The 144,179-nt window shown below is 40.1% G+C and overlaps 2 protein-coding genes across 11 annotated transcripts in view; one reads left to right on the top strand and one right to left on the bottom strand.

The window, feature by feature from the left end:
• The first annotated feature begins 48,666 nt into the window (after positions 1-48,666).
• On the top strand, positions 48,667-108,155 carry PALS2 (protein associated with LIN7 2, MAGUK p55 family member). The gene is made up of 12 exons (XM_050891550.1): positions 48,667-48,731; positions 81,096-81,217; positions 86,622-86,774; positions 95,034-95,186; positions 95,707-95,934; positions 97,109-97,240; positions 99,234-99,333; positions 99,884-99,952; positions 101,007-101,168; positions 103,854-104,056; positions 105,048-105,176; positions 107,552-108,155. The coding sequence occupies exons 2-12, from the start codon at positions 81,101-81,103 to the stop codon at positions 107,726-107,728; spliced, it is 1,623 nt and encodes a 540-aa protein (XP_050747507.1). The 5' UTR covers positions 48,667-48,731; positions 81,096-81,100; the 3' UTR covers positions 107,729-108,155.
• Positions 108,156-117,621: 9,466 nt separating this feature from the next.
• The window catches only part of GSDME (gasdermin E), a 79,173-nt gene continuing 52,615 nt past the window's right edge, over positions 117,622-144,179 (bottom strand). For 5 of the 10 annotated variants that reach the window (XM_050892911.1, XM_050892909.1, XM_050892905.1 and 2 more), the window contains 7 exons: positions 129,431-129,602; positions 128,287-128,407; positions 123,650-123,838; positions 121,856-121,983; positions 121,553-121,739; positions 119,344-119,417; positions 117,622-118,543 (listed from right to left, as the gene is read on the bottom strand). In XM_050892911.1, the coding sequence (XP_050748868.1) occupies positions 118,313-118,543; positions 119,344-119,417; positions 121,553-121,739; positions 121,856-121,983; positions 123,650-123,838; positions 128,287-128,407; positions 129,431-129,602 (1,102 nt within the window). In that variant the 3' untranslated portion in view covers positions 117,622-118,312. Of the gene's footprint in view, positions 118,544-119,343; positions 119,418-121,552; positions 121,740-121,855; positions 121,984-123,649; positions 123,839-128,286; positions 128,408-129,430; positions 129,603-139,903; positions 140,125-141,239; positions 141,277-144,179 lie in introns of those variants that run through there. The other 5 variants (XM_050892914.1, XM_050892908.1, XM_050892913.1 and 2 more) reach the window with 5 other exon arrangements.

Raw genomic sequence — 144,179 nt, 5'->3', positions numbered from 1 at the left:
TATGCTTGAGTTTTAAGGAGCTGGGTCTCATTCCCACAAATGTTTTCTAGCACCTGGGCAATGATTTGTTACCGAGAAGATGAGGCTGCCCCTTGGGACCCTGAAGAATCGATATAATGCAGTGCAGCTGCATTTGGAGGTTTCTTTTCTTTGCATCCATAAAACTTACAGTGAGATTTGTACATGTAAGAAAAGCAAGATCTAAGCTATGCAGGGGGCACCTATAGTTAAGCATCAGGACCTTCCTGTCTCTTTTGCTCAGATATGAAATATTTATCTTCCTTTCAACTGCTACCCATTGAAAATATGTTTTTTCTTCCTCCTGTGTACAGATTCAGAAAGAACAACAACAACAAAAAATAAACAAGTGATCAAACACAGTCTTCAGTGTCTACCCAAACACCAGAGCGCATCAAGTCTATCTCCTCACTTATGTCAAAATTTCATGTGGAATAGAAACAGAACAGATTACTCTCGAGCGATCATACTCCAAGGCTTGACATCTCTTTGCTTCCCTTGTGCCTCCATCCCCTTCTGCAACACGACAGGAGGTTTGACATAAATGAGGAGGTAGGCTTGGCGTCTAATTCCTTGACGTTCTTATTTCACCTGGGTAGCGAGTGCCTTTCTGTAGCACCTTTAGAGACACGACTACCTTCTGTCCCATGAGGCTTGCTTCTTCTCTCTCCAGGAGAGAAGAGTGTGTGCAGGGTAATGGACTGTTTCATTAAAATTTTGTTTTGTGAATATTCAACCATTTTGAGGGACACAAGATATAGATACCTTTGGAGCAGCCAATCCTTCTCCAGCAACTTCACATTTGGTGCATTCCTTTTAAAGGGGAAAAGTTAAACAGCCTGCAAATACGTCTTCTTCTTATTGTAGGTGCATAAAGGAGAACTGAAATGAAAAGGAAGGGGAGGGGAACAGCATCCTTTTTCCTTCTTTGTTTTTCCTTTTCACAAGAGGAAGCACAAAAAACAGTAAGAGAGGCTGGGAGCTAAGGAAAAGTGAGAAAGGAGAGTGACACCATTAGCACAAGACTTCAGTGACCTGCCCTGTCCCAGGATGCTTTGTTATGGTCCCAAGGAAACCACTGCAACCCAGGACCATGAAAGAATTGAGACAGTTACCTCCTCACTGGATTCAGCTTTCTCTGCGTCTAAACACGCAAGCCTTGAAACGCCTGAGCCTCTTATCTGTCAAATAGGGGAAATATTTCCACATGTTGTGAGAATAGACTTATTAAAAGATTGTGAGACTCTTGGGTCAAACAGCATAGGATGGGTCACAGAAACAAAACCCAAATCTTATTAAAAAGAGGGGCAGTGGAGGGAGGAATGAAAAAATGAGCAGAGGAAGGGGAATGGAAGGCCACGGCTGGTTTTAGAAAGAGAAAAAAGATGGAGCAAATAAAAGCCTGGGAAGAGCAAAAGTCTCAGGGACAAAGTGATATGTTTTTAGGTAAAACTGCATGTGCAGAATATCATAATGAAAAATACAGCAGCACTGTCAGGGGACCTGGATGCTTGGGAAGCAGAGGCTGAGCAGCATGGCAGTGAGGAAATAGCCCCAGTGTCCTGCTTTCATTCGTCAAAGGCAGAGATGTTTAGTTTTTACATGGGTTTAGTACCACATAAGTAGACTTTTGCATGGCTTGATGCATTTAAATATGTGATTAGGAATATGTACAAGTTTGGTGCTCTGTGACTGTGGTCCACCTTTGCTGTGCCCATGATGGCCCATTCACAACCCCTGGCCAGGAATCCTATATAAGAGCACTGCATTTTCCAGCTTCCCCTTGTTGCAGCAGCTCTTCCCAGTGAAGGAATGACACAGCCCACCTCCCCCTTGCATAGCTTGCACTGACATTTTCCCCTTAATTGTGTTTAACTATATGCAAATTCATCTGTCTAGAGATATTGACATATCTATGTATCTGTATCTATCTCTCATGGTTCCTAGTTAGATTACTTTCTTCTAGACTCTTATTATGGTCTGTGTTTTATTCTGCTGTTGAAATTGGTCTTTTGATGGGCTGTATATTGCATTACACGGGTGCAGTGACTTTTGAAAAAATCATTTAACTCAAATGGGGCGATGTAAGCGTGCTCTAGTCTGTACCACCTGGCCCAAATAAAGCTGCCAGCCCTGCCAGCAGCCTGCAGTGTTAGAACTTGGGTAAATGAGATATTTAACTTTTACATTTTTCCCAAGATATTTGATAGGGAAAGGATATCAAATATCCAAAGATATTCAACAGGGACCGATTCCAGCCAGTTGTGGTTCCTCTTCTCATCATGGAAAATGCAAACATTGAGTGCTTTTTGGATTTATCGCTGAATTTAGTGACCATGGAAGGGTCGAACAGGCAGAGCAGTATTGAGCCAGATCCACTGCAGGGAACGTGTAACACGAACTTCTTTCCTGGGTCCCTGCTAAAGCACTGCTTCTTTGCTAAATTGCAAAGCGCTTGCTATCCTTGTTGGCACCTCTTCGGTAGAAGAGTACACGTAAATTTTTAGTGCTAGGGGCACTTAGCATTTAGGTTGAAATGGGAGAAAGCAAGCTACCTTTGCCTACTATTATCACATGGTAAAATTACATTGACCTTGACTGCATCTTTTGTTTGCCTGGAGCGCTCTGAAGTCAGGGGGATTTTGGCTGCGTGATGAACACAGGATAATCACCATCACGGTTCAAATGAAACATCTGAATGAAGGCAAAGGGAACATCTTTACCTATAACTGGATTCCACAAATCAGGCTGGCAAATCAAGCTCGGTATCTTTTCTGCCTAGCTTTCAGATAAGTTCATCTCAGATGAAAAAAATCCTCTTCCTGGTCATGGGCTGCTTTTCATACAGCACCCAGAAGGACTTTTTTCTCCAGATGCAAAATTTAGTGCAGATCTTCTCCTGATATAAATGCAAAATAAGCCAACATATCCAGTTGTGTATGGAAATCTGTTTCGTAGAAACCCAGTTTACAGATAAGAATTTCATTTCCTGTAGTCAGGAACTATTCAATAAGAAGTGGGGGTGAAAGAAATTGAAAGAATTAAAATAATTGCATTTAGCAATTTTTTTCCTCTCCAGATACCCCATTATCTAATCTCTTGCATTTCTAATAAGCAGTGATCAGGCACCTAGTTTGCCCATGGCTGATATTCTATGGAAGAATTTCAACTAATGGACAATATAGTAAACCTTCTATGATAAAGTCTTTAAAAATGTGATTTGATATGTGTGGCCGTAAAACACATTCTGTTTTTACAGAAAGAGGTGATGAAAACATGTGTTTCACATCAGAATTAGCCCCTGACTGGTGGACTTTTGCAGGCAAAAATCAACCCACCCAAGTTTTCAGCCAAAGACTTTTGCCTGAAAGCTAACATTTCTGAGTTGCCCTTCTGGTAGAAGGAACAAGAAAGCCTGAAGTACCCAGGAGCTTCGCCAAGAAAGAAAAGCAAGAACAAAACCTGGCAGACATTGCAGCAAATAAAACCGTGAATGGCAGGATCACTCCTGGTGCCTGTCTTGGTTTGGCAGAAGGGGTGTAAAAGCCTGAAGTATGCAGGAGCTTCATCAAGGGAAAAAGAAAGAGCAACACTTGGAAGATACTGCTGTGTATTTGATTTTCAGGGAAAGAGAAGAATGCGCACACTTTGCCCTCTGAAAGAGCAATTTTCTTCCCAACCTTTTAGAACTATGAATGCATTCTTAAGGAAGGGGAATGAGAGGAACATTAAACCTAAAGACTGATTTAAGAAAGACATAACTTTCAGAAGGATGATTTTGACATTACGATGTTTATAACATGCTTTTAAACGTAAGAATGGTTAATGAGAGGATCTTGCTTCTCACTTTATGAAGAGAAGTAAATGAGGCGTATTGTGAAAAAAACCTCAGGAAGTTATACTTGTAGCCAGAGCAACCTACAACCTGTTAAACTTGCATGAGCTAAAAATCATACTTTTTCCCATCATTTGAAGGAAAGGAGCAATTTGTTACTGAAAGACTGATCAGAGAATGTATCTGGTATATAACTTAATTTTATTTTCTATGAGAAATCTTAACTTTTCAACCAAGTAAAAAATAAAAAGAAATGAACATTTTGTGGTTTTGGGATGCTCAGAGTTTAATGAAATATTTAACATTTCCATTGCGAGCATATTTTCTTTCACAAAAAGAATATATTTGTTTCAGTTTAAAAAAAAATCTGTTGCTATTAAAATACAGTCCCTTTAACATCACCACCGCTGCCTGCAACATCCGTAGTCTTAGCAAAGGAGAGAGTGAAAGAAATCCCTGTCCAGAAGATTGTCTTCAACCCTAAGAGCAAAAAGAACTCTTCTTCTTCTTCTGCCATGTTTCTAGGAAGAAGGAAGGTAAAAAGCCACCTCTGAGATACATTGGGCATGGAGGGGTAGGAAGCTGCTATGGGCTCACAGAAGATAATTTTGTTGTCACAAAGCCTCTTACTCAGCCCACTTGATTACTAATGTGAGAAGAGAGGGCTGCAACAGAAGAGAGCTCAAGGATACTCAGCTCAGGAGTTGGCTGCCATAGTGGTTATTATTTAGCCTTTTGCAGGATGATTGCAGTTGATCACCTGCCCACAAATGTGAGGGAATGCAAATCTGGAATTTGTGAACTCATCTGTTGTGTTTTGACAGGAGAGAGGCTTTTGGCAGCCAGTTAGTGGAAATAAACTCTCTCCAGGGCTCAGAGCCATGTGGAGTGTATTTATGCCCTCTCATCCACTCTTTTCAGAGAGGCTGTAGTTCAACCAGCTGCAGGGCTCTAAATCGGAAGTATTGTTTTAGCAAGAGGGAAAAGTCCTTCAGCCTGAGAGACAGAGCTGCCAAATAATTGTTTCTGAAAAGTTTGCTGTCCAGTTTTAGGCATAGGCTCTTTTCAGGTACTTTAGGAGGATGTAGACACAAAACCTCAGTAACCAACGTTAGATCAGGTCTAATCCTTGATGTCATCAGTTTTGTTTCATGCGTGGGAAGACTTCATCCTTCTGGAGAAAAAAATACACAAAGTACTTTTCAGTTTACTTAAATCTATGATTACTGAGCTACATCCTTAGTACTGCAAAGCGGTATCACTGATGAGGGAACATCAAAAGCTTGCCAAGCTTAGGTCAATTAGATAAGTACCCCAAGCACAGCTGCTAATCTGAACCACTTCATAACTAGTTTTAACCACTTGAGACTGAAAATGAAGCTCAGGATTTCATACGAACAGGCACTCCTGTGTGAGTTCCCATACTTTTTGCTTCCAGGAAGAATGGAAATCCCAGAGGAACTAGTCTTGCACATTTCAGTATCTGTTTCCATTGAAAAATGAATAATATCTTTCTGTTTCCATTGAAAAATGAATAATATCTTTTTTTAAAAAAAATGAGACAGTTTGGCTCAATTTAAGTTTAAGTTTCAAATAAAGCTCTGTAGGGTGTGGAGCTCAGATGTCTTTGGGACTTGTTACAATAAGGTGTAAGACAGTGCCAACAAAGAACTTCAAGTATTCAAATTGCACTCTCTATAAGCCCAAAGAGAAACAAAGTAGAAAGGTGGAGTGAATTCAAAAGGCTAAGCCTGGGACTGGTCTAAACTGGCCTTAAAAAAGCAAAGATGCATTGATCTAAAGATAATTTCTAACTGTAGACTTTGAGTAGTTGGTCTAGGCCCCATAAAGGGGCTTAAGCCTCTATGCAAACATTTTCTGTTGCTGTTTTAAATCTTCTGATGAGACGAACACCCCATGGATTGGGCTGTGACTAGTGGGCTGGCTTTCAAGGCTTAATGCTTGCCAGCAGCCTCTGGGTGAGGCCAGTACAGCTTGCTGCACTGTAAGGAAAGGTTTTTACACTCGACAACAGTATGATGTTTCTAGGTTTTATTACATGTTTTTCCTCCAGGCTCAGCAACCTTTGGGTGGACTCATCATGTCCCTGGGTAAGAAGGACTGCCCTGCACTCCCAGGCAGGCTGTCAGCTGCTGGCAGAAGAAAGGGACCCCCAAGCCACCACCTACCTGGAGGAGGTTGCTGGCAGATTGCGGCATAGCACAGGGGACTGGGGAAGGGAAAGGCTGGGGGAGTGTTGTGGCAGCATTCTCCAGGCAGGCTTTAACATTTCAGCAGCTCTGTGGAGCCGCTGCCCGCTTCTTTTTGTGCTGCTTGCCCAGCAGATCCCCGTCTCTCCTTCCTTCTGGCTCTATACCAAGAGCCATTGTTTCTGCATGACAGTGGGAGAGATGGGCAGGGATGGAGGTGCAGTTGTGCGAGCATGTGTGCGTGGTGCAGGTTATGCTCCTCCTGGTGTGGGCTCTCACACAGGAAAGCCCAACCTAGGATGGGACTAAACACTCTGTGTGTGTCTGTAGCTGATAGCATAAAAGCACGCAAACAACAGCCGCACCCATTCAAATCAACAACTGAGCTAGCGCAGTATCCTCTCTCTATCAGTGGCCGTAAGTGGATGCCTGGTGAAAAATAAAAGCAGGATGAACATACATGACATTTCCCCCAGATACGCAAAATGGTACTCTCCCAATTTCAAGCTATTTTCTGTCAGGAACTTCCTGAGATAGACGTGGTTTCTCTGTATTCACTAGCTTCCAAAGGCTTTCCCATCCATGAGCTTCTCCAATGTTGCCTGAACTTATTGTGGCTCCTTGTAACTCTGTATTAACACCACCCCACCCCTTCAGCCCTTGTATTGGAGAAGACAGAGTGACTGATTTCTAAGCATCCTCAGCATGCCACTCTTCATGCTGTAGACTGCTTTCATTAAGTTGTCTCTCTTCCAGACTGGAGCATCCTGTCCTGGTAAAGTCATTGCTTGTACTGAAGCTTTCTGTAGCTGATCAGACATTGTAGCTGTTCATACTTGTTGCTTTCCTCTGAACTTTCTCTGGTTTTCTGTACCCTTTTTGAGATGAGAAGACCTGAACTGCACAGACTATTCACAATATGGGTCAGTCATGAGTTTACACACTAGTATGATGTTCTTCCCTCTTTTGTTCTTTACTCGTATCCTACTAAGCCCTAATATCTTATTTGGGTTTTTTTTGACCACTACTAAGTGCTGAACTGGCACATTCATGGAGCTGTCAAACAGGTCCCAAGATCTTGCTTCTAAGTGCTAATGGTCAGCTCACAGCATGTCATTTTAGCTGTGAAACGGATTGGTTTTTTCCCCTGTGTATCACTTTCTATTTATCTACACTGCATCTCATTTACCATTTTATTGTCTAGTCACCAAGTCTCATAAAGTACTACTAAAGTACTACTCATAAAGTCAGCCCTTGTCCTTAATAACATAAATATTTTGCTGTTGCCAACAAACTTCCTCTCCTCTCTGTTCACTCCCTTTTCCAGGTTCCTTATGAATACCCTGACAGCAAGGGTTGCACTATGCAGCCCTGCAGGATTTCTCTAGACCCCTCCTCTGTTTCCTATCTTTTAAATGCCTGTAGTGGGGAATCAAGGGACAAATTTGCTGAAAGCCTTCGGAAATCCAAGTAGACTATATCAGCTGAATTGCTCTTGTCTATAAGTTGGTTGATCTCATCAAACATCTCTAATACGTAAAAATGGCAAAGGTCATGCTGACTCTTCCCAAGTAAATCAAATTTATTGAAGTGTCAATGAAATTTGTTCTTCGTTACATTTTCTACTAATTTGCCTAGTGCAGATTGCAGACTTTCAGGTCTGCTGTTTCTCACATCTCCCCTGGAACCCTTCTAAAAAATTTGGCCTGACATTTGATACTTGATATTTGATAACTACTCTTTGGATATCAAGGGAGTTTTAAGCACAGAGTTATAATCTGCTATTAGTCATTTAGTGATTTCATCCTTGAGGTCCATTGAAACTCCTGGGTGATATCATCTGGTTTTTGGCAACCAGTTGCGGTTCATTTCGTTACAGTGTTCCCAGATCTGGTTCCTGGACACAGCTATTTCAGGCAGGCTTGCTGATAAGGGTCACTCCATCCCAAAAAGGTTTCTGATATGGGAATCTACTCTTCTACAGTGGACAAAGTGATACAAACAATTCATTTAGTTTCTCTAATAGCTTTATTTTCTCTGAGTGCTTCCTTCGAACCCTGGTAATCAACGGACTCCACAGATTTTCTGGCAGGCTTCCTGCTCCTGATGTGCAGGAAAAAAGATTTATTGCTAGTTTTGATTCCTTTTGCTAGAAACTCAAACTCCTTTTTGGCTGTCTAATTGTTTTTGTACATGTAATCTTCCAGAGTGTCTGTTACTTTCTAACTTATTCATTTGGATCCAACTTCAGCTGTTTGAAGGATTTGCAGTTATTCTTCTAATAACCTCCCTTATCTTGCTGTCTTGCAAAGCTACCATGTACTGCCCATTTTCAAGCCTACTTGATGAATAATGTGCACTGGCCTTGTGCTTTCAGCACAATGTCCTTTAGCAGACTCCTTGCCTGCAGGAAAGAATTAATTTTCTTTGTTGTCCCATTTTGCTTCTTTTAAACAAAATTCATCATTTATATATGTTTCTCCTCCAAGCCAATTCCAGAATTGCCTGTTTTCTGATCAATAGTCCTAACCAGTTCCTCCATGAAATAGTTATTGACTGTTTCATGTTACATCCTTGCACAATATCTGGCCTATTTGCACAGAAATAATTGAAGTCTGACATTTGATTATTGCCTTTCCTGCCTCTCTGGCATCTCAGAATTCCCCCATATACTGCAGTCGGTGTCGCCATCCTGGCCATAGAGGCAGTATCATACACAATGTTCTTCCCATGCTATAGCAATAGCACTATATTCTTCCTATCTAGGCCTGGAATTTCAATCCACACAGATTTTGTGTTTCACACTGATGTGGTACATTTGTTAATTTTATTGATTCTAGCATGGCCTACTCTAAGTTTGCTGAATATTTGGTATTACAGTGTCCTGTTTACTGTCCTCTTTCCAGTGTATTTCTGACGTCTGTTGTGTTGATGCCTTCACTTAGACTAGACATGCCTGTTCCTTTATTTTATTTCTTAGCCAGGCATTAAAAGTTCTGCCTCTCTTTCCCTGGTAGCACATGGGTACCAGGAGCATTTCAGAGACAGCTACTGTAGAAATCCTCGTTGTCAGCACCTCAGAGCTTCAGCTTCGCCTCTAGCACCTTACATCACCTCTCTCCCACTCTCCCCTCTCCTTGCCTTGCCTTTCCTACAGTATTGCTGTCTACATGGACCACAACCATCTGGTCCTCTCCAGCACTTCCTAGGAGCTGATCAAGGCTCCTCATGAAGTCCTCCCCCTTTCTGCTGCATGCTGTCTCCCCATGGAGACTGTGGCTCCCTAAATAGGCTTTCTTGTCCAAACGATCCCACTGACCTTAATTTCCTTCCCTGGCTTTGTCCAAGCACTGTGTGTACCTCCCGTGATTGCAGGCTGTAAGTGCTGCGGGAGGGCACCCGTTCGTGCCAGCATCGCAAAAGCTGCAGAAATACGAGCGGAGCCGAGTGCATCCCGAGTCGGGAACTTAGATGCACCTGGGGTGCTTTCAAGAGCCTGCAGGTACTTCAGTGTGAATCTCCATCAGTGGAGTACCCCTCTGTAATGACACAACTGGGTAGCTGTGGCCCCTGAGGGGCTATTCAGGTGTATAAAATTAAGCAGGTGCACAGGAATTTACAGGATTCGGGTCTGGGCATGTAAATTTAAGGCAGGGCCTTGTTTCCCTCTCTTCTGTTAATTAAGTGGAATGAATCCAGCAGCTCAAATAAATATATGTGGGATTTTAATAAAATACACAGCTACAGAGCTGATTATTGGGATGTTAAAAATGCCATGTAAAGCTTTTAAAACATTTCTCTGATTCAGTATTTTTCCCTCATTCAACTTTCCCTGGCAGAGGAACGGGATGTCTGGGCAGGCTGATCATTACAGAAACATTAGTAAGGACAATTGAATGCTTTATGTAAATTTTCATATGCAAAATCTGTGTAGACTGGTGGAAGAGAGATGTAAGGAACTAGTAGGCAGTTCTGTAAACATCTTGTACTTTATCATATATGGAGCTGCTCATTCTGGTAACATCTAAAATGAGTTTTAAACACGCACTACAGGGAGAATTGTTGATCCTGAAAGCTGTCGTAATTTCTGTTCATTTAATTAGCTCAGTGTTGATGTTGTTGTCCTGTGTACGCTGCTGACCAAGTCACGTAATCTCCTCCACAGTTGTGCCGTAGCACTCCTAAGTCCTGTGATGAGATTCTGCAGAAAGCATTAACCTTCTTTGTCTGACCCTGACCCTTTTATTTGTGCTCCCCTTGGGCTTTCGTTCATCTCCTCTGCCAGTTCAATTAAGAAAGAAGAAAAAAAGTGCATTTTCATTGGCTAGACCGCCAGCATATATGTGTCTGACTTGAGACATCTTATAAAGAAATGCTTATAAATGCAGTGAGAGCTTGAATACTATGGGGTACATTTTAAAGACAGTGTTCAGAGGTTTAGCAGCCTGATTCCCACTGACATTAATGGCAAGCATGAGGCTAAATCATAGTGCATTGCTTTCAAAACTGACCCCAGAAGACATTTCCTGATGGGAAGGGGCACAGCCTAAGAAATAAAAGTTTACAAAACCAGGGAGCTGAAATAATTGGATAAAAACTAGGAGGCATAGGTGCAAAACTGAACGAATTACAGTTCTGATAAGCTTGCGTGTAAGCAATAAATCCCTAAGACAAGCAGAGAAAAGAGAGAGTTTAATCACAGTGGCAACATTTATGTATTTTCACTCAGTGGAAAATGTTATAGGCTTGACCTCATTTTTATTTACCACATCTCAAGATGTTGATGTCCTATGACAGCGAACACTGATTGACAGGCTGCAAAGCCGACAAGCTGCAGGGCACACAACTTCCCAGCAGGTGGCTTGGGCAGAGCAAACCAGGCTTGGGCTTTTGGGAAAAAGGACTTAAAATAGCTACAAAAAAGCATCAGAGAGTTCATTCATGGCTTATTGAGGCAACAGATCTCAGTTACATTTCAGGGACTGAGGCATAAGGCGAAAGATCCTTCCCAACCCGGAGCACTGCATCAATATCACATGACCGTTCGGTCTAAAGTATTACGCTTTTTTCTGACTTTTATGATTTTGAGTCAGCAGTGTGATGTCAGTTTACATAGCCGACCATCTAGTCTGCAAAATTTGGAAGACGAGTTTGGCCTCTGCTTGGGGATTGGTGAGAGGGAATGGATCCTACAGAGACAGCAGGCAGAGGAGGACGGATTTTGTGGCATGCAGCTCAGCGAAACGAAAGGCATTAGCATGCACCCGCTGCAGGAGATCGCATGAGCTGACACTGGGACAGCAGCTAAAGTAGCAGGTTCTTTGAGGCTGACAGTAACATTTTCAAATGCTGTTGTAAATTAGCAGCTCAAGTTTCTCAAGTTCCTTAAGTTCTGCTCCCGAGTCACTTGGAAGGTTTTTAAAATAGTACGCCGCGGGTTTAGGGAGGCAGAGCCTGATGGAAAAGTGAGACAGTAAAAGCAGGCAGGAGACTGGGTTTTTAAAACAAAGAAACACAAAATCCTTCCTTCCCTCTGTTCATCCCACACATTTTTCTGAAATATTAACTTGTTTTGATAATTTGTAATTTACAGCAAGCCACAAGAAGGGATTGCCAGCATAAAGTAAGCAAAATCCTAGGATTCAAAATATGAGTAAAAGTCACCATAAAAGAAATAAAGAAGCAAGGAGAGAAAATTGTTTTTTGGAAAAGGGACAAAAGAATAATGAAGACCAGACCTAGCCTGCTAACATTTGTGACACTGGCTTAGAAAGAAAAAGCATAATCATGTATAAAGTAGGAAGCCAACAAGAAGTATGCAGAGAAGGATGTACAGAAGATTACCCAAAACTGCAGAGCGTCTCTCTTCCAGCCAGAATAACAAATGCAACAGTTCAGCAGTCCTGGGTAAGAGCAACGCCTCTTACCAGCTCTGCACTGAAAGGAAGGCTGCATGTCACAAAGTGGGGGAAATGCCTGCTAGACCATAAAACAAACAGTTGTTGCAGCCCTGAATGGTATGAGCAGGAAAATGAAGTTGTTTGATGTGCTTCCTCTTCAGCAAGAGCCCGTGCCGCTCTGTCCTTCTCTAGTTATGTGCTTAGGTGGGAATGAGCACAGGATTTATCCATGATTTCACCTGATACAATAACTGAGCTTCAAGGACTATGTTGCTCACACTTAAAGAAGAATGTCTCTCATCAACGGTGGGAATGTTTAGCAGAATACAAAAATATCCTTTTAAGCTGCAACCATACAGGCATGATCGTTATCCTTATGGGTAATGAAGCGACTGTGGATCCTGCTCTATGTTTAGCAGTCAGAATCGGGGCATTAATGTTTTAGACAAAGATAGGATCTGACTTCTCTTCCCACAGTGGCTCCTCATTCCTCTCAACTGAGCAACCACAAGATCCATATTCATATACTATTTTTTTCTCCAAAACGTTGCTCTTGGTCTTGTTTATTTCTGCGTGAAAACTGCTTGCAGTCTCCTAACAGCCCCACAAAATTTCCTACCCTAATTACAAGTGTGCTCTGGAGAGAAGCTCTGCCACAGCCAATACAAACAGGGTCAAGGCAGAGCTGAGAAGCAAAAGTGACATACCTAAGCAAAAGGGAGACCTTTCTGGTCATAAACTGTTTTTGGAGGCTCTGCCGAATCCAAGAGCAGTGTCTGATTTGACCTCTTATGTAATAGCCTTAGCATTGCCAGCCTTTTTCTGACACTGCTCTCTGGTACATCTGCTGTAAGTGGTTATCTATTTAAACGAGCATTTTTTACTTGGAGTGGATTGGGTTTAGTTCTTATTAAAAAAAGCAGCTCTTTCAAAACAACAAGAAAAAACTCTGGAAAAAACCTCTGTGTGGCAGAAGTCCCAAAATTCATCTCTGAAAACACACAGAGCTGCACTCTTTTTAAAGTACCAGTTCTGTGAAATCCTTGGCAGTCCCTGCAGGGCACCGAGTGCCATCAGTTTTCAGGATAGTGCTTGCAATTTAAAGCTGCTCAGGAGGCTGCAGGATCAAGCTACTAGCTGCTAAAAAATATCCCTCACTTCTTGCCCATGCACATACCCGACATGCCGATGCTGCAGTCATTAAAGAATTACAGGCTCTCAGAAGGCATGATCTTATATCCTTGGGATTAAATCTGGTGCTTAGCCTTATTTTCCAAACAGAAAGATAAAACACCTCCATAATAAAACAGATTAGCGGAGAAAATACGGAGTTGCTAAAATAAGCGACAACGTAAGGCAAAAATAAAGCAATGCAGAGCTCACTGGTGATTTTTCTGCTTCTAGCTTTCACAGTGACACCAACTGAGAAATTGCATCTGGTGATGACATCTGTGTATGTTCAGTAGTTATTTATTTCATTGAAGAAAAATTAGCCATATAGTCATTCTGAAAACACTTTCTCATAGAGCATGAAGATGTTGCTTTGCTTTCTAGTGATGAAGAACTCAATTTTGCAGGGGTTGACCAACCTCCTTCCTCGATGAGCTTACCTGATGCCAGCTGAGGATGCTTAGCACATCACAGAAATGCATTTCACGTCCAAGGAGTGAAATGCTGACTCTTTTGAAGTTAATAGGAGTTTTGCCATCAATCTGGCTAAGATTTCATCCTAGGTCTATAAAACAGATCCATCTGCTGCCTGCATACAGATTCTTTGACACTCTGCTGGCCTTGGCCACTCTTATGGTGTATATAAACCACAGGTCATCTGTTGGAGCTTACCATATTTTATAACGCTAACAAGGAACCCTTTTTTTTCTAGGATCTCCTAGAAAATATAAACCTCCAAAAAGCCTGAGCCTGTCTTCCATTCACAACACTCTTTGAAGTGTGGAAAAATGAGGAGAATGTTTGCCATGATTTAGACATCTGCCAGCCTGCTTTGATGTGCCTTGCAGAGGGATTGGCCCAGTAGTAGATGGGAGCGTATTCATCTGAATATGTATAAACATAAACAATGCTTAGAAGCTACTGCCCAGTTTCACATCCTGCCCTCCCTGCTCCACATATTGAATTAGTGCATTTATAATGGCATCTCTGTTTATTTAATAAATCTAAATTTCAATTAGAAACCACTAACAATTAGTCATACAGACTAGATATGACAGATGGGCCTCATCCATGGTTGATTACACTAAAAAATGTTATGTGAGTCTATTTTTAAAATACTATCATTCTAATACCCTTGCTGCATGCAAATAGCTGAGTCCATAAAAAAGTCCATAACGTATTAGTGAGAAATTTGGCTTCCTGATAATATTGCAATTTGCACAGAATGTGGGGTTTATATTTTAAAAGAGTTCATTATTGTTTCCTATTATCTTGGGTTCATTACTAAAAATTATGGCAGTGTTTCAGTAAAGAAATGTAGCACAGTGTGACAATTTGGTTAGTCTTATTTCTCTACATGGGCTTGATTTAAAACATCAAACCAGAAAAATTATCCAAGATAGACAAATACTTGCATGGATCACAGCAAGGGCATGCCTGAATCAAGGGGTTTTATATTTGCCTTTGTCTCCCTTGGATGCCCGATATTTTAAAATTCAGCCATGAATGGACAGCTATTTAAAAATATCTCTGGTGATGAAAACGAAGGATCCTTCCTCCCTCCCAGCATGAAATGAGTATGTTGTGTTACTCCCTTTGATATGCTCATGTAAACTGATGTAAACTAAATAAATGGAGGATTTTATGTTCCATCAAAAGGACTTTAGCTAAGATTTATATATTAAATATATCAATATTTGTATATTATATATATTTTTTATAGCCTCTGAACCTCCCATCTAGTCCAACAGAGTAGGGGAAAATGATCACAAATATGTTACATAAAGTAGTACGTTTGAATGGCATTAGACTTCTGGTTTCTATTCTCTTGTCCTTTCAACCCTATTCACAAATGCTTCTTTTTGTAGCTGGCTAGCAAAACTGAATTATAATGCCAGGCTACATGGAAGGATTCTGACAGAAAGCAACCTTTCTCTAAAAAAAGCACCACTTTTTAAAAGAGATCTATCTGCTTTTCTTGAAACAATTTCAGGAAAAAAAATCCTGTATTAAAGAAGAAGAAAAAGTTAGGAGAAAATCCTTCTGAGGAACACCACTGAGAAAATCAGGAAAGGGCATATCAGATAACACAAAACTATGCCACAGAACCATTAACCTTGAAAGATTTAAGCTAAAATCACAAAAATTAAGGGGAAGGGGTCATTTTAACCTAAAATGTAAAAATAAGCTAATTCAATTGCACTTTGTGTTTCATATTTATAGCACAAACCTTTGTCCTTTTCATTTATTTGTATCAGTGGCACTAAACCTTCAATATCTGGAGAGCCAGTTTGTCATCTGATAGAGTCTCCGATGGCTATGAAAGATGAAATATATACGGAATACAAATATCAGACCGGAACGTTAGTCTCACAATATATATAGCACTTCTGCAACTCCAGCGTAACAGAAAGTGCCATAAAGCAACATAACTGGTCTCCCGAGGAGCCTTTCCATCCTGGCAGGACCCCGGGTGACAGCTCTCGCCACAGAGCAGCCGCGCAAGGAGGAGGCAGCATGGTGTAAATGCTACTACAGGCCAGTGACCCCTTGCTGTTGCAACAGCCCCTTAGGTTTGACCATAACTGAGGTTGTTCCTGAGGCTGGTATCTTTACTGTATCCCTTGAGGACACCAAAAGGAAGGAATAAAGAGACGATGGAAAGTCCCTCTCTCTGTTCTCTCTCTTGCATCTGGTACTGTGCCGAGCGCAGCTTAGCTACAGCGGCCGTAACAGGCTAGTGTGTGTAACCCTATTCAGAAAAAATCATGGTTGGTAATTCTGTTAGATCACTTTATCCCTGAGTAAAGCAAACATCAGAGCAGATTTTTGTATTCTTATTTTTACAGTTTGCTTACTTGGCTGACAAAATAAATAAAGTTTATATGCCTGTCTGTCCATCTGAGTCAATGTGGGTTTTCATGTTTAAGCTGGCTGTGTTCCCTGGAGTAAATGCCATGTTGCCATTAATCACCATGTGATGATGTGCACTAAAAACAGTGTCTGTGTATGTGGCAAGAGAAGAGCTGCATACTGCTCTGGAATCACATGCTGAATTCACTCGTTTGCATGGCTTGCAAAAACCCCTTTTTCAGGAGGGAAAAAAATGCAGTGTATGAAGGGAGCTCCAGGGGTGTTTCCAGGGCAATGTCTAACCCATGATTTGCTCGACATCCCTCGGAAGTTCTTCATTCTGCGTCAGCGGAAGAATTTGTGCTGTTACGTTACTGATTGCAAATTTTAACAAGTTTGAACTGGGGCTCCATGGGCGAAGGTTAACCCCTTGTAACTGCTGAGGCAGCGCTGGGCTGATCTGGGCTTGACACGCTCCGGTTAACTGGAGGTCCAGCACTGTACTGAGTTTCTGGTAAATAGCTGTCGGCTTGTTCACAGGGCAGAAAACATCCGCCTCTCTGCAAAGGGGAGAAAACATCCAGCTAAGGGGTCTGCTGCCTGCGGTTCCTTGACACCTCTCGGCCCACCTGGCTTCTGGGAAGGGCTCCTGTTTCTGGTCTGAAATAATATATTCCCCATCCGACCTCGAGAAATGCCTGTCCGCCTGCACTCTCCCTGATGACAGACACCGTAGGACCAGCTGCTCTTGTCTGGGAGGAGGCCCTTGTGCCCGGGAAGCCAGTGAGGCTGGGTTGCCTCGTGTGATGTGGGCCCTGCCTCCCTGGGAGGGAGTGATGCTACAGAGGTGATCCAAGGAAATCCCAGGGTCTCCACGCCACGAGTGTCTCTCTCATGTCTTCGTGCGGAGTTTGGAGAAATTTCACATTATTACAGATGTAAAAGGTCCTGTTACCATTCTCCACTGGAGAGATATGTGCATGTTAAATTAGCAAATCTACGAAACAATGACCTGCACCTAAATAGTAAGATGATAAAATGATTGAGGAGGAAATCATTATTATGCTCTTGAGTGGTGCTAAATTGGTTATAACAGATAAAACACTTTCTTTGGCTTGCAATTATAAGAGAGAGAAAGCAGTGCTATATATATGTTTGAAGTCTGAAAAGGTGATGAAACCCAAAGTTTATTTTCAAGTTCCTATCCAAATACACCAGCATGAAAGATGATACAGAACTCCTGCTGCTTTTTGCTGCAGACCATTGTTATTCCTGTGGGCAAGATATGGGAGATATATGATATTTATATAACTTTAAACTATGGACTCTCCCTTAGACTGCATCCTGTGGGGCTGCAAGATGGATCTTTTAAGGGATTCCCCTTTCACGCTTCTCCTCTGTCTTTCTAGTCTTCCTCGCAGCATGACCCTGGGGGGAGTACACAATCCAACTCAGATTTTTTTTTTTCCATGGCAGCTCTGCAGAAGCAAAGAGGAGGCCCTGGGAGGGTTAATTCTGTGTCAAGCAGCATTAGCCGTAGCTCTGATTTCCAGTTGGAAATCCCTGGGGTCAGCTGAGGACAGTGCTATAGACAGGAGTTGGTCTCCTGATCTGTCTCTTCCGCCATACTGATTACCCCAGGCCCACTGAAATACCTTGGGGCATCTTATTTTGTATCCAGCTGATGCAGGGACAGTGCTATGGAGGAATTACGGTCCCTGCCGTTACCCAAGATTATGTCAGGTTTTCATGCCTCCCGCTCAAAGTCAGAGGGAACAGTTTGATACTGAGGCTTCTAGTACAGTACTTCAGCAAAAGAAATCCAAGTACTTTTTCCTCCATATATTTTTTTCTGATATTTCTTTGGGTTTTTTGCCATTATTAATATATTGATGTGTGAGCCAATCAGAACAGAAACTTTATCTATATGAAGCTTTATATCTGATACTATATGAGCAGTAATGTCCCTCCTTCCCCATGAAGCTGCATGGCTGCATTACGGTTCTTCCTATGAAGGAAGCAGCTTGGATTTCCTACCACGACTCTCTCTTCTGTTAACATAGGCACTTCTAAAGAATTATTCCAGCTGAAAAAAAACCCTGAACAACATGTGCCGCAGAAGCAGCCAGGAATATAGATGTTTCTTTTCAGGCCACGCTGGGGAAGCTGCAGGGCTTTCCAAGCCCTTCCTCTGACCCAGCCTCCAAGAGTTTTGCCACTTCAAGAGCCTGTAGCTCTTGAAGCTCTTGCTAGCTGATGACAAAAGACATTTCATGGTCACCTGATAATCTTGTTTATGTACGTACATTACTTTTAGAAGTGATTGACGGTTCAAGCTCAATCCAGCGTTTCTAACAGCAGCCTCTTATGGTTACTGTAACCACCCTGGTAAATCTCAGGCTTTTCTTAAATCCTGGGAACTGACAGCAATCTAAATACATGAATATTAACCTCAGGTCACTAGGGCTTAAGTTTTTGCAATGCACAGGTCTTGCCTTAATACATCGCTAATTTTACTGGTAAATAGCAGCAAAACATAATCTGATTCTGTTTAATTGTAGTTGTTATTCTTCTGGTTGGATATGGAACTTCCGCAGTACCAAAAATACCATTTCTAACAGTGATTTTACTAATTTAAAGTGGGGTGCCCCTATCTCCTAAAAATACGGCCTCTTGTGTGTGGTAGGAATTTTTCTGCAGGAATGTATAATTTTTCCAAGGAAAAATGGCCACATTCTCTGCTGGCTTAACACCGGTGGAGTCACATCATCAGGGAACTGCTAACATTTTTCCTCTGTAGGTCTTTATCGCCCCATCCCACAGAAATGCACTTTCAACCACTTGTTCCTTCTGTTGTGCCAAGAATGGGCAATGGTTTCAAACCCACGGTGACCATGAGGTAAAATTCATGAGATCTTCGAAACAGGATTTACATGCTATCTAGTTCTCATCCTACCTGTTTACCCAGAAACATTTTCTATCTCTCAGGACAGGAATACAAAAGGATTGAAGTATCATTGCAGTTTTCTGATTTAAAAATCAAATTAATTGGGAAATGGCTATTTTTCATTCCCTCTCAGGTATCTTGTTGTGTAGGCCTGGAAGTTTTTAACGTGATATTTCAAAGGGATCTTATTTCCTCCTATACTAAAGTCTGTTTCTGAGTAATCTCAGCAATGCCCAATTCTATCGAAAAGATTTGTGATCTGCATTGGTGACACAAACAGAGCTTTGTTGTGTTCATTTCTTGTTATCTGCTGGAAACGGACAATTGTCAGGTTGCCCTGACAATACCCAGGCACTTCTTTTCAGGAGCAGAAAATTGTGATCTTCCCAGGAATTACTCAGTTTACTTTTCATCAAATGAGAAGGATTTTCACTTTCATTCTCTATTTTAAAATTCACACAGGATTCATCCTGCAAATGTCAGGTGCCTAATAACAAAAGCATGTATTTACTCTGAAGCCAGAAACAGCTGATGTTTTACATGAGACTCGGAATTGTGAGAAAACTGTGATTCTTCTCTGACTGAGCTGTAAGTCAACTGGTTAGTAGCATTTATATTTGTAAATGGTTTGATAATTCCAGTAATTTATTTTGATCCTGGCTGTGTGTACATGAGAAGTACCACTGGCAATGTTCAGAGACAACATGCCGTGTTTTTCAGATTTCTTTCTACTGGGTGATGAGAAAAGCGTGGCTGAATGTGCCCTTCTGAATAGCACTTTTAGTTGTGTACCTTACTCCATTGACACCATATCCTACTAGCTGATGATTGCGGCACTAGCTAACATACTCATTTAATTTGGCAAATGTAAAAAATCCTGAACAAACAGTTAAAGCAAACATTGTCAAAAGCAGCCTCTGACCTTGGGGTACGGTGCAGATGAGTGCAAGTTTGGTGATGTGGGTGTCTGTCTGGAGAAACTGCTCTTTAGTCACTGGAGCACAGGCAGCTGCGATCTCCCCTCCGACTTCCTACCATCTCCATAGGTGCAGCTTGAATTAAATGATCCCTCTGTGTACCGTGACTCTTGAAAAATAAATATTAGTGACAGCTGAATCTGGACCACAACCACATCCAGACTTGTTCAGCTGCAGATGCAGGTTCCAGAGTCTCAGTCTCAAGCTGAAAATACACATACGCACATGCACACATGCACTCACACACACACACACTTTCTTATTAATGGAAGCTAGGACAAAATATTCTATATGATTCTATATGTATTCAATTGCATATAAGCTGCCATTCAGCCACTGGCTGGCTCATTGCTTTGTTTCAAAGTCCTTGCTTGCACTCTGCTGCTGCTATTAGAGTATCGTCAACAAACTCAATTAAAACTTCACATATGACATACTTGCACTTTCATTTTGTCATTAAAATACTTTCCTTGATAGGAATCTAAAGTTAAAGGAAATTTCAAAGAGATTTATAGAGCTCTTAAGGGTTTTTTTTAACAACTCAAACTAATAACTTGTGTGTGAATCTCCATTTCTCTTCAGGTAATTGCAATTGCTTGAACAAAAAATAATAAATAGAGCATAAATCCACTGCCACTAGAATGAATTTCATTAGCATGCTTAATGTTTACTGGAAATTTGTTTTTCATTAACATTAAACGATTAAAATTCTCTTGCTTGCTAGAGTTAGGTCCATGTTTTTTGAGGTGCTGATCACCTTTTTTGAAGTGCTGAGGGCTCTGACGTTCAGAAATTATTCAGCAGTTGAAGCACACCGCCCACAACACAGTTAGTCTCTTAGTTAAAAAAAAATGCTTTTAAATTAAATGAAGAGCCACCCTCAACTTTCTATTTAGAATTTGACTTGGAGCTTTTAATGGGTTTGCACATTGCTGTGAATGTAGCCAAATGACTCTATTAATGAATTTAATTCTATTTATGATTCTTGTACATATAAACTGTAAATTAAATTATTTATATCTTTGTACACTTTCCAGTACAGGATTATTTCTTTAAACTCCCTGAACTATCACACCAGGGAATTAGACCAGTTCTACCAGCTATACAGCATGCGATACCAGCCTGATTCAACTGGGAAGCAGCCAAGATCAGAGAAGGATGTTTAGCAGCAAGCTGTGTGGTTCCTTCCTCCAGCAAGCAGTGAATTGGCATGTTCCTAGGCATGGATTGGAAGAGGCATCTTTTGAACATTGTAATCTGGTGGCAAGAGTGCTAAGGCGTGTGATTTTATTTAAGTATTTCTGTGATTAGGAAAAAAGTGCATCTGAAATTTTGATAAAGAGCTCCTGGGTACCTTTTGCTCTGCAAACTTAAATCATTGCATAAAAGTCCAGATCTGTGAGCTGTTCTGTTTCGCTCAAATCCTGCATAGTGATTTTAACGACCTTCATACAGATCATCAAATCTCTTCACAAGGACTCATCTGCTCAAGAATCAGATGGTGTTATAGATACTTGCATGTTACGCCCTCACTAGTAGGTTCATTTTAAATTTAGTGTTTGTAGTGGTTAAATGGTTAAACCTAGTGTTTGCATTGGGGTTATCTGGTGAAAGCCAATGATGTCCACAGATGGCAAATACGTATAAATATCTGTGGTTGGTATGTATGAGAAATGGGGGAAGGCTGCAGCAGTCAAATCAAAAGTAGATAAACCCCAGCTATATCACTGGTGAATCATGACTCTACTGAAGCCAGCAGCAAAACTCCCATTGATCTCAGCAGAGATAGCACTTTACTGACCCTGCTGTAATAGCAAATTCATGTAGCATGGGGATGAAGCATTTGAAAATAACACAGAGCATTGGGGCCACCTCCTGAAACAGGCTGATTAAAATCAGGCAGATCAGAATATTCTCTGCCTCTTAAATCAGTCTGATTTTAATCAGCTGCTTTCGGGAGTTGCTCTGAGGATTTTTTTGTATGTGCGTAAGTGCTTTGCAGACTTAGGCCCCCTGTAGCAAAGACTGTAAAACACACTGAGTTTTACGAAGATGTGGAAGAAACAAACACATAATACTACTCCTCCATTGACTTTGTGAGAAGGAGAAATCACAATTTATCGAAAAAAGCCAAAGCACGCTTAATATCCCCTTAGCAGTTCAGCTGAAAAATGTGACCCTGGCAGCACTGGATGTTTTTCAGCTTTACTTTACTGCTTATTTCAGTGTAAGAATTAAAGCTAATGTAAGTCCACAAACTCAAGCAGCATAAACATGTAATTTAAATAGAACAGTCTATACTAATAAGACTCCTTTGTCTGAACTAACAAAAGAGGTATGCAAAGTAGCACATTTTTAGAAGTTAAGCCAGCCACATCCCCCTTACTATAGAGCGGGCATGAATCTCTCAAAGGGCAGTGGTACAGCAAAAATAAACAAACAAACAAACAAATACTTGGAAAGGAAACAGACTGAGCATCCAAAATAAAAAGAGCACTGGTATTCTCTACAGGAGTGTTTTCACTCTTATCTTTGCCATATAACCAGACTAAAACTCTTCAGCTAGCAAACAGTCAGAGCTTTAGAGGGACTTGGATGGCTTAGAGGATTGCTTTTGGGATACAGAAGCTTTCATCTCTACGTCATTGCTTCTGGCTCTCGTCCAAAGTGGGTAGTGACCAAAAGCTGCTGTATGATGAGCCCTTCAATACTCCGCATGAAACAGGCAGAGGGTCTTGTGCCTGCCTACCTGCACCCACAGCCCTCAGCTGAGACCTCCGTCAGCCTTCGCCTGTAACACAGGCTTGGGGTCCCCAGAGGGGGCCCGGGCTGCCTGTCCCCACCACCTCTCCCCTAAAGATTTGTGCATCCCCGCAGAAGAGAGCTGCACCCATGAGGTTCACAGCAACGGGGGTATCAGAAGAGGGTGTGTACCACCGCACTGCATTGCTCCCAACCCCAGAATCTGGTAAGGGCATGAGGAAAGAGATCCAGAAACCCACGTCTAGATGGATGGGGTTTCAGGCAGCAACATGTGGAAGGCTGTCCTTCCTCTCACAAGTGCAAGCAAGACCATCAGTTACGCTTCTCATTAGGCAGAAATTGCTAACAGGGGAGGGAAGGAGAGGAAACACAAACCTTCTGATTAATGCTATCACTAACTGCAATTATGGCTGAACTTCTGGCAGTCCTCAGTAGCAGGGTTCTTGGACAAGATGTTAGGTTTCAGAGGGTATGCAACGTTTTCTAAATCAGATACGATATTCTTAACTTTTTTTTTCTTGTGTCAGAAAAGCAATTTGAAAGAGCAGACCTACCTGCTAGGTTCTTCAAGCTATGTGGAAACAAAGCTTATCTTGGTAAGAGAATGCAAATGTTCGAAGGACCAGGCTGGGCTGGAGAAAGAAACTGAGTTCCTCTGATCAAAAGAGAGGTGAAACTCTTGGTGTGGTCACCCAGAAAACTTACTGCTGGCAACCATGAAATTGCTGCTATATCAACAGACATCAGAGACACAAATACACGGTTTTAAAAGGAGTTATTATTTTAAGTACAAGAAAGTCTTTGAGGAAAAATAAATGAATGTGGGTTGACTCTGCTTTATAGACCAGATTTTGAGAAAACTTCATTTTACATCGAACAGAGCCCTCTGCATAAAAAAGAGGAGCTGGTTTCAGTCACGTATCTGCAAAGCTGTAAATCGTCATTGTTTACATGGGTTAAAAGAATGGCTCTCAGAATTATGATCTTATGAAATGACAGAAATGTTTGGTATTAATTACCTCATGAAGGAGCTGGAATTTGTGCTAATAAATACTATCTGCCAGGTACGAATGCATTTGTTACGGGCTGTCACCCACTAATGTGGATGAACAAGAAGTGGAAGAGAAAAATCACCTGAATTACTGCCACTAAATAGGTACAAGAATCCCATGCAGGCCAATGATTTTTAAGTCTCATACGGAATTCATATGACTGATGAAACTGATGTATAGGGAGAAGACAGCTCCTTCTCCACTAGAAAAGTATGTGAGGACACACCGCCTCTGAGGATTAAGAGACACAGGAAAACAGAGCAGGAGTTAACTGTAAGCACTGGAAGGATGGGAAGCTTAGGTAGCAGGCAGTCATGTGCAAAATAGCAACTTTAAGGTGGCAGCTGCTTTTCTCTCCCAGTCAGAAAACGCAGCATTGTGGGTTGGGTTTGCATCAAACATGGAACTAAAATTGGAGCATCCCCGGGGGGCCGGGCAGCTGCACAAACCCAGCTCCTTCATTTATATCCTTGCTCCTGGTGGATGTGGCTCAGAGCCCCAGCGATGTGCTTGTGGTGTGCACCTGGCTTGCAAGACCGTATCATGCACTACATTTTACCTGTCAAATGGGGCATTTTGCTTCTCTTCCCATGACATTTTAGCTCTGCTGGAAAGGGCAGAGTGGTGGCAAGAACTTGGCTCTTCACCTTTACAAGCTGGTGTGTGCACATAATCACTTGACTCGAGGAGCTGAGACTTTGGGAAAAGCACCGAATGTTTATATGCCCTGAGATAAAATTGTGAGATTTGGCAGCACTGCTGCTTGGAGTGCCAGGAGTTGGTGGGGAGGGCACACCTAGGTTTCTGTTGACTCAGATTAGTGTACTTAAGATGACAAGTCTGATACAACCCCAAATTTGAGCTTCTTACCCGGAACACCCTCAAATCCCTTGTCATGCTATGCCGAGGAAAGGGTGGCATGCTCCCAGTGGAGTTCCCCTGGGAGACAGATTTGTGGCAGAGCCAACAAACACAGGGCAAGGTACAGGGGTGAAATTGGCCTCATGGATTTTTTTATTTGCTCTGATATCCTCCTTATGGGATGCAAAGCGCATTGCTTTTCAGACACCAGTGGCTTTTGGTGCTCAAGTTAAAAATTCTCATACAAAAAGAGCAGATGGAAGTGGCTGATTGTCAGCAAATGGCACAGTCACGGGTGGGAACTAGTCGCGGGCCTGCAGAGTGGCTTTGGGAAGTGGCTCTGCTCAGGGATAAGGCTTTCAGCTGCAGGCCCTGGCCAGGGGGGCTTGGGACATGGAACACCTTAGCATCAAAGAGCTCCGGTCTGAGTTGGATAGCTCTTGAATTATAAATGCATTAAAAATACCAAGCATTTTTCAGAGTCGTATTTCAGAATTTTTTAATCTATCAACAGAGTAAAAGAGGTGAAGAAAGATTTTGCAAGGTGCAGGGTAAAACAGAGCAGAGAGTAATAAAATACTACTTGTAAACGAGCCCAGTTGGAATGAGAGGCTCTTTATGACAGCTTGCCGAGGCCGTACTGTTTTGCAAAACTGTGTGATAAACTCCGAATAGCTTCTCTGCAAATCTCTGGAGGCAGAACTGAGCTAAGGCTGGCTGCTGTTGCTGCCACGGCTTTCAATGAATGAGCTCAAAATGGACCCTCTAGTGACAGCTCTGTCAAAGAATAACAATCAGATGCTCTCAAAGACAACAACTTCAACATATATATTTTTGTAAGTATAAATGAACCTTAATGTGCTGGCTTCAAATGAAATGAAAAGCTCAAAGTTTTTAAGATGCATGGTTGGACTATGAACAAAATAAAACTGAACGCAGATAGTACTGCATTTTTCCCCCTATTTAGTTTGCAAAGCACGATTCTCACTAGAATTGAGATGAGAACAGAATACAAAAACAGGTGGTGGTGGTGGGGGGAATGACTGGTTAAAGGTAGCTCTGCCATCACCTTCAGAAGGGAAATGTCAGGGGAGTCACCATCACCCAAGAGTTCAGGTGAACTGACTCCAAGAGGGAGGGCCCTGATTTCATACCACCAATGAATTTTGCATCTGGAGGTTGCGTTGTGTCTTCTCTCCTCAGCAGAATAAACCAGGAGTGTCTGCCTCTGAAAAGCACTAGAAGCTTTTCAGCAATGGCGTGTGGTGCAGGTTAGGTGAATATTCACACTTACAGTTATGTTGGCTAAAATAATGGTTGTATTGCGAGTTACAGTCGGTTTTAGCTGTGTGACTGTCAGGAGGACTCCCCTGGCACCGAAGTACCGGGAGCTCTTTCACAGCCACTGTGCAAGAGTTAACATTTCTGCGGTGGAAGCAAGGTGTCCTTTTTGGATTCTGCTCAGGTGTAGCTGCTTGTGCAGTCTGAAGGAGCTACTGTTATTGCCGAAGGAAAATTAAAACAAATCTGGCTTGGCTAATAAAAAGCTATGAGTATTAATGGCTTTTTCTCCAATTGCCAGGAAGTTTCAGTCTCTGATGTGATGAAGACAGAGTATGTACAGACTGGTGTTGTCATGCTATTTTTAAATGTTGGTATGCTAGAGATTGCAGTCATTTGCCCCGGTCTTTTGGCAAACAAATCTGCAGGGAGTGTAAAAGTCACAATAAGAACATGATCGTTAATTTCAAGAGAGGAAAGGATAATTCTTAGGCATTAAGGCTATTAGTTTGGACAGTTATAAAAACAACACCACTTTATGGACCCAGGTCTCAGAAGTGCTGAACATTCATAGCTCAGTAAAATCAATAGCCACGACTCAGGATTACTTAAATCTAGAACATACCAACATCCAGTGCAATTTAATACCAGTTACCTATTAGCTTTTAACGATCATATATATTTTAGCAAAACTCCTAAGATATGTTGTTACAAATGGGAAATTCTTAACTGTGCCACACAGTGGAAAATAATCCACCCGTACAAGGAAAATTATATTAACACATGGCGCTAAGAGCAAACTTATTTACAAACCAAAGCTGAGCAACAAACACATATACCAGATGTTACTGAGATATAGATAGTCTGAATTGCTCAGCTGAAGTAGCTGAAGTTCTGTAGAGGGATTTTTTTAGAGCATCTATTTCATCATGGATATCCTTGTTCTTGAGCAAGTTGTCATGGAAGTCAGAACACAGTGGTTTTGAAGTTGTCTTTAAGATTCAGCGGTAAGTGAAAGTTCAACAACTTCAGATAAATTTTCCCCTTTTTCTTCCATGTTTGTTGGTAAGAAAAGATCTTCAGCCATACTGATGATAATTTGTTATGAATGGAAATTTTGGAAGGGACTTCACACTGTCAAATAACCACTTTCATCAAGAGGCAGGATTACCTGTGAAGTGACAGAGGAAGGCCCTCCTTCCCCGGTGTTCAGTCCAGAGCTAACTAGCTGTTTCCCTTGCCTAAACCTCCTTATCTTTTCAGCAAGTCCCATGTTTCACAGTGGTTGAGGTGGTCAGAAGGTGCACCCACACCGTCATGTTCTTTTGGGGCTGTGGCTGCACTTCCCTCCCTCACATTCCCTGCTTGTCTACAGCTGTCACCAATTTTGTCTCATGCCCTGCCTCCCGCTTGGAGAAAGCATCCTGGTTTCCTGGCAGGAAAATCCAAATGTAGAGACAAGCGCGAGCTTTGCCCTCACAGTCCACACGGATCCATCAAGCTCAAGCCACTTGGCTCTGGAGACTCAGCTCTGAAGCAGCAGAGCCATTTGCAAGGGTATTTGGGTTGTCTGTATCAGATAACTTCTTCAGATAACTTTTACCACAAATCCTCTTTGCTCAGCTTTCCTTCTTGTGGGCTGTTTCTGAGACTACCTCAATATTTCTTGCTGATGTTTGTTTCAATTCCTTGATAACCAAAATGAAAAATACCAGTTTTTATAAAAAAATCCAGTCCAGCCTGAGAAAGTGAATCCCCAGACAATTCCTGCGGCATGTAAGATGGTTTTCCTGAGACATAAAGTGTTACTTCAGGCCAGCATAAATGCCTTGTATGTGCTCAGCAGCTGGGAGCTGCGCTGATCTGTCCCTCGACATTGTACACCACACCTCAGTGGACGTGTAAAACTTCTCCAGTTTTAGTACTTAACCAGGAAACAGCTAAAATTGTAAGTTTTTGTGATTGCGTTCCACATGAGCTGGCAATGAGTCAGCAGTGGTTTGTCTAGATCAGCAATACATCCCGAGCCATTTTTTTGTTCTCTGATAGTTTTTACCTTGCATCAAATGCTGTCTGGTTGTATTTAAAGGTCCCACCAAAACGAGTAGTGATAGTGCTCACGGAAAAGACCTGGTATTTTACTTATGAGGGAGAAGTTTCTTGTTAGGATGAGGGAAGCCACAACTTTTTCTGCTGTTTTCCTTCAACAGATCAATGAAATTCAGTAAATTTGCAGAATGCTGCTGGCATGAATCAAGCATCTCACCAGCAAGATAGGTGTCTTGGGTTTCCTGTGCTTAAAAAGGCAGCCCTGGGGATGCCCCTTCCTTGCTGAGCAGAGATTGCCAGCAAAAAGCCACTGCCCTCTGATCACTGGGGGGCAGAGCATGGAGACAGGGAAGGTGGAAGGTGCAGCAGGTGCTGTGGAGCTGATATCTGTTAACCGGTAGAGTTACAACAACTCCTGAGGGTGGCCACGAAAAACTGGATTAAAAAGAGGATCACTTGTAAAAACTGAGACAAGGCTGACGTTGGGGGACACTGGGACACGTTAACTAAGAACAGGGCTGTCAAGGAAGTCAGTTGGCAGCTTTCACTTCTGACCCTTCTGCACAAATCCAGAGGTGTTTTTGGATGGCTTGCCAGCCAGGTAAAAAAAGCTGTCACTACTAAAAATACACTATTATTTCTGCTGCAGCTTATCATACGATGTGTCTTCAGGGATTCAGCAGATGCCAGAACAGAAATGCACCAGAAGAACAGAGGTTTATCTCTGAGGTGGATCTCAGTGTTGCTTATCTGCCATCCTTGAGCTGCAGAGGTGTTAGGACTGAGAACTGAGGCAGTACTGATATGGTTAGGAAGCCCTGAAGAAGCTGGATTGTTTCTTACCCTAGCTCCAGTGCCAGTGTCCCCCAGCCTTAGTGGGGAGAGCAGCTCAGTGGGGAGTGACTCAGCCATGCTGCTTGGAGCAGTGAGCATTCAAATTCATCATGCCAATTGGCTTCACACAGTTGTGTCCACACCGCAGTGCCTCATGTGCAGAGCTTGCTTCAGGCCCACATCAAACGTGTCCACACAGCAGCTCAACTCTGCAGCTTCCCATGCCCCTTCACACTACCACAAAGGTATATAAGGGCATTTGTCACCTGAGTTATCTGCACCATACACTTCTTGTCAGCCTCCAGTACACTCAAGTGAGGAGTCCTCCACATTGCATTCATGCTGCAAATACGTTGCATGTTACTGGTTGCCACTGCTGCTGACATGATGTGTGATACCACAGCCAGGACTCAGGAGAGTTTTCTCCCTGCGTGATAGTGCCACCAGCAGCCGTTAGAGTCCTACAAGGAAAGGGGAGACTGGTATGGCATGTGTCTGTATAGGTCGGTGTTAAAGGGCACTGCATGCATATGTTGTAGTCTCCATGCTCTCAAGCATTGCTTTTTTCCAGATGCCTCAGCCATCTCTTGCCCCTGCTGCTCCTAATTCCTCTTTCAGAGTCAACCATTCCCCTGCCACTGTATCCCATGAAGTCTCCTTAAGTAGTTGTCCTCCCTTCCACACTCCCCTGCCCAGTACAATATATACCGGTCTTTAAAATCCTCCACATATCCTGCCCTAAACCTTAAAATAACATTTCCCTGTCATGAAGAGCTACTGCAGTGTGGCAGTTTCCTTATCCCTGTGCCCCACACCCAGCCAGGCTTTTCTTCCCACTCTGAGATACCCTCATAATGTGTGTGCAACCTCCCTGGTGTAGACCTTGCATCCAGATGTCCTCAGGATGCTTAGCAGAAGTCCAGTGGAAGCAGATCACACTATACCCCAGCTGGTGGCTGGGATAAATGATAAGAAAACCTTCAGGAAGCGAGAGAGCATTCAGCTTCAACAGGCTGAATATATTTATTCCCTCAGGAATAGTGTAAAATATGGCTAGTCTTGGCTTGCAGTAAGAACACAAGTAATTAAGAAATCTAGAGCCTGTAAGTACATTACATGCCAGCACAGAAAGTGGCAGCAGCAAGATGTGACCAATGCAGGCTAACAGGAGTCCAGAGAATACAATGAATCACTGGGTGTTTGGAACCGATATAGATCAGCCCCTTTTACCCAGGCATCCAGGAAACACATTGAACTTTTTGGCCTAATTTAGCACAATATATATTCTGTTTTATAGCAGAATAACTTAATTAATAGAATGTAAGATCTCTTCCTCCTCCCCCCAACACACTCATGCAGACGGCACTCCAAAATATATTCCTTGAGGTTTCTTATCTTCAAGCAGATGTCATTCTGGAGTGAACACGTCAGGCGTCCTTGTCCTTCTGAGCAAAGCAAGAGATGGCTGGCTGTCACATTTATATCTCCAGGAGTTCAGTTTTCAATTCAAACACCCAAACAAAAACCCTCACTGCATTACGGCAATATTGTCAGGAGGACCTATAGCCCTTTCAAGCTGTACGCACCCCAGAACTGCTTCCCATATCCCCAAGCGTGCTTCTCCACGCACTGCCTGACGGAAGGAAAGCTGGGCAAAGGCAGATGGGGGGATGCTTTTGTGCCTTTGCACTTGCTGCTTTTACTCTGGGAGGCAGCCGAGGCAGGAGAGCATCCAGCAGGTAAGTGCAGGAGAGAGACATGGAAATACGGTTGTCAGGCTGTGGCTACAGGTGCTCCTGGGAGGCTTCCCACCCAAGTGCTAATCTGCCACCTTCATTCCTCTGAGGTACGATGAGCTCAAAACTCAGAGCTGTATTCTTATCGCTGGTTTCTGCCTGAGGAAAGTAAATTGTCATTCTCTGGAAGTATCGCTGATAAATCTGCCCCATTACTTCCATTTACTCTTTTGCCCTGGTGCTTCTCAGCTGGTATGGCTCAGAAACGCCACGTCCCCAGAGCACTGCCAGCAGAAGTGGAGAGACAGACTGTGAGCGCGAGCACCGAGTCTGGCAAAGAGCACACTGTGTAACAGATGACTCTGGGTTCTTTTAGTCTGATGATCATAATAATACATTTTATTTATATAGCACCTATTTGCATGGCAATAAGAGCAATATGTGTGCTTCAGTGAAATGAGAGATGACAGCAAACAGACTAAAAACTACAATTCATCTTGAAATGAGGGAAAACAATCAAATGAATCGCAGAACCAAGCAATGGCAAATCATTATTCTTAAAACAACATAATAGCAAAACAAATGAAAAATACACTGTGTAACACTTTTTCCTTGCCTAACGGCAAATACTGAGTGACATTGCCAAGCTTATACAGAAACAGAGCCCAGTTCACCATTTAAGTTTCATAGAAACCCTCAAAAAAGAAATTATTTAAGTGGGACTTCAGTTGTGCATTAGCTATATGCTAACCCCCAGTATACACATGGGTTTGGACCCTTGCAAAAAGTACTGTCTCCTAATCCTTGCATTATTCATCATGTCACAAGAATGAGAAAATGTGTTTTCCCAAAATTTAAGCCCCTTCAAATTTAATGGATTTAAAATTGGACAATAATGGAGCAGAGCCTATTAATATTCAAACTCCATTTTCTCATATGGAATTCATCAGCTTCCTCAGCCCTAATTAGTTTTCCTGAGGCTGTCAGTTGCAGGCAGTATCAATACTCTAGTAATCTCTTCTGCGTTCTCCTCCCATCTCCTCACCCGTATTCATTATTTTTATTATTCCTATCCTCCCCATCCCAGAGTGTCAAGCCTTCTCCACATTCAAGTTTCTCCTAATGACTCTTCCTGTAAGGCACCAAAAAAGTGATACAACAGTCTATGTACAAATGAAAGAATCTTATCTTCAGGACATGAAAGAATCTGATTCTTTTCCAGTGGGAGGGTTATGCATCTGATGCCCCATCAGATGCTGGCTGGCTTGCAAGACCAGCGTAGGCTCTAGTTTAGTGAGAGAAACTCTTCATTCATTCACATTTCTAATAATTTGACTTCAGCTGCTCTGTGAAGCTCTCTTCATAGGAAAGCTAGGCTTTTCCCTAGAATGTGCATCTTCAGACTTGTATGTTTCTGTTTATTATGTTTTTCTACTGACAAAGCTTTTCCCTACTTATTATGCTACATAAATATTTCAAATAAGCAGTGGAATATAGGGAATAGACGTCCTCCTGGCAGGTGACAGGATCTGCCCCATATTAAAGAGTCGCAGCAAGAGTAACACTTCTGTCAACTTAGAAAAGACACACTGTAATTCAGATTAGCAAGGCTGCCCTTTCCTGGGCTTGTAAATGTACACATCTGGATGTCACGAAAATGTATTAACAGATGGACATGTTTTTACCTTGTTAGCAGCTGGCCAGCTACAGTTTAATCATGCTGCACCAAAGCTGATGGCAAAACTCTTCTTGACTTCATGTGTCAAAATGTTTAGTTCTGATTTTAATGTATATTCTCCCATTCCTTAGAGAGGAAAAAAATATCAGCATGATTCAGGATATTTTAGGAAAACAACGTAAATGCCTTAAGCCCCTGGGTGCCTTCTGTTCCCTGTCACTCCACTACTGTTAAATTAGGTTCTGACATACAATCAATGGAAAGATGTGGGAGCCAATAAATAACGTGGGTAATTAAATTGAGGCATTGAAATGCCTGTCTTTCCCGAACTTGGCCCAGAGAGTGGGAGGCCGTACTCTGTGGTAAGTACCTGAGCTCCTAAACTCGTTGCGGGGGCAGAGGGCTTGCTCGGCAAGGATTTGCAGCAGTGAACAGAGAGCACACAGGCACCTGGGACTGGCTGATAGGAAATGCTCTGGCCATGCACGAGTCTTTCACACCACATGCTTACATCCCTTGCCTAGGTGTCTCTAGCTGCTTTACAGGGACATGAGCAGCGCTCAGTATTTTCCATTAAGATAAGAGAGAGGCACCAGGAAGAAACCAGCTTGTTGAGAGGAAAGTCTCAGTTGAAAAAGCCCAGCTAGAAAAGCTCACTGAAAACCGCTGTTGATCTAAATTCTCAGACAGGTCATAGGAAGACATATATGGCCACTTTCAGCCAAGCCGAATTTAAGCCCAAGCTTGGCTGAGCTCAGAGGTGCAGTCCTAGAGCTGTCAGCTGGCACCTAGTCCCTCAGGGGCACAGAATGAGAGCTCCTATGCATGTCGTCTGCAGATGTTTGTATGGACCAGGGACCTGCAAACTGTCGAATGCAAATAAAAGATGTTTGCAGTGCTGCTGCACAAACACGATTGTAGTGCTTCTCCCTGTCCAGCCCTACAAGCACTGAGCTGCTGCCATCTCATCTGAGAAGAACACCCTGATTTGGTGCAATCACATTTTTTCCAGTATTTTGCAAACCCAGTAGAGCCATTTCCTGACAAGGTTCATCAGACCCCCAGTTTGGGAAACATCATCAAAGAAGCCTGTAAGAAATATGACATGACTAAGGTGGAATCTTAGTTTAAGCATTTTGTTGTGTGATTTTTCAAGCATTTTCCAGCACAAAAGCAGCCACCATCTCCCTGCAAGCCCCTGCTGAGCCACAAAGGATTGTGCTTTGAGATGCCCTTCAGTAACAAGCCGCCATGTTAAGCAAGGGTTAACTATTTAAATGATCAACTTAAGCAAGACACAATTCAAGCTAACTTAATGATCATGCCCAGGTCAAAACCATCGTATGCAGTAGGGCTGAAGAAGCATAAGGAAGAGTGTGGTGTATGAGGATATTTATAACTCTTCTCGTTGATTGACATTAATTAACTTGCCAACTGGAGAAACTCACAATGAACCAACATGCTACAGAATTGCAATGTTCCATCCAAGGTGGGAATATACTTTGCTCCTGAGCTGTCAAACACATATTTATAAGACACCACGATGTTGGAAAGTGGTTTTGCAGTGTGAAGCAGTGCAGATACGAGCTATACATCTTGGCGTGCAGTATTGTTTTTTCACTTGTTTGGTTATTTTTATGTAGGCCACTTTTTGCCTTTATATTTGTCTTTCAAAAAGTAGTAAGATACAGTAAAAAACACATATTAGAAAAAAATGTAAGGGACATCTCGGTATGTGTCTTCGTCATAGCAACACTATTTGGTGCTACTCAAATGTATAGAGGATAAATACTTTTACTACTCAAATGTGCTAGTTTAGGATACCACACTAGGGAATTAAAAGATAATGTTTAGACCACAAGAGGCATTCTGTATTTTCCTATTAAACCAACAAAAACATTTTGAAAAACTTTAACAGGCTAATTTGAAAATTCAGTATAGACATTGTTCATTCTGTACTTTGCCCATTCTCTATTACCTGCCTAAATCTACACGTATACTTGCTTTAATGGAACATCTGTCTTAATAGCCTGTATTTTGATTCCTGAAAGAGAAGAGTCAATTGTATGTTATTAAGATTCAGATTATTTTGGAATGAGCAAGATAATTGCAGGCCAATCCTGCCTTCAGTTTCCTATCATAACTTAAAAGTGCTGATTCTGATTTCCATTGATACAAAGCAGTTCAAACAAAAAAATCTGGAGTAAAATACTTTTTAAATAGGAAAGATTTTTTTTTTTAACAGGAACAGATGTATTTTGCATAAAACATTTCTGCTGGAAATGAATTTCCTGATCCTGAGAGAGGAATGGAGTTTGAATCTCCTACTGAAACTGATGAAAGCTGGTGTGGTTAGGCCACTAGCAGAACTAGAAGGGTGACACAAGATGTAGAAGCTTTTGGGTGCTGTCCATTCCATAATCTACCTTGGACATTGCCTGTTTTCAACACTTTGTAAGAGTTATTAAAAATTCAGAAGGATTAGATCCTTGGTTTGGCTGCCAAAGTTATTGGTGAAATTTAATAAAAGAAATTTGAAACACGGTAAAAACTATTTCAGGTTATTAATAAAAAAAGGTAAGAGAGAGATAATGTTCTTCATGTGCCATGTTCTTCATGTCTCAAAAGCTGCTAAGTGCTCTTCTCTCCTTCTAGGGTAGCTTTCAGCTCTCCAGAGTATAAATGAAGCATTCTCTTGTTGAGAACAGTGTACTATTTTCTCAATTAATAACATCTGTAAACACCCACATTTAATGACAACTGCAATTCATTTTCGGCTTCAAAACAGAATTTGTAATTTTCACTGTGAGAACAATGACAAGAATGTGAAGAGGATGAAAAACACAATCTATCTTGCCCATACATTTTTAATAAATGAAACACATATTACAATGCACTATTTTTAAAGCTTTTTTGTCTGTGATGTTAAAGTGTGTAGGTACAAAATCCATCAAGATAATACGTTAATGTTTAACAGTTAGCACATCAAACTCTGTTCTGAATAAACAGAGAAGCTCTTTTACTAACTTGATTCCATTCTCTCCAACATTTCTTTATACTGTCATAGCTTATTTACTTCACTCTATTTTTGAAGCACTAATGTAATCTTTTTTTAGTGCATTAGAAAACTCAAAAGCATTGCCATATTTGTAAGTTATCACAGCATACCAGTTTGTGATCATTTATTATTACGTCTTTATTAAGATCTGATAAAGTACTAGGCACAAATACAGACAACTCTCTGCTGTAAAAGTTTATACACTAAAAGAAGAAATAATGTACTGAGACCACTAGAGTAGCAGGTAAATTTAGAACATTTCTAAATTAATCTGTTCTGGTTTAAGAGCTTTTCCCCCCCCTCGTTTCCAGTATCTGCAGCAGTAGTGGGAACTCATTCTGAGCTCTGGTAACACTGCCTGAATTGGGACAGCAAGAGGAAATCTCAACACATTGGGTTGAAACTCCTGTCCTTGTTAGATATCCACAGAGAGGACACGGATACTTGAGAAGCTTCATGAGGTGTTAGTTGGCAGTTTTCCTTAGTTTGTCCCCATCTGAGGAAGAGCCAAAGAGCTCATGGAGAAGGTCTTGCAGGAACTAACCTTTGAGGCACTAAAAGCTCTTGGTGAGAAATGCATCAGCTGTTTCAGCTGAGACAACTGCAGCTCTGTTACCTATTTCCTATTGCCTTGGAAGAACCAGAATGTCTCAACAGCAAAGCTCCATGGAAAGTCTGGAAAATTGTGCTGCAGAGAGGTTACCTATCCATCTGTCTATCCGTATGTCTGTCTATCCATAGCTCATGGCTGAAGCATTTATGTACTGGTCTAGCAGGTTTATTATGGGAGGTAGAGGTTGCAACGGTAGTCATTCAGGTGCCAACAAGTAGGCATTTGAAGTCCTTCAGATGACATAAAGTATGTAAGACATCTGCATAGAAATGACAGTGAAGATGAAGAGAGATCTAGAAGAGGCTGGCACCTTCTGGAGAGACAGCTGGACACCATGCAGGCTGCCTGCAGTGTCAAAAATGTCTTAGTTTAGGCAACAGATTCTTACCCAGTATGACTCACATCTTTCCATAAAGTTCTGTGCCATTAGGGAGAAATGCCACAATTTTCTGGTTCTCCCAACATGTATGGAACACAGTGTTCTCATTCATTTTTCAGGCTAAAAGCAGTCAATATGTTCTCAGTAAAATGCAGCTTGTTTCACTCCATAATATATTGCAGTAAGACACAACATGCCGTGTTTTAATGGTCTATTAAAATGCACCTCCCGTGCTTCAAGAAGCTCAAGGTTGTGTAACTTCAGCTACCCAAGAACTGTACTAATGGTCAATTAATACATGCCTTATTGTGTGCTATTCCTATAATAATATGGTTCTCTAATATTTATCAATAAACATGCATTTTAATGAAATATATTTCAATGAATTCATATTCCTATTTAGGGAAAAATAGATTATAATAAAAAGAGAGGGCTTCTAGTGCACTCTATAATGATTTTTTAAAGGTGTTATTTTAATCTGGTACACTGGAAATGTAAGTGATAATTGCAAATCATATCTGTTCGGCTAAGATTTCTGTTAAATAAAAATCAAACTCAAGTGTTTAGTTTAGATGATTGCGAATTTGCACTCAGTGATTAATACACCACTAAAAAGGTAGGATTTTTTTAACACTCCTTTTCCCTTATGCAGAGAAAAAAAGGTCATGCCACAGAAGATAGATGTATGAAACCATATGTTCCCTTCTGTTTCTGTGAGTGGAAGAGAGCAGACAGCTGCACATCCCAGCAACAGGATGGATCCCCAGTAGCGACAGCCAACTGTATGTTGGCTTTCGGTTCAACACAGAAACGCTTCTCTAACCCTGGAAGGACTTATTTATGCCATATCCCCTATGATGATTTGACATCCCTTTCTTTCTAAGGTAGGTCTTACTCCTGAGACTGTTGCTGTGAAGGACACGGCTCCCCTGTGAAGGGCTGTGTTTGCTGTAAGTGGCAGAGGTCAGCCTTCACCGTTGGGGAAAGAATGGGAACCTCGGATCCAAACTTCTAAGCACTTATTGCAAGTTTTTTAACAGCTGACACCTGCATTCAGTGTTTGGCATTTTAAGCCTGATTTTGACATCGACCGCTTTGCATTTGGAGGATCCCAATTAATTTCCAGCTTGAGGAACGAGCCTATTAGCTGTCACACAACCTCAACTGCTGGCCTTACCAGCAGTGGCGTGGGGTACACCTGGAAACATGAGCTCTCGTGAGCAATGGTACTGGTGATTTGAGAATGGATACATCTCCCCCAGAAGCAGCGATGAACTGACAGTCTAGTCCTGGAGCCCACACCTGGTGCTTAGTGGACAGTATTCTGTCCTGTATTGGGACAAGAGCAGTCGTGCCCAGCTCAAACAGCCACAAAGTCAGTGTAGATAACCAGAAACAGCGCAACTGTAGCCTCTGCAATAGTACCAGTGGGAACAGCGTGCTTTTGAGCATGATAGGGAAGCAGCACATGGCTATGTAACGGCTTTGCATCTATAGAGTGGTTGCACCTGGCCTTGCTATAAGTCACTTTTGCCCCGCCTTTGAGCCATGTCTTGCAGTCTTCAGACACAGATAGGAATCTAGATAAGATATAAATTCAGAAACCTGATCCCTGGTTGCAATTAGAAGAAATCACGTGGCCTTGTGACCCGGCCAAATTTTGTGCAACACTTTCATAAATGTAACCTGCAGCTGAATATTTTCTTTACTTCTTGTCTTTTTTTTTTTTTTTTCCCTGAAACAGCTGTGCACGGTTAAATATCAATGGCATGTCCTCTTTCCTTCTCCCTTCCCCCCTTCAGATTCCAGTATTTGACTGGTAAACTAAATAGTATCTCCGCATAACATGTGTGTGAGTTTATCAAGTAATTTGGTCTCTCTTAGGCTGAAGTCCAATACACTACTAGGTTGTAGGTAGTTACCACTATTATCTAGCTTTGCTTTGAGTAGTCTTATGCCTGGGAAACTACTGCTGCCAACTTTCAATTTTGATTGAAGTCGTATTTAATTTTTTGTTGTTTTTTTTTTCTTTAATGAGAAATGAAAAGACAGGTACGAAGGAAGTGTTATTAAAAGTCACTGGCAGTCTGTTAAAAAAAAAAAAAGGATTTTTACCCTTGTCTGATAGAACTAACTCAGCTGTGGATTTCAGACATTGCTGCTTCTAAATTTTGCTTTAAAAAAAGTCCTAAACTTCACACCATTTGATTTTTAGTAAAATCTTTAAGAAGTTGAAAGGAAGCCCTGTGGTGGGTACACAGCTTTTGAAAGGCATAAAAATGCACCAGAACACCTAGGAGAGGGTCTGCTAAAATCTGAAGTCAAAACAAAAAAGACAACCCTGTATGTAATGTTGCTGAAAACTAAGAAACATAATTTACTATTTTTAGTAGTTTTATTCATAGGAGTGCCTGGGGACCAACAAGAAGCGGAGTTTTAACAGATTAGGCACTGTTCAGACACAGAATGAAGATAATCCTTGCCTTATGGAGCTTAAATGTAAATAAATAAGTCTGAAAAACAATAAGGAAAGGGGTATACAGTTGATAAATACTGTAAAAAATGATAGTTCCTTTATATATTACAGCTTCTTTAAAATATATAGTTACTTTCTGTAAAAGATCATAGATGATATTTTAATAATCCAGTGCAATGTAAAACACTGGATAAATATAATTTCAATTTGGTTTATGAATTATTCTCTATAAATGACAGAAAACTAGGAATGCAAAGGACCTCAAAAGTCAAACAGTCTCTGTCCCTATCTCAAGGCAGGATGAACCATACCTGTGATACTCTGAAGGTTCTCAAAGACTGATGATGATGGAAATTCTGCCACATTTCCTAGGTAATGTGCAAAAATAGTATCTTGCACGAGAGAGTTTAACCAATAACCAGAAATTCAGCCCTGCCAACAGCCTTTGTCCTGTGAGAAACATAAAGTAACTAGCCTGTACCTCCCCTTTGGCAGGTGCTGCCCCACGTTTAGTCAGCTTTGTTCTCAGTTGCCTCCTCTGCCAGAAATTTGTCTGAGGCAAAGGAAATGAGAGCTTTGTCTGTAGCTCCCACAGACAGATTTGTATTGTACAGCTCCATACATCTGTACTGTAACCATCCCCTTGCCCCAGAAGAAATTGCACAAAGAAGTTCAGGAGGCCAAATTTTTCCTGCCTTTCCAAAATGCACTCCACAGCAAAAGTGGTGTTTTGACTGGACATAAAACTCAGAACAAAAGGATGCCATTAGTCCTACAAGCCAACTTTTCTCAAATGATAGGCAATTTTGTGAAAGAAATCAACTGCAGGAACAAAAAGTATGGTTTTTGGGTCTGTTTAGACCATGCAATATAAGTAATTAGAAATTAAATGAAGACATTGTGTTACATGTGCCTACAGTGTATTTTTTTTTTTTAAAGTCTGGTTTGCTGTAGTGGCCATAATTGTATTTCTTTCAAATACTTTTAGGACAAATGGACTCAAATCTTAAAATTACATATTACAGTATTAAAAGCACTTGAAAATTAAAGAGGAAAAGGAACCAGAAGTTATGTAAGATCAATATTGTGGAATAATTCCTTAACTACTCTTCCCATGATATCATATTTGTCTAAAATAAGAATTTGATCCCTAAATGTGGTTGTAAGTAAAATGAGTCCTTTCTAAAAAATAAAATACCTAATCAGCATTTATTTTTCCCTTTGTTCCCCTTTCCAATCCATGTACCTTTTTAAACCACCTCATATTTTGCCTTCACTATTTCTCCTTTATTTCCTCATTCAGGCAGAAAAGTGTCCTCTGATGCTGCTATCATCTTTGCCAGACTGACTTGTGGGTTTCTTTAAATGAATTTGCTGGGGCAGATAGCAGGGAACAGACAGCAATGCTTGCTACTGACAATGATTATCTTCTACTAGATTTTCACTGGAGACACAATTTTTTGCTGGCATCCCATTGAGCTGGAGAGATGAACGGCAATGTATTTTGTCTTGAAAAGTTTTGCAGCCAAAGAGTCTGGGGAAGGAGCTGTCTTTTGTAGCCAGAGCTACAACAGCAGCTTAGGGAAGAGGGCCTTGCAGTCCGAAGCTGTTAATACTGCTCATTTCTCTGTTGTAAGAAATGGTTCTTCCTGACCTTAGGTGACTATTAAATTTGCCTTGAAGCCTGAAGATACAGAGTCTCTCTGGCAACACTTTTTGTAAGGTGGAGAACACTGTTAGGAAATGAGCTGAGTCTACTCATGTAGGCCGCTGAGCCATGGCTTTTCTGATATGCTTACATTCACAAATTATTTGATTCCCTTGAGTTTATTTGAAGTTTTTAATTAAAATTCTCTGCATTGGTGCTCTGATTTTATTGAATATGACAAAGATTTCTTGGGACTTGGTTTTTGTTTAAACTAGGGTCCCTTTACAGCCATCATGTAGTGTAAAAGAATTTTGAAGTGGGCATAAATGACATCATTTTAACAATGTAAAGGAAACCTTAGGGAAAATGAGAATGTCTGTATTCTGTTTTTCTGGAATTTCATCTTTGTGTGTCTGAACTGAAGACAAGATGGTGAAATAGGGGAATTTCTGCATTTTCTTTCAAGAAATTATTTTCAGACATGAGTACCTTTTCAAGAGATCTGGCAAGCATTCTTTTCAGAATTTTGCCATGGCTTTTCTTTCACTCTGGGGACCTCCTTCTCTGGGAAGGAGGTTATGGAAAGGGAAAAAACTAAGAAATTTTCTGGTGGACAAAAAAGACTTGAAAACACGCAAGCCTTCCTCCTAAAGCTGTGCAGCCAAGAGTGCACGGTTACTGAGGCCTAAAGGAGAGCAAACAAGGGGGAGTATGGAACTACAGCCAACTTATTACAGCACAGCTGGGCAGTTGTAGCTTGGATTCTGGTCCATGCTCCCCGTATAATTTAATATTTATCATTTCATTGGATAAACCATATATGCCAGAACTGTCTTCTCTCCCTGTAGATATAGTTCCTTTTCCCCATGTTTTGTATACAAATTGTGAACTCATTGAGTCATTGAATCATTGAGTAATTCAGATAGGAAGGGATCCCAGGAGGTCTCTAGTCCAACCTCATGGTCCAAGAAAGGACAGCTGTGAGAGCACACCATCTTGCTCAGGGCTTTACCCAGCTGAGTCTTGAAAACCTCCCAGGACGGAGACTGTACAACTTCTCTTGGCAAACGCTTCCACTGCTTTCTAATGATGAAAAAGGTTTTCTTTATCTACAGCCTGAATTTCTCTTGATTCCATCTATGTCTTTTGTTTCTCATCCTTCAGTCATGTGCCACTGAGAAGCCTGGCTCCATCTTCCCAATAACCTCCTCGTAGGCACTGCCAGGCTGCTGTTATGTCCCCCGCAAAGCCGTCTCTGCTCCAGAATGAACAAGCCCAGTTCCCTCAGCCTCTCCTCACTGGCCAAGTGCTCCAACCCCCAACCATCTTGGTGGCCGTCTGCTGAATTTGCTTTAGTTTATTCAATGTCTTTCTTGTACTGGGGGTCCCAAAACTGGAGGCAGTATTTCAACGTGGTCTAACAAGTGCCAAGTAATGGGGGGCAATAATATACTGACTTTCCTGGATTAGAGCCTGGCTTGCTGTTGATCTTCTTTGCTGGCAGAGGACACCCCTGGCTCATGTTCAGCTCACTGTCTACCAACACCCCCTGGGCCTTTTCAGAACAGCTGCTGCCCAACCAGGCAGACACACTTCCCCCAAGCCTGGATCAGTGCAAGGGGTTAGTCCATCTCTGGTGCAGGACTCGGTATTTGTCCTTGCTGAATTTCATGAGGTTTCTGTTGGCCCATTCCTCCAGCATGTCAAGGTCTTTCTGGATGGCAGTCCTCCCCACCAGCATGTCAACTGTACCCCCAACCTGGTCTCATCTGCAAATCTGTTGCGCAACCATCCCTCTGTCACCTCCTCCAGGTCATTGTTAAGGACGTTAAACAGGACAGGTTCCAGGACAGACCCCTGTGGTACTCCACTTGTTACTCTTGCTACTGGCCTCTGCGTAAAGCATCGTCGATTAACCACTGCCCTCTGGGCCTGACCATCCAATCTATCTGGTTGTCCGCTCATCCAGACTGAAACGTGTGAACCGGAGTAAAAGGACGTTGTGAGAATCAGTGTCAAAAACCTTGCTGTACTCTATTAAGCTTTTTAAGCCTTGCTGAAGTCTTGACATCCACGGCTCTCCCCTCATCCACAAATCCAGTCATCTTACCATAGAAACGCATTCAGGTTGGTAAGGCATGATTTACTCTTTGTAAATCCATGCTGACTTTTTCCAGTCACCTTCTTCACATGCCTAGAAATGTGTTCCAAGAGGACTTGCTCCAGGATTTTCCCAGGAATCTAAGTGAGGCTGTCCCTCCTGTAGTTTCCCAAATCATCCTGTTGTTTTTTTCCGAAGATGAGTGCAATATTTGCCTTTCTTCAGTTGTTAGGGACCTCCTTTGATCTCTATGACTTTTCAAAGCTGGTAGAGAGCAGCCTTGTAAGGACATCAGCCAGCCCTCTCAGCTCTCTCAGATGCAGCCCATCTGGTCGCATGGACTTGTACAAGCTGATTTCTCACAAGTAATCCCTGTCATGATTTTTGTCCGCTGCTGGTACTTCTCCTCCTCCTTGCACAGAGGCCTGGGAGACCTTGTTGGTGAAGAACGAGGGAAAGAAGGCATTGAGTACCTAAAACATAGCTCTGTCTGTTGTCACTAAATCACCTACCCTATTCAGTAACAGACCCACATTTTCCTTGTTCAGCTCTATGGATCTTTTGTGCCTAACTCTGTATTCAGGAGGCTACGGTAGACAGGAGATCCTTTACTGAACTTGTTACTGAGTCCTGAGGAGTAAAGAAAAATTTTATTTTTAATTCAGCTTTGTTTAGCTGAACCTTCTACAGCTCACGGCCATGCAGTCTAGTGAAAGAAAGGGGTTGAATATTCTTCATATAAGAATGATTAGCACTTTTGCACCTGTGAAGACATCTTGAAATTATCTTGATGTAAGCTCCTCTCATGTTTTTAGATTTTCTTGTCATTTAACCCAAATTTCAAGATTCAGGTGAGGTTGTTTTGTTTTTTTCCCCCACTCTGAACAGTATGTGGGCTTAGAGTTGAGAATACACATACGTTGTGCACAGGGGAAAAGAATAGATCACCTGAAAATAATTAGTACATTTAAAATAAATATCTTTGAGATAGGGGTCAAGGAAATGGCTATGCATTGTGTCTGAGGTATAGCTCAGAGAAAGAGTTCTTTTCACAATATAGGTTTTCAAAGGATGTTGTTCTGCTATTGTGCTTCCTCTGCCTCGTAAGAAAAAAAAACAAACTCATAAAGAGTATCACATTCATCATATACAGAATAGAAATTTTGCAGAAAAAATAGATAAATATTTTCAATTGCAGCTAATATCATTTCTCTGACGCACACACTGATGGAAAATAAAATTCAAGTATACACACAGAACACCTACAACAATATGTTCAGGCAATTAAAGGAAATGAACAGTACTTCCAAAACTAAATATCCCAAACACATGTCATTTCAGCTCCTAGCTAAGAGCTGATCATCATTTGGGACTATGTCTCTGTCTAAACCACTACTGAGAAGCAAATTCTGTAACATTACTGACCTAACCAGAGAGCAATGTGCAGTTGCAACCTGCAACAGCTTAATCAATACCATTCCTGTATTCAGTCAGTGACAGCTATTTTTGAACTGGGCTACCAGTCACAGGTGTAAGAGTTTTTGATGGATTTCAGACAGTAATGCACTTAGGTAATCATGTTCAGGGGAATTTTTTTTTTTTTTTTTTAACAAACCCAAGTATTGTCATTCTAAAACTCTGACAGGGAAGAGGAGCAGAAGTGACATAAGAAAATAACGCTCTTTTCTCTATCTGGCCAAGTACAGCCTCTGTTCTCTGATAATGGTAAAAGCTTGTTGCTTTAGAAGGCTGTACCTCTGCGCCCCAATAATAACCTTGCTAATTGTATAGTGTTGTATATAGTGGAAAGATTTTTCCTGACCCCGCGGGGAACTAGTGCTGTGAAGCATGAGATTTAATTAGCCTTATTATCTTAGCTTGCCCAGTTACCAATGTTGTAAGCTGCCATTAAATTATCCACCCCTTTTAAAAATAAAGCCGTACTATTTGTCTTGATTATCTCCTCCTGTGGAGTTGAATTCCACATGCAAACAGACCTCAGTGATGAAAATAGCATAGGAATTAGATGTATAGCCTTTTAACTCCGTAGGTACTGTCTCCTTTTATTCTTTCATATTGCCTTTCCATGTAAATCAACATTCTCCTAATTATTGTGGTTTTGATCACCCCCTCCCAAAAGAAAACTGTTTTTCTTTTACCTTCAATATTTCTAATCATCTATGTGATCTTTTAATGAGTTCCTCTGGGATAGTTTGGAAAATGATGCAATTTCTTATAGATTTTGCTGTCTTTGCTGGATCTTTTTGAAAATCTTGAATGATGTTTTGTGTACAGGCATGAAATCATAATGTATACCAAAAAAAACCTAGCTCATTTCTTTGTCACAAAGAACTTTGTAAAAAAATCTCACTGTTTGGATGACGATGATCTTGAATGGTATGCCAGTGGATACACAAACACGTTATCATCATAAGATTCCCAAATGGTGATAAACACAGCAAAGAAGCTGATACTTTATTGTCTGTAATTTATCAGGTGATGAAGACAGCATATTTTAGGGGTTATCAAATAAAGAAGTAGTCTAGAGTTCCAGCTGTCTGAAGACTGATCATAACAACTGATTATCCAAGTTAGACATTGGTAAACTAAAGCACACAGAACACTGGACTTGGAGAGTGTGCCAGCAATCAGCTTAAAACTTCATTTAAAAAAATGTACTGTCTCAAAGTCCTTCACTTTAAGTGCTCCACATCAGTTCCCCACACCAATTAAATATAAAAAGGGGAACTAACTCAAAGAAGCAGCTCTTCTGTGGGTACGTCTGTTCATTTTGTCATTAAAATAGTCATCAGAACAGTGACAGAGAACTCAGAATTCAGACCCAGAATTCTGCAGAGCATAAGACAAAGAAAAATTTGGCATAGCTGACACCAGCCAGTGCATCATTCCTCCAGTAATAAGCAAATGTGGCAGTGCTGGTGGTGATTACAGGTTTTGTTTTCCATTTGTACACCCAGGATTGTAAGGGGACTGAAAACCCCATCATCCTCCTTCCCCCATTTTGTACACTGGAGTGTCTGCTCCTCTAACCCCTCTACATCAGGGTAGGGGCCCTAGCAAAACCAGAAGACCCTGGAGAAAGACCTCTGCCATGTTACTTGTAGCACCAGCAGAGAAGTATCACAACATTAGCAACTTCAGTCTCTGCAGTTTTAGAGAGGAGCATCAGACTTCATAGTAAAAGAAACCCTTTGCTTGAGTGAGATCTGTATCATCAAAGGCAGAGTTCAAAGCTCTGCAGAGTCATAAACTCCAGTTCAAGTGAAGAGTAATCAATCAGCCCACAAGTATGAGGGCTGGGGCTGACCTACCATACAGTCTTTATGCTCCCTGAATCCTGTGGCTAGACAGAGACTGAGATAATCCCTGGCATAAAGCAATTCGGCTTTGGCACTGTTCTCACTTATGCCTGGCTCACCATGATCACCAGCCAGAAATTGCTGGGGCATAAGTCAGCCCTGGCCAGGTCCACATCTTCTCTGCCCTAAACTGGGAACAGGGTGAGGCTTGGCTGAAGTGTAGTTAAATGGATAAGAGAGATTTATAGTCGTTTTGCACTGCAGGAATGATGCAAAGCTATCAGATTGAATGGCATCATCAGGGTCCTAATGACCATCCTTGGACGGGGGACTCCTGTTGTGAGCGGCATGTGAATGTAAGTAATAAAAAGCCGAAAGGATATGATAATTCCTGCCAGAGGGTAAACACCGATTTCTAAATTCTTCTCTAAAACAATACATCTCTCTTTCTTCCTTGACCCTAATGGGTCAAATGGATTAAGTAGTGGGCAAGAAATGGTGTGTGAGCATTCGTGACACATTCCCTAAAGGGCTTTAATAGCCAAATAGCAGCTGCAGAGGCCAGAATGGAAGACATTCAAAAGGCTGCGGAGCAGTTGAAGTACTTTGTGTTTAGGTATTTCTGTTACAGCCAAAAATGGGCTCTCATGTTTCACAGGTTTGGATTCAAGCTCTGAGTTGAACTGTAATAAGGAACCTCTAAGTTTTGCAGTGAAGCAATTTTCTTCCATTGGCCATGAAGGTAAAGTCAGGATATCATGAAAGATGCCAGCATAAATTGCTACAACCCCTTCTCCTTAATACAATAATGTTCAGCCTCCTCAAGCACGGGGACTGTAAGAGAAGTCAACAAGAGGTTCAGTTGTGAAATACAGGACGACCTGACAGTTATGCGTTTTGTGGCTCTGGTTCAAAAGGTTTGCCATTGGAACGTCACAAAAAATAAACGAGGGGCAAAGGAGAGGGAAAGATCCGGAGTTATTTTTCAGGGAGTGAGGATTTTCTACGCCTGTCAGTTTTTCCATTGTAGCTGCAGGGGTTCGAACACCAAAAGGGTGGTAGGTCATTACTTAGCTTAGAATCCCTCATGACGTGTTACGTTTCCTTTCAGTTTAATAAGGAAAAGACAACTGCTTGTGAAGCAAATTACCAAAAATATGTTCAATTTGGACTTTTTTACTGAGAAATTGCAGGAGGGCTGTAAGCTTTGGACACGAGGATGCATAATTCCATGTGTTTGTGAAGCTCTCAGCACTGGGTAGCTACTGTAATCTGAAGAGTAAGTAAAAATAATTCCTAAAGGAATTTTACATGCTGGTTTCCTAAGATGAGAACAGCAAGATCTTATTTCCTTGATGCATCTTTATTGGTCAATCTGAGAAAGATTTTTCACCTGCTGGCTGCAGTTCCACAATTTCTTTAATTATGCCCATCATATATATATGCCGCTTCTTTTGATATCTTTGGGTGCATAAAAATAAATTTATTTGTTATCTGGTAGGAAAGTACAAACTGAACTTGTTAAAATGAAAATTGATACCTAGTGGATTTTCCGTTCAAACTCTACCCCCACACAGTTCTGGCTTTCCCTTCTCCCCAATGGCTCCCAAAGCAAAAGCCAGTGCGAATTGCAGACAGCTTATTATTGAGGGTTACCACATGTCACACCATGCTATCATGTATTCTTAAAACAGCATAATTAGGTAGATTACAGTTGAACTGTACACTTGGATTTTAAAATTTTTGGACAAGTCAGTAACAGAAGGAAAAAGTGAATGAAAACAAGCTGAGGAATGAAGTATTGTTTTGCATATGAACATTTTCTTTTCTGGTGCAAATTTTACCCTTAGATATACGATCCAGCTTTAGTGAGGATTGTGCATGCAAGACTGACTTAATGTTTGCCACTCAAATTTCAGTAACTCCAGGAGTATCCAAAGGTGAGAGCCTCCGCAAAATCAACCAGAAGCAAAAAGCAAAAGCTAGTCTATTATCACTGTTCAAAACAAACGAAATGTTTAAAGTAAACAGTGATCAGAAGTGCAGGAAAATCAGTTTTTCAGTGTTGTTTCCATCTCAGTGGTCTTCCATGTTATTAGGATCAGGGGAAACTTCCCCTCCTTCCCCTTCGAAATATTTGACTTATCCTTTGCCAGTGTTTCTCGCACTTGGTGACCGAACAGGCAGCGCCAAGCGAAACGCTGGTGTGTCCCCTCCCGACTCGGACCATGGAGAGTCCAAACCTGCCCTGGCAAACCCCGACACCAAATCCAGTCAGGGAGCGTGTGTGCTCCGTGGTCCGCAGCACTGGGGACACAGACACGCGCTCACACTCTCGCATGCACGCGCTTGCTCTCTCACACACCAGCGCTGCCCCATCACAAACACGGCCGCCCTCACACACGCTTGCTTTTACACACACAGGTGCCCTCTCACAGACACCGACTCCCTCCCTGACACACCCACACGCTCCCTCCTTCACACGCGCAGTCACACACACAGTTGCTCTGTCACACACACCCTCTAACACGCTCGCTCTCGCTCACACACTCCCACACGCGCTCCCACACTCTCAGCCCCCCCTCACACGCCCACTCGCGGGGGGCGTGGCCCGCCGCCGGGCGGGCAGGCCGGCCGGGGGGCGAGGCAGAGGCGCGCGCGCCCCCTCAGGCGCCCAGCCGTTTGCTGCGGGAGGCGGGGGAGGTGCTCGCGCGCCATCGCCGCGGAGGCCGCGCGCGCGCGCGCCGGGGAGGAGGGGCGGGAGCGCGTGCTACAGCCACGCCGGCGGCGCGCGCCGAGGCGGGCGCAGAGCGGCAGGAACGGCGGCGGCTGCGGAGCCGGCCGGGGAAGCGGCGGCACCTCTGGCTCGCGCTCTCCCTCCGCCAACCGCCAGCTCGCGTGCCCGGGTTCGTAGATGGGGCTGAGCGGCGCCCGCTGAGGAGGGGACGGGAGGCGGGAGCCAGTGCCAGCCGGTGAGTTGCGGTACCGGCGAGGAGGTCGTGTGTGCGGGGGGAAGGGTTCGTCCGCGTGCTTCTCCTTCCCTTCAAGCCGGCGGGGAAATGGTGGTGGGAGGCGGGGTCCCGCAGCGATCCCGGCCGAGCCCCTTGCCCCGGGGCTGGGCGGCCGGAGCGGGGCGCGCTGCCCCGGCGGCTGGAGCTGAGGCGCCCCGTGTGCGTGTGGCGTGAGGGGGGAAGAGCCGCCCGCCCGCAGGTACCGGTGTCGGGTGGGCCTGCAGGGGAGCGAACATGGCAGCGCCGGAGTCGGGGAAGAGGGATTTTTGCCCCCAGAGCGAGGATTAACCCTCCTCCTCCCGCCTCCGGATGCGTCCCCAGGAGACTCGCTCTTCATCTGGCGCTCCGGATTATCTACCCGCCCACCCTCCTTCCCCCACCCCCTTCCCGGTATTTTCTCTCCTCCTGGAGATTATCAGGTTTCCCGCCCCTCCCTCTCCGGGATCCTCCGCCTCCCCCCTCCTCCGAGGGGATTATCTCCCCCCTTCTCTGCCGGATTATCCCCCCGGTTCGCTGTCCCTGCCCCTCCGCAGCCTCGCCTCTCAGGGATTATCTGATCTCCCTTTGGGGTGATTCCTCCTCTCTTGATCTCTGCCCCGGCCTTTCTCTGCTTATTTTCCTCCTGAGGAAGTCATCCCTCCCCTTCCGTCTGCCTCTGACTGGGGAAAGGGGAGAAAATGTGGTTGTAATCGGGTGGGCAGGAGTTTCCAGTAGTGCTGTCATCTCCTTGGTCTCTGTACTAGTACTACAGACAAGTGGATGTAGGTGGTAGGAGAGGCACCAAGGATGTACAGAGCTTGTGGCAGAGTCCAGCCTGTGGCGTTGTGCTCCGTAGGCAGGAAAATATCTGCACCCTTTCTGTGATGTTACAGCTGTTGCTGGAGATGCTGGTGAAAGAGAGCCTATCTGGATCAATGCTTTATAAAGACATGCACATGCATGGCTGGGTGGTGGATATCGCACGTTAACCAGAAACTGCACTGAAAAAAAGCCAACAGCCTCCTAGTTTCTTTGAGGAAGGTACAACATACAGTAGTAGCATTATAATGTAAGTGGGAAGGTGCATGGATGACATTGCTGCTGTGTAGGGGTCAAAGCTGACTTGGATAGCTTCTGTCTTGGCTTTCAAGGCAGTTGGCTTAGGCTATTGCTCTGTGGTGAGGAGGAATGAGGCAGGTATCTTTTGCTTAGGCTGTCATGCTTATGTGGTTCATTACCGTCAACATGCTGGCAGAGGAAAAATGAGTTTGTTCCTAAAGAGGAGAGATAAGGTTTATCCCATGTGTTTGGCTCCTGTGTAGGTTAGACCATTCTCTTCTCATTACTCCTGGTCTTACTTCACATGGGATCGCTGGAGGAGAGTTGCAGATCTCCTGACCATCTTGCGGCACAAGGCCCGGGATTATATCCATTAAACTTCCCCGACTTGGCTTTGAGAGGAGGAGGGGCTGTGAGAAATTGTAGAGAGGCTGGGCAGCTATAAATAGATGTCGGACTAGAGGAGGCTTTGAACAAATCTTAGCATGCTGCTTCTGAACAGATAGTGTCTGTTAAACTGGTTGAGTTGACACTAGCTTCATAGTGTTTCCTTTTATTTCTGCTGAGGTGGTTGGCTTTTAACACTTTGACATGTGACTGGACCATGCAACGTCTGTCACAAAATTCTTCTTGAAAATGCCATAGAGAAAATTCTCATTTAAATAAAGTGCTGATAATTGGAGTCTAGTTTGAGCTCATTTTAATGTGATTTTTAAAGAACTCTTCAGAGAAATCTTTAATTTCCTCTTCCCTCTCTTGAAATGTTTGAAATTGATGATCTTGCTCTACTTATTTTGTTCTCAAAATATTGCACTATACAGATTACCTGAGATCCATATTGCTGTGAAAAATCTGCAGTACTGAGGCATGGTGTCATAATGCTGGTAGCATTGTTAGTTTTTTATTTTGTCTTTTCTAGATGAGATACTTTACTACTCTCTTCGTTGTTGGGTTTTAGGTTTTTGGGGGGTTTTTTGGTGGGTTTTTTGGGTTTTTTTTTGTGGAACCTTCAGCATCTAACCAATAGTGTGTATATTCAGCTTCTTTGAATTCTGGGTGCTTGCATTTGTTTCAGATCCTACGGAGCACTGCTGTTTCAGCCTGTCTTGTCAAGAACTACTTAATATGGAAATTATTGACAAATATACTGTACCAGCTATGTGGAATGGTGTCTGTTCTGCTGCTATATTAGTGGGCTAACTGTGCATACTAAAAGTCTCTAAAATGATTGAAAAGCTGTTGCAACATATGTGCAATTGGACCTTTCTTGAACTACCTCATGTTGCTTTTTTTTTCTTTAAACAAATGATGGAAGCTATTAACTTAAATCATGGCTTAATCACATATGTTTGGGTTTTTTTAAAATAAAATAAAAATAAGAAAGGAAGTAGTGAAAACATACGTGGCTAATATGAAGGAGCCTTAACAAAGGCTAATAGAGGGGATGAATGTCTGCAAGAGCCTTGACTTTTAGGACATTTCTTATTGAAAGCATAAAATTTTAATCGGATCTTTTTTTCTGAATTACTGTGTATGCAAACCTCAGGGAGGCAGAAAGGAACAGAAATCTAGGCAATATAATTTACTACTTTTGGCATTTTTAGTTGATGTTTAACCACAGTAAAAGCAGGAAAACCAAATAATCTACCAAATAATTTCGCAGGCTTTATTTTGAGCTGTTAAGGATGTGATCTGAGCATTGTCCTCAAACACTCGGCTTCTTCAGTCAGAATCAAGCTCCGGCTTGATATTAGGTCCTTGTGTTGGGTATTTCTACGTGCAGAAACAAAGGTCAATGATCTGGGGGAAACTTTATAGTACCATAATGACAGGCAAAAGAGTCTTTGGCATGAGTCTCTTCGTACAGTGACTCAGTCCCTGAATCATTCTGTTTTTCTAAATGTATTTATTTGTAGAAATTACTTACAGTTTGAATGCAGTTTTATAAAAGTTTAGTGTCCTGCTTTAAAACCATACTTTCTGCTACCATTATAAGTGCTATTTAAAGTTCTGACTTGATGTGACTGTCCCAGGCTCTTCTGAGTGCCCTTTGACCCTCTGTGCAGGACACTGATCTGTAGATCAGTGAATCTTTTCTTATGCTGTAGAAAAGGGGGAGGAATTTCTTTTTACTTAAGAGACAGGTATGCACGTAGGATTGTGATAGTGTTTGTGATAGTACTTTAAGTGTTGCAGTCTCCATCCAGATGTGGAATGAATTATACTGTCCTAAGATTTGAAAGGATAAAAAACTCACACAAGTTTAAATAAAATGCCCTGTTGTGATCTGTGTTTAAGGTAAAAATGGATAAAAATTGACTCATCCTGGTTTGAGGGAATTGACTGAGGTAGTGATTGTGCTACTAGATGAGGAAAGAGTATTTGCTGCAGAAGGAGTACCACAGGATGGACAGATAGGTTCTCAACACTACATACACATGAACTTGCTTTTTCCTGCTTATTCTTTCTCTCTCTCTTTTTTTTTTTTTTTTTTTTTTTTGAGCTGGCCTTGAATGAGATGTTCACGTTTCTTCTTTTGAGGAAAAGAGAGCCAATAGAGGAGTTGAGGTGTAGGGAGAAACTCTTCTTAACAAGCCAAACAAGTTACTGTACCAGTAGGAAGTGCACAGTGTATGTTCTGTGGATTCAGTGCTGAGGCAAACTGGATTTGGCCTTGCACATGTGGTAAAAACCTGACTTTTTAGAAACATCCTGCAACTGGAGTGGCACAGACACTATAGGAGTTATTTGTGTGGAAATATGAAGCAGAATATGATGGCAGGGTTAAGAGCGAGTCTTTGAGGGGGAAAGTAGTTTTACTGTCTTCCACGCTCATAAGAGTGGAATGTCCTGAGGAAAAGTGAGTTTAGTTCAGGCTGACATGTGAGAGGCAGGCTGAAATACAGATGTGCCAGTCACAAGTACTATTAGAGGAATGTAGTGGTTTGTTTTCATTGGCAGGAAGGTGTCAATGTGACTTTTTTGTCACAGGATAAATAGTAGGAGATGATGGTTTCAGAGCTTAAAACTGATCTAAGATTTTATTTAAGTGTGTGTTAGCTAGAATGCAGTGCCAAATAGCTGGACCAGTAGGTGTTATTGGCTAGTTCAGTACGGTTGAGACTAAAGTCTTTGTAATCTGAGTTCAACAAAATGTCAGAATAATGGTTCAGGTTTGGGGGGAGGAGTTAAGATAATTTTTAAGTTAAGGTATTATCTGATTCCATGGTCATTATAACCATCTGCAGTTGGATCTCAAGTTATACTACAGCAAAACTGTTGTCTTTTGCAGCGGGATAAACAAAGCGTCATGATGTTAATGTGCTATCCTGTGGCTTAAAAATTGCTTTTTTCAGAATAAAGCAAGCCTGAATTATTTAGTTATGGCTGATGTCATTCTTACAAGAATAATGGAGACAAAAAAGAAAAAGAGAGGTTAGGACAGGTGTTTTTCCATATCAAAACATTTACATTCCTATTTTGGGTTAATTAGGATCTTTAAAATGATGGTAAGTAATTTCACAACCTGTATTAAATAATAAAAATAAAAATTAGAAAATTGAAGGTTCTCTACTTTTACCTCGTTTAGTTATTTTCAAGATCTCTTTGGCTTAAAAAAAAAAAGGTGTTACATATTGAGAATGCTTCATATTAGCAACCATTCCATGGGTTTTACACGTCAGTTATGTAAAGAACTTGTTCTAATGTTAGTGTCCAGGTCTCATGAAAGCATGGTGGAAATTAGCAAGATATTGAAATTAGATGACAATACTGGCAACAAATGTTATTTAAGAAATTACTTGGATATGTTATTTTAAGAGTATTGACTAGTGTTGCATTCTGATAAGCAACTCTTTGAGAGTAGGAACCTCATGAACCTCCATGCTGACCGCAGGGAATGTCAGTGGTTTCTGCAAACTCTTTTTTTGGGGGGAGAGGGGGAGGAAACCAATTCTTTGCATCTTACACAAAAACATTGCTCTTGCAGCTTTTGCTTACTCAAATCTTAAAGGATCAGATTAAAGCCTTATCTCCACTCACTGGTCAAATGTGCTTTAATGAAAAGTTAAAGTGATACCATTTTAAATATCTAAACACAGGATGGAGGAAAGTAGATTGAGGGTAAATAGATAGGGTAAATAGGGTAAAAAGATAAGGTAAAGCTTTTTCTTAAGACTAATAACACAATGTAGGGGAACACTCAAGTAAATCTGTAGGGGAATGAAAGAAAAATATATCAGCCATTCTGACTGTGTTTTTACATTCCTTGATACATTTTTAAAAAAATATTTGATTCCATGCTCATTCATTAGTTACCAATGTTATGTTCGGAGATACACATGCAGCTGTCATGTGAGAGGTTTTGTATGTAAAACATCTCAACAACTTTTTATGTGACATTGATTTATTTTTTTAACAAGTCAGTGGGCCAATTGGTAAGTCAGCCTTTACATATCTTCTTATTAAAATTCCACCCCATGCCTTTCCTGATCCACTGTTGAAGTTTACAGAAGTCTTTTTGGCAAGATGAAACTGCTTGTACAGCAGAAGTTCTGAAACTGGGAAGCCAAACTGCAGTCTAGTGAATGAAAGCGAAAAGTTTATTTTGCCTTTCCAAGCAATTCTGGCTTACTGTGTTGTGAACTATTGTGCTGTAGCAAAGCACTGTGTTGCTGGACAGAAATTGCTTGAATGATATTAAGTTTACCATAGTCATACTGCTTCTTACAGCTTCACTTGCATTTTTCAGGTCACTGGAAGTGCAGGAGGAGGAGGTGTAATTAACAATTGAAAGTTCAGTTTATGCATTCATCGGTAAAGAACACGCGGGCAGGGAGAAATTTTTAAGTGAAACTTAATGTTTATAGAGCATATGACTGTAAGGCAGTCATCTAAATGCAAATCATGCAGATATTCAGTCGCTCTTCCCAGATCTACTGGTACAGTTTTGCTGCTTACACTAGATTTGGTAAGCAATAGCAAAATGCGATGAGCAGTGCTTGATTTGGTCAGTTCTGATCAGTGAAGCTCTTTTATATAGATTTGATCTATGTAGTATTTGAGCAACTTCCAGAAGCATATTGCTTGATATAATTGGCTTTTGTCATATGTGATCTTCACTCTGAGAACAAACTCTTCGTGTACGTTGCTATGTGTGATATTTAAAGCAATGTTCAAGTGAAGCTTATTTATGAAGTGAAACACTAGTGATATTTGGGCTGGCTCTGTGATTTTTGTTTCATTCTTTCATAGCTTTCTCCGGGGTGGCCCACTTGCTGCATAGATAAAATTTAACCTTGACATGAACCTGTTGTGTGAGAGTTGTTGTCCATCGTTAGCTCTGTGATAATCTCATAGGTGTCTTGGCTCAAGAGTGATAAAGTGGACACACTACGTTTGAGTCACTGTTCTTTGGGAAGCAAGATAAACTGGTAACCAGTGTTACTGGGTTTTAAACAGCACTTCTGTAACATTAGCTGGTCACATAGAGGTAATGACTGCGCTTTAGTTGCTCTGACTGATGGTTGAGAACCTTGATCCTGCTGCTGCTGCCTGCAGGGATCATGTCCATTCCACATTCCCCTTGCTAGAAGGGAGAAATGTTTGGGCAGTTTTGAGGACAGGCAATAAATACGCTAAAAGAAACGTTAGGAGAGGGGTAGGAGAGTACTGAGGAGTTGGCAGTTGAATTGTCTCTTAAGTTTGACACATAATTAGGTAGGAAAAAGTCCATCCATCCGTCTGTGTGTCATTCCCGCCTGCGCCCCCCCCCCCCCGGCTCCCAGGATGTACGTCTTGGGGATCAAGACATTGTTAGAAATCTTGCTCTTGGGATGAGAGAGTAACTGGATGTGTACGCTGGTGAGAAGGGTAAGAGGCTTTGGGTGTTGGTAAAAGGTGTAGAAATGTTTTTTATTTTATTATTTTCAAGTTCCGAGTGTCAGGTATGAAAGCGTGAAGCAGAGCCCCTCCTGTTGCTCAATAGAAATGTAGCTCGAACACTCCCTCTAGTGGTTACACTGTGACATCCGAGTTGGGGAAGTGCTCCGGGGAGTCAGCGTTGCTGCTCTGGGTGAGTGACAGGAGCCAGCTATTTTTGTATGGGTACCTGCGTGCTTAGCTGTGTACAGTGATAAATAAGCCGGAGCTATTTAACAAGTAAGTAGCTAAATATATTTAAAAAAATCCACTGTAGCCAAAACTTGATACATTTAGAAATCTTGGTCTAGCAATTGGATCAAAAAGTGAATCTCCCATCCAGTAGTCTATTGCTTGGGGAAGCCTCTGCAGTCTATTTGCTGGGACTTTTTGTGCTGTCTCCTGGAAGCATGCAGGTTTACTGTTGAACAGAATTTATTAGCTATGAATTGAAGCGTACGCATTCAACTGCCAAATCTTGGCAAATAGCTCCGCGAACAGCACAGACTAACTAAACAGCAGCAGAATGAAATGCGTAGTTCTTACCGAGTTTACCATACAGTTCTCAGTCTTAGGTCAGATTCCATGCTACTACAGTTCAGGAAAGTTGTAAGCAGCAACAGTAAAACTGTTGAACAGGGGTCTTCAGAAGGAAGTACTTTGTTGGTACTAATGAGTAGGAAATGGAAAAGAGAAGGGCGGACTGTTCAGCAGCTGGACTCCTAATAAAGTGGAAGGTCTCAAGATGTATTGTCAAAAGTCATTTGAAATTTCCAAGAGAAGTGAATGCGTCACACCTGATTCCAAGCTTCTGGTATTGTTTCATTTTGTTTCTTTTTAACTGTTCAAAACTTGAGCTTCTGTCTCCTAGTAAAGTTCTTTTTTGTAGACAAGACATAAGGTTAGGCCTTGTTTGACCACACGTCTTATTTCTCCATAAAGCCACCAAAACTATTTTGAGACAGTTTTGTTTCACAGTAAGACTGTCAGAATGGTGCTGTTAGGTGTTGCTATTAACTGGAGATGTTGAATTAAAATACTTTATGTGGACTATTAAGTAAGTTAGAGCTCATAAGAATATAGTGGTATATTTTTTTTAAAGTAATCTCATTTGTGAGGTACTGGCAAAAACCTATATAGAGAAACTTTCAGTGAAACCAGTAGGAATTTTTTCTTTAGAGTTACAAGGATTAGTCTAATTACAAATTTGGCAAGAAGTGCTTTTGCAAGAAGTTCCAAAACACTCTGCTACTTAGCTTAGAATGTATGGGCACTATATGGAAAAGTGGAACTATATGTCTGTTCATGCTTGACATCTGGTGTTCTACAGTCACTGGTTACACATATCTGTTTACCCCCACCGAAAAAGGCCATTACACAGAATGTGTACTTTTGTACACAAAATTCTTTTCTCAGTATTCATGCCACTATGAAGCTTTTACACATTTAAAAAAAAAAATAAAATATCCCTTGGGCTTCCCCACCCCAGGCGTAAGTGATTTTACTTTACAAATATAATTACTGTACTTCCAGAAGGTAATCTCTCTGGGCAGCCATAGACTAGTTTGAATTAGATTACTCTGGTTTTCCCTCCAGGGTGACTTAATACATTGAGTTTTATTTTTCTGTAATTACTTCAAAATTCAGATCACTTTTAATGCTTACTATTCTTCCTTATTAATAGACTGGGATAGCTAAGAATACTTGCATTTTAAAGGTTAACATTAACTTTTTTTTTACCTGTAACTTTATTTTCTCCAGGTAGATATCTGTTGTGTTCCTGGAGCTTATGTTATATTCACTTAGTCTCAGTTGTAGAGTTTCTTAATTTGGAAATACTGGAAATATTTACTTAATAAGCAGCGAGTAAGCACACTAAACCTTTCAGTTGTGACATTTAAGTAAGTCTAGCTAGAGCAATGTTTTTGTTAAATCTGTATTTCCGGAGTTCTGGGTTTGCAAACCTTTCAAGCAGTTTGGCAGTAAGCTGCATGAATAAAACAAGTTACTACATTTTACCTCTATTACAAAATCTTGGGACAGAAAGCCCAGTCAGTATGAAATAAACAGAGGAGGAGAGTTAGTCTTGGGAGATACTACAGTCAAGAAAATGTTTTTCCCATTTTTCTTCATGAACTTCAGCAGGAAGGGCAATTCTCTGGATAGGTGATTGTGAACCACAGTGGGACGCTAATTCCAAAATGCAAATGCTTTTATATAAATGGCCTGTTTCTATTTGGATTTTACTTACTTTAAGAAGTAGCTATGTACTTAAGCATTAGATCAGAGAAATCTACAAAGATGAATTTGTAAGTGAACCTCATTGTTTGAGAATATAATACTGTTTTGAAATAGGCAGAAAGAAGTCTTTGATGTTTTGAGGTCTCAGGATGCGACTTTCTGTTTGTGTTGAATGCAAGACTAGCCAGGATATCTGTAGAGGCAGTTCATTTTAATTCTGTAGTTGGCATCTGGTATCACAGTGCAGGAGCGTTATATACTAATGCAAGATTTGTTTATTAAATGCAACGTTAATGGGTAAAGCTTGTTACTTGCATTGTCAGTGAAGTCCTGCAGCCTAGCTACATAACACTTGAGTCTGTTACAAACCCGAAAGTATTTGGGTGCTCTTTAATACGGTAAGTTTTCAAATAATAAGAACTGTCATTGGGTCAGACTGAAGGTCCATCTAACTCCATATCCTTTTTCCAACATGCAGTGCAACTTCTGAAACCATTCAGATCTGTCAGGAGCTCCTATTAACATTATCTCTGAGCAGATTTTCAAGAAGACAGAAGACGTGGATATCTCTGGAAGAGAAGGAGCTGGGGACAGAAAATTTAGTGTCTGGATAGCCTTAAATTCAGCTTCCAGAAAGGGATAAAGAAGCATATCATGGTCCCCAAGCACCTAGACATCATTAGCCAAAAACTGGTGAAGAATTTCATTGTGCTAATCTGCAACAGTGGCAGAATCCAAAATTTAATGTGTTGTTCATGACTGAAATAACATCTTATGTAATTGCCCTGGGCCTGCACATTAACAGCTTCCAAAAAGATCTGATTGCTTTGCAGAGGGGATTGAAAACTAAGACAGCAGAATGACTGATAATGCTAAAGGCATAAGACTGAAGGTCTCCAGAAAGTCCGTCCCCTTGTAGACAACAAAAATAGCACATTTGCCACCCTTTCTCTTTCTCTGCTTTTCTGCAAGTCATTAGGGAGCCAGTATAAATGAAGAGGATGATCTAAAATACCAGGCACAGATAAGCAGCTGTGGGTATGGCTACCTATAAGAAAAAGATTCCTACTCCCTAATATTGCACTGAAGAAAGACCCTGCATCAGGACCTTTCTTGTGTTTGATGTGATCTTGCTCTATGTTGAGATATTACCCATTTGAACTGAACGGGGTTGTTATCAGTAATGGGTTGGAGGTGGCAGTCAATCCATTAAATGCTCTTTAAAAAAATATGTATTTTTAAATTTTTGTTTGTATGTGTGCACGTGATTGTATACATACATAAAAAGAGGGCATTTTTTAATAAAGTATATATCCATGTCAATTATTTAATATATGTGTTAAGAGTGTATGTGTGTATATACATACATACATATATATCTTGAAAAATGGAACACTTATGTGTAAACAAAAAGCCCAGCATCCATAAGTTGTCTAGGAAAGTAGAAAACCAAAGTAAGCATACATGATATTTTCCCCAGGTAGTCTCCCAGAATCCAACTAATGTTTAACTTGAAGACTTTTTGAACAAAATTACGTTTGTGGGTTATGTAGTTCATATTGTGTGCTTTTACTATTAAAGATGCTTCCATTTCAAAACTAGTCTCAACTTCTTCATGGACTAGTATTCATATATAAATTGCTACTGTGCACTGGAGATCTGTTTGATTAAACATGAGAAACTCTTATCCTTGGACTGGATTACTCTTTAGTTTCTCTAAATAATTGACATGGATTTTCTCTGGAGTGCTTGATAACTGAGATGTGATATGTGTATCATTGTAGCCTACAGTGAAGAGTGAGCCAGTACTAGTTTTTGTTTTGGTAATAGAGCTGGTGGTAAGTTTGCAGCAGATTAATGATTACCCATATATGTAGTTTAGGAAGCATGTCAGACTGACCAGGATACCCACAGATTGTTCTTTGTTTGGCCATTGCTCTGTTCTGCTTAATGATGTGTCCAGATGGATGAACAGAAATAGATGTTTAGCATGCAAGCACTGGAGCTTATATGCCTGTTTACATATTTACCTGCTCTCTAGAAATATGACTGCTGCTGTGTGACGTGTTCCTTCTGATCCCATGTTCCACACAGGCACCCTGTGTAAGGTGGACCTGGCCTTGGCCAAGATCTTGGTGTGGCTTTAAAAGTTCTTCTGTCCTCAGTGTGGGATTTTAATAAACACAGAGAGATACAGTGTGATGGAGCTAAATGAAGAACATTTTAATAGTTTGAATTTTGGGTTGGTTGGTCACAGAGTCCTTTGAACTTACACGTCTGTGCTGATAACAGGTGGTCATCTGAAGCTGAAGGAAATACTTCTAGATTAGCAATAGCAATACTCTTTCAAGTCAGACTGACAGTATGGTGTCCTGTGCTTGGAAACAGATCTTCAACCGATCTGTGGAAATGCACAAATAATAGGGAGACAGTGATCTGTGTTAGATTGCTGTGATTAAAAAACACTCTTCCTCAAGTCCCTCTTCACATTGTCGTATATCTGTACTCAGAATTGGGAACAAACTGTAGCAACAGGCTCATCTTTCACTCACTTCAGTCATTCTACAGGTAGCTAGCATTTTGTTACATTCAGTATCACTTGGAAAACACTTCCAAATTTATGGTTATACCCAATGACTTTTAAGCTTCTTGGTTCAGTTCTCTGATGCAAGTAAGAAGGATGGAGTCAGGACTTCTAGACCATCTTGTGTTAACAGTGAACAGGAGATGTATTTTGTTCAGTGAAATCAGCTTGATATGAGATCTTAGAATCCAAGCAGTGATTGCCATACAGAATAGAGGCATAGTGCTATAGAAATAGTTTCTGCTACCTGTTGGAAAGGTGATGACAAGGACCCAGAGAGATGTAAAGATTTCTTTCCGCTTTGCTTTTCAGTATTTCATCTTTTCACGCTTCTTGGTAAAAGTCGAGGTTCTTGTGTTTGATCCCTTCATCAGGCAGTTGAAGAGGCGATAAAGAAGCAGTGTCCCAATATAGTTTTCTAAAAATATTTTAAAAAATATTTTTTCAAGGTGACTTTCCTATTACCTTTGAACAAGAAGTGTAGTCACTGGCAAACCCCTAGTTTGGAATAAGTGGAATGTAGAAGTTCTCAGGCTTGACGTAAGTTGGGAAGTGTATAAAACTAAGAGCAGTTCTGTTACCAAGAACTTGATCTAGGCTTTTTGAGGTGCTCTTTCTTCTTGGGATAAGAGATTTTGATAGTGGTAGGTAAAACAAATAATTGGCGGTTTTTTGTAGTTTAGAAATAATGCAACAGCGGACTTCAGAAAAAATTGACCAACTTTTCTTATCCCAAGTTGCACCAGGAGGTCAGGTCTTCCTCTAACTATTGGTATGTCTTGCTCAGAGAAGTGACGATGATATATCTAATTTCCATTCTCAAAAATAGCTATAGTTTGATCTTCTGATGTCTTGAAAGTGAGGCTTGACTAGACTTGTCTTTTCTCTTGCTGAAGAAATAGGTCTTTTGGAAGAATATTGAGATAAAGTGCAGCATGCATATACTTCTTGTATAGAAATAGGAGAAAAGAGAGGAGTAAAATTTACCAGCTGTACATTGAATATTGTCCATTCAAGTGATGCCCCAAAATACTCTTGTGCATCTGAAGATGTTGAATGCATCCTAAATCTCAACTAATATTATCTAGAATTACTGTACTTGGTTATCTGTGACCAAAATTAGAATTCTGCTAAAGCTTTTATTACGTAGTTTTTAGAGTTCATTGGCAGCTTCTGACTGAGTTAACAAGATGAAGAAAGGCAAAAGAAGTGAAGAGTCATCAGGACTCTAGATCCTAGCCATCTTTTAAAATAGAATTTAAATATATTAGAAAGATCTCTAAATGTCTATAGCATAGATTGTTTTTAATCAAACTACTCATCCTTTTAATGCAGCTAAGCTGCCATTTTGGTTTTAGTCTCTACCGTTTTTTAAGCATTTGGGTATACTTAGGAGACAGGAGGAGTACTTTCTTGGGTGAACAGAAATAGGCAGTGAATGGAAGGACAGTGGAAAAAATCTTGAGTATATATGAGTATGAATAACCTTCGTGAACCAAACGGGTTAATCAGGTTATACTATGTGATATTTCAGTTTGTACTTAAGGAAATACATGCAAATACCTCGTCAGCCTCTTTTGAGGGGATCTGAACACATAAACCTCAGAATGAGTCTTTCGTTCAAGTAGGTCACTTCCTTCCTTTTTGCTGTTTTTCTCTGGCCTAATTCCCAAACCCAACTTTAACAGATGCCTTAACTTTGAAGTCACTGGGACTACTTACCTGCTTGCAGCTGAACATGTACTTAAATCATTTCAGTAATATTTTAGCAAATCCCACTTCTCTGTAATAATGTCTAACAAACTTTTTTTAAGGCAGTAGGCTGAAAAAGGAGCATGGTGAGTGGCAAGTTAAATCTACTCAGCTGTGGGAACCTACCTCTCTCTCCCATCAAGGAAGTAGTAGTAAGCATAATGTCATCTTCCAGGTAGAAATGCCAGGCTGTATACATGAAGACAGGTGGAGCAGGTGGCAGTCCCATTTAAACACTACCCCTTCCGGCATGGTGAAGGCACTATCTTTTAGTGCTAGACTGTGTGCAAAAATAACAGGCCAGGTGTGGTTCCTGGGCCATCAGCTGGAACATGCTGTAAGCCGTCTTACGTTTTTTCTCTTCCCTTCTGAGCCACTCCTTTTGCTGTATCTAGTTTTCCTAACTTCATCATAATGTGTTGTCTACTTTCCGGCCATTTTTTGCCTTTTATTCAATACATTTCCAAACAATTCACTATTAAATAGGTGTTCAGGACTTTTGGGCCTCAAACAAAATTTTGCTCTTGTTTCTGTGTTGGGAGAGATGACCAGCTTTTCTGTGTATGGTAGGGTTTAAATTTTGTCTAAATGTTGTAAACACTGATGTTGGGGTGTGTGTGCATGTGTGTGTGTTATGATGGCTGGTATAATTTGGAAATGTACAAAACAGATGACTGCAAAAAAACCATGAGAGATAATCTGACACTAAGATGATCTCGAATTTCTGCATCTCAGTGGTGATTAAACTCATTAACATATATTTTCCACCCCTCCCAAAAATATAATCCAACAAAAACCTTCAAAGGATTAAAATTAGCTAGTTCTTTTATAGAGGCATCTTTGTACAAGGTGTCAGAAGTGCTGTGTCTGTAAGTTTGTTTGGGGTGCTCTTATTGTAGTGTGTGTCTTTTATGGGATCTATTTCCCTTCCTCAAAAATCATAGCACACTGTGTGTTGCATTGGCTTTGCTGTTAGCACTGTAGATTTAAGTAACTTTTTTAGGGAAAGCAAGAATGTCTCAGGTGCAGTTGCAGTGATATTTCCGTGCTGCAAATTTACGGTAGAGTCTTGCAGCTCTGCTGAACTGGCAAATTTGTGCTGCACTATGCGCTTCTCTTCTTGTCAGTCTTTGCATTGTTTTTGTGTATCTATCATACAGAAAAACCTGTATCCACCTGGTCTTAGAAAGCCCCATAACTGAAGAGCAAGACTGGTAGAATTACTTTACTGATTTATTTATTTTATTAGGTCTTGAACTTAAGATAGTCTTCCTGATACTTTAAATCAAGAGAGATCTGACGTGCTCATACAACATTGTATGAATGTTCCTTTCCCACAAAAAGATACCTTTTTAGGTTCAGGTATCTGTCTAGAACAAGAACTGTCTGCTGAGTGATGGACTTGGTTAAAGAAGAATTAGGAAAACTGACAGACAGTGCTTTATCTGTAAGTCTTTGGTGAAAATCCTTTAGGGGAAGGGTTCTACAGTTTCGTGCTGTTAGTACTGTCTTCAGAATGGATGAAAATATTTTTTGGTTTGTACTTAAGTTAAAGACTCTTTCTTTTTCCATGTGTTATATTACTGAATATGGGCCATTGACTACTTTTGGCTTTAAGGTCAAATAACTGTCTTGGGACTCTCATTTGACATTTGTCATACACAGTAATAGTATGTGGGTAATTGAACTGTGTTGTTTGTCTTGAGGCAGTCAATGGATTTGGTAATGCTTAATTTTATTTGGACACACTACCTGTAGGAACAGAGAAGACTGACACCTCATGAGTCTAAAGAGGTGTAAATCCATTGGTACAAAACTCAATTTATTGCTGATAGTGATAATCTAAATTGCTGTTTCTGAATCAGAATTCACGCGCCCAATCTTAAGTTTGGATATCTGCATGTCCACTTGCTTCCTACACTTCTTTCCCTTCTTGTAGTCAAGTGTGTATGTATAATATAGGTCAAGAGGAGTTATATGGAGCCAGAGTAAGGGTTTACAGGTATTGTCAGAGCAAGAAAAGTATAACAGGCACACAAGACCAGGAAATTACAAGGCTCCTTGGTGTACTCTGCTTAAACTTGTTCAATAGGCTAACAATTCATTTATTAAGCACAGGAAAATCACAGTTTTGAGCACATGTGAAATTTACATAATTTCATCGTGAATTTCAAGTACTTAGAATCTATATAAAAAAATTATCATTAGACTATTTAATTCTGTACCCTTTCAGCCATAACTTAATCCTATGTTGAGCCAACGTGCTGCATGCTTGGTTGTATCTTTTTCCTTCATAGCCCTTATGTCCATTGTTCTGGACAGGGGGATGGTAATTAATTTGAGAAAAGAATTTTTAAATACAGAGACTTGGCTTCTTTTTTGAACTACTGGCAGGAGCTCATTCAAACCAGTCTCTCTGGTATTAAAAAGCAAGTGTTGATTACTTCTGTGTGAAAGTTGGCTTGTCTGGGTCTGAAAACTTATGCTGAGAAGTGATGTGGTATTTAAATCCTGACACTGTGTTTAGAAAAACAGAAACTCTGCTAGAGTTTCTGCAGTTGAGAAAGCTTCTTTCATGTTTCAACTGCTTCAGTCATCGAACACAAATTCCTTCTGAGGGGATCAAGTGTCATTGCTATTTGCTACCATGGCAAGTTTCTGTAGAGAAATACTTGGGTGCCATCAGTAAGCTTGATTTATGGAAAGGATATTATATTAATGAGAATAAAAAGATACCTTTCCAAGCAGTGTGCTATTATTATTGCTAAGGTCTCTTCCAGACTGAGTATTCCAAAGGAAGTTTCAAGATGAAGATCTGATGCTGCTAATAGATCTCTACGTGCAGACTAATGCTAGTAGGTGCACCAGCAATCCTGCGAGTGCTTGCATGGGTATGAACAGGCTGCTGGGCTTGTGCCTTTGCTAGTGTGCCATTGGACCTGTCCAGGGACAGGTGTTCTGGCAGTCTACCTACATGTGGTTTACTTTATATCTGTTTCCTCAAGCTATCTTCCCCTCCCAACTGGACCAAAAAGCAAGCTAAAATCCAGCATGCTACCTTGCAGCTTTGCACATGCATGTAGCTGCCATGTAGGATGCCTGTAGCTGAGCTATCAGGATCTGTTGATTTAGGGAAGTGCAAACTTGGGCTGCTTAAAAATCTCAGCTGCTCTTTGAGGAGAGACAGCGAACCAGATTCTGTCTTGAGTATAAGACTTGTTCTGCACCACATGACAAGTGGAATGTGTGCAGGTATGCTGGGGGCCATGTTAACAGACAGGGTGTCCGAAAAGTTGAAGCAGAATCAAGATTTCATTTGGGTTTTGGGCAAGTCTCCAGGAACAGTGTAGTGGAAAATGAAAGAAATATAGCTGATTATTTGAAAAATAACTGAACAGGTTGATTTCCTTTCTATGAAGAGGAATTTACATTTTCTGAAAATGCATTCTTAGACTATGTTTTGTTTCACACTTTTCAAAATTATGAGGAAGAATGTGGCCGTTTAACTTCAGTGCTGAGTTTGCATGAAACGACGATTACTCCATCTATTTGATTCTTACTACCTTCTGTGTGCTCTATGACCTGTCTGCTGAGATAGTACTTGTTTTCTCTGTTGCCAGTAGTTAAGAATGTCATGAATGTTTTTTTGACCTTGTAACACCCAGAAAACATTGGGTATCTTAGCATTACGGAAAAAGACATCATTGCCTTTTTAAGTTCAGTTGGGAACTTGAGGGTAACTTCATGTTAAATTATTCCACAAGCTTAAAGCTAGTTGTGTCCAAAGAATCAATTTATCCACAGGAGGGTACATTGCTCTCTTCTAATATTTCTCTCAGGCCCAATACTCTTCTGGTAAAGAGGAATTTAATGGGGAGTGTAATAAGCAGAAACCACTATGGATGGGACTGACTGCTCTGAGAACTCATTTAGTGTGATGAGACAGTCCTCTCAACTGCCATGCTGAAGATGGTTGGCAAAGTAATTACCCTTTTCCAGGTCAGGACCCAGACTTCATAAAACCTTCTTGTGGAAAAGCTGAAACATGGAATTATTTATCTATTGCAGTGGAATTCCAAGGCTGGGGATGGAGAAGAATCATGGTCCCTAACCTGCCATTTCTTATTGTACATGGGAGGGCTTTAATAGGCTATTTTGAGAGTCCTCTCCACGTCTTTTCTGTTGATGGCGTTAGTAATTCTGACAACTGATACCCAAGTAACTGGGCCTCGAAACTTGTGCGAATCTGAGAAGTTCTGTTGTCAAAAACCAATGAGGTTCTTGGCTCAGTCAGGTACTGCTTGTGCTAACATCTTCCTCTCTTCTCTCCTCCCACCCCTTTCTCTGAGACCCCTAAGGAATGGGGGAAAGAACAGAACAAAGGACTTGGGTCAAAACCAAGAGAGTCTGTGGCTTTTATTGTTTCACCATAAATGGGATTGAAGAGAGTTAGCATATGAGGATATGTATGAACTGCTTTTAAGAAACAGCAATTGCAGTTTGGAGTCTAGAAAGAAATGATCCTAAAATTTATTTAATTTTTTCCCCTCTGTAGACTTTCTCATGTTTCAGATGCACTCAAAAAGCCAAGTTCCATCATTTTTACAGGAAAACATGTTATAAAAGAGATCATGAAATATAAGTAGAAGTTGTAGTTTTAAACATTTCTACTTTCAGATATTACAGCAATTTACCTGTCTCAGAAAATGATAAAAAGCCTTGATAGACTGTATTCTTTGACTAAGTTTTGCAGTGGTGTGAACTGTCCAAGAAGAAAAGTTCACCTGTCTTTGCATTTGTCAGAATTTCATTTGAAAAAAGAAAATAATTGAACTGAAGATGTGCAGCACTTGGCTTGTGTAACAGTAATTGAGGGAGTGATTTGTGTAATGTGGGTGACTGGAAGTATGTACTTGAATAGTAACTGTTATCAAGGAAGAGAAATAAACTGAAGTGAGATGACTGCCTTCCACTACAGCAGTTACTAGGCTCTGCATGCTTTCCTATCACGTGGTATGGGCTTGGTACAATAACAGCAGATTATATCTGGGCATGTAACATGTTTCTAACTTTCCACTTAATCTTTAGTTCTGGTAGTGAGCTGTACTTCATTTAAGCACATTCTTTGGACACTGGGAATGAAGCCATCAATTGTTGTTGGAAGCGAGATTTTTGTTTATATATGAAGCTGATCATTATATTTCTGAGCATGAACTATATTCCCCTGTCTTCTACTGCAGCCCTTCCACTACTCTGAAGTTCAGTTATGTCCTTGAGATTCTGTCATCTAGTATCCCACTTTCCAAAGGAAGAGTCCAATGGAAAGATGTTTAAAACTCATTGTGTAATTAGAAAACTTGTAACTATTTGGTTGCCAGTTATTCACTGTAAGCCTTTACTTAAAAGTTTTCTGGTTTTGCTTCAGTTGGGGTGACAGAGTACATGACCGAAAATTCAGAAGTTCTTAGGCAAAACTTAATGAAACCAAACTTGGTATTCTAAGGAAATAGAGTAGAAAATTTCAAACTTGTCAGTAGGCATCACAGGTACAAGCACAAAATACCGTTTTGAAGATACCCTTTGCAGTTTCTGTGCCTGTGTCCACCTTACAAAACGCCGAACATCGTCATTCAGTGTTCACAGCAGTAAGTTGGAAACTGATTTGAAAGCGGTGGTGGTGAACATTCAAGTGAACATTTGAAGTGGTAATTTCCTTAAAAACATCTAGTTCTTAATGCAAGCTGTCCCAAGACCACTAGAAATAATGTTTTCCCTTGTTATCGTGCCAAGATATTCTTAAATTGAAATTAAATTTCCCACCTTAATTAAACATTTGTGATCCTAAATGAATCCTGACAGCATATTGCATGGAAGTAGTCTGCGAGGTGAAACACATGACTACGTGCAGTGTGACTTGCTCCATGGAGTTTTTTAGTTCCCTTCAAAATCTGACTGTCAAGGTGATCTTTTTATTCCTTTTCCAGAGTTCTTGAACATACCTTTCAAAGGACTGAAGGAAGGCAACTGTTGAGGATAATGAATAGGTAATTGTGTAAATCTTCACTGCGTTAAATTAAAAGAAAAGTTTAGAATAAGAGTCTATTACTAGGGAAGTGACTGAGATGCATTTTGGGCATTCATGCAGGTCAAGTAAGCATTTAACATGCCATCATGTTTTGCCATCCCTGTTTTAAAGTACAAAGGTTTTATGTGGTATTTTTCACCATTTAAAAACATCAGGAATGTTGTTCTGCAAACAAATTTGGAAAAGCCATTTTCTATCCACTATATCACTACTAACATTCCAACAGTGTTTTGGTAAATTTTCTTTGTAGGTAGGGCTTTACCTTGTGTCCTTAGAATAAACAAGAACTGTGTCATATGACAAGGGTGGTAAAGAAAACTTTTTTTTTTTCCCCTGTTGCAAGTCACCTTGAACTATAACGTTGTTAATTTAGCAGCTTACTTTTACAGCTTCCTAATAAGTTTGGGCAGAGATGGGGACAGCTTGCATGACAGGGATTAGTTTAGTGGGAGTGGGAGTGTTAGAGTTTAGGAATGAACTTCATATGAAACTTCTGGAAAATGTGCTAGGTGATCATGTAAAATTGAAAACTGAGGTCCTGGGCCAGAGAAAATTTCATTTTAATTTTATAATTTTTGCAGTTTCACTCCTGTCTTAAATTTTTCACTTGCAAGATGCAATGCAGAGGAAGACTATCAGTGAAATTAAGTAGACTCTGAATTAACTGAAAACTTCCCTATGGAAGTTTCGCATAGTGGGTCTTTTTCCTTCTAGAAGAATGGGGTAGATATAATAATCATATAGTAATCAAATATATTTTCTATTTTAAATTAGAATCACTTTCATTTTTTATTAAAGAATATGTTGAGATAGTCTAAATCTTTTCTGAAGTGCTTGAATTTATTTTGCGCTCTAAAAAGCTGTCTGGCTTTTCTGTTTTCTGCATATGAATTTATTGAGCAATTTTCAAATGCTCATGCAGCATCTGTAATAGAACCTCAAATAAAAATATTTTTATGTCTGCATTGATGCAGATCTAATTTAAATACTCCAGTGTTTTAGGTTGGAAGGGATAATTCAACAAATACTTCAGAATAACGTATCTGTAAACAGGGTATGCATGAAATGTTAATATATGGGTGTGGTGTATTAAAAGGTCATAGGTGTAGTTTTTGATGTGGCTGCATCATAATGGGGCAATAAGATTTTGAAAGTGCTGTGTTGGGACGCTTTCATTTAAAAAAACATTCTGCTGTTGTTATGAAATAAGTCTGAGAATGTGTTAATACAGCCTTACTTCACTCAATGTCAAAACTCTTCACCATAAAATTCTTAATTGTTAGAATTCCTCAGTGTCTCCTATGCTTAAAGCTGTAGAAGGAGGTAGTGTTAAAAGCAGCAGTAGTATCTGGATGAAAGGTGGTTTCTGGTGAAATTAATTGTCTAAGCATTTTCACTGAAGCAAAAAAGGATCACAACCACAGTGCCAAAACCTGATTTGAAGCCTAGAGTAATAGCAGTGGGACAAAATATACATGTAGTGTTTTGCACTTAAGGAAGAGGACACTTTGTTCAGCTACAAATTTGAGGTTTGGAGGAGACAGAGGTTCAAAATGATGTCTTTTGTGACAGACCAGTAGATTGAGCTGACAGTATGATGTAACTGTAAGAAAGTCAAAATAGATCTCATGATCCATCTGTATCAGTAGAAAGGGAAGTATTAATGGTGTTGTGCAAGGCACTCATGAGACTCTTGTGTGATACACATTCCACAATTCTGACTGTCCATATTGAAAAAAGGTGCAGACTGGAAGAGGTGCAGGGGAATTATGCCAGGCTTGCTTCTTTCCCAATCAATATAGAAGAGGAGAAATTGCCCTCTGTAGGGCAGAAAATTGCCCTCTTTAGGTTAGAAGAATGAAAACTGAGGCATTGTTTGCTAGATGTAAAAAATTTGGGTTAAGAACAGGGAGCAGAAAGATTTAAGCTAAATTTCATATTAACCAAGATTAAGAAAACGCCCAGGTATCTGAAGTGTGGATTTTTTTAGTGATTTCCTGCTGGTATTCTGTTGAGTGATCAGGTGCTTTCAGATGCAAGGATGCAAGCACCCCTGAGATGCAAACTCCAGTGGAACCAACAAGCTCTCTAGTGATCAGATTCATCATGGGTCTCTGGAGGTGCACAGTGTTGTTACTTTGCTGTGCAGTGGAGTATCCAATGTTGTGTATTTGAAGTACCTTGTCTTGTTTGCAGATGTACCCAAACCACATTACAAAATAGCTCTTTAAGTTTGGTTCTGAGCCGTGACATTTACACTGACAGTAGAGTACCTTACAATCCTTGTGAATTTTAGCTTTCTTTGAAAATATGCCTGCATAGTGTGCCTAGATGAAAGTGCGAATGGTTGAAGAAACATGTTCATAGCAGAACTTGAACCTGTTTCGTTGCTGCTGGGGTGCCTGTTCTTAGATGTGGGGCACAACATACAACTCAAAGTTTCACAGGTCGCCTTTATCCACTGTGACAATGTTGACTGGAGACCAGTAACAAGATGCAAGCACGTAACACTTAAAGTGGAATTCTCCTTTCCCTTTGGAAGGGTATTCACTATTTTCTCTTCAGGTCAAAATTTAGTACTTGTGTGAAGAAGGGATCTGATTTAGGAAGATCTCTTCATTGATTTCCAATTGGCCTTAGGATAAAGGGCCATTTATCAATGGGATATCCCATTTATCAATGGGATAAAACCGTATAGATGGTTCTGCATGACTTCACCTCAACTTTTCCACCAAGAAAAGTAGTACAATAAACTGAATAATTTTTTTTGTTACTCAGAACTTGTTCCTGTGGGTATATAACTGTGGTTTTTGCTTATGCTGTTAGTATTTTGTCAGTCAGTTACGCAGTCTTCAGGCTCTGTTGCCCTACAACAGACAAATAATTTTGAGTCCTGTGACAGAAATACAGAGATACAAAGCTTTGATTCATTTGGAAGGGCACACACTAGAGCTGAAAAAGTAAGATACAGAGAAAGGCATACTTCAAAAGCTGTACTTAATTTGTTGCATCTGTTATACTGGCATTTTGGACTTCATAAATACTGGCATTAATTGCCTGTGTGACTGCAGAGAATACAAGTTTCTTCATCCAGCTGTTTCTTGCAAAATACCAGGGAAGATGATTGATGTGATCCAAAAGTTCAGCCTGTTGTATGAGTTGAGTGTAGCGCAGGATACATCCTGAAACTTGCTGAATTTGTACTGAAACTTTGGGTACAAAGTAGTATCTTAGACTGCATATCCACTGAATGCGTTTTGCCTTCATTAAAAAATCAGTTTTAAAATATCCTCTAGTACCTGAAGTACTAAAGGAGTTGAAGAACTAAGGGAGTACAGTCTTTGTTCACCAAAATTGAAATTTCTCCTGGGGCATATCCTAGTATTCATTCAAAGTACAGTAGTCTTTGTGTGACATCAATACATACTTTCCCAACATCTGTAGCTGAAAAGTAAGAACACTACAAAAAAAAGAAATAATTTAATTCGGCCTTCTTAAAAAGCTTTTAGTTGACTTGCTTTTACACACTCCAGTTTGTGCTCTATGGTGGTTGAAGCTTTTGCATTAAATTCCTTCTGTATTTTATTTCAAATGCAACTGCTGCTTGTAATTTGAGGCACAATACTGTTTTTAATTTCTCTCCTCTTGGAACACTTAATTCTTTTCCTACAATGGAAGCTTTTACATATACAGCCCTACTTGTCTAGGCTATAGGTAGAGCCTTCAAAAGTATAGAATATCTCCTTTTCCTTCCACTGACCTCCACTGCCTCCAACAGATTTAGATTTCTGGATTACTTAAATGCTTTTTAATAATTTCTTCAATGTCTGGAGTATTTGGTCTTCATATTTGTGCAACTTGGCAGGTGCAGAGAAATGCTTATATTTTGAAGTTTTCTCAAAGATTACTTCTTCCAAATGGCAACAGATGAACATTTGTAATAGCAAGAGGAAAAGTAGTGGTTTCCTTTAAGCTGTGCCTTATCAAAACTGTATAATATACAATTTAGAGGGGAAATGGAACTGGTTTCAAAATTTGGCTCCTTAGTACTACCTTTTAGGAAGATTAATGCAAATAGTCAGCTAGAGCAAAAGCTTCATGTATTTAGGGCAATGTGTAAAGTTTTCAGAAACTGTGGAAGTAGATTTATTTATTTGTTGGCAGCTGGCAGCGGTGATGTTCAGATGTTCAGCAAAGATTTAGTGTAGTTATTAAGTTTCTGATGAACAGCATTTAGAAGCTGTAAAACAGCATATTAGCAATTCAGTATCAATTAAAAAAGAAATTATTTGGAGGCATATGTCTGCTTTTTTCTTTTTTTTAATGGTGTGAAAATTCTTATGTTTAGCTCAAAACGACCACTGATAGCATAGCTTTTCCAGTGTTGCCTGAGTTGCCCTGGAGAAGTGCAGGCATCCATAACTGAGCTGATGGTGTTTATGGGTTTAAACTGGGGCCTTTTATATTACAGAAAGAATGGAGGTTTCTGTCTTTCAGTATAGTGTCAATATGAGTTTCCAGTATTTATTTAAAGGTAGTATTTACATGGTGTGAAAGAGTATATAGCAAAGTTCAAGAAGAGTAATAGGAGTGAGCAAAGCTTTCCATTTGAATGAAGGATGCCAGGAAATAATTACAGAATCACAGAATCATTGAGGTTGGAAGGGACTTCTTCAGATCATCTGGCCCAACCCCCCTGCTCAAACAGGATCAACTGGAGCAGGTTGTCCAGGACTGTGTCCACTGGGTTTTGAATATCTCCAGGGATGGAGACTCCACAACTTCGGTGGGCAACCTGTTCCAGTGAGGATGAGACAGGTGGCATAAATGGAATCGAGAGCAATTCAGGCTGTAGGTAAGGAAAACCTTTTTAATCATTAGGAAGTAGTGGAAGCAGTTGCCAAGAGAAGTTATGTAGTTTCCATCCTGGTAGGTTTTCAAGACAGTACTGGACAAAGCCCTGAGCAACGTGGTGTGCTCTCATAGCTGTCCCTTCTTAGAGCGTGAAGTTGAATTAGAGACCTTGTGGGGACCCCTCCCACTTCAGTTAAGCTTTGATAACTTGATCCAATTATTTTCCTGAATGTACCCCTGGGAGGAAAATGTTTACTTTTTAGTAATCATTTGTTTTAACCAATTACTCTCAAACAGTTGTATATGCTGTAATTCAGTAATAAATGCTACTTTTTTAGTGGAGCATGAAAACTATTTAAGCAGAAAAATGGGAAAGTGAATTCTCTTTTTAAATAATTGCATCTCCTGAACCTTTCAAAAGGCATCTTAAGCCCTCCTGCCTCTTCCAGTGTGGCACAAATACCATACAGAAGAAGGAAATTCATTAGGTGGCTCACACTACAATAGAGGAGTCACCATGCAGGTTTCTGCTGTCCTACCATTTGTTTGCTGCAGATAACTTTCAGCTGTGGGGTTAGACCTGTACAATTTAAACCATTATATGAGAAGCTTCTCTCTGTCAGAAAAGACATATTCAGCATACTTGTGTGTGTGCATGTGTATGCTTCCTCAGTTAATCATCATCTGTGCCTGAAGCTTGCATCAGTCTTTCTCCAATTAAAAAAAGTCAGAAAATTTGGTAATATTTAACACCTGTATAGGCTTATCTTCAAAGCATCAAGCTCAGTTAGTGAGCATCAAGTTAAGTTAATTGCCTTTGTACTTTACAATTGAGATCTTTTTCTTTACAATCCTTTAAGAAAGAGAAGTCTAACAGAATTTCCTCAGTACCGGATTTTAGTGTATCTCTTATCAGTATCTTATTGTTGGTCATGATATATATATTCAAATAAGACTTAACCTTTTAATTCAGCTGGTTTTGGAGATGTGATGCTTTGTTCCCTTTTTATCTTTGCTGAAATAATTTTAAAATAGTGCTTTTCTTTCCAAAAGATGCAGCTGTGAGGTCCATCTGTTCATCAGAAAATTTGTGCTTCATCTTTTTTTAGACAAACTTCACAGCCTGAAAGAAGTATGGCTGCAGTGTTTGGGATGGGGAAGGGTTGTTCGCTCTTCCCCATAGCTTTTGTGACCTTAGAAGTCATGAAAAATGGGCATGTAAGATGTAGTTGAGCTAGGTTTGATAAGGGTAGGGAGTGCTCGAGCTTCTATTTATAATTATACTAAAATAGCTCAATCTTGGCTTGCCAGGAGACTTGGAGAAAATGAAGTAAAAAAATTAGTAAACATTTCTAAGCATTTATGTTCTTTCTTTTCAACATGCAAAAATTCAGTGAGTAGAATTTGAATATCCAGAGGAGCATTCATTCTTATCAATTAGACTTTTCCTCCTTCCTTCACTAATTCACTGCCATATATGCAATTCATTTCTCTGATTCTGCAGTCAGTAAAGTATGCATGCTGCAGACAACAGCTTCCTTCATTAAGCAGTCTTACTGTCTTTCTAGAGGAGATCCACTGTATTTACTGAATGAGGAAGGGGTCGTGTTTAGAAAATGTGCCTACATGATGTTACAGTGGACTGCTGCCCAGAAATACTTGAGTTAAGGTGGCTATCAATAGGGCTGTGGCTGCATTGGCCCAACACTCCCTGCTTGGCAATTATTTGTCAAATAGCCTGGATAAAACCTCACACTGATGTAGATGCAAAGTCTGTGGATGCTTGAGAGCCCAAGTATCTTTGTACCCTACTACAATAAGCAACGCAGGCACACCTTGTATGGGATTATGTAACTAATTTGTAGCCTGGTGCAGAGGAGCAGAGGGGCTAAACTGCAATTGTACATCACTTTTATAGTGCTTCTCTGGAGATATTTCTAAATGTGATCTCTGCTCAGTGAATACAGTTGCTGGCTGTGAAAACACAAACGTAATGTTGTATGTGCTCACTGCATAATGCGTTCCCAGAAACTTTTATCTTAAAACCTGGTTTCTGAAACTTGCTCTAACAGTAGTAACAGAGGGCTTTGTCAGTGTTTCATATATTCTTGGTCAATAGTCTGTTAGTGAATGAACTTGTTTGTACTAGCCCAAAATGTTAACTTGTCCATAAGTACTCCTTTTGCAGACCTAGGCTGCCAAAAATGTTATAATTTGTAACTGGGGAGAGAAGTGGCCAATACAAAATAACTTTTTTTTTTTCGCCTTATGTTAAAGCATAAATCCATTTTTTTTGAAAATGGAAAACATTTACACATCTGTCATTGGTTAAGGGCTGTATGAGTTACAAATGAATCTTCTTTTGTCTATGCATATTGGGTGTCTTGTGAAATTTTTCTTTTGGATATATCCTTCTTGTAAAGGTTTAAAATTACACAAGAAATTGTTTCCAAAGTTTATGTATGTGACGAGATTTTAATCTAACTTCCTGGACTTTGTGTGAAGCACCAGCCTCACCAATAGTCCTTGAGAGATTTATTATACCTTCCTATCCAGATGAGTAGGTCATGTGCATACGCATATGTTTATTTAAATATATTATACATAATTTTCTTTTCATTCCTGTTAGTTTGTAAGCTTGGAGACTAATAAAATGAAATTAAGCTAAAAAAATCTGTGCAAGGTATTCACTCTGGAAAGCTTTAATTTTCCCCAGTGAGTGACACATTTGTCTTCTGTCTGCAAATCTGGAAAATTTATTTAAATGTATGCTTCCTCTTTCCTTTACATAGAATTAATGTAGACAAGAATTAGGCACTGAAAGAAAGAGTAAAATCAAATTTGATAGAAGAGTCACAGTTGAGAGCTTGGTGAAAACCTGTCTTTTTCTTACAAATACAAGAAGAGAAGAGTTATCATTGTATCTTTTACTTCTATTTGATCTGAATTTACTACTGTAAGGTACAGTATGTATATTAAACCTTTGAAGCATCCTTTGGTTGTCTGGAGAGCTGTATGTGAATTAGGAGGAGTTAATTCTGGTTGGTAAATTTTACATTAGTAAGTGGGATTTCTGTATTCTTATGCCTCAGGATGCACGCTGTTTGCCACAGAGATCAATTTCTTTCTCCCCCCTTTCCCTTTGTGATATGGGGTTCAAATGACAAATTAGTTTCTCTGAGTATGGGGTCACATGCATAGTAGGATTAAACTGTTCAATACATGTACATGGCAGACCAGTATGGTCCTGCTGAGTCTTCCTTGAGGCTTTTAACTTTCTGTGGTTATGAAGATGTTCTTTGAAAACTGACTGTGGAAATTAATTCTACATTTGTGTATGTTCCCTGTCACCAAAGCCAGGGCCTGGAGTGGAGGGTGGCCCGTTGTAATCTCATTTTCTCTTAGGAGTCCCAGCTCAGACTCAGTTCTGTTGTCACTTTTTCCTGAGAATCCCTTTATTTCAACACCTTGCCTCAACTGAGAGCCTGTTTCTGCTGCTCAGTTCCTCCTGTTCTGTCTGGAGGCTGTTGTCAATGTGCGTTTCTTGTAACGTGTGTGTTCCTAGATGGTTTTGTTAACCGTTGTAGTCAACCATGCCTATCTCATGCTGTCCTCACAAAAGCAAATCCTTTTGTGTTGTGATGAGAATTTAAAATTTTACCCAGATGCGTCTTTGAAAATAGAAAAAGGCTTGTCTTCAGAGAGGTAAGGAGGTGCATAGTAGAGCTCTCAAAGTTAGTATGTTCTTACCAGTTTCCTCTAAAAGATGAGACGAGAGAGGCAAGAGAGACCCAATTAATTTTCCACTGAAGGAAAACCACACATTTGCTTTTTATTGGACACCAAAGTATTCAACAACAAGGAGCACTCCTGACAACCTGGTTTATGCAGTTTGTTCACTGTAGTCCTTAGTTCTTGTATGCCTGACTTAAATGTACGTTCTACAGGTCTTTTCCCCACCCTGCCCAGCAAGTAACATCTATCAACATTTCAAGGGCAGACTTGCTATAGAGGAGATGGGAGGCTCAAAAGGCAATTTTTGATAGGGTATTTAGATTTGGTAGTCTCTAAACTCCTTATTTCCATCTGTTTCTTGCCTGATAGGACCTGATCTTTCAAGTAAAACTTTCCTATGTGAGTACTTACATCTTCAGCTTTCATTCCTGCTGCTCAAAGATAAGATACTTTTAGAAAAGAGCTAAGGTGGCTTTGCCCCAGTAAAGAAAAAAGTGAAATTGTTTTAAAGACTGCTACTTGAAATTCCATGTGTATCTACCTAGTTCTGAAAGAACACTATAATTAAGCATGGAAACAACGTATCTCCTGCTGTTTGTATGGTAATAAGATTTTTTTTCCCTAGAAATGAATAAACAAAAGCCTGTTGAATAGGTACATAAAAAGAGGGTCTATAATACATTTACCAAAGTGTCTTCCCCTCAAACCCGCCCCCCCCCCCCCCCCCCCCCCCCTTAAATTGTCTTTGGATAAATCAAATTGTTTGAAAGTACACGTATGAATATCTAAGGTGTATGAAGGTCAGTATGTTGCTTAGACTTTCAAAGCTATTTTCACATGTGAGCAGATATTAGCATTTCACATTAAACGGGAACCATGTTTGAAGCTGGCCCGTGACTTGCATAATAAATGTAAAACACTGAAATTAAAGAGCTTAGTCTAGTCTGTCACAAAAAGTACACATGTATTGTTGTCTATTCTTTTCAAATAAACCAGCTGACAAAATTCCTGTTGGAAGATGCTCTTGATAACTTTTTGAAAAATAACATTTGATCATGTTCTGAATTTTTTTGCCAGGTGAATGTAAAGCATTGAAACATTGTGAAGCGTATAAACACAGTGAAGGATATAAATGTTGCTCTAGCTTCTGGTTACCATGTACTAGGTAACAGGTGCAAAGACTTTGTTGAAGCTTCTTAAAGCTTTCTCTCATGCTAAAAATTTTTTACTTAACTTTGTAGGTGGTTAAAGTAAAGGGGTACTTAACAGTATTATTTTTTTATTCAACTACTTAGAAAGATCTTCCCTTTAAGATGGGGAACTAGCTACACTGAGGCAATATAGAGACCCACATTGTGTTCAAACATAAACCATCCAGGGTGAGTAAAGGTGCCCTATCCCAACTTACATATGCCTGCCTTTTTGTTTTTCTTTCTAATATTGAGGCAACACTATTTATAGCTAAGAAGACTCTTGCCATGATGGCTGTGCCATGAGAGAAGGCAACCATCAGATGCACAGCAATAGGAAGCTATTTCTGAAAACAGCTGGTTTTGGTTTTGATCACCTGGGATGCAAGTCTGCCTTTGTGAATTTTTTGAACTCTGCATGTTGATAAAGGTGTTTGCTGCTTTCCAAGAATGGTAAAATATACTTAAGCAGTTTTGATGCTAGAATTTGTGAAACCTTTATTAAATAAAATATTAATTTGAAAACACCCTGTCTAGCTGCACAAAGCTTGAAAGTCATTCTAGTGAAGCTTAGTGTTGCTCTTAACAGTTTCTCCTTGATGATAAAGTTTTTATGTAGGGATTTTATTTTTTAATTTGATCCTTCTAAGATAGGCAGACTTCTGAAAGGGTTATGTAAGAAACAGCTTATTTACATGGAGATATATAAGGAATGTCTTTATTATGCATGCCTCTGTCAGCATCAAGTGCTGGAATTGCAACTGGTAGTTGAGATGCATGCTTTGACCTGAAGGAAGCTTTATATTTTTACTCAGATTATTTATAAGAACAAAAGCACTAACATGAAGTCCCTTAAAAACAATTTACATAACTGTTAAAAATGTAAAGAAAGCTTATTATTAGAACACTTGCAGTATTTATGCAGCACCTAGTACACTACGTAAATTGGCTAGAAATATCTGTCTGCTTCTGCAAATACTATAGCTTGCATGACTGCATTAAGAGTCATGAATCTATAACCGGGAATTGAGAAAACGTGAAACAAGGCAGTTGCATCTGCAGCTGAACTAGTCAAGATATAGGACATACCTAGTCTGAGGAAGATGTGGACGATTTACAGGTTGATTTGGTGACTTTATGTCATGCGTGATTGCTAACAGCACTTAGTCTACTATAAAGTAGAAATAATATTGCTTCAAAATCTGAAAGCATAAAGTAAGTGTCATTTTCCCTCCTACTCATGGTTTCACAGAAGATTCACTTTTTGAAAGCGAGAAGTATGGTTAAAACATATTTCTTAAAAGTGCAGTCTTTTGACATACACTGCTGTAGTTAAAATGTGGCACACAAGATTACTTGATTGTTGAAAAGTCAGTTCCACTTGACAGAAAGAGTGGCCAGAAAATTTTTTTGGGGGATGGAATTTTCTAGGAAGAATTGAAATTAGAAAGTAGGTGTTGAGAAATGCTGTTTGTTCTGTTACTGTGCAGTGTTTCATAATAGCTTTCATTATAAAGCAGTGAGGAAAGTTAAGGGTAAATTCCTGTGTGGGAGAAGGGGCACATAGGTTTTCTAATTCTCTTGATATATGCTGCTATGCAACATGCAGAGCATTGCAGTACACAGTGGTTGTTCTAATGCTTTTTAGCTTGTTGGGGATCTAAAGAGAAGTTTGTTTTGTTTTTTTTTTTTTTAGTATACCTGTGTATGTGTCTGTTTGAGCATGTACGTATAACTCGGCAGGAGTTTAAAAGAATACAGTTAGAAACAAGAACAGTATAGGTTATTCACTACTAAGATAATACTACAAGATAAGAATATTTAGTCATATGTTGGAAAACAGGGAAAGAATGACCATTTACCTTGCGAAGGACATCATAACTGTCTCCAGTGGTGCCCCCTTTTGTGCTCAGCCTAAGCTGGCACATGTTCATCTCTGCAAGCTCAGGGCTAGCTGATGTAATCCCAGCTAAGGGCTGCTGCACATACGCCCAAATGCACAAGAACTCTGTAAGATGTGAACATACTGAACCTGTGGTCTAACATAAAAGATCTGTTTTGTTCAACTTTATCTTAAATGGGAGGGTTGAAGCATACAGTTATAAAATAAATTCTCATCACTCACCTCAATGATTTCATGGGACAAGACAGCTGGGATGGTGGGATTTTCTGACTTTTTCTTGGGCACCATTGTTCACTCTCACTCAAGTTGCTGCAGCTCTCTCTGGGACTCTGTAGATAGCCAGGAAAATCTCCACTGAGGGTACTGGGCAGGCACGATGTATTTCGCATTGTAGTATATACCTCCCATTGCAGTGTGTTGTGGTGTTAGCATCTGCGCCATCTACACTTAGTGCTGGAGTCCAGTAAGTCAGAACTGGTTGTAAAGGACTGCTGGGGATAGACACGAGTGTCCCCAATGTAAGAGCTGCCTTGGAAGCAAATTTTTGGTTAAAAAAAATTGGTTTGGAACTGTGTGTTCATTTAAAAAAGTGACCTCTGCCTGTAGAAGCATTGTAAAACTTGTAGTTGGTTGGTATGAGGGCTGAAAACTTCCTCTGAAAGAGAGATTAAATGAAAAGAGTTATGAATGAGTTGCTTTTATTGTATTTGGAAGATTATGCATACCTTATACATAGTTTATACTTGTTTGTTTTTTTCAGTCTTTAAGTAGTAGCAAATCTTGAAAGGAATGTGCTGGGCCTGGATTTAAGTTGATTGTGGTGATAAGGATTTGGGTAGATCCTTTATTTCCATCTTTCAAACAAACAAACAAAAGTTCTTTTTCCGTTCTGTCCACTTGCTCTCAGTAGATGCAGTTGGCTGCTTAACATCTCTGAAGTTAATATTGTGGTGTTTCTGAGAGCTTTTGCTATTTATGCAAGCCTATTTTGGTCAGTACTTACTTTTTGTTTTTGTTTTGTCAGCAGCCATGCAGCAGGTCCTGGATAACCTGACTGATCTGCCGACATCGACAGGTGCTGAAGAAATAGACCTGATTTTTCTTAAAGGAATTATGGAAAACCCTATTGTAAGATCACTTGCTAAGGTATTTAAACTTGCTGCTCTGAGTAGAATCTGGAAGTATTTTAACTCTTAAATTATTGTGTGAACATTGAGTATGGATTGAGGTATTAACGATGGCTTTTATGTATGGTACGTGTTTATTAAAAGACTTGAATGAGTTCTTGAAGGTGAAGATTTGGTATAATGTAATTTCTGTGCACGTGCATTTCTGTGATTTGTTGTTATATGGAAGATTCTAGAAGAAGAAGAAGAAGAATTCAGAGACTCCAGAAATAATGTGGTAACATTATTTATGAAGAAAATGTCAAAGTACTTGAAATTAGAAGCAGTTGGTTTTAATATAGTCTTGTGACCACTGTGGTGTGCAAAACCCATATGCTTTCTGACTTCTGGCATTTTTGCCAAAGATGAAAAGTGGGAGCAATAACCTTCTTTCTCCCATGGCGTAAACAAGTTTTCTTTTTGTCTTTGGCTGAAAATGACTTTCTCATCAGCCCAGTGAAATATTCTCTCCGTGCCTTTTCCTGGATCTCAGAGTAATGCTGGGACCTTTGATTGTCAGCTCTCTGAGACATGGGCTGTCCTTAGTTTTGGTCTTGCATTATGAAAATCTTTTATTTATAGATGGTAACAATCAATTATAAATATGTAAGGTGATATTTACAGAAAATCTTTGGACTTTGTAATTAAAATGTAGCTTATCTTACCAGTAGGAGATGCAGTCAATATTGCAGAGCACTTATATTCTTTCTTAATCTTACTTCATAAAAATAAGCTCCTTTCATGAGGAAAGAACAGGTAACTTAAATGTAGCCGTCTCTTTAATATGAATAGACATCTGAAAGCAATGCCCTCTGGGCAGGCATGAAATAGTCTGTAAAGCTAAAGGATTGTTGTGCAGGGATTTTGCTCAGTATAAAAATCTGGAAAGGAAAACTTCTCATAGAATTCATGTAAGAATTTACTTCTGTTTAGCTGTTCAAAAAAATTGGTTGTAAGTGGAAGACATTGCATAGTAATAAACTTAGAAATAATGGAAGTGTCTCATCTGCTAGTGAGATGACTGCAGAGGGAAAGATGTATGTACTAAATTTACTAGAGTAAGTAAAAGCATTTTCTTAGAGTTGTTTCTGACTTCAGTATCTTCTGCATAGGTCATCTTTAATATTTATCATGAAGAAAATGTTCATTGCAAAGCATTTTTTTTCTTATCAAGAACTTGTGCTTTAATGGCCAATTATAATTATGTGGAATTTAATGACTAGCAGATGTAAAAAAGTGCTTGTAATGGAAACAGATTCTTAACTATAAACTTGCTTTATCTAGAATGCTGAAAGGTTTTAATTGTGTTCATATGACATGACCGCACTCGTATTTTCTTTTGTAATTATTTTGGAATTAAACCCAAAAACTCAGTCCTAACCAGCAGAGCTAAATAAGGACAAGATCAAAATGACAACACATTTCATGAAGCATATATAGTTCATATATATCCATTTTTCTCTAAAAATACGTAAAACTTGTTTTTCTATTAGAAGAGCTAGTTTTAACAGAATAGGCAATTCTCAGGACCCTGAGATAGTCAGATTATTTAAGCAGATTCATTTCAGACCAGGCCAAAACCAAAAGCATTTTCGTTTTCCTTTATTAGTCAGTTATTAAGACTAATCGTTATGTAAAGTATCCCAAAAAGGACAAAAAGAAACTTAGGGAATTGTGCCATGAGCCATACAAGATTATTTTTTCTTTTCAGTCCTTAAAAAAATGAAGGCAAGCAACAAGCATAGTAGTTAGTTTATAATATTTTGCAATGTAAAGTTTGGCTAATCTTTTAAAATTGTGTTGATTGCACACTTTTTCTGTCTGGAATAAAGGCATCAAGGTAGAAATTACAGAACTTTTTTGGGATAGGGTTCTTCTACTGTACCTTTCCATTCTTCAGTAGGTGGCAGGGGAAAGGGGAAGTAACTGTAATCACTGTAAAATGTATTCTCCTGTCATTTACTGACATTTATAGAATCTCAGAATCATAGAGTAGTTTGGGTTGGAAGGCAGCTGCAAATATCATCTAGTCCAACCCCCCTGCAATGAGCAGGGACATCTTCAGCTAGATCAGGTTGCTCAGAGCCCTGTCCAGCCTGACCTTGAACGTTTCCAGGGATGGGGCATCTACCACCTCTCTGGGCAACCTGTTCCAGTGTTTCACCACCCACATCATAAAAAATTTCTTCCTTATATCTAGTCTAAATCTACCTTCTTTTAGTTTAAAACCATTACCCCTTGTCCTATTGCAACAGGCCCTACTAAAAAGTTTGTCCCCATCTTTCTTACAAGCCCCCTTTAAGCACTGAAAGGCCACAATAAGGTCTCCTCAGAGTCTTCTCTTCTCCAGGCTGAACAACCCCAGGTCTCTCAGCCTGTCCTCATAGGAGAGGTGTTCCATCCCTCTGATCGTTTTTGTGGCCCTCCTCTGCACCTGCTCCAGCAGGTCCATGTCTTTCCTGTGCTGAGGTTTATGTTCAGTCCTAACTAGCTTTCAGAATTGTTACGCTTTTTTGAAAACAGTTGTTGAATTTGGAACATACATGAATTTTACTCAGTTTTGCTACTGAACTGTCTTATCAAAATTCTCTTCTCCTGGATTGTTAACTATTCTTTTGAACCTCAAAACTTCATCTTCTTTTCTGCAGTCGCACTATTGCTTTTAGTATTGTAGCATACCAGGTGAATGCCTAACCCAGACCAAGGAGACATCTTAGGAGTAATCTATAAACATTGAGTCCAGTATTTAGGATGTCAGATTGTTGGAGGCAAAAGCCTTACTGTTTGAACATTTGGCAAGCATAATAAATATTGAATGAATCAAAAGACTCAATTCAGTATCACTATTTCTGAAATGTGAACTGAAATGAAAAAAAAAATAATTGCAATATCTAAGTTAGGTATTCCTTTCTTTTTCTTCTTCCTCTCTTCTTCCTCTCTTCTTCCTCTCTTCTTCCTCTCTTCTTCCTCTCTTCTTCCTCTCTTCTTCCTCTCTTCTTCCTCTCTTCTTCCTCTCTTCTTCCTCTCTTCTTCCTCTCTTCTTCCTCTCTTCTTCCTCTCTTCTTCCTCTCTTCTTCCTCTCTTCTTCCTCTCTTCTTCCTCTCTTCTTCCTCTCTTCTTCCTCTTCTCTTCCTCTTCTCTTCCTCTTCTCTTCCTCTTCTCTTCCTCTTCTCTTCCTCTTCTCTTCCTCTTCTCTTCCTCTTCTCTTCCTCTTCTCTTCCTCTTCTCTTCCTCTTCTCTTCCTCTTCTCTTCCTCTTCTCTTCCTCTTCTCCTCTTCCTCTTCTCTTCCTCTTCTCTTCCTCTTCTCTTCCTCTTCTCTTCCTCTTCTCTTCCTCTTCTCTTCCTCTTCTCTTCCTCTTCTTTTCTTTAAATTATTCATACTGCTCCATATCCTGCTACTCCCCAACATATTACAGGATCAGAGGTTGCTGACTGATAAACTTTCTGTTCCCCAGTATATACGTGGCCTTGATTTTGGGGTGAAGGGTGAGAATATTTGTATTTAGATTACACTCTGTGTTAGTGGTAGTATTTTATAGAAAGTGAGTGAGAAAGAAGGTAACCCGTATTCTCTAATCTTATAAAGGTTTTGCAGTTGGAGTATGTTTAAAAGTCAATAGATTTGTGGTTTTGCTTGCTATAAAAGAAGTAAATTTTAAAAGAAGGATATCGTTTACTGTATGTATTATGTACAAAATAGCGTTCCCTTATTAAGAAGAATGTGTATAGGTGCCAAGCTTCCTATGACTTTGTAATCATGGTCATTTGGTTTGTGTGTGTTGGTGCTGGGGAATGTTTGAAATGTTAAGTTAGCCTTTCCAGTGTTTGATCATCAGTCCTGCAGAAATGCCATTTTATAGATATGAAGTACAATTTAATACTCAGATGATTTCAGGAAAAAAAGTTTTCTGGTTTGAGCAAAATTTTATTTCAACATCTGTTTTAAAGCACTAATAAGACAGTAGATGAGTGCGCATACCTTCAAATTATATCTATGGGAAGTATATATAGATTACTCCCAAATATATCTGTTATTTGTTGTGTTTTTACATGCCAAAGCGATTGTTCTTTTTTGAACTTCTTGTTGCTATGGTGTTGTAAATAACTCTTAATTGAGTGCATTGAGAATCTTAGTTATTTTTGGCCTCCTCTTATTCCCTAATTTTATGATACAGCACTACCTGTAATAAATAAGTGAAGGATTCAGATTTATGAGATGTTTCTCTCGCTGCTCAAAGCTCCTACCTTTCAATGAATTTAAGTATCTGCAATGTTTAGGAAAGGATTACATCTGCAGCAATAGCTCTAGAAAGAGATGAAAAGTTATCACAGAATGGTTGAGGTTGGAAGGGACCTCTGGAGGGCATCTGGTCCAACCCCAATGCTCAAGCAGGGCCACCTGGAGATGGTTGCCCAGGACCATGTCCAGATGGCTTTTGAATATCTCCAAGGAGGGAGACTCCAGCCTCTCTGGGCAAACTGTGCCAGTGCTCAGTCACCCTCACAGTGGAAAAAGTGTTTCCTGATGTTTAGACAGAGCCTCCTGTGTTTTGGTTTGTGCCTATTGTCTCCTGTCCTGTCACTGGGCACCACTGAAGAGAGCCTGGCTCCATCCTGTTTGCACCCTCCCTTCAGGTATTTATACACATTGATGAGATCCCCCCTGAGCCTTCTCTTCTCCAGGCTGAACAGTCCCAGCTCTCTCAGCCTTTCCTCAAATGTGAGGTGCTCCAGTGCCTTCATCATCTTCGTGGCCCTTCACTGGACTCTCTACAGTATGTCCAGAACTGTACACAGTACTCCAGGTGTGGCCTCACCAGTGCTGAGTAGAGCTCAGCGTTCTGGCAACACTCTTCGTAATGCAGCCCAGGATACTGTTAGCCACCTTTGCCACAGACTTTTCTTTAGCATTTCCTTTAGTTATGCCGACTTTCCTTTAGGATTTGCTGTTTTGAAGGTGTTTGAATGGGAGGAGCCTGGGGTAAATGCTTCTCTTGCAGACTTTATTTTTTTCTGAGCAGATCCCATAGTTCCTTTTTTGTCCTCCTTCTAGAAGGTGTGCTTGTACTGGGTTCTGAAGCAGAAAAGATCCAAGGCGCTGTACTGTTCAGAGAGGACTGTTTGGTGTATATAGCATAGAGGTTATAGGAAATAAGGACATACAAGCATCTCTGACAGGTGCTGCTTATAAAGTTTGTTGGGTCACATAGTTAAGCATGCAAAATCCTTCAGCATTTATAAAGACAAAATATACAGATTATGCTATATGTAGTTCTTCTGGCTTTCCTGCTAAGGGTTGCACCAAGAAATTATTTAAGAGGTTTATAAATTGGAACTACTTGAAACTTATTTACAGTATAGTCTCATATATTTAATCTTACAGGCACATGAGCGACTGGAAGATTCTAAACTTGAGGCTGTCAGTGACAACAACCTGGAGCTGGTGAATGAAATTCTTGAAGACATCAGTCCCTTAGTAAATAAAGATGAAAATATTGCAGAACTGGTTGGAATACTCAAGGAGCCTCATTTTCAGGTGCCACCTTTTTACTGTATATTACCAACTTGCTGTATCAGTGTCCACATATGAATCTAGGAATAATAATGAAACAAAACCTGAATTGTAGCAAACTTTAATATGTAGGATTTTACTCCGAATGAAAGGTAAAGCAGAAGCCATGTGGGGTTAAGAATGAGCATGATTTTATTCTTTGATATCACCTCAAGAATATCTTTACTCATTGTATTAAAATCCACTGGAGTTTCTGTTGTAAATCTTGGACAAACATTTACTTCCTATATGACTGGAGTTTCTATAACAGTTCCCTGAAGGCTTCATCCTTAGCATTTCCAGGTGGTCTCAGTTCCTGATGCTGACCATTCTGCATTTCGGTTCAGCTGTTGGCATTCATACTTGTGTAAGATGTACAGTTTGCAGAGTGAATGAACATGGTTCATCTATGATGCAGTCTGCAGCTTAAGTTGAGACTCTGCATCCCTCTCACTGTTGCTCTGCTTAACATAAGTGAAGTTTTGACATATACTTGTCAAAAGCAGATGTTTTTCTGTAGCTGCCATTCTATTACCAGCTTCCATACTGACTGTTGGAGATCAGGGTTTGTAAATCCTTGGTAGATTCTGGACTTTCTAGGCAGGCTTCAGCTGACTTCAGTACTTACCTATAGGTATCCTGTAGAAGAACATACGCAAACCTTTTGCCAGAGTATAAATGCGCTTCTTTTGGCAGACAGGTATAGAGTCATAGACATTTTTTGGGTATATGCCTTTAAAAACACTTTTTTCCTAAATTTTCAGCTATACATTATACAAACATAGCAGTGATGTGCATTACCGTTTAACACAGATGAACACTGGAAATGCTGTCAAGCTGTGTTGTGGCCTGTTCGAAGAGGGAACACTTTAAGAGCTCAGCTTTTGAGGTAGTAGTTATTCTGAGTGCTGACAGTTCCTCTGCCTCTTCTGAAGAGCAGTATGTTGGCCTCCCTTGTGCTCTTATTTGTCCAGAAAGGCATCATAGCTAAGGGATCAAAGACTACAATTTGGAGACTTACTGGTGAATAAACCTGCAAATCAGTCTTTGATCCCTTAGCAGAAATTGGTACTGGAAAAGGAGAGGATGAGTTTGGAGGAATTGGTAGTTACAATGCAAAAAGATTGGAATTGGGGGCCAACTGGTGCAGTGACAGACCTGACAAAGATCCATTGTGTTAAATAGAGAAACTAAAGCTGACAAGTTGAAGAGGATGAATCAAAAGATGAAAAGGACTTAAGTGAAGTGCTGGAGTAGGCTGACTTTGAAAGGCACTGTAGCAACGATCACTGGAGAGAGAAGGCAAAGACCAGAGACCAACTGGACAAAGAATCTTTGTGATGGAGACTGGAAACGGCCTGTAGGAGGCTGAGATCAAATAAGAATTTTAATTAGGGTGAACAGCCAATACTAAGGCAAACCGAGCATTCATTCCTGTTCAGTGGTCACATTCACAGAGAGGGATAATATGCTGCTGGTGTCAGTTACTGCATTAGTTCAGGCTTAAGCAACTTACACATTTCATTTAAAAGTTCCAAAGTAGCTGGTAAACAAAAATGCCAATATTTGTGCTATTTCTTGTATGTTTTTTGTTGTTTGATTTATAAAGAGCAGACTTGAAATTGCATATGTGCTACATTAACTTTACAGTTTTGCTCTAATCTTTTGTTAGTGCTTCCTAATTGTACTTTAAAGGTCCATTTAACAAATATCTCTTCTGTTTTCCTTCCCTGTCCCCAGCAGTAGGCATCTAGTGAAAACTGTAAGGCTAGGACAAGCCAACAGTGATACCTTCCAAAATGTTGTGTGAGGATTTAGTGATTTGTTGCTCAGACTTCTGAGTGAGTAGTATCATCCACCTGTGGTGGTGGTCTCTTCCATCAGCTTTTTCAGTTGTTTTTTTGAACCCGTGTAAAAATCTGGCATTCACAACATTCCCCATCAGAGTGGAGACTATGCTGTTTTGTTACTATTTGTCTCCTGTCAATTTCACTTAATATCCCCTTGGTCTTATGTAGGAAGAAAGTGAACAGTTTTTCTTAATCAGGTTTTCCATGTTACTCGTGATTTGAGAGACCTCACTGTATATGTGTGTCTGTCTGTCTCAAATAAAAAGGAGGGAAGCAAAGCTGTATACAGCTTCCCAGAGTCATTCACAGCAGCATGGATTTACAAAGTGGTGGAATAATTTCCATTGCATCTCCTACTCATTGCCTAAAAATTCCTAGTGTTTGGTTTGCCTTTTTAACAGCTGGTGCATAGAATAGAATAGAATAGTTCAGTTGGAAGGGACGTACAACAATCATCTAATCCAACTGCCTGACCATTTCAGGGCTGACCAAAAATTAAAGCATATTATTAAGGGCATTGTCCAAATGCCTGTTAAACACTGACAGGCATTGGGGCATCAACCACCTCTCTAGGAAGCTTGTTCCGGTGTTTGACTACCGTCTCAGTGAAGAAGGGCTACCTCTAGGCTCAGTAAACATAGAGGTGGGTTGTTTGTTTGGTTTGGTTTTGTACTGTTTACGCCACTGAGATACATACTACTTCTGAGTCTGTCAGTTAATATGTTAAATTAGGATTGTGTTTTCACTTGCAGTCTCTGTTGAATTTCATTTGCCTTGTTCTCACTGTGTTGCTCATGAGGTGCTCCTGCAGGTTACAATCAGTTGTTTTACTCCTTGAATAGTTTAGCAGCATCAGCAAACCCTGTCATTTCACTTCTCACTCCCATTTCCCAGATCACTTATCTGACATTTCAGTGTATTGGCAGGTGTAGAACTGAGCCCAGATGCCTGTGGGAAATCCCCTGGTGACATCAGTTTTGAAAACTAATAATACTATATTCCTGACCCCAATTTTTTTGTCTTTTAACCAATATTTTCATCCACTTGAGAGCCTTACTGCTTATCCTATAGTCGCTTTGTTTCTTTAAAAGACTTTGATAAAGGGGTCTATCAAAGGCCTTTTGGAAATTGATCTGTATTATCAACTGTAACTGCCTTGTTACCATGGCAGTCACTGCCTAAGTTCTTTCAAGGAACTTAACTAGATTTGAGAAGCATGTCTTCCCTTTTTTAAAGCATGTTGATGCTTTCCCATGATCTATTTTGTCCAATCATTCTGGTTTTTATGGAAACTTCTTCTAATTTGTTTAGTATCAACATCAGACTTAGTGGTTCACAGTTTGACTCTTCCTTGGAACCCAGTTTAAAAATTCATGTCATGATTATTGCATGCTATGAACAAGATTGCACACTGCTTCTTTCACTATACTGTTGGGTGAGTCATGGGTATATAAGAGAAATAAGCTATTTCTAGAGCTCCCTACTTCATTTGCTGCAAAACCTGGATGGTACAGAATGAATTAGGTATGAAAGGAAGAGAAAAGACTGATGGTTAAGATAGTTAAATGCTGCCCTGGAGAACTAACCTGTCCTTCACTGTGTCAGAATTAGAGTTAATTTAAAAAAAAAAAAAGTCTGAAGCAGCTTTAACTTGTATTTTTTTTTTTATTTTCTAAGTGCCTGTTGTGAGGCCTTCAGTCTCATTTGCAGAAACAATGAGCAGTTTTGGCTGCTGCATACAGGCAAAAAGCAGTTAGCTACTTACTTTTTAAAAGTAGATCTGATGTGATTCAGTTTTGAAGCCTAAAATTAGGGTGTGCTTTTTGGCCCTTAATTTTGTGCTTCCGTTCCCCATCTGGAGGCAAGCAACAAAGACAACTGAGGCCAAAGTAGTATTATTTTGATTAAGTGTTTTTATTTAACTGATACCATAGTTATGACCACTCTAGAAGAGCTTCTAGGACAATTTGCAGACCAAAATATAGGTACAATATTCTTTCTAAGGCTTGGGGAGGCTGTATATGTCTCTCTCTGAAAATGAAACACAAAATTAAGTAAATGCTCAAGAAATAAGTGCTAGCCTTTCTGCCTCATTTGCTGCAAGGAGGCATATTCCAAATTCTGCAAGAAAGGACCTGTAAGGAAGAAAGGAAAAATACAATGTCATTTGTAATTATAGAAAATGTAATTTGCATCCTTTCTCCAGTTCAGTAAATGTGTAAACAAGCCACCTTGACTTGACTCTTTTAAAGTTTCATGGACACTGTTGTGTAACTGTTTTAGAGGCTGATTCTGTATTTTACAAATGAATGGTGCCACTTTATCACAGCGTCATCTTACAGTTTTAACCTACCTCGGCATACAAGTATCAAATGTGGTATACAAGTCATCAGTGCAATAGCTTATTTGAATGTATCATGTAGTGCTGAAAATACCGAATTACAGAACTTCATTTCTTTTACACATTTTTATAGAACAACATTGGGAAGGGACTGGCTTCTGGAGTACAGGTGCATGTATGGTTATACTGTTATGTTTGACTGCCTGTTCTCTCCCTTTTCTCATTTCTCCTATCATTCCTTTCTTTTTCTTCCCTTCCTCTTTTTACCCGGTTTAGTTTTAACTGAACTTTTCAGGGGTCAAAGTGTGGAAGATACTAAGTTCTTATGAGTTTCACAGTATTGATGGCTGGCCATCAGGCCAGTATGTATTGAAGAGCCAGCTGGCACATACAGTGCATAGAAAAGGCTATAGCAAGTCTTACCAGACAGTAGCTGGAGAGGAGTGGTAAGAGAGGTTGCCTTGAGGGAAGAGGGAGGAGTTGAAAGTATCGCACTGTTGGAGTGGTTAAACATGCAGAGAAATCACTTCTGCTTGTGGAAGAAATTGTTCAGTTACTTTCACCTTTCCAAGAATTATGCAAGCCATTCATCCTAAATAGTAGATTCTGCTGGCAATAAAATACTTAATCTGAAAAGCAGCCAATATTTTCTTCTAATAGCTTTATAATGGCTAATCATACCTTTAAAATGTTTCATTTAGAAAAGTGATCTTAAGTTGCATCCTAGACAGATTTTAATTTATAGGATTATTTTTCCCACGTATTCATGACTCCTTACCAGCTCCCCTGATTTCTCTAAGATCTTAAATGATTTCCTCACTTTTCTAGAACAGCCTTTAAAAATGTCTTCTTTTCACATGTACGTTAGGGGCCTGTAGTCCATTTATTAAGTTCTAATATTTAAACAGTGTTATCAGAGAAGACTAGCACATGTTTAGTGCGTAAAAGGAACGGAAATATTTTAAGTGCTTCTGAAGCCTGAAGTGTTAGGAAAGGAGTCCTGAATTCAAGACCATAGAGTTGTTCTGCTCTTGTGTATTCCCCCCCACCCCAGCCCCCAATTTGTAATTTAACTGTTCTATTGGATGACAGTTGGGGAAATAGTTATCATATAGGGCAGGCAATGCTTCATAACATGTATAGATTGTGCTGAGAATTTTTTAGGAAAAACAAATTTTGAATTTGAACTTTGCTTCAGCACTGTAGAGAGCCTTGGATGTTTAATGTTTCTTCGTTTACTGAATTTTGAATTACTTTTTTTTTTTTTTATTTTTACCTGTCAAATAAGTACAGACACAGAAAACTACTGTAAAGAAGTCAGTATGTTCTAAGTTTATAGATTACTTTATGACAGTGTATTGCACAAAGGGGCCATACTGTCTGCCACAGGAGACAGTGATATGCAGAGAGTTCTTCTAAATGCCTTATTCTGACAACATTGCCATTTTTTCTATGAGGATCTTTCCACAGTTATCCAGTCTTGGATAGTCAGCTGATCCTATTTACGTATGCTTTATGGAGGAAACTTTGAAACGTTTTATGGTTGTTGATTATTAAGCCCATGTTGTTTTGCAGACTTTGGCAGTGGTTTTGTAAGTGTTCAGCACCAGTATGGGACAGGTCAGATTCCAGGGGAGCTCTGGAGCTGCAGGAGCACAGGATATCACTTTTTCCAATACCATAAGAAACAAACAAGTGAAGTTCATGCAACTGTATTTCTCAGATCACTCAACCATATTACTGAAATAAAAAAGTAACTGAGCAATATAAAATGTTGGAGAGTAGTCTGGCAGTGGATACAGACACAGGGCCCTTGTTGCCAGGTGGCTTTGTTTAAGTGTTCTTCAGGACTGTATGCCATGACCTGGCTGGCTGGAAACAGTCTCGTGAAACTGGTATAGATTCTTGAGTTTTAGAACTGAGAGTTAGGTATGGGAAGGTAATAAGTTAACTATGGCTTGTTTTAAGGAAACCAATAAACTACTTTTCTTAAAGAAACCATTTTATACTTGTGGGCAGCAATGTACAGTCCCTGATAGTCCTTCTGTGACTCAGCGATCATGTAAATAGCAGGAAAAAGGTTTTGTGATTGAGGGATGGTTTAGTAGTTGACAGAATTCATGCTTATCCATAAAACTGAGTGAATAAATAGGATCAGAATTTGGAATGGGATCAGATTTAAGAACTGAAGAATCTTACAGAGCGTGTTAATTTGAAAAGGATGACACAGACTGTTAGTTTAGTAGTCTTTTTTGACTATGGATCAGATTATAATCCATAAATTATATGACCATTAAGGGCAGGGAGCTGTACAAGCATGGTTATGTGTAAGACTCCATGAGAAATGTAGTGGTTTGTGGCCAGAAAGTTTGGGAACGATTTGTTCTAGCATGTGACCAAAAGAGAAAACTGGAAGTATCATACTGGTGTATCTACCTGGTTTTATCAGTATTAATGTGTTAAAATATGTAGTTGATGCTAGTTGGTTTTATTCTGGAAATATAGAAAAATGTTGCTTGCAAACATTGGCAAGGAGAGATCTGTTCTCCTGGTTTCTGGATTGGATGTGTCTTGGATAATGAAGAATTAGAAATTGCTACCATCTGACAGCTGCTTGATTTAAATAAATGATTGTTTTTCCTATTTAATTTGATTTGGTTTATGTCCACAATATCAGAGCAGCCACAATAAGCAGCTGTCTTTACAGTCTTAATGGTAGGGGCAGAATCGGTGAATTAGTACCTTCTTCTACCCTCAAGTTGAAGTATCAGCGGGGTCGTCGTGTAATGGGCAGATTAAAATGACTGTTCAGTTTTGTGACACTTTGAGGGCTTGCATGTTGAGCTTAGCACTAAACTAATATCATTGCACAACTTTTAGGTTAGAGGTGGCTTAGAGAAGGATGGAGCAGACTGCATAGCAAAATTGTTAAATCAGCTTAAATGTTGCCTGCTCACCTGCTCTGCTTTCTAGTAGTTTGCTGTCTTCCTCTGGCATGTGCATGTCACTATCAGTGATAGTCCTTATGGTGTTCTCTTTTTAGCTATGTATTTGACACCAGTCGGTGATCTGACTTAAGACCGTATCTCATCAGGTCACTGTTTGAAACAAAGCTATGTTTCAAACAAAGGCCTAGTAGGCATTTCCTCTACTTGCTTCTTTTCCTCTTCTGTATGTGTCAGTGAGAGTCTCTGCACTATAGGATGCTTTATCTTGAACTACCGTATATGGTGGCTATAGGGTGTCCCTTTTCCTCTTTAAGACAGAAAGTCTCCACTGTCTAATTTCACAAGTTTGATCTTGTTTTACCTGTATGTATTGTCTTATAAATCTTTTCTTTAAATCTTAAAGTATCTTTTACGAGAAAATCAAGTCTAAATTGCATTGTCTTCCAAAGATGATTATATTTATTTGAATCTCCTCCTTTTGCTTTGTATTTATGTATGTGGACTGGTGAAAACACCATTAACTATAAGGTCTGAGCTCTTGTCTTCCAGAAAGTGAATTCTGTCAACTTGGATTCATTTGGTGCTAGAATTCTGCCTTGGCTTTATGCAAGCAGAAGGCACTCATTCTGCAGATTGCTAGAAATCCTTGCATACCTGTAATTATCCAAATTACTGTGGAGGAAAATTTTATTACATTAAACACAAGTATCTAATGATGAGTTATCTTCATTTTTTTTGCAGTGGGTTGTTCGTTTACTTTAAGCGTTTGCTTGGATACTGTCTCATTAGGTGAAAGACTATTTTAGGTACTTCTTTCTCTGTCTTCTTCCCTGCAAGATCACATATTCCTCCCAAATTCATTACGTTTCTCCTATACTTCCTTAAGAAGCAGCATTTGTATTTACAAAAGAGACCATATTTGCCAAGACAGTAGGCTTATCAGTCCATGTGAGTACTTGTATGTAAATTTTTGCTCCATACCCTGTGAAGTAAGAGTTTTATGATCTAGTCCCAAAAGGGCAGATTCAGTGGTAATTCAGCACTAAATCCTTTTGCAAATGGTTATTTCATGATCTAAAAAAAGGCTTTTTCTGTTCCTTTGCAGTCACTCTTGGAAGCACATGATATTGTGGCTTCAAAATGTTACGATTCCCCTCCTTCTAGCCCAGAAGTCAATAATTCTTCAGTGAACAACCAGATTGTTCCAGTAGATGCTATTCGTATCCTTGGAATTCACAAAAGAGCAGGAGAACCACTGGTAAGTAATGGAAGATGAGCGTGTCTTTAATTGAAAGTGCAAGTGAAAATGTTTGCATGTGCCTGATTTCTTGCATTATATTTTAATTATTTTCATTATTATGTTGTTTAATTTAATGGGTGATAGGATCAGTATTGAGAAGTTGAAATAAGAAGATATTTGTGTGTTCTCCATGCTGTTCTCTTTAAGAAATTATGGGATAGTGAATAGGCAGTCACTAGGCTGAACGACTTGCTAGTATAACTAACACAACATCTGTTTGGTCCTGATACAAAATGACAGGATTGCATGCAATCAAGAACAATACAGTCACTGTTCAATCATAGGAAAACCTTGTTTGAAAGCACTTTTGTGTCACCTGGTGCTTATCTGTGTATTAGGAACTCTTACACTGTAGTAACTGTCTGTTTTCATTGGGGTAGATAGAGTATCCCATAGCTGTATATTTTTGCTTGAGATAATGGTAAAATGAAATTAAAATTCAAACAGTGGTAAACTAGGTGTCACATACCTCTTTCAGGGTGTCACGTTTAGAGTTGAGAACAATGATCTGGTAATAGCACGAATTCTTCATGGCGGAATGATAGATCGACAAGGTCTTCTGCATGTAGGTGACATTATTAAAGAGGTGAATGGCCATGAGGTTGGAAACAATCCAAAAGAATTGCAGGAACTGCTGAAAAGTATTAGTGGCAGTGTCACTCTGAAGATTCTCCCCAGCTACAGGGACACTGTTATTCCTCAACAGGTCAGTAGCACATTTCTAACAATTCTGTCAAAAGAACTTCTGCTTGGTACTTTATCGGATAAGATTATTTTAAGATTTTGGATTAGACATATTTTGAATATTTTGTGTATTTAATGCTAGCAGGAAGGCTAAAATGTAGACACCTGTATTCACCTTTAAGTACATTGTGGAAATAGGTTTATTCAGTAGATTAATACCACGCCTAATATGCCTGCCTAAAAAATTCTAATTAGTATCTAAGATTGATAAGCATTTGTATACTACATATAAAACATGTTTCTTTGACATCCAGTGACCTCTGATGACCTAGCCACAATCGCACTAAACTGCATTTATAACATGATCAGTGTCCAAGTAATCTGTTTCATAGAATTCAGAAACATATTGAATTCAACAGATGAGCTTGAACTCGCTGACGTAAGTAGGAACTTGGATGGTGGCTGTTCCTTATCCTTTTGTTGTTGCTGTAGGCTGTTGATTTCTCCACTGCAGAAGTAACTTGTTGCTCTAAATCAGGGCCTTTGAAACATCTTATAAGACACTGCTTCAGGTAGTGGGTCTTAATGCCCGTGACTGTAATAGACTATGCTTACATTGGGTAGATGCTGAGGGATGTGCTGTATTTGAGGCAGGTGCACTGCTTCCTTTGCTCCCCAGCCTGGTAGAAAAAAGACAAAGATGTTTCCAGTCTACTGATGAGACTTACTGTTTCTTCCTCTGCATCAAATTTGAGTCTTAAGCAGTCACATATCTTGTTTGTTTTAAAACACTGAGTTCATGGCAAAATTAATTCTTAAGATTCCACAAGCCTTGAATACAGTGCTCACATTCTGAGAATTTTTTATATTTTTAAGTAATTTAAAGTCAGAATACTAATTGAGTTGTATATACTGAAATGCAAAAATGAGTGTTTTGTAATACATTGTCCAAATAGAACTGTTGTTTTATTTTTATCATGAAGCTCCTTCAGCCAAGGTTTGCACTGCTGATTTTTCTACTCTCTCAGCTGGTATATGCCAGTTTTTTCCATAGATTGTATTTTACTTGCCAAATGCAACTTCGATCATGTCAAACTTTTTATGCTGTAGGTAAAGACATTACTTCAGTTTGACAGATAAATTAGTAAGAATGTATTTTATAATGTTTAAGCTTTGTAAATTTTTACACATTTCAGGTTTTTGTGAAGTGTCATTTTGATTATAATCCATATAATGACAACCTCATCCCATGCAAAGAAGCAGGTTTGAAATTTTCTAAAGGAGAAATTCTTCAGATTGTAAACCGGGAAGATCCAAATTGGTGGCAGGTTGGTAAAAAGATTAAAAAAATAAAATAAAAAGCCGAAAAGCTTCACTAGTTGCCTTAATAATAAACTCTTTAAATTATGATCTACTTCCATTTAACAGTAGATATAAGAAAAAATATTTACACTGCAATCCAACTTCAAGCTAATATCAAGATATTAACAATTGATATACTAGAGAAAATTGAATGGTATAAATTGTATATGTAACACTCATTTTGCTATTACTGCTATTTATTTGTCTTTGTTCTTGTATCATAAGCCTAGACATTCCAAAATCGGTTTAAGTGGACAATTTCTAGCAGAAAGTCTTAGGTTGACTATGTTGATTGTGGTAAGCCTTCCCTGACAGCGACTGTGGAAGAAGGGACTCCTTCCTGAGTGCTCAGAGTTGAGGAGAGAGAGAGAGGGAAATTAACCCTGTGGATTTGAAGAGGGGTGAGACTAGCTGTTTGGAGAAGCTGTATCTTTTATTTCTACAGTGGTGGTCAATGTCTGTGAGCTGTAACGTGCATGTTCATGATCAAAGTGTTTGGCACTATTTCAAATATTAACAGTTCATCCTGCTTTAAGGTTGGATTTTTACATTCAGTCCTTCAGTAGAAATGTAATCCAGTGCTTGTGCTATTTTTATTTTTTCCAAGACAATACACACACAATTAAACATCATCAGTGCCTTTGAAAGTGGGATCAGTGAACCTTTAAGACACTGTTCTCAACCAAGATACTCAAAATTGCAAGTGGCAGTGGCAATCTAGGCAGAGTTTAGCATTATTGATTTCCCTTTCTACCCCTAAATTGCTCACCCTTTGCTAGATAACAAGCAATAGTGAGCCAAACGTTACTTGAGAGCAATATATATGACTTCTTCAAAAGCAACAAAAATATTTGAATATACATCAACAACTGTTGCTGAATTCTGTTGCCTGTTAGTGACAGTAATAACAGAAAAAGAATAAAAAGTGTGAGGGAAGACAGAAAATTTATTACTGCAAAGTTAATTAGTTTCAGAAGTTAGACACTCCAAAACTCTGGAGTAGTTTGACATTTAGCTTGCATGCTGTCTTCTGTATTGCTTTTCACATTCTCCAGTTGTAACTTTTGGGTGTCCAGGAGAAATAAAACTTAAAACACTCCATCAGTGGCAAAAATGAAATGCATTAAATCAGTATAGTGTGTTGCAAGTATTGCTATGCAGATCATGCCACTGGGGGAAAAAAGTTAGTTTTTCCTTGTGCTTTCTAGAAATGGTAGACTGTTACTGAAAACTTGCTAACTGTAAAAAATCAGTTAGTCATAGGTAAAAGCATACAAGTTGAAAAGCAAACAGTTCCTGTTAGGAAGAGACAGGCCAACCAGTTATGGAGAAGAGAAGTGTAACATTTCGTAACTGTGTGTTTGTATGTGTTAAGCTTGCTGAGAATTGAGCTTGCCATGAAATTATCTTATAGAGAATCTTAGCCAAACTTTCATTACTAGGAATACTTAAGTTACTAAGATTTTAAATCTGTAGTTACTTAGTGCAAAAAGCTTGAAGGCATGATTAGGCATGTGTTAATGGCATTCACTGTTTGTGAAATGACGGTTAATAAGCTGCACTGGAACCTGTTTGGAGCAGGTCAAGAATACAAAGTAAGTGTAGTAGAAAGCCTTGAGTTTTGTCACTTGAGAGTTCAATGTCTGGAGCCATAGAATTCCATTTAGGATTTTGATGCCAAAGGTTTATGGCTATAGGAGCTTACTAGCTTAATGGGAACCAGTAATGAAACTTGTATCTATTTTATTTAAGTTTCCTGAATTTTAATACTCAATGGCAAGACACTATTACTGTAAGATGGAATTTTAATATCCACATCTAAGTTTGAATTTCCAAGTGTCAGTAGTAGCTGTATCAATACTCACCATTGAGAAACTCTGGCAGTGTCAAAGTCAAACACCATGTCAATGAGAAAAATGCTTCTCACAAGTTACCTATGATTTTTCCCCCCCCCTCCAGGCTAGTCATGTCAAAGAAGGAGGAAGTGCAGGGCTTATTCCTAGCCAGTTCCTGGAAGAGAAGAGAAAGGCCTTTGTTAGGAGAGACTGGGACAACTCAGGTGAGATTTAATGAATTTCAGGAATAGATTTTGCTCTGACTCCATTTGTTTTGCTTTTCCTGCCTTCATAGATACTAGAAAACTGCTGTGTGAGAATACACAGAATATTGTGAAATGCTAATTATTATATTTTGACTTTGACTGAAGGAGAAAGGCTGAAGTCTATGCTTAGTCTTCATAGATACATGAATCAGTTTTGCTACCTGCTGATGAAAAGCTAAACGAGGTGGGAAAGGCATAAGAATTAGCTCTTTTTTTAAATTATGTTTTTATAGTATGCACTGAAAGTTAATATATTAAACCTGTTTGATGGATTTTTCTGCTGCTTTTTACAAAGCTTTCTAGGAAAATTAATTTTTTCTCTGTGTTTGGTTCTTACTATACGATTTGATGTGTATGAAAATAGATGTGATCTCCTGCCCTAGATTATATAAAATTCTACAGTAGTCCTTGTAAATTTAATTAATCTAAACTTGCGTGTGTTCATGTAAATAAGCTTTGCAAAAACACATTTAACAAAAATGATGAGTGTCTCGATTTTTATTTCTAGGGCCTTTCTGTGGAACAATAAGCAGCAAAAAAAAGAAAAAGATGATGTATCTCACTACAAGAAATGCAGGTATCTCAATATTACATATGAGTCTAAGTTCTCTAGGCTTCTAAACTTGCAGTCTAATGTATCCAAAGCTGAAAGATTTGCGGTAAAATATTTGATTATAAATTTGATAGATCAGATAGTTTTTACGGTTTAAAAGCAATAGCGACCAGTGAAGATATGGTGGTGCTGAGTACATCTTTTGGTAGGTGGAAGTCAGAGAAGAACTGTGTGTTAAAAGAGGAAAAAAACTGAAAGCTTTGTTGCGAGCAGGTTGAGGGATGTGATCCTTCCCCCTCTACTCAGCACTGGTGAGGCCACACCTGAAGTGTACTGGGCTCCTCCCCAGTGCAAGAGAGACACAGACATACGAAGATGATGAAGGCACTGGAGCGTCTTTCCTGTGAGGAAAGGCTGAGAGAGCTGGGACTGTTCAGCTTCGAGAATAGAAGGCTCAGAGGGGGGATCTCATCAATGTGTATAAATACCTGAAGGGAGGGTGCGAAGAGGACAGAGCCAGGCTCTTTTCAGAGGAGCCCAGTGACAGGACCAGAGGCAACAAGCAACAACACAGGAGGTTCCCTCTGAACATCAGGAAACACTTTTTCCACTGTGAGGGTGACTGAGCACTGGCACAGTTTGCCCAGAGAGGTTGTGGAGTCTCCCTCCTTGAAGATATTCAACAGCCATTTGGACATGGTCCTGAGCAACCATCTCCAGGTGGCCCTGCTTGAGCATTGGGGTTGGACCAGATGCCCTCCAGAGGTCCCTTCCAACCTCAACCATTCTGTGATTCTGTGAAAGCTCACTAATTATTAATCACAGTTGTCCCATTCTGATCAATCTCGAATTTTCTTCTTGGAAGTAACGGTAATAATCTGACCTTATGCTGTCCATGAAGGGGTAACTATTTTATTCCCATACCAATTTAAAGCAAGAAAGCTTTTAACAGACTTAATGCCCTTTGAGTATTATTTATATTCACATGTGGTCTGTTGATACCTAGCAGGACTGCTTAATTTTTTTTCTTACAGTACTGGCTGTGTAGCAACTGTTTTTTGTACATTTCTCAATGTAGAATTTGATCGCCATGAAATCCAGATCTATGAGGAAGTAGCCAAAATGCCTCCTTTTCAGAGGAAAACACTGGTCTTAATTGGCGCCCAAGGAGTGGGGCGAAGAAGTTTGAAGAACAGGTTTATAGTACTGAATCCTACTAGGTTTGGAACTACAGTGCCATGTAAGTTGTCAGCGTTCCTGTTGTAATATCATACTTTGAGTCTCTGATTATCTGGAAAATAGCTGATGTTTATCCCAGTGATTCAGGGTAGGAGTGATTTTGTCAGAGTATGAAAGTATAGAGTGGGAAAACAAAAGGTTCTTCATCTTCTCAGACAACTGAACTAACATACGATGACAGTGAAAATATTTGTAACTAGCAGTTAAATGTTACTGATGCTGCAGAAAAACAATTTTTGTGTGTACAGTATTTGTCTGCTAGGTTTCTTCAGTGTCAGTCACCACCAGTTACTGAGGGGATTCTAGAAGTTCCTAGTAGTCTTCTGTAATGAGCAGCCAGTGGAGTTTCTCAGGTCTGCCGTTTAGTTTTCCATCTGTAGAAGCACCCTAGACGTTATAAATTGTTACTTTAGTATTAGAAATGTAGGGAAAAGTAACAAACTTCTAATAAAACTGAAGTGTTTGTGATCTCCAAGATTTGCATGATAATCTGATGTTTTAATATATCTAGCCTCAAGCCCATGATCTTTCTTTTTTTCTCCCTATCAACTTCAGGAAAAAACCCTCCTCCTTTACTGATGTATTGTTGTCTTGCCTTCCTTCCAGATAGTTACTTTGCTCGTTCACAAGATCTTTATTTTTTTTAACTGCCCCCTCCTGTTTGACTGCTGACCAGAGAAGTCCACCCTAGCTACATTATTATTCTCCTCCTGGCACCTGCTTTTCAGAATTTCAAAAACAGTCTGTGCCCTTCTGTTTTCAGTGGGCAAGAAGTAGATCTGATAATAGGGGAGGAGGGACAGGTCTGAAAGGTAAATTGTGCAACGTGAGAGAACAAGTCTCTCTCATGGCTGAATCTCTAACACCAAAACTGGCCAGGGCACTAAGAATTGGTATGTGTGACTGATAACAAGGTTGATTTCTCAGTGATTTCTCATTTTAAAGAAATCTTCCCCTGGGAATCTCATTATTTTATATTGGCAAAATAGTAAGAAACTTTTTATTACTTCTGAAATTCTTTATTCCCTTTTAAAAAAGCCCTCAAAATTACTGGTTTCTCTAAAATGCTGTATAGATGCTTAAATATATATATATAAGTAATGCAACACAGTGTTAAAATGCTTTTACTTGGAGCTCTTGAACACCCTTCAAAGGCATAAAAATTAACTTTTCCAACCGAGCAATCTGACAATCTAATCATGCACATGCAGTACATAGTTTATTGTATATAGAATCTCCTCTCTACTGATTATCCTACTTAAAATCTGAATATAATCTTAGTTGGCCTCAGTTTCTTTGATTAGAAGAAAATTCTCTTGGTTATTCACAAACGAATATGTGGGGGTGTTTTGGGGGTTTTTTTGGTTGGTTGGTTGGTTGTGGGGTTTTTGTTTGGTTTTTTGAAAATGTTTTTTGGTTGGGTTTTTGTTTTTTTTTTTTTAAAAAACAGCTGAAACGGATCCATTTTGCTTTGGGGAGAAGCATGTCCTTGGTGTTGAGTTCTGATCCAGCAAATGGTGCCGTTTTTTTTCTTCAGTGTGGATTGCTGAGCTGTTAAGTCATCTTCTGACTGTAAACTGTTAAAGCTCATTCTCCAAAATTTATTTCATACTGATAGGATTTTTTTTTTGTATTAACCATCATAGTTTTAATGTTTCTGTAAAATCTTGGATAAAACTAGATGTTCTAGTAATATGTTTATTGCTAACAGCTTCAGAAGATCATTTCTCCTGGGACTTGAGATTTCTATAATAAGGAAGTTGATAGGAATTACTGGAAGGACGAGGATGCTTTCCACTTGTATTGCCAAGTTGCACCAAGTGGTGATAGGGCACCAAGCGATGATACAAGTATTACCAAAGGGATCCATTCACTGTTAATGTTCAATATATTCTAGAGTTCAAATCTAATTAAATGCAAGTAGTGGGCAGGTAATATGGTGATAAGACAGCAAAGTCGGTAATAATCTGATATTTTATTTTATTTTATTTTATTTTCACTTTCTTGTTTAAATAATGTCTGTACTGCACAGTGTAGCCAATATCCAAGATAGCTGCTAATGTTTTACTTAAATATTGGCTTTAATCTCTCTGCAGTGAATTTACCTTGCTTTAAAGGGTAAGTTGTCCTGGAAAGCAGCATTAGCTGGCCTCCACTAAGATTCTGCTGCGGTGGCTGGGCTGCTTCTGATATTTAAGCTAATTTTTTAATAGCTAGCTCAGGTAATTCTACCCTGAATACAGGGCAAATACAGTGAGCAAAGTATGTGCTAAGGTTTGGGGAGGGGGTGGGGCAGATTTTGATGTGTGCTCAGTTATTTTCAGAAGTACATTTGGCATTTGAGAATTAAACTTGATTTCCAAGTCACTTAAATAATTATTTTATTAAGTGAATAATTAAAAAGATTACATGAATGAGTATTGTATATGGTGTGAAGGAGTAATACAAAGGAAATAAGCAAATGGGTGGGTAAGCAACTTATAGGAAAGAATAGAAATAAAGGGAACAGGAGGGGCTGTGCTCAGTTTTGAAACTTACACTAGAATAATTAATTAATCTGTATATGGAATAATTATAATTGTATATTAATGTGTATTATACTCTCCCTAACTTAATAGGCAGTCCAGTCTCATATTTGTATTCCAAATAGAAAACAGTCCATTTGTATTTTAAATTTTTTGTTTAGTTACTTCACGAAAGCCAAGGGATGATGAAAAGGATGGGCAAGCGTACAGATTTGTGTCACGAGCTGAAATGGAGATGGATATTAAAGCTGGCAGATATTTAGAGCATGGAGAATATGAAGGAAATCTTTATGGCACCAAAATTGATTCCATCCTTGAAGTTGTTCAGACAGGAAGGACCTGCATCTTGGATGTGAATCCACAGGTATATCATTTATAATGTTACACTACAAGTGTAGGAGGAGTATAATGTTGAAGAGGTATGCCTTTAAATTTGAAGGATTTTTATGTGGTTTAAAGATTACAGTATCAACTGAATTCTTGCATTTGTGGCACTTGGTTTTTTCCATCTTTCAACTCATTCCAACTAACTTAGATTCTGCATGGAAGAGGAGTCTTGCAGAGTAGTAAATAATCTTTTTAGCTGTCGTGGTTTAACCCCAGCCGGCAGCTAAGCACCACGCAGCCGCTCGCTCACTGCCCCCCACCCCTGGGATGGGGGAGAGAATCAGAAAAAAAACCTCGTGAGTTGAGATAAAGACAGTTTAATAGGACAGAAAGGAATGAAAAACAATAATATTGATGATAATAATATGACAATAGTAATACTAAAAGAATTAAACTATACCAAGCAAGTGGTGCACAATGCAATTGCTCACCACTCATTGACTGATGCCCAGTTACTTCCCGAGCCACGATCCGCCCCTCCCAGCCAGCTCCCCCAGTTTATATACTGGGCATGATGTCATATGGTATGGAATAGCTCTTTGGCCAATTTGGGTCAGCTGTCCTGGCGGTGTCCCCTCCCAGCTTCTTGTGCCCCTCCAGCCTTCTTGCTGGCTGGGCATGAGAAGCTGAAAAATCCTTGACTTAGTATAAACACTACTTAGCTACAACTGAAAACATCAGTGTGTTATCAACATTATTTTCCTACTAAATCCAAAACACAGCACTATACCAGCTACTAGGAAGAAAATTAACTCTGTCCTAGCTGAAACCAGGACATTAGCCAAGGAAAGAATGATGTTGAGCATTTCAAAAGACAGTGTAGGAGTTTCTAAAATAGAAATAAGAATCTTCACTTATGTGTTTCTGCCCGTTGTAACAGACTAGTTTTGCAGTGCCCCTTACGTAACGGGGACATGTGGTGAGTCATTCTCAAACTTAGGATTTTTTTCCTTTTTCTTTGCTTCTAGGCCCTGAAAATACTGAGGACTTCAGAATTCATGCCCTATGTCGTGTTTATTGCTGCTCCAGAGTTGGAGACTTTGCGTGCTATGCACAAGGCTGTGGTAGATGCTGGAATTACAACCAAACTTCTCACTGTAAGCACATTATTTCATATTTAGTTTGCTTTGAACAGGATGTTCTTAGATTTTTTTAATTTTTTTTTTTACCTTTCATTTTAGATGGAATTTGTTCTGAAATTAATGTCTCTAAGAAAAGTTGGGCAAGACTTTTGCTGATTACTTAGTAGAAGTTAATCAAATACTATGTATAAGGCAGATTGCTTCTTTCTTAAAAATAGACCTCTTACAGAGAAGTGTTGATTACAAAAATTACTTGTAACGTGTTCTTTGGGAAGTGTCACCTTTGATTATTTGCAGCAAATGGTAGATATTTGATGGTGGGAATTGTTCTTTTATGTAAATGTCTGTCTGTCACTTTCCCCATCTCTCCTCCCAAAAAGTTTTGTTCAGGTTTGTCTTATAATATAGATGTGCTTTAAAAATGGAATCTGTAATCCTTGGGAAAGATACTGCAGCCTGCGTAAAAAAACAACCCCAAAAAACCAACCAACAGAATGCAACTAGGCCTTGTTTCCACTGCTGGAGCAGCACATGCTGCACTGAGAATGGCTGGGAGCTGCCAGAATAAGAAGTGTTGAATAGCTTCTCTTCCCCTTAAGTTCCTTGGATTTGTCACGTAAAGCAAAGTGGCACATTTCATTCATTAGATCTTCTCTGCTTTTCTGAGACACAGCGTGTGGCAGAGGGCAATGAGACTTGCTTCCTCCAGCGCAACAAATTATAAATATTCTGTATGGGCATGAACTTTCCCAGCTGCAGGACCAAAGCAAAAAAAGCCTGACTGAGCAGTTAAGAAAACTGTCCTCTATGTTCAGCAGTACAGCTTCCCCATCTGAGAAAAGCCATGGTTTGCTGACAACTCGCAACGATAGTGCTGCAGCTTAGATAGTAGCAATATCTTGTATAATGCTGATGAGGCATTCAAGCAATAAAATGGGGGGTGGGTTGATTTCCACTAAATGAATATGGGATGTTTAGTCTTTTTTTTTTTTTCTTTTATTTCAAACGTGTGAGATCCCATTCTCTTAACCACATGAGAGACTGTCCAGTCCTAGTCATGGATGCTGGTTATTATAGATTCTAGTATCTCTGTGGGTGCTCTGCCTTTCCTCCTCCCTGCCCCAAATGAACCCTGAATTTTGTGATGCATATGGCAAGAAGGCAAGGTTAAAACTGTCCAAACAAGTATAAAAATAATTTCGTGCACGTCCTAATATTTGATTTCCTAAGGGACATCCTTGCCTTTGTTTACTTGTCCTTATGAATAATAAAGAGGATAGTTACATTTAAAATATACATTTATGTATCTTTACGGATTCTACATCATATCTGTACACATATATATAAAGAGTATGATTTCCCATTTCATATTCTTGTACTTCCTGAACAAATGAAAAACAAGTGTCATTTAAAGTATTATGTTGTGCTTGCTAGTGGGTCTGTCTACATTATTTCTAGCATCCTAAGCCATTCCATTGCAAAAATTCTGGCTCTTGTGGGGATACATTTGCTTGTCTCCTTCATTTACTGGGAAGGAGAGGCTATTCACAAACTTACTTTTTAATTTTGGCTTTCGTATTTACAACTGTATCAGGACTTGAAAATATTAAATATCTTCAAGGGGACAAATCTCATAACTGCTTACAAAAAAATTGCTTTTGTGCAAAAGTGGAGAGGAATTTTCTAAGAATGTAGGCCTAATGAAACATAAAAAAAATGCTCAGTGGCAGCACCTCATGAAGGCTTCATAATGTAGGAATATGAATTTCCTGCATATTTTGCAGCTCATGTCAGAACTAAAATAATGCAGCAGTAGTTTACAAATGAGGAACTGATGTCTGGTGAGCAAGGCTGAAATGTAGCCTCTAAAAGCAGTAAGGTATTCTAGAGCTTTAATCCACTAGAAATGTATCTTTCATTGTCTTCCATTTCATACTAATGTAAATTCTTGGATTTTTTGGTGCTTTCTGTGGAAATAAAAAAGGGCACAAATGTATCTACATAACTGATTGACTCAGTCATTCCTAAAGGATTAATTTCATTCTGATTGGATCGTCAGTTGCGCATACAAAATGATGACCTGCCCAGTGCGCATACCAGCCCAAGGTCATGTGCTCCTATTGCCTTTCTTAAAAATTGCAAGATTGGCAAACATTTGGTTGCCATATTTAACATTATTGGCACAGCTCATAACTTTTTCAGCTCTTTCAATGCATTTTAGCTTAAGTTCTGTGTGGATTTACTATAAATGAAAACTTTCATTATTTTTTAAATATATTCAGTGTATAGCTTTAGTCAGTTGCGGTACATAATGAAGGGATACTTCTTCTGTATTTATAAGGATTTGGCACGTCTTATGTTCTTAGTAATCTTTAAAATCTCTTCAACAGGACACTGATTTGAAAAAAACAGTGGATGAAAGTGCACGGATCCAGAGAGCATACAACCACTATTTTGATCTGACCATTGTAAATGACAACCTAGACAAAGCCTTCGAGAAGCTACAGACTGCTATCGAGAGACTGAGGCTGGAACCACAGTGGGTCCCAATTAGCTGGGTATATTGAGATTTCTCAAGAGGAGCTTAAGTAACAAATAAAATCAACTGCAGCAAATATGCTAATGTGATGTTGTGTAGATACCGACGATAACCTACAGCACCTGTGCATTTTTACTCTGTGTATATTCAAAAGTACACTATTCTGAATTTTTATAAAAATGTTGAAGGGAAAGTGTACTTAAATATGTAATTTATTTTAATTTTTCTAACTTTTTACAGATAACCTTTCTATTCATATCACATGAAGGAAATGCGTTTAAGCATTTTTATATGTTTTGATTTAGTACCTTTGCCTTTTTCATCTAAGAAACTTTCAGTCATTCACTTCAACATTTACATCTTGGTCTTACATTTTCACTGTGATTAAAAAAAGGATACTTGAAACAATTTTTGTAAAACTTGTTAACGTCAGTGTTTAACTGGTCAAAAGTCTATAGCTCTTATTAGGAAAGAACGCTAATTTCTTTGGGGTTTTTTTCTTCCTTAAAAAAATAATAATTTCATGGGAGCAGAATTTTAAATATTAAAAGCAGCAACCAACACACAGCTCCATTGCTCCAGCTTCTTTCAGCTTAATGTTTGTGCATTCTTGATGTTTCACAAATTCTTGGTGTCTTCTTGATTTAGACAACTGTTGTGTAGGTTCCCTTATACGTGTCTCTTAAAATAACGTAAAGCAATACCTTGCAGGCTGCTTACTAGGCTGTTCTTGGGAGCCAACCTGTTAGCCCATTATGGTTGAAGTACTGACGTGAGAAAGCTTGTACTCAAGGTAATTCAGTGCAATTTGAATAATGGTGAAGTAGCCCGAGAGAGAACCTTGATAACGCGGAGCCTTGTAGAGTTTGTGTTTGGGACTAAATGCTTCATGTTTAGGACTATTTATTCACACTTGTGAAAACACATTGCTTTTTAAAAAAAAAAAGGGGGGGGGGGCATTTTCTTTTCTTAGGACATTGTTCGATATTTGTATAGTGATCTGTGGCTTAATTTCCTGTGATATCTAGCTGGGTTCTGTATTATCTTTTTGAATATTTCTGTGTGATCGACTGCTGTATTTTTATGAGTGTGATGTACTGGAATTTCTGTGCTTTTTGTTACATTGTTTTTAATTGCATTTTTCATTAGATAGCTTGTGAATTGGAAGCTTACTGCTAAAAAGCAATGTTGTTTATACCTTTTTGTTTTACAATGTATTTCCTTTTGTTTAGTGACGGTTCTCCCCTTAGTAGGCTCATTGATATAATTCATATTAGGTTCATCGATCAAAACTTATGCTGATGTAAATTTCTACTTAAGAAGAACAAAATGAAAATATAGCTTGTCGCTAAGACTAGCTCTTTTTGTGACCGTACTTTATATTATAATGTCAGCTGTTGTATATAGTAACATTCACCATCTCTTACCAGGTTAGGTGTCTAAACTGAAGTCATCTATTTGTTTAATTTCTTTTCCATCTGGTGACAGGCACCTGGCTTCTGAATTCTTTTTCAACACCAAAGTGTGACACGGAATGCCATCAAAAGGCAACTTCCTCAGAACTATTTCTGAAGGAAAAGAGGCTTAAACACTGTAAAACAGTATTGCTTCCTGGGGCTCTTAATTATGTGCACAAGGAAAAGAAAAATGGAGCTGATGCAGTATAGGAAAAGTGTAAGTCTCAAAAGAAACCTCAAAACACCCGTATACTACAGATGATTTTTACAAAGCCTATGAAGTTGGTTGTTGTGGGGGAAAAGGGGCAGGGGGGGCTTGAGATCCCAGCGTAGGTGGAAGACATTAGTCGAAACTGTGTGTAGCACAGGTAATCTTTGTGGCTCTTAACGCTGAGATTTCAGTCTTTCAGAGGGAATCTGAAATTCTCTAAGGAAAACTTGTACCACTACTTTGTTTTATTGTTATACTTTTCAGGATGTGTTTTCTCTGGTTTTGTTTAAGTTTGGCAGAGCTTTTAAATGTGGCACCAGCATGAGACTTTTATTTTCCTTTCCCAGGAGACATGTTCTGTGATCCTGTTGCTCAGAGGCTGCTTTGAGAAATGGATCGAGTGTTGTATGTAGCAGCAATGATAGCAGAGCCATTGCTTGACTATTTTAATGATTTGCTATTGGCACTATATGCTGAACGTGACTAAACTGTGTTTGTATACTGTGTAATAGGAGACCTCCATATGCTGTAAATAAGATGTGCTATCTGGACAGATATGATGCCTTTTCATTATGAGTTAGGAAATACTCTATTTGTGATGCCAAAAGTGGGCTGAGCTCACTCTTCCCTAATGAATGGAATGAGAAGATTCTTCAGTTTCCACACCACAGAACTTTATATTGCAAATATCACTTATTTTCATCTTTTTTTCCATGAATTTACTTAACCAAATGAAACACATGAAACATGGGCACCAAGGTTTAGTCAGAAAAACCTCTCTGCTCCTTCTGTTTCCGTCCTGGGGAGAATACTGTCAAAAGAGCCTCCCTAGTTAGCAATCTCCAAATAGCCACGTATTTGCTAAAGCCTAAAGCTTTCGCTTTCGCTACAGGTTCACAGTGTGTTTTCAAATCAAGCAGTTAGCACAGTGGGGCCTAGCGGCTGACCATTTGGTGGTGTTAATGTAGACGCTAATGAGAAGTACAGTTCTGAAGCAGTAAGAGAAGATGGCTTGCTTAGGTTGCACGCAAAGATTGTATCAACGTGGCTGCAGGTTTTAATTGGATGTCCACATGCAGGTTGTAAGGCAGGGGGAAAAACACCACACTCCTTGCATCTATTCATTAAATCTTGAAAACAGAGTTCAGATTGGCAGGTATATAATGTTGGGGGGAAGAGGGGTTGGTTTGTTTTTGTGGTGGTGGGTTTGTTTTGGTTTGGTTTGTGGGGGGTTTTTTTGTTTGTTTGGGTTTTTTTTAGCAAAATCAGATTTTCATCAGATATTCTGCTTAGTTTGTCACTACCTGGTAGGATGACTAGAATAACGACAGTTACTTTTTTTTAAAAAGAACATTCTTGGAGGTTCTTAGAATGATGGTGCCATTTCAGTCATATACACAGTGGTGACAGTCTCTACCTGTCAGGGTATGCTAGATCAGATGTTAGATAGAGACCTGTACATTGTGCAATGAGGGGAGAACGACGCTATGAAAGGCTAGTTTTGAGCAAGTGAAAATATTTCATGTAACAGCTGTTTGAAGTATTTTGGAGGCGTTAAAGAAACTAGGATTTCACGTATCTCATTCTGTACTAAACATTTGTTTTCCAGATACTAACAGGAAAACTTTTTACATTGACTGTTAATGATAACAATAGGTGTGTCTGAGCGAGGTGAAGATGCTGCTAAATGTTTAAGATATGTGGTATGTATCACAAGATAAATATTTAAGTAGTTTAGAAAAGTAAATTATCAAATAGTTGTCTGTGTATATGTATGTATGTGGATGGTAAAACAAAAAATGCTCACGTCTGCTATCACATTACTAAGCTACCATGACTTAATCCAGAAATGTACCTGCATGTGAGACTTTAGAACTGGTACACTTCTCTACCTGGTTTATTGTGTTTACTAATGTATATTTTTCTAAATATACAGATATTTCAATCTAAAAATTCTATATTTATCTGTAATTTCTATCTGTTTTGGACAGTGCATGAGGTGCTGTAAAATTCTGTACATATAGAGACTTATAGAAGAAACACTGTAGTTGCCCTGTGAATGAAAAGATATACATAAAAGTAGTCAGTATGCCAAGACCCATAAGTTATTTCCTTAAATGCACCAAAAATTCCCTTAAGTTGTGCACCAGTCTCAACTTTAATGTAAATACTTTGGTGCATGTGTACCCATGTGATTACCTTGCTGTCTCTAAATGTTACACTAGCAGGTCTACTTTAGGTTCTACATCATGTGACAAGATGCAGTCAATTGAAGTTTAGTGGGATAATTATAATGGGATATGTCATCTTGCATAGATTTATAAAGGTCTTTCAAAATGTTCTGCAAATACAAAGTGAAGGTAAAATTGGCGCAGAATCACAGACTGATGTAGGCAAGGGAAATCAGATTTATAACCAATGCAGTATCCTGAACTTGTGCTGTGTTCTCAGATCAGTGCAGCTCTGCGTGCTTGGTTGTACAAAACCTTTGTGGAGCAGGATGGCAGATCAGCTCCTCACTTTTGCATTTGTGTTTATATAAACTGTCACATTTTGGATAGGCTCAAAATGTGACCCTTTTTTCTCAATCCTCTGTACAATTCTAACTCATTGCATCTTCTAAAACCGTACCTAAATGACTTGCTGTACAAATTGCCTGCAGCTCGGTCATCTGGGTTTGGTTTTGTTTTGGAGAAGGTGATTCAGTTAAGAAATAGGAAACTTTTTTCTCTTTGAAACAGAAAATTCCTGGCTAGGTACCCTTTGGAGCCAAGCTTGCCTCTCCGCTATTCTTAAGGACCAGTGGAGAATGATCAAGTAGAGCACCACTCCAGAAATCAGGAGATGTGGGTTATTGCCTGTCTTTAAACGTGAGCTATTATAGTGAACATAAATTCAAACTTCCTTTACCTATTCCTTCGTTTCCCATCCCGGCTTCCTCTACCTTGCTTCTTCATTCAGGCTGAACTTTGAGGCAGATGCTGTTTCGCAATACATCTGTAGTGCCTACTGCAGTAGATTGATTCCCCGTCACTCGTTGTGCCTGTAGGTACAGCTTTAAGACAAACTACAGGTGGGGGTCTGTTGCATCTATCATGCAAATGTATATGGACTGTTTGCTTCATGCAGGGTTTCTTGCCTCACCCAAATTCTGAAGAGTTACAGTACCATATTGTTATTGCCAAACTTCACGATACTGCTTCTGCAAAAGGGGCAAGATCAATTTATTGATGTAGTGGTTATTGGATACAAAGACCTGTAGTCTGCTAGGCCTCTTGCCTTAAATACCCCTCCAGCTCTCAGTCCCTAAACAAAACCTCTCCTGGGCCATTAAAGCGATTTCTGTAGTTAAAGGTACTTTGATTTGCTTTCTCTGGTGGACTGTCATTACTGAAGGTGAAGTCCTGGCCCAATTTTTCTTTTTTTTTTTTTTTTTTTTTTTTTTTTTTGGCCTACCCTTCTTGGTTTTCACGTACGTGTACCAAGCTTACTGATGGGAATTGTCTGGGATTCTCAGCTTGTGTCTTGTAGAGGAAATAGCGATCAATATAAACATCGGTATTTAAGACTGGTATAACTTACTGGTTTTAGTCCCAAGACAGATACTAAAAAAAAAAAAATTAGAGTGAAAACACTTGTAAAATAACCAATTTTCAGAGGCAGCTTTGGCTTCCAAACATATGAGAAGTGCGCTCATGTGCACGCACACACACACATAAATAAAACTTAGAGGTAAGTACAGCAAGTAATTCAGACAGTATCTGCTAATTTATGTGACTTCACCGTGGTGGGCTACTATTCCACACACTGTCACGTTTTAAACTGCTGAATTCTCAGTTCATTTGCTGGTACTGCAGCTGGAATTTACCTGTCCAGGCTTAAAAACAAACTCCAGCTGGGTGAAGGCTGCTAAGCAGTTTCACCTCCAAGCAGAATTCTTTTTTTCAGCAGGGTCTCGGCAATATTTGTATTTTAGAGAATAAGTTACACTTGAAGTAAATGTGAATTTTGTTCTCAATATTTTCAGCCCTTTCTCAATGCTCATTGGGTATGGAGTTCCTTTTGCTGCTAGGGCAGGGGCTGGATGCGGAATATTTACTGACCAACCTGCAAGGCTAGCATAGTTACCTTAGTCCTGGAAACGCCTTCTCCCATTGATCCTTTTCCTTTTAATGTCACTAGCTCCATGCTAATGCTTGTCCATGCAAGTTTGACTGTCCTCACGGCTGACCCAAGTATTACTCCGTAAGTAGCCAACATTTACCTAGAATACAGTAAAACCTCTTCCAGACACCCAAGTAACTTCTCTGTTGTTTGACCTCTTACATGATACATAGCGTAGAGCAACACGAATGGCACTGCTCCCTACAGTGCTGGGGGCAGCAAAAAAAAAAATATTTTTTGACTGATTTTTGTTGGTTTAGGTCTTGTACACAATTATATGTGGAGATAACTGTTGAAATGTATTTTTTCCCCTTTTGAAAATGCATGTTGAGCATTCCTTCCCTTCCCCCAGTCCCTCATCATGTATTGCCTGTGTGTAACATTGGTGTACTGTGGTATAAGAAGGGGGACGGCTTCCTTAGGTTTTCCAATACAAGAAAGTTTGCCACTCTGCCACCCCAAACCGGGCTAAGAACTGTAAAATCTTGGTTAAGTGTTTGGATTTAAATGTGTATTAGAAGTCTGTCACCGTGCATTTCCTTACCTTGCTGCTTCTCACAACTGTTTTCGCCTGTTGGAAGCTCTCGTGGTTTTTTTTTTTTTCCTTCTACAGCATATTAAATTAAACTGGATTTGACATTTGTACAACTTTAAAAACTGCTCTCCTGTAAAAAAATACTCTTTCTTTAGCTGAAAACATCCTACAGAACAAAACTTAACTATTAGCTAAACTTTCTAATATGTAAACCTGAAGACGATTTAGTAGCTAATTGCTGTTTGAATACAATAATGTAGAGCAGGCCTAGGAGATGGGACTTGGTAGCATTCTGACTTCACACTGATAAAGTCAGCTAATACATAGGACATTTTTAAATCGTGACTTGTTTTCTAAAACCCCCTTGTCTTTTTCACAGCTAATATTTTCACAATAAACACAGCCAAACATAAAAATGTTAATGTACAAATTGTGAAATTCTGTAATTCCCAACAAAATATTTTTGTATATAATAAAGATTTAATATTGAAAAAATGTAATTAGTTTTTTTCTGATTTTTTTGGTCCTACTCTGACTTTCAGCCAAATAAGCTATCAAGAAGCAGTCTGCGCACATCTGCCTTTTATCTTTACCTAATTCTTTTACTGCTGAAAATTGGCTCCACATTAGCGTACTAGCAGGAAATAAAAGTGTGTTAATGTGGTGGTGTGCTAGTACCAGATCCTACGCTGACCACCTCCTCTGCACAGACTGGGCTGTGCACCCCCTGTGCTGCTTTGCGTTTTTTTTTCAGCGTAGCAGGCTTCAGAGGTACACGCGCGCTGCTTGTATAGCGTGTTTGGGTCCCCTTTAGTGCTCAGAAAAGCAACTTTTCAGTTCGTCTTGTTTAGCGTGACGTTCTTGAATGCACCGAATCCCCATTCAACGTATAGCGCTCTGGGGGCCTCTTCAAGCCATCCTATAATTGTCATCGTTGCTGAATTTGGGCTCCTTATTTTCTGAGCACTGCAGCATTAAGGGAGTCATTCTGCAGCTTGGATGAGGTGAGTGCTGGTTACTGACAGCAAGGCTGAGCCTGCTGGCCTCTGGAGATGATTGCGCGTGTGCTCTTTGAAAAGGGGCTGCTGACCTCATCTTCCCTGGTCCTGATCTGATTCTGAACTGCAAAAGTGTGGTTTCTTCCCCCTTCCTCCTGGGGAACGCAGGAGTGTAGCAAAGGGAAGGAACATTTTGGGGAGGGAAGCCAGGGGTGTGAAATCAAACCTTTCATGAGACAAGCTCCAACCTTCTCTGAAGGACCCTACAGCCCTTTTACCACCTCCGTTTTCTAGGGAAGACCCCATCTAACCTTGAAAAGCATCTTGTGGGTGAGGCCAGCCTGTCACAAGAAATCGCTGTTTTATCAAGGATGTAGTGGATGCAGATCCAGCTCTTCTAAAGGGGATTCTGCATTAATTTGGATCAGTGCAGCTCACGCTGGGTCCCTGAAGAGGCTACCCTCATTTAGCTTAGGGAAGGGCGGGACAAGAGTTACTTGGGGAGAGAGACATACTGCTTCTGCTGTTCCCTTGGCTCTTTGTATCCCCAGTCTGAGCTGTTTTTAATATTAATGTGCGTAAGGATCCCGCTTTCAAGAGCGTGGAAGAGGGAACTGGAGAGGAAATGATGAACATACAACCTGCCCTAGTGTTTCTTTTTTCCCCCAGCTGTGCTGCTCGCTCAGTTCTAAAAAGGCCATCCTAGGCTCCCTGCTGGTCTAGACGTGCTTCTGCGGTCACAGAAGTGCCGCCAAATGGAGGAAAGCTGGGAAACCCCTCCACAAAGAGCACATAAAAGGACAAAGCCAAGACTGAAGTGCAACCAACGACTTCCGCAGACACACTGATCGATCCTAAAAGCATAGTGAGGAGCAGAGACACCCAAGCAATCTGCACGACTAGCAGGAAGCGGCAGGAAGTCTGGGGTCTCCGGGGCGCATGGCGTCTGCCCAAGCCTCTCTGAGGCTGCCCTGACTCCTGCCTCTGTCCCCCCGAGCAGAGGCCCTGCTGCTGCTGCTGCTGCTGCTGCTGCCCCCGCGACCCCTCCTTTCTGGGCATCTGCCCCCTCCCCTACTCCCACCTCAGGCGCAGGGCAGAGGTGCGGGATCACACATAAACGCACCCCGCGGTGGTGGTGCCTCACGCAACGTTTCCCCGAGTTCCCATCTGTCTAAGGGTTACAAGCAGCAGGGCTCTGTAACAGAGTACAGGGCCTTCATCCTCCTTGGCTGTTGTCACTGCCAGTCAAGCTGTGAAGCGGCTAGGGCTCCCCAGTACCATAAACGCTGCCAGCCCCTCAGCTGCCCTCACCTTGGCTTTGTCAGCAACCTTTATATAGCCTGAACCTATTCAGTAGATTTAGCTGAAGCAAAAGACTAATCTACATCTGAAAGCAAAATAGCAGGAAACAAACAAAACCTTTTCTTTTTTCAATGATGTTTCTATAGAACACTTAGCGGTTGGGTTTTTTTCCCTCTAAACAAATCCCCTCTCCTCCATATATGACACAGCATGCACACCCTGACAGCAGTTACGCAGTATAGTGCACATAAGGCTTATACCAGGACTCCACAAGGAAGACCAGAGCACATGGACAGTGGTGCTACGTGGATGCCCACACATCCACTTGCCATCTGTGCGCACCACCTTTCAAGGCCAAGGGCATGACTGGAATCCCAAAAAGAAGAACAATGGAAATAAATTACATGCATGAGGTTGTAAGTTATTCTATTGTTTTGAAGTAACATTTAATAGAAAGTTTTGATAAATTAGTTGGTTACAGAGGCAACTTTTGAGTAGTGACTGGCAAAAGACAACTTTCCCATTTACAAAAACATATCACTCCCAGAAGCAGAGTAACATGCTTCCATCCTCCTAAAGGACACTTCCATATACACCAGTGCAAGGTTCAGGCAACACCATCAGCTTCATTTAACAGATGAGACACAGAAACGCCAACAGCCCAGCGTACGAGGCTATCCTGCGCTCTCAGGGTACGGAAAGGTACCACGGTGCTCTTCTGCAAAGTCCACCTCCTCAGGGAAAGCTTAACTGACAGGAGGTTTTGAAGACCTCTTAGACAATCTGCTCAAGACCACGTGGGAATAGAGCAGAAAACTGAACCCAGGACTCCTACCCACGAGCTAAGCTGCAGGGCCTGGTCACTGGTCACCCCTCCCCACACACGCAGCTGCCTGCTTGTTTGTCTGTCAGCCATCTCACAATCTTATCTGAAAGCACTGATATTCCACTTACCTGGAACATCATCATCCCAAGCCCATATTTACAGCGATCTCTGCTGCATTTCTGTCCCATCCACATGATTACAAAAAATCACGATGAAAAAAAGGCAAAATAGTTCAAAGGACCAAGTGCTTTACTAACACTTTGCTGTTGGTCAAAGAAACAAGCAAAACATCTGCACTTAAAATGTCATATGGGTAAAACGATCATTTTTGTGGAGTGCAGCAGGGACATTTCATGTGCACGCACCAAAAGGCATCACCGTACCTCAAGGAGAAAGTTCAGAATACAATTTAAACAGCTGAAACTTGCTAAGGTGAGTAAAAATTTATTAGAAAACAGAAATGCTGTACAGAGGCATAAATCCCTAAGGTGGTCTTAGTTTTTGAAGAAGAGTTTTTTTGATTTCTTGCAGTGTGCAGTTCACATCCATAAAGCCAAACTACACTTAATAAATGAAAACCTAATCCAGTACCTCTTTGAGAGCCCTCCATTCCACCTGCCCCAGAGTGAAGGCATTCTGCACATCAAGACTTAAATGAGCGAAACATTTACTGCATTGCAGAACCCTGGATTTCCACAGCCTGCTTGTTTGCTTGCTTACAAAAAGCAGTTCGTACTTTGCAGTTTTCTCCCACGCATATTAACGCAAGCAATCAGGCTTCTACTGCCCTGCAGATCTGACAACTACCAGAACAGCCATGTTCAATTCCTGTTCCGGGCTCCTCTTTTTTACTTCCTCCCCTTCATCCTTCGTTTATGTATTTCCCACTGCAGACATACGTACCTTAGCGAAACCGCAGAGCAGCGGCACACCTGATGGCAGTGCAGAGTGCCCACCCCAGGCATGCCGAGTCCACCCTGACCTCCACACCACCTGGCTGGACTGCCATAAGGACTCAACTGAGTGGCTCTACCGCTCGCTCAAACACACCAACGCTACACTGCAGAGCTACAGAAGAAAGAACAGGCTAGAGCAATAACTGGATACTCAGCAAAGCTCCTATGCATTCCCACCTAAAGCATAAAATCCATACAACGCAACATAAAGAACAAGTGGGAAGAATCTAGGTTCTTTCATAGTTACAGCTTTTACAGAAGACTCTGTCATTTCCAAATTAATGTTTGATGAAGCAAACAGCCTTTGCACGACATCAAATCTTCCTCTGTCAGTGAGAGTAGCCACCAAAGGACCGCTCAGCGCCACAGTGCCATCGGCTGAAGCGATGTTAGGCTGTATTTACAAGAGAGAGCAAAAGACAGAGACATTAAAAACGTTTTCCAAACAGTGCTGTTCCTGCCATCGCGTAGCTCAGTTCCTTCTTACGAAACCACCGGAGAGCTTACAAGGCAGCGGCAAAAGGGCAAGAATCCCTTTACTATTAGCCTTGACAAGTAAGAGGTACTCATCCACAACTCTACGGCATCCTTTAAGGAGAAACATCTCTCCTACCGCATCCTTTCCCCCAGTCCAACTTCTCTCACTGCAGACCACACTTAACTCTCACTCTTACTCTGAGCTTGCCCCTACATATTTAAAGATTTTTGCTGTTATTTTTGTCAGTGAGCTTAAAAAGCTTAGAAAAAGCCCTGCCCCATTCCTTCAGCAGTTTCAATGAATGGCTTCAGAGTTTTGGAACTTCAGAATTCGCCAAGGCCCAAGCACTGCTGCTATCAAAGTGAAATTTCTGTTTCCCAAGGGCAGGTGATTACTGTTACTGAGACTTTAAAATGGGCTAGGGAGACAGTTAGTAAATTAAAATTTGAGCTTAAGTTACAATTTTCTTTTGCTCACAGCCCATGAAACCTCCTAAATACAGAAACATTTTAGAAGTTAGGTATCCACCTGCAGTAAATTACCTGCATCGTTTGCCACTGTCAGACTCTGACCTTGCCTAAGCAATGCCTACAGCTGAAATTCGCACTGGCGCTTGACATCATCTTTATTGGGTGAGAAACACAGTAAGGCCGAGAACACAGTCATTACTGCTGCCAGGGCCCACACGCTACACAGTCACATTTTTGATTACTCACCAAACAACACAATGCCGGAACAACCTGAAGATCACAGCAGGCACGCAGCAGGACAAGAGTGTAATCAGACAGCTCTGTGAAGGAAACATTAAAAGGGAGAGGTTGTTTTCAGTGAACACTGCATGAGGCTGGCTGCTGGAAAGGCGACTTTCTTAACAGTGAGCTCTGTTACGGGGTTCTCCTGCTGAGCAAAGACAGACGAGCTGCATTTTTGAGGCCCATCTGTAGGTAGAGCACCTTGTGAAATGGACGCTGGAGACCAAAGCGATTCAATGCTGAGGACAGTTGTCCCAAGTGCTCTGCTGGACGTTTGGAAGAGGCTGATCCAGCCCTTTCCTGCCTGCTTCCCAGAGTGCAGAATAAAATGGGACAGGCAATGGGTACAAGCCTGTCCTGGTTTCGGCTGGGACAGAGTTAACTTTCTTTTTAGTAGCTGGTACAGTGCTGTGTTTTGGATTTAGTGTGAGAATGATGTTGATAACACTCTGATGTTTTAGCTGTTGCTAAGTAGCGCTTATCTTAAGCCAAGGACTTTTCAGTTTCCCATGCTCTGCCAGCAAGCAGGTGGGCAAGGAGCTGGGAGGGAGCAGAGCCGGGGCAGCTGACCTGAACTAGCCAAAGAGGTATTCCATACCATGGAACGTCATGCCCAGTATATAAACAGGGGGGAGCTGGCCGGGAGGCGTGGATCGCGGTTCGGGAACTAACTGAGCATCGGTCAGCGGGTGGTGAGCAATTGCATTGTGCATCACTGGTTTTTTTTCTTTCCCCCCCTTCTTTTGTTGCATTCCTTTTCATTACTATTATTATTATTTTTCATTATTACTATTGTTAGTATTATATTTTACTTTAGTTATTAAACTGTTCTTATCTCAACCCACGAGTTTTACTTTTTTTTCCTTTGCTTTCCTCCTCCTCACCCCACTGGGAGGGGGAGGGGGAAGCGGCTGCGTGGTGCTGAGTTGCTGACTGGGGTTAAACCACGACAAAGCCCCACGCTGACTATTGCTGCCCTTGAAAAAAGGCAGCTCGTAGGAAAGGGGATTCCCTCCCCATCAGTCTCGCCTCCTCCCCAAGTATCTCCCCAGTGTTTCACTCCGAGTCTGCAGGCTGGATGAATGATTTAGGACTTGAATAAAACAAGAACCTCCGCTCTCAAAATCTACGAGATGCTGACTTCAGCGAAAACACAATTTGAGAGGAATGACGTAGCTGAGACTGCCTTGAGGCAGGGAGATGGACTAAATGATCCCTGTGGTGCCCCTCACCTCTGTACCTCAAGGCTGTAATTCCTAATAGAAGCAACAGGCATAAACCAGCTTTTGATTCTTGATCCAGCTACATTTACGCCTGGACATTAGCAGTAGACATTATGTCCAAAGCCAGGTGATAATGCAACGCACTCAATTAACTGCACCCTGCTGTGACTAGCATCTGACAAGTGTTACCACATCAGCAGGTTTCCACTCTCTATTTCTTTTCTGTCTCTGCAAATGAGTTAAGCTTTCCTAGCTGGGTACTGCGCGCATATGGATGCACACTGACATTTTGCTGCACAGTGCCACATCTAACTAATACCACACCGGACTTCCCTTCGTTATCTTAACGTCAGGAAATTCTTTATATATGAGAGAGAGGAGAAAAAGCCAGGAAGGAGTCTGTCTTGGACTTTGCAGGTAGCTTTTAATTAACACTGTGGTGCCAACTAGATTGTGAGCATGGCATTTGTTTGACATTTAGGTTTAATCTCCTTTTTCAGCAGCTGCAAAGCAACCCTCTAATTGCAGTGTCTCTATGTTAAATTCATTTTTGCTAAATGTAATTTGCACCTCAACAATAAATGCTGTTACACTGAAGACAACACCTAATTTGTAATTCTCAGCATTTAGGCAGGAAGAACTCTGGTATGCAATAAGAACAGAAATTAGCTTGCCAAACTGGAAATGCCCACACTCAGCAGAAAGTAGAGTTGAGCGATCTTGGGGGAATGTGTATTTTACAAGCAAAATCTGTCAGTGATTGAGGGCTGAATTTAATTCACAGCCAGGAAGGCTAAGCCTGGTATATGAAACCCATAAAAAGGAACAACAAATTATGTTCCCTCCGCTCACCAACTGCTCAAAAAGAGCCATAAATGCTTTAACACAGAGGGAGCTTCTAAAAGGAAAATTAAAAAAAGGGCTCTTCTCTTCGTTCACAACATACATACCAGAGAGAGCACTGATGAGGAGGTGAGCAGCTGAGAAGAGTTCTTCATCCTGAGGCTGATATTTCTGCAACAACAGCTCACTCTGTAAACTGCATCCTAAGAGCTGCAAGAAGTCAATGAGGTCTCCTTGTTGTGCAGGTTTTAACTCCTTCAGATCTGGCTTGTCTCCTGTGCAGATATCATCTAACTGGAAGCAAAAGACTAAGTAAAACTTCTTGAAAAGAGAAAAGGTCAAGCAAAAGAGAATGCTAGCTCTATCCTGAAATTACTTTTAGGAAGCAAGCAAAAGTTTCTTCATCTTACCACATCCTCCAGGGCAGTTACCATTTCTTCACGGAGCAAGAGTTCACAAAGGGTTTTATATAAAGCTCTTTGCTTGTCTTCTGGCAGCTTCACAAAGGGCTGGAACTGAGTCTTCAACCGTGACAGATCTTTCCCAAGAAAGCAGTAAAAAGTAAAACTAAGTATTTCTACACAAATGCCAGTAAAAACAGTTAACATTTTTGCTATGTGTTTCATAAGCTCATTTATCACCATATCTCGACATCCTGATTTCCATCAGCACAAGTTATAATGCAAGGCTGGAACACACCTGATTCATCAGGTGCATCAAAGAATTACAGCCCTTCAACCCTGACCTAAAAAGACTTATTACAAAAATCAGGACAAGAATCTCTTCTTGATTGAAATACTGAATCCATTACAATACATACAACAGAAGCACAAGAGAGTTCACTGAACTTCTTTCTCCACAATTCAACTATGACACTAGAACAACATGTTTTATGACATCAAATTTCCACTTTGCTAAAAGAAAATAAGTTTTCGAGTCAATAATGCCAACTGGAAGGTTGGAATGTGTTTTTCCACATTCCAAAAACATGGGCATGCAAGCATTCTTAACCTTGTTTAAAAGAAATTTCCCTTCATGTCACTCCAGTCAAGAAACATGCTCTCTTTAAAGATGCCTTTTATATCTAAAAGTTACTTCACTGGGGGGGGCGGGGAGCTCAGCCACAGGCAGATATTTTTTGTACCTGATGCAACCGTATGACTGTCTATACAAATAACAGAAGAGGAAACCTACTTTAAACTGCTTTAGTAGAAACAATTTTTTTAGTTTTTTCCAAGAGACAGCTCAGGTTAATTAATGAAAAGAAACCTCCAAGCCTTTTAAGCAAGCCAGGCACAAAGGTATATCAAGCTAGAACAAAAACAAAACAGTGGCATACCATTCTTTCACAAATAAGTGGTTTTTATATACACATGGAGACACAGTTATTCCTTTCAAACAAGTCTACATTGGAGAATGACAGGATTTATTTCAGGACAACAAATATCTATTCTGGTCACATTTAGTCCATTGAACAGCCGTGAACAAAGGGCAAAATTTAGAGATAAGTGATGTTCATCGTTAGAACAACCTGTAAGAACTCTACCAAGAACTGATGAAAAGTAAAGTGTGTTCTGAGGCCTTGATTTCTCTTCCCCTTTTTCATTCCTCTGGTGATAATCCTGCCCCTTCCTTCCACATCCCTACAATAAATAAGTTGTGCCTGGCTCATTATACCAATTTGCAAACTTCCATTTAAATCACATTTTAATTTCATCAGCCTTAGTTGATACCGAAGATTTCCATAAAGCTTCTCAGAAAATAATAAGGCTAATTGAAGGCAGGGGAGATGTCTTTGTAATTTTTGAGACTTAAAATAACCTTTAACTGAGAAGCTTTACTGGGAGTATTTTCCAAATAATGAAAAAATATTTTCAGTGACCCTTTCTGAATGAAAGCATAGATCATCACTAATCTTATGGAGCTTACCTGGAATGTAACAGAACTGGCATAAAAACCTAATTTTGTAAGATCATATTTATGACAAAGGGATTCAGGATGTTCCTAGGGAACAGTCCACTGCATATACCTATTGCAGAAGTAAATTCTTCTATTCTTTCAGTGCATTACCCTAAAAGTTACTGATAAGGTCTATTAAAAATGAACTAACATAATTTCTTATGTATTATTGTACCAGATTATTTCCTCCTATCATGTTGCTTAACTCACTGTAATGTAATCATATAAAGCATTTCTGGTAATACCTTGTTTCAATACACTTAAAGAAGCATCACTGGGAATGAGGTTTTTAGCCCCAGAGTATATCTCATTATCAACAGCATCTGGCTGATAGAGAAACAAAGCATCTCTGAATAGTGCTGAGTGGGGATAAGTTGAGCCTTCTGTGCTTTCTTTTTCAAAACCTCCTTGTTGTTCATCTAGCAGACAGAATTCTGTAATTAGAAATTTAATTAAAAAAAAAATTAATAAAATACACAAGCAATTACCGAATGAGATGCTAGCTTATATTATCTAGTGTTCTCACATGTGATTTCTCCATATCTCACCTCTTCTAGATGGGAAGGATGCCAATGGTTGCTGCGTATGTGAATTATTGAGCATTACTGCAGCCCTGATGTTTGGTACAGTGTCCACAGACAAAGGTCGTGTGGTGCAGCTACCAACTACAAAATGTGACACTAGCTCCTGTGAAGTAAAGTAATGTAGACAGCAAATAACATGAAAACTTCTCACCGACACTGTAAACCTGAATGCTGCATACAAGAGATGCAGGTATGAATTCTTTGCATTTTCTACCAATTAAGAGATCTGCTGTAATGCGGGCTACAGGATCCACTCATGATGGAGACACATGAAAGCACTTTCGGAGATTCGTAAGAACTCTGAGAGTCCCTCACAGAGCTTCTTCTGGTCATGGCACTGATAGACTCCTCTTTCTCAGCCAAGCCACATGTCCGTCCTCAAGTTCTCCAGATGAGTAGAAAAGAGAGGCTTTTCAAAGTCTCTAAAGGACTTCACTCAGCCACGTTCACTAATGGAATGACTCTGCAATATATACCGCCTCTCTGCAATAACGTCGTGGAGAAAATAACACACCCTGGCTGGATTACCCTTTCTGCCTCATCTTCATGACAAGCACTGGCCTACCTCACCCAAACGGGACTGTAGACTTTCTGCCACCCCAATCCCCCCAACTTGATGAAGCTAAGGGACTCCTGGAAGGTACACAAGGAGCCTTTCTAAGAGTTATGCTGAGAAATCTGGAACATCAAGTTCTGTGCTCATGTGTCCAATATTGTGCCCCAAAGATGCAGAATATAATCAAAGCCCTACGTATTATTTTGATCATCTTGTATTGGCTCAAATGCAAGATTTGAAACTGTACCCCTGGCACTCTCCAGCAGGTCTGAGGAGAACGCAGGCAGGCTAGCAATAGGAACTCAATTTTAAAGTAATACCTGACAGCAAAGGGAAAAAAAAGAATGTAACTAATCAAGCACAGTGCTCACATGTACCAGGCACAAAACCTAAATATAACCTTCCTGCAGTTGTAAGAGCCTGTCTCACCAAATTAAGGACATTCAAAGCAGATGAGAAAGCACGGAGAGCACTCCATCAGCAAAAAGCTTTTTCAAAGGGAGAGCAGACAAAGAAATCTCTGCCACAGAGAAAGAAAGACGACAGAGACCTTTATGCCTGCAGAACCCTTCACAGAGAAGAGCGAGCTACAGAGGAGCAGAAAGCGATTAACAAAAATTAAAGAACTTCCTAAAGCAACAAGACTCCGGACAGCAGCTAAGGTACCATAAGGCCAACATGCTCATGTTATTTTCATTGATAATAACAAGGCTTTCACACGAACCCTGAAGGAGGAAGATCGTGCTAATAAACTACCTGCCCTCCTAAGGCAGAATGATGCTAATAAGGGAAATCAATACACAGCATCATGTAAGAAGTTTTAAGAGATACAGACCCTGCTGTTAAATCTTGTAATAGGACTCGATTCAGAGGAAAATACAGGACTCTGAAAGTTTTGTATTAATAGGACTGTGAATTAATTTTTTATCTCATTAATTTTGTCACACTTTTAAAAAAAAAAAGAGAAGGGAAAATAAGTGAATGAAAGAATATACATAATACTGTGATATTTTCCCTATTGAATTCTGCTACATCCATTGATGACAAACCTCCAATAGCGCAGTTAGATCTTGTTAGTTATTCAGAAACATTAATAAAAATGGAAGAAAACCAGAGATGATCAATGAAAACAATCAAAGGCAAAGAGACTCCTTTGCGTGTAGAAGCTGAAAAGATTAGGACTGTTTAATTTACAGACATTTAAGAGGAAGCAACTCACACATATATAGCAATGAACAGAACAAAGCAAATCAGCTGGGTGCTACTATACCTCCTGTTTTGTAAAGCAAGAACAGGAGGACTTGCAGTGAAACTTGAGAGACACAAAACTGCAAAGCTTTTAACAGGAACAGCTTTTACATGTAGTGGAAAATTAGCCTGTAGAAATCAAACAGAATGATTACAGGAAAACATTACGGTAAAGGGATCAGAAAAGGATTAGACCTTTTTTTCTTTTTTATTTATTCATAAAAATGTCCAAGCATGTCCAGTCACATTAGCCAGAACATTTTAAAGAAAGTTTATATACCATTCTTCCTTATAGAATAACTAAAGCATTATCAGTGGCAAAGAAAAAGAAACAAAACCACCCCCAAACCCACTTACATGCACCTTATTCTGTAATTATCTGCGAAGAGAATCCCATTATGTTACACCTGCTACTGGTCACTTTCAGTCTCATATGAAAGAACTACATTAGTTTCTGGATTTGACTTCAAAGGCTATTTTCATTTCCATAAACAGACACTGATCACTGCTCAGACATTAAGAAGTTGAAGGTTAGGCTCCACCATACTTATTCTTGCTGGCAAATCCCTAATTTTCTTGTTAGCTCATCCTCTTTACCTTCTCAATGACACTCAGGCAAGGGAAGACAGCACAAATTAAAAAAAAGAGGCAAGACATAGGTCGTTTCAGATAAAACACCAAACAAGCTGTGCTGGTTTTGAAGCTTAAAAGACATTAAATATGAAAAAAAGTGGGAAAAGAAGCAGAAGTGGAAAAAGAGCAGAGAAATACAGATTATTAACAAGACTCACGTATTACCAGCTAGCAGGACGTAAGAATTTCCATCTAGAAATCGCACAAGTAGGCTATCACCTATACAGACAGCCTTAATTGCACCCGATTACTCTGAATTACAGTCCTATTATGACCATGAAGTCAATGCCCTCTGCCATATCTCTGTGTTCAGTCTATGTCAGAGCAATTCCACATTTCAGACATTTTTTTTACAGGTTACATGATATTTACTTATATTCCTGAACCTACAGACTTCCTTAATATCAGAAGTCAGTTGAAGGAGAATGATGGAGAGCATCTTCTGCATTTCTTATCCAAATAAAGAGCATCCTGGGTTCAAGTCTCAACTGCACTTCAATTATTTCTTCAACCTATCTCCTGTTTCTCTCCACATCAGTCCTTTCTAACTTCCAGCTCTACACAGTCCATCTGATTTCCTTCCTTCTTGCTAACATTCCCTGAAACCTCCTTTACGTCAGGGAGTTTAAGTGAGGATAGATAACAAAGAAAAACCCAAGTGATTCTGCAGAGCAGAGTTACTACTCCCCCCAAAGCCAATTTCAACATTTTTTTTAACTTGACACCTGAAAGTATTCGACCTGAAATAAGTAAAGCATGACCAGAAAATATGACAAGGACATTCTGCAACCATTCTGAGAACAATCTATATATGAAAGTGTAAAATAGACAGAAAAGTTTAAATTCCAGTCCTATACTTTATGAATAATTCTTTTCTTAGCCTGACTGTTGTCTAAACTGTCCTCATTGATCATCCATTTATATTCATTTCACCCTCCCTGCCAACACACGAAGGCAACAGCATGGGCTGAGGGCCAGCCAACTAGAAGCAAAATTGCAGAAAAAGACCTGGACAACAAATCTGAGAGCATCAGCAGCATGCCCTTGCAGCTATTGAAGTTTGCTGCATCCTAGGCTGTACTGACAAGAGCGTAGCTAGCAGATCGATGAAAGTGAATTTTCGATTTGGGAGACTGCATTCAGAGTGCTATGTCCAGTTCTGGACTCCCCAGTACAAGACAGACATTCACATACTGGAGCAATCTAGCAAACAGCCACTAAGATCACTGGGGGCTGGAGAACATCATGTATGAGAAGAGGCTGAGAGACCGGGTTTGTCCAGCCTGGAGAAAATATTGCTAAGGGAGAACCTTATTGCTATCTACAACTACTCAATGGAAGCATGAAGAGAAGACAGAGCCAGACTCTTCTGTATGATGACAGGACAAAAGACAAGAGACACAAATTAAAGAAAGGGAAATTCTCATTAGATATTAAGGAAAAAAAAAAGTTCACCATGATGGTGGTGAAACATGAGAACAGGCTGCCCAGAGGGGTGATGGGACCTCCATCTCTGGAGAGAATCAAAACTTGAATAGACAAGGATACAAGCAATCTGATCTAACTCTGAACTTAGATCAAACTTCAAAAGTTGGCACTGCCTTGAGCTGGGGCTTGAGCTAGATGACCTCCTGCAGTCCCCTGAAAACTAAGTTATTCTGAGTTTATGATTTATTCAAACAAGTGAAACAGCATTACTAAATCAGAAGAGCAACATTTCACAGCACAAATAACTATCAAGGCAATGGAGACCACAGAACATCATCACCTTCATACACAGGGAAATGCAAAAATCACTGCCCAACAGACAGCTCTGTCCACAGTTGAACTGCGTGCCACAGAAAATGAGCTTGATACTTACCAAACTGGCCACTGTGCTTTATAAACAGTTCAATTACACCGTAGGCAATAGTGGTCGCAGGAGGAATTTCAAGGATCACACTAGAATCCTTCATCATACTTCCATTTTCACTCACTGAAACCTAGGGGACAGATTTATTCACCATTTATCTGATTCAGCTATTGTGTAGCTTAAACCCCAAATTAATTAAGGGAAAAAAATACCGAGAAAGAATGTGCTTTATTCTCCATGATGCCTAACTAAAGCACATGTTTCATTTGACATTTATGAAAGGAACTAGATGAGCAGCGAGGTAGAAGCACAATGCCAAGAGCCGCTCTCAAACTCTTAGCTACCCTGTCCTAGTACAAAGTTGAGCTCCAGGTGCAGCTTTTGCCACACATGAAACACTGTGTCACTAGGAAATGGGCACGCATTTCAGTATCCTGCCCTGCCCTCTTCTATCCTGACACCCCTTTTGCCCAGCTGGAGACTGGTACCAGGAAGGTGGCACTTGCACAGAGGGTTGTTGAACTGCAACTCCCAGATTTCTGCTACTGGAGACACCCTGTACACAGAAGTGATTCATCTGCAGCTTTAAAAAAAAAACCAACTTACAATGAATGAGCATATGTTTTGACTTCGGTAATTCCTTCTCAATTCATATGCAATTTTTCAGATAGCCTCATAATGCAATTAATCTCTACTCCCATGATCGAAAACAAATAGCTTCTCAATAAATATTAAAACTCAGCAGACACTGCAAACGTTTTTGATGAATGATTACTTGGCTTTTCAAATAAATTTGCTTCAGCAATGCTTTTTGCTCTTCAAATTTCACTGAAGTGTTACATGTTTGTTTATGTTCTGCTGTAGGCAGGAATCTACACAGAAACTGAATCACAATTTGACAGTACTGATGGAAACCACATTCCAGGCTCACAGTAAAAGATGGCATCTTTTGCCAGTGAGGCAACGGAAAAAACATTTTACCTTTCTGAAGTTTCACAACTAAGCAGTACAGTGAGTTCAACATGTTAAGAAAGAGAGTTCAACATGTTAAGGAAGCATGAAAAATACTCTGAAGTCTATTTGGAGAAATCACAATTTCTTCTCAGATAATCTGCAAATGTTCTATTCCTTGCAGATTTTTAATAACTTTTACCTTTACTATTTTTGTACTGCATCCCATCACACCGCTGATTTTTTCTTCTGTCTGGATATGTTCAGATATCGTACACTTCTGAGTTGTTATTATCTTTTCTCTCAAGATGCACAGCACTTCACGTTTTCTTTCTATTACTTGTTGCAGTAAACTACTGTTTAGATTTATTGTTCTGAAAAAGAAAAGATGCCATTAACAACATAAATACTAGAATTGAGAAAAAACATTTTCTTAATTGCTTGAAGAAGCTTTTATTGTAAAAATAACAATGGCTTCTCTATGAGCAGTCTCCTCAAAATTATTATGTCCTCTTTTGTTATTTGGTAGCAGTAAATATCTGTATTCCACAGTAAGTCCCAACACACATATTGAATTCTTGATTCCTTACTCTGAGCAAAAATGGCAGTTGTCCAGCTACTTTCTAAGCACAAAAAGCAAGGGAGAACTAAAGACAACTTTAAGGTTCTCGTGTAATATGAAAACAACCAGCCAGGCTTGTGGACACTGGCCTGAATCCTCTGCTAGCGTGAACTCACACTGACATTAACATGGCCATGGCAGGGAATGCCGGCTAACCATTCTCTTCAGAGTCTCACGTTAGCACAAACAGTGTCGGTAAGTCAATGGGTCACATCCTGCAGTCTTTACTCAAAAGAATTATTTCAACCAAAAAAGTTACCAGGGAGTACAAACAAAAGACCTGTGGTCATGGTCCATATTGTGAACTCCCTGCACCCTAGCACACTACTGCATACATTATCCATGTACACACACAATAAAAATACCTGTAATAGCATAATACATAATAAGCATGTAATATAATAGTATTATCCACACACCACAAAGCTCTGCTTTGAAAGAGTGAAGTTGCAGTCAAGCTACTGGAAGTTAAGAAATATATAGCAAGCCATCTTCCAGTCTGATTAGTTTCTCTCTTTGTAATCAAGCCCCACTTTTCCTTACAACAGTTCTCGGTTTTCTCTCTCTTACCTGACCAGATCAAGTCCCATTTCTTCCCCTCCTTTTCATTCATCTCAGCTTTGTCCCACAGCCAGCCAGCTCACCAGCCCCACTTCATGTGATTTCTCTGCAATGTTCTACCCTCAGATGACACCAGCTGTTCATGGCTCCCAGCCTTAGTCTCCCCTCCTTCTCACAGTTCATTGTTACCACTTTCCAGCCATCTGGCCAAACTCGGTCTCATTTACCTCCTGGTCACCATTCAGTCCTGTCACCCTTCTCTTTGTATGTCCTTCTACCTGCCTCAGGTGTGCCATCGGGTACTTCTCAACAGGAGAGGTGACATGCGGCTCCTTTGTGGCCAAGTGCTGATGTTTAGACTCACCCCGGACTAGGACAGCTTGAGGCAACCACCACTAGGAACGCTGGTTTGGCCTCTGAAGGCCCATGTGCAGGCAAAAGAGAGCCCTGACAAGCTGCCGCCAAATTCTGAGCCACCAGAATTTCTCCTTGAGGGATGAAGAGCACATTAAGAGAGCGATGCCTCGATGCCAACCCTCACAGCTTGCTATGGATCTGTTTCCATGTTCACTTAAACCCTGAACTGGCTGCGTGGGATCAGCACTGAACAAGTATTTGAAAGGGCTGGACGAGAAAACACAGAAAAGATTTCATGGATTTTGGGACTGGAGAAGATTACTGAAAAAAACACCCGCTATAAACTCCTGTGTTATTCATCAGTATAACCTCACAATTTACAATTAATGACCGGGACAGTCACAGTCAAAAGAAAAATTAACTGTGGGAGGGACCTCAAATCTCTAGCCCATGCCTCCCACTTAACAAGTCATCCCTACTCCACAACATAATTCAGCGTGTGTTTAAATGCTGCTGGAGAGATTTCTAAAGTTAGGTTCTTCTTAGAATGAGCAGAAGAAAGAAAGTGAACTCCCAGAAACAATACGAGAGGATTATTTTCTGAGAAAAGATGACAAAATTCACTACCTTGACTTCTGGGGTATTAACAGACTTTCTGGTAACAGTTAAAGCAACTTCTTAACTGTATTTAATTGATTAATATGTGTCAATTATATTATGCTTTTGCAAAATACTCACTGGAGGTCCTCAGATGAGATGTCATATTTTCTATGAACAGATAACTCTAGCAAGACAGTTGGAAGATTAAAAGATTGCTATCCCTGGCTCAAGTTATTCAGTCTTTTCTCCTCCCTTTTACTGTAAATGGCTATTCATGGGGCTAAATGGCAATTCCCCAAGAATATGACAGAAAGACATGTCTGACTCCGCTTTATTTAAATCAAGATATCTCCACTTTTAATTAAAAAGTTTTAGATTTATTAGATTCTGGAGTTTTGGATTTATGCAGTCTGTGTAAGTCTGAAGTCAGCTTGGTTCTTTATTAAATTAAAAATATCCTGAGGCAATTTTTGATCTTTGGAAAGTTACATGCTTATATGAAAGTTCAATCAGTTGGAATGAACTGTCTGAAAACCTTAAAGTTGATTGTTTAAACAAGGAAAAGAAAATACCTCTGAAGCAATGCAGCAGCCACTAGAAAAGCACCCCAAACATTCCTGAGATTATTAATATAACTTTTTTTCTTTTGGTGCAAAGCCATGCTTTATGCTTGGAATGCAATGAATCTTTGGATTAAGCAAAAATTGAAGAAATGTCAAGCAATCACAAACACTGCTGCTCTTAGAAGTGTCTGCCAAACCAGAGCTATTAGTTATCACAATAACAGACCATCAAGCCTATTATATACTTCACAATAATTATTTACAATTCTGAAGAGGTGTGCTAAGCATCTTGAAAATACAAATTAATGCACTAAGAACTTGCAATTTTAACATTCGACCTGAGAAGCCACAGGGGAAGAAATACAATGAAGAAGCACAAAAGCAATTTGTCATTTCCTTTCACATGATGTATTTTTCGCCTGCTTTAGAGGATGACAAACTTACCAGATATCCTCAAAAGTTAGAGCAAAAGAAACAAAACAATCAAAGATAGAAAAATACAGATTAAATAGAGATTTGCTGTTTCTGAATGAGTGTTAACCTAAGAATCATATAGAATGTGATTTAACACTATACAAATGAATGACCAAAAGAATTCAAGAGACTTTTTCTTCCATCTACTTCTACAGTATTCTGCCCAAGGTGGGACTGGCTCAGACCCCCTCATGCTCCTGGCTTTGAGGCTCAGATGCAGAACTAACAGCAGAGTGGCAGAGCAAAAGAGTCAGAAGACATAGGTAAACCTGCAAAGGGGCACAGTGAAGAAATTTCTGAGGCAGGGCTGGATGAGCTGCCACAGCACTGGAGGCTACGCAGCGACACTAACACCACAGGGGCACAGAGCTACCTGCATTGGTCCCTGACGTAGCATTCCCGCAGGCACTGCGTCTCGGAGGTGACTTGGGGTCCTCTCCACAGAGCTGCATTGTGTGGCAGAGACACGGCCCCCGCCTCAGCCCCAAGATTCAAGTGACTTCAGTGGGATGTGTTCAACTGTAAAGCTGGCAGAAATGCTCTCCTCTTCCCACTAAGTTTAGTGAGTACTGGATTCAGAGCTTTAAAACACATACCCTTACCAAAAGCTACAAATACCTTTTGTTTTAGGACAGCACAGTTAAATGCTCTCCTCTAGACTTCTGGCACTAAACTTTCTATCATAAAACCCCTTAGACTCTAGGGTTGTGTGTGGGCACATCACAAGTTATTACTGGGGCACAGCCTGTGAAGGCAAAACATTCTGCTCCTCTCAGCGACTCAAACATGAGACAATATAAGGTAAGCAAATACCCAGCTTATCTAAATTATCATTGAAAATAGTCATCAAGAGCAAAATGCAACAGGGTTGAAGTTTGACAATCAGAGCAGGGCTTAAAGTATTGCAGGGCAATGGCCACTGAATCTATGAGCGTATTTTTGCAAGAGCTGAACTCATTTGCTAGCATAACACTCTGAATATCAAGAATATATCTGAATAACAAGAGATGGTTGAGTTAAATCCCTGAGAACACATGCATGTCGGCACATGAATTGCATTTTTTTATTTTACAGGTCACGTTTCAGAGCTCTTATTTCTGTTCTACAACCATCACTCTTACCATCTCCTTCACCATCTATTGTACAGAAGCCCTCACCAATCTTGTGTGACCTGTACTACATCACCATATTCCTTCCCACCTTGAGAAGCTGAGCTGAAGTACTCAAAAGTAACACTATATAAAATACAATGAGATGTTGGTTTGCTAAGACCCACTATCAACACACAAGAGTACGAGCCTGTATAAATAAAGATCATCTAAAAGATAAGGATTATGGGGTTTTTTTGATTGTTTGTTCTGCTTAAATAACCTTCCTGAGGTCAATGATTTACTATGCTGGAAGCTCTAGAGGTCAAACACAAACAGAAAAGAATTTGAGTTTTGGTCTCACTCTCTCCACATTTAATTGGATTAAGCACTTCCACTCTCCTATAGTGCAAAGGCTTCCTTCACTTTTATTCAAACTTTTTCTTCTTGCATGACTAAAGCAGTGGAGAATAGACAGGCACAAAGGCAATTTGCTGCCAACTCTAAGCAGAAAAGGAAGAAAGGTAGAAACCAATGGAAGGCAAAAGAAAACAGACAACATCTGGCAATAGAGCAGGCTCTCACAGTTAAAGGAGAGAGCAGGAGCCTGCTCTAAACCCCACAGCTGAGACTGAGGGTCTTCCCTTCAGGTGCAGAATCTCTGACCGGACTGTCCACAAAGGAGAGGGTCTAGAACTGTTTTTCCATCAAATCCTGTCTAGTCTTCTCAGTAACCCACCCCACAAATCCTCAAAGCAAGGTGCTTGCCAATTTACTACAAATACCCAAATGAATGGTTACTGCTGTGAGTACTCTCCATCCCCACATTGAAGTCAGCACTGTTGCCTGCCTGCACAAATTTTACTAGTCCAAACTACCCACGAGTGAAAAACCTTTTCAGTCCTGCACTGGGCAACATCACCTCAATACACCTCCTCTCCCAGCTGTACAGACGTGGGTGGCCCACTCTCACAGCCTCACCCAAATGCAACTTCTTCCATAACATCCACGACTGACTTCAAAACCTCTCTCGCTGCTCAGCCAGAATTCCTCAGCTTGTTCAGTCTTCTCCGCTTTATTTATAATGTGCAATAGTCTGATGTCTTCCATACAAGTGCTGCTTGCTGCACAGCGAGAGCCTTCACCCAGCTTTGTTCCTTCTCTTATAGAGACCTCTAGATGAGTGCCATGGAGTAAAATCCACCAGACTTCACTCCGCCACTTTCCACCAGGCACAGACGCATATTTCTTTTGTTAATTGGTTTCAAATATAACCTTTCTGACCTACTTCTTACAGTCATACCAGAACACAGTATCTGCTATAGTCAGCTCATTGATAGCATTTCACAATTTTCCCTAGAGATTAACCTGACAATTACTTCATAGAACACCTTCCCCAAGAATACCAGAGACTTTTGAGACTGCAAGTGACAGATAGTTCCTCTATTTTCTGTTCAGCATCCTCCTTATTTTTTAAATCACAGACACACACCATTGATTTTATTCAATCCTGCGTCACAACATTCTGTGACTTCCTATTACCCATGTAGCACCTCCGGTAGAAAACTGAATGGTTTTCTCATCATACACATAAATGCTCAAGGAGTTTTAAAGAGCAAATAACAAAATGGGCTGAATTTCCACTGTACTCAGATTACGAATAGGCACCTATTTTTGTCTCAGTGTGGACAATAGTCGAATCAATAAAAGTGCATATTACAGTACAATATGCAATAGTGTAAAAATATCTTTCAATCATGCCAGAGTATACTACTAGTAACGCTTACCCTGTTTTTCTAATATGCTAATCATAGAGTTAGGAATCATTCACATGAAATGATGGAAGCATGACAGGCAAACTTTTCTGCAGCTGATGTGAACTGACTGCTGCCACTTGGTCCTATTTCTTTCTCTCTCCTGTCACTGTCCTCTCAGAGCTTCTATTTCAATCACCTAACACAACTTAGTGAAATGGTCAAAACAAACAAGCAAATTTGTTAATCCATGAGAACTACACAGATTATAACCTCCTCAGAATCCTTTTCACTGGAGGGAAGAATACAGAATGGTTGAGGTTGGAAGGTCGTCTGGTCCAACCCCCCTGCTCAAGCAGGGCCACCACGAGCAGGCTGCCTAGGATCACGTCTCCAAGGAGGGAGACTCCACAACCTCCCTGGGCAACCTGTGCCAGTCCTTGGTCACCCTCACAGTGAAAAAGTGTTTCCTGATGTTCAGACAGAGCCTCCTGTGTTTCAGTTTGTGTCCATTGCGTCCTGTTCTGTCACTGGGCACCACTGAAAAGAGCCTGGCTCCGTCCTCTTTGCATCCATCCTTCAGGTATTTATATACATTAATAAGATCCCCCCTGAGCCTTCTCTTCTCCAGGCTGAGCAGTCCCATCTCTCTCAGCCTCTCCTCAAATGTGAGGTGCTCCAGTTGCTTGATCATTGTTGTGGCCCTTCACTGGACTCTCTCTAGTACGTTCATCTCTCCTTTGTACTAGGGAGCCGAACTGTACACAGTACTCCACGTGTGGCCTCACCAGTGCCGAGTAGAGGGGAAGGATCACCTCCCCCAACCTGCTGGCAATACTCTTCCTCATGCAGTCCCGGATACCACTGGCCTTCTTTGCAGCAAGGCCACATTGCTGGCTCGTGTCCACCAGGACCCCAGGTCCTTTTCTGCAAAGCTGCTTTCCAGTCGGTCAGCCCACAGCATGTACTGATGCCTGGGGTTGTTCCATGTGCAGAACTTTGCACTTCCCTTTGTTGAACTGCATGAGGTTCCCACCAGACCAGCCTGTTGAGGTCCCTCTGGATGGCAGTACGACCCTCTGGGTGTATCAGTCACTCCTCCCAGTTTTGTGTCATCAGCAAACTTGCTGAGGGTACACTCATCGACCCCATCACCCAGATGATGAATGAAGATGTTAAACAGGACTGGACCCAGTATTGTCCCCTGGGGTACACCATTAGTCACTGGACTCCAACTAGACTTTGTACCACTGACCAATACCCTCCGGGCCCAGCCATTCAGCCAGTTTTCAATCCACCTCACTGTCTGCTCATCCAGCCCATACTTCATCAGCTTCTCTATGAGGATCTTATGGCAGACAGTATTGAAAGTCTTAAAATAGAAGATGGAATATACTCTTAAATCCATAGCAATCTGAGTTAAAGGCACAGGACTCTGACCTGAAATCAGTATGTTACAGTACTCTGTGAATTAGCAAGCACAATGTAATATGAAAAGCAAGAATAATGTAAAATAAAATATGCTGAGTTTATATACCTAAAAGTACTATTTAACTTTATTTTTATATTGCATATTACGTTAATAAGCGTGTTCTACATTTACAATGTTATTGCTTCTGCAAATCAGGAAGGATCTCATCCTGCATCCTTCAGTTGTCATCCCTTTTCAGAAAAGGAGAGCCAATGTGGCATCTGGAATCTAATTAAAAGATCAGTAGGATTCTCCTTCCGAAGGTTCACATAAGAAGTGACAGGAAACCGATTTGCTGCCACTCAGCACTTCTAGCTTGCTGAACCTTGAAGACTCACATGACTTAGTTGAGAAGGCATATCAGCTTTGACTTTTTTTTTTTTAGTTTTCTGTTATTTATCTGCAACTTTGACTTAAACAGCCTAATACAACGTTTTAAAATGCAACTTAATTAGGCTATATATGCAGAAATAATAAACAAAACAATAATTGATCAAACAAGCACAAGCAACGTATGTCATTAGATGAAATCAAGAACACTTAGCTGACTCTCATCTCACAAGGACCGATGGGTGAACATCCTCTTAGTACCATAATGCTTTGCTGAATGAATGAATTTGATCCAAAAATCACTAACTTGTAGGCACCAGCACTCCTGAATGCTGAATTCCTGAATTCCACACAATGCTCCATGAACGAGACAAAAGCTAGAAGCTTGGACACAATCCCTCATAAATCAGAGAATATTTATGAATGAGTAACTGGAATTTCATTTGTAAGGCATTGCCACAATTTCCAGTGAGCCTTGGCATTACGCTGAAGAAAAAAATAAAAATTCTGCTATCCTCATAATTTTCAGTGACCTGGCAGAAGCCAGACTGACTGGATATCAATTATAAACTTTGCATCATAAGCCTTAATAAGCTATGAGCATCTTTTCTATGAACTAATAACTAGCTCCTTGTATAAAGCGGCACACACATTAACCTCATTTACAGTTATATTCAGATCGGTGTAGAGCTATTGATTTTCCATACTTAAAAGAAGATAATATATTTCTAAGTATTTAGTTACATTCAGGATTATAACCCCAAGATGTGCTGAAGTAAATCTGATTCGCTATGGGAGGATTATCTGTTTGAACAGAGTAGGTAACTTACTGCAGAAAACTAAGTAAAAGCTTACTGATCTAAATAGAAATTACTCTAGTTTGTTTTCTATAGGACTCTAGTGTTAGAAACAAGATTCTAAATCTTGACTAACACTACTTTTCTGATACTAGATGCATACTAATTTTACAGGCCCGGTACACACATTTAGCCCAGTATTTTCTGCTTTTAATAGGGCATTTAGTACAAAGATAGCAAGGTGCCTTATTAGAGTAAGTTTGTTGACTTGTGAAAGCTTACCATAAAAAGAACAGGAGCCATTTGTTCCTGTGAAAATGGAGAACGGATTATTTCTACAACATCAGTGTATCTAAAGCAAATTTACACTGCTTCTGACAGCTTTTGCACCAATAACAAAAACGTATCATCTTTATCTTCAGAGCACCAGCAAAGGCTATTAAAATGCATTACACCGCCTGCTACAGATCTAGGGTACAATGCTGTCACAAACGAACCGCCCTCATCTCCCACAAGTCAGGACGTGCAATACAGAGTAGACCCCGACTTGTCAGCTGGTTGCCAAGGAGGCTTTGGTCCATGACTGTCTTATTGCAAGATTAAATAAATGCGATTTCAGAGTAGGACAGGAAGTGTTGCACATCTTGTAAAATTAAGATTATAGTTCCCCTCAGCTATTATGGTGTATAACAGTGAGCAATAGATGTATAAACTATATTTTGTTCAACTAGTAGAACATGCATTGACCATGCTTGCTCACCTTTGCTATTCCTTCAACTTCAAATAATCCAATTGTCTAGCACAGTCGCTCACACACATACACACAAAGTTATAAAGCCTGCTTACAACAACATTAGTAGTTCTGAATTCAGTTTCCATAGCACTTGCCCCAGTAACATTGAGAAACTAATCCATTTTTTTTTCCAGATTGTTACCTCAGTACAGCCCCCAAAGAACGGAGGATTTGGCTCTTGTTCCACGTGGTAATTCATGCAAATACATAAGATGAAATTGCAGAGAAATGTTTTTAAAAATGAAAGGGAAACATCTGACGATCAAGCTTTCAAAATCAGGAAATTTTCATTTTTGTGTATGTCCTGGTTTCAGCTCGGATAGAGTTTAATTTTCTTCTTAGTAGCTAGTACAGTGCTGCGTTTGGATTTAGTGTGAGAATGATGTTGATAACACTCTGATGTTTTAGTTGTTGCTAAGTAGCGCTTATCTTAAGCCAAGGACTTTTCAGTTTCCCATGCTCTGCCAGCAAGCAGGTGTACAAGAAGCTGGGAGAGAGCATAGCCAGGGCGGCTGACCTGAACTAGCCAAAGGGATATTCCATACCATGGAACGTTATGCTCAGTGTATAAACTGGGGGCAGTTGGCCAGGAGGGTGGATCGCTGCTCTGGCATCCGTCAGCGGTGGTGAGCAACTGCATTGCGCATCACTGGGGTTTTTTGAGTTTTGTTTCTTTTTTTTCCTTTTTTTCCTTCCCCCCCGCCTTCCTTTTTTGTTATATTCCTTTTCATTACTATTATTATTATTATATTTCATTATTATTATTGTTAGTATTATATTTTACTGTAGTTATTAAACTGTTCTTATCTCAACCCACGAGTTTTACCTTTTTTCCCCCCGATTCTCCTCCCCATCCCACTGGGAGGGGGAGGAGTGAGGGAGCGGCACCGTGGTGCTTAGCTGCCGGCCGGGTTAAACCACAACAATCCTTTTTGGCACCCACGACCCTGGGATTAAGAGTCCCATGCTCTGCCGACTGAGCAGACTTTGCACCATCCTCCTGCCCATACAGACTGTTATCACAGATGGAGCCCAAAGTCATGGACTGAATGAACTCAACAGACGTTTGATAGAGGTGGCCCATAGACTGCGGGAATGGTATCTGTGCATACGATTTGTCACCTGAAAATGAGAGCTTACAATAAAAATAATTCTCAAACTATGGCAACACTACAGAATCAATTGTTCAGTGATCACAGCTGGGCCAAGTCTTTTCAGCTCAGTAATCTTTCCCGGCCATTACAATGCCCACATTAAAAACATACCTGTCCTTGACATCTTTCATAAGCTGCTGTAAGTCAACCTCCTGCTTCCTCAGGTTTCCAAACGAGGACTGGTTTTCCACATAGCCCTTCCCTCCAGCTCCCAGGCTGATCTTTCCAAACGAAGCTTCAATACTTCCTTGAACGAAATCTTCAAACTTGCCCATATATTTTGCAAAGTCAGACTCCACAATTACTAGGAAAGCAATAAAAGTAATTTCTACCTGTGAAAGAGAAGTGCTGAAATGGTCCTGAACTGATCGAAAAACAGAAGCTTACAGAAAATATGACAAGTTAGTGAAGGTAAGGAACAGTATCGAGTAAGTAAATAATGAAATTTATGGCTCTGCAACTCTTACTTCTGCTTCCTCCATATTTTCATCATCTTTGCTCTGCTATCTTTTATATTTTGCCATTTTAGGAAAACATAAGGTGATTGAAATGCTGAGCTCAGATGCTATGGAAGATTTATAAAGAATGATTGAAACTTATTTCAGCTACAAAGAAAAACTACAAAGCAGACCTGCTTGTATAACAGGGTTAATATTTTGCCATTATCTTGACGTATCTCGTTACAGGGCTGTCCCAAAGCTCACTGAAAACCAATGGAAGCATCTAATTGCTTAAAACAACTCTGAATCTTATACACCTATAAACCAAAGAACTGACTCAGAATCAGCTGATCTCCCAAGCCAGCTACAATTAACATCTAAACTTAGGGACTTAGCTATCTTCCTGTATGGAATTGTGACATGCCCAGAAATACTGGATTCCAGATCGTTAATCCTAAAAACCTGGTTAGGACTGCTGCAGCTGGAGGAAGAAAGAAGTACAAGGGTCAACCATTCTTAACAGTCTGTCCAAGAAGAAAGGAAGCAGTGGTAAAACTTGCTTGACCTTGCCTGTGCAAGCATTCCCTGGCTACTGTCACCAACAAGACACTGTTATCCAGTGCTTTTTGACCTGGAGTACAGTATAGTTTCATGCTACTATTACATACTGGAATCCCCAAAAATATTCTAGGGGAGCTCCTGTGGCTGCAGACAGCACTGTTATTAATCAGTTGGACTGTACGGCTTGACAATCTTCAGCACTCAATTTTAGTAGTCTATCTAGGCAAAACTTTTTTTTTAAACAAACATTTATTATTACTGGTTTTAGTTAAATGAATAGTCAAGTGAGAAAAGATCCAGTCATCTCATTTCCACAGATGGAGAATACTTCAGAGCATTCCTCTGAAAGGAGCCCTCTAGTAACACGATTGAGAATAATAACAAAAAAGATTAGGCTTTGCATTCTTTTTATCTGCAATAATAGTAGTGCCCGAGTATGGCTTTACCTGGTTTTATCGGTTTGCCTTCAGTAAGCACATCACTCAGGGTGACTGTCAAGAAATGATACTTGGGCTTCTGCAGCACCAGAATTTCCTCCTTTTCGTAACTAAGCTCAGAAGCCGCAGCTTGTCTGAGGCGTTCAAGTGGAGACAGGATCAAGTCACCTCCACCATCAGTTCTCTCACAAAATTCTTTGTTGCTTTTGCAAACATCTTGGGGAATCAGTTTAAAGCCTGAAAGAATACATCTGTTTTTCAACAACTACAGTTGGAAAGTATAAATATTTACATTGTCACTTGAAGAAGTTCTTCATAGTATTGGTATTAATGCAGGAACAGCTGGTGTTTTCACCCCATCTTCTCCACTCTGAGCTGGGAATCATGACAGTTCAAACCACGTATCCCAAGTAAAAATGTTTTCACAGTAACAGACGAAAAATTTTAGTTAAAATTTTAAATAAGCAACAGCAAATAAGCAAAGAACGATGCACTGCAAACACGATATACACGGCTTAAACATTACAATAATAATGCATGAAATTTATGATCATGCAGATAACAAAGAAAGAAAATAAATGTGTGAGAAAATAAATATTCCAATCTACAGCTGAAAAGTTCCTTCAAGGAACACTCACAGGTAATTAATCTGTTAGGAGGAAAAAACTTACACAGCTTACCTGAAATTCTAAGAAAAAGCATCTATTAATGAGCACCCCACAGAGACTGGCTGGGATGAGGAGAGCACTGGTGCAATGGCAGAGGATTTCTGTCTCCCCAAAGAATCCTTCTTTTATTACCTAATATAAAATTATCTTACTCCATATAAGGTAATTTGTATTATTCACACAAATTATCTTGATCTTTTTAATAGTGAGTAAACACATATAGGGATAGTAAAAATTATTCTATAAAAAGCAACATATATTTGTGCTGGCATCTTTGTGCCTAAGTTTTGTTTCTGAACTATGACCCTGGAAAGTCCCAAATAATTTTTTTCTTTCTGAATCTTTATACCTTCAATGTTTTTCAATTTTCTATTTTCCATTAGCATAACTACAGCTAAATTGAACATATGTTATTTGCAACTGTTACTCATATCTGCTAAACAGCTACATACATTATCTTATTCTACCTTTTAAATGTCTTAAATTAAAAAATATTGGCATCTCTTATTGTGTAGGTTTTCTTTATCCCAAGCAATGCATTTAGCTGTATTTATAAGGACCTTTTTCAATAAGGGAAACTGGCTAAACTCACAGGAGAAATAGTAAAAATGACCATTCACAAGTGCTAAACATACAATTCTAATAAACTAACTTTTATCTTTTTAAAAATATCTAATGTTTTTTAGTTTTTCAACTCCGTGTTATTTGATCTAATGATATTTCCAGAATTAAATCAGTTTTTTAAAGTTGGCAACATTCCTTGAATCCCCAGCTGACACTGACTGGAAAGTTCAACTAAGATCATAAGATGTCTTAGCTGGGTATCCACACATTCATGATTAATTACCTGTCTTGCTCCGCAGAGATGTTAGATTTGTCATTTACAAATACAGGCCAGAGTAAGTTAGAACAGACTTAAAACAAAAATTGATATTGCAGTGGCACTCAGGATTATTGAGAGAAAATGGAAAACTGAATAAAAGATATTACTGGTTGGACCACAGGCTCCATGTTTTAGTATCAGTTGGAGGACAGAGAAAAAAAAAGCCTTTCTGCAGATGGGAACTTACCTTTCCATTAGCTTTCCCAAATGGCATTTCAGATAATATTTCACACAGTATTTACCAATTCATGTTGAGGTATCTACCTCCTCATGAAACCCCTATGGCCTACTCTTAGTTCTCTATGTAAACAAGTAAAGGGTGTTTCCCAACACCACCTGCATGGAAAGGATTTGAACAATGTCAAAGTCACATAACATTTTACTGAAGAGTCTTCTGGACTTTCATTGTAATTGTGGCTGCAGCAAACCTGCAGCACAGCCCCAGCTACATGCACTGGGAATACTTCCACTGACTTTCTTGTTCTCTGACCTTTTCCTAAGCTCTGAACTGAGATTGATTTTTTGCATTCTTAAATTTCTCCTCGTTAATTCCCCTGGTTTTCATCTCAGTGAGAACGCTTTAAAAGAATAAGCAATGCAGCTCTACTGCAGCAGAAAAAAAAAACCCCAAAACGAACCAACCAACCCCCCAACAGCCCAAAACACTAGTTTTCTTTTTCCCTGGGACTTCTTTTGCATGACACTGTATGTCACAACCAACCAGATGACTGATCTGTAACAGAGGAGACCATCAAGAAAATTCTCATTGCCTGCATTAGCTGCTCTTCCCCAGCATAACCTTCTTCAAACATTTCTGTGCTTTACATGACTGTTCGTTCATTCTGATCCCATTCCTACACAACCAACTCACATGGGCGTAGTCTCTGAAAAGAAAAAGGCCCACCAATTTCTGAGGAGTTTATGATAAGGCAAATTGGAAAAAACAGTTCCTATGATTTGGCATTGTTACACACTCACTATATCTCACACATTCTATAAAACTTGCGATTCATGGTGGTTTGTCTTCACTGTCAGTCAACACGCTTTTGACTAGCAAAACGGACATCCAGGAAAGACCACAGAATGCTTATGAGGACTGCTGAGACTCACCAGGCAGGAGAGATGGGACTGCCTTCAGCCTCAGAATGACAGCGTCGGCGTCTCCCACACTTCGCTGTGCTGGAACGTCCTTGCAGGGAGCATATTTGCTGGTGCAGCTGTACCTGCAAAGCAAGAATATTCTATCCAAATGCCTGTTTATGTGTCTTTGGATATAGTGCCTTTAACGCTAATTCTGAAATGCACCCAAATATCTTGTTTCACTAGTTCACTAAACAAAGACACAGAGCAACTGAATATGCCCTTAGCCAACACCAGGGAGTGAATACAGCTACCAGG

This window comes from Gymnogyps californianus, chromosome 2, assembly GCF_018139145.2.
Source record: "Gymnogyps californianus isolate 813 chromosome 2, ASM1813914v2, whole genome shotgun sequence".
In the NCBI taxonomy this organism is placed as follows: domain Eukaryota; kingdom Metazoa; phylum Chordata; class Aves; order Accipitriformes; family Cathartidae; genus Gymnogyps; species Gymnogyps californianus.
This window is presented reverse-complemented; position numbering and strand designations above follow the sequence as displayed.

Excerpts from the sequence above, each read along its gene's own strand:
- PALS2 (XM_050891550.1), top strand. The coding sequence starts at position 81,101 with ATGCAGCAGGTCCTGGATAACCTGACTGATCTGCCGACATCGACAGGT. Across the intron at positions 99,953-101,006 it reads TCTCACTACAAGAAATGCAG|AATTTGATCGCCATGAAATC; the intron begins GTATCTCAATAT and ends TTCTCAATGTAG. Across the intron at positions 105,177-107,551 it reads TTACAACCAAACTTCTCACT|GACACTGATTTGAAAAAAAC; the intron begins GTAAGCACATTA and ends TCTCTTCAACAG.